Source organism: Trichomycterus rosablanca, chromosome 10, assembly GCF_030014385.1.
Source record: "Trichomycterus rosablanca isolate fTriRos1 chromosome 10, fTriRos1.hap1, whole genome shotgun sequence".
Taxonomy (NCBI): Eukaryota; Metazoa; Chordata; class Actinopteri; order Siluriformes; family Trichomycteridae; genus Trichomycterus; species Trichomycterus rosablanca.
This window is the reverse complement of record NC_085997.1, coordinates 37543499-37687677: the sequence shown is the minus strand read 5'-3', so window position 1 is coordinate 37687677 and position 144179 is coordinate 37543499. Positions and strand designations below refer to the sequence as shown.

The 144179-nt window shown below is 42.2% G+C and overlaps 4 protein-coding genes and 2 long non-coding RNA genes across 8 annotated transcripts in view; 4 read left to right on the top strand and 2 right to left on the bottom strand.

The window, feature by feature from the left end:
• The window catches only part of LOC134322033 (uncharacterized), a 46092-nt gene extending 10595 nt beyond the window's left edge, over nt 1-35497 (bottom strand). Inside the window, exon 1 of the long non-coding RNA XR_010013951.1 lies at nt 35386-35497. This is a non-coding gene — a long non-coding RNA (uncharacterized LOC134322033). The remainder of the gene's footprint in view (nt 1-35385) is intronic.
• A 10067-nt stretch (nt 35498-45564) lies between these two features.
• foxh1 (forkhead box H1) lies at nt 45565-50619 on the top strand. The gene is made up of 3 exons (XM_063003900.1): nt 45565-45999; nt 49203-49307; nt 49744-50619. The coding sequence occupies exons 1-3, from the start codon at nt 45565-45567 to the stop codon at nt 50617-50619; spliced, it is 1416 nt and encodes a 471-aa protein (XP_062859970.1).
• A 4202-nt stretch (nt 50620-54821) lies between these two features.
• On the bottom strand, nt 54822-89670 carry oplah (5-oxoprolinase, ATP-hydrolysing). Its single transcript, XM_063003303.1, has 27 exons — nt 89633-89670; nt 83086-83257; nt 82814-83005; nt 82045-82159; nt 79967-80090; nt 79143-79338; nt 78709-78874; nt 77410-77548; nt 72963-73030; nt 72154-72470; nt 71809-71921; nt 71530-71700; nt 70232-70369; nt 69998-70136; nt 68544-68656; nt 67386-67537; nt 66521-66681; nt 66300-66401; nt 66019-66193; nt 64633-64817; nt 64394-64540; nt 63110-63244; nt 61662-61811; nt 61420-61577; nt 61159-61319; nt 59950-60047; nt 54822-57405 (listed from the first exon to the last, which is right to left on the bottom strand). Exons 2-27 carry the CDS (start codon nt 83254-83256, stop codon nt 57250-57252), a joined length of 3942 nt encoding a protein of 1313 aa, XP_062859373.1. The 5' UTR covers nt 83257; nt 89633-89670; the 3' UTR covers nt 54822-57249.
• Nucleotides 89671-89905: 235 nt separating this feature from the next.
• On the top strand, nt 89906-93149 carry LOC134322031 (uncharacterized). Its single transcript, XR_010013950.1, has 3 exons — nt 89906-89972; nt 92775-92949; nt 93064-93149. It is a non-coding gene; the product is annotated as an uncharacterized LOC134322031 (long non-coding RNA).
• A 3778-nt stretch (nt 93150-96927) lies between these two features.
• stat5b (signal transducer and activator of transcription 5b) lies at nt 96928-123024 on the top strand. Its single transcript, XM_063003898.1, has 19 exons — nt 96928-97008; nt 99276-99409; nt 100976-101132; nt 102103-102192; nt 102297-102471; nt 103635-103765; nt 104872-105023; nt 105109-105264; nt 107420-107599; nt 108516-108603; nt 112602-112724; nt 113879-113971; nt 115229-115435; nt 115517-115611; nt 116207-116349; nt 118511-118666; nt 119728-119785; nt 120019-120120; nt 121687-123024. The coding sequence occupies exons 2-19, from the start codon at nt 99282-99284 to the stop codon at nt 121808-121810; spliced, it is 2358 nt and encodes a 785-aa protein (XP_062859968.1). The 5' UTR covers nt 96928-97008; nt 99276-99281; the 3' UTR covers nt 121811-123024.
• Nucleotides 123025-129596: 6572 nt separating this feature from the next.
• On the top strand, nt 129597-143146 carry si:ch211-217a12.1 (alanine aminotransferase 2-like). Of its 3 annotated transcripts, none has more exons than XM_063003301.1 (12): nt 129597-129688; nt 132666-132827; nt 135023-135112; nt 136908-137016; nt 137127-137260; nt 137891-138134; nt 138364-138443; nt 139503-139639; nt 139780-139954; nt 140471-140626; nt 142112-142224; nt 142706-143146. In XM_063003301.1, the coding sequence occupies exons 2-12, from the start codon at nt 132690-132692 to the stop codon at nt 142794-142796; spliced, it is 1467 nt and encodes a 488-aa protein (XP_062859371.1). In that variant the 5' UTR covers nt 129597-129688; nt 132666-132689; the 3' UTR covers nt 142797-143146. The 3 variants fall into 3 exon arrangements, with proteins under 3 accessions (XP_062859371.1, XP_062859370.1, XP_062859372.1); XM_063003300.1 differs by lacking the exon at nt 129597-129688 and adding an exon at nt 131817-132205; XM_063003302.1 differs by lacking the exon at nt 129597-129688 and having other exon boundaries at nt 132795-132859.
• The last annotated feature ends 1033 nt before the right edge of the window (nt 143147-144179 follow it).

Genomic DNA, 144179 nt, shown 5'->3' with positions numbered 1-144179 from the left:
TAAAGTTATATATATTTGTATATATATATATATATATAATTAGTTATAAAGGTATATATATGTTATATATATATTATATATATATTATTAAGAAATTTATATATATTTGTTTATATATATATATATATTAAGTGATTAAGAAAGTTATATATATTTGTTATATATATTATATATATATAGTTTAAGAAATGTATATATATTTATATATAATATATATAATTAGTTATTAAAGATAGTATATATATTGTATATAATTTATAATATATATATATAATTATTATATAAAGTTATATATATATTTTTTATATATATATATATAATTATTTAATAAATATATACTATATTTTTATATATATATATATAATATATTTAATAATTATATATAATTTTTATATATAATATATATAATATATAATATATAACACTAACTTAAATCAATTAATCATTATATATAATATCATATAAATATCAAATATTATATAAAGTATATATATAATTATTAAATATATATAACTATATATAATTAATAACTGTTATATATATATGTATACTATTACAAAATATATATATAATATATATATAATACTATAATACTATATCAAAATATATTTACTATATATATATAAATATATAACAGTATACTATAATAATTATATAACTATTTAATATATATATATAAATAATATATTCATCAATAATTTAAATTATAATATTATACACAATAATATAACTACTTACTAAATATTATTATACTATAATATACTATCACTCTATACTACATAATAACTACTCACTAACATATAACTACTTACATAAATTATAATCACAATCTAACACACATAACATTAAATTCTTAACTACATATTTAAGTATACAAACTTCTAACTTCTCACACACATTTAACTCACTCAACTATAATAACACACCTAATCAACACAATTATACACACACACACACACACACACACCTATCTAACCTCCCTTACACACACAATTATACACACACACACACACACACACACCTATCTAACCTCCCTTACACACACAATTATACACACACACACACACACACCTATCTAACCTCCCTTACACACACAATTATACACACACACACACACACACCTATCTAACCTCCCTTACACACACAATTATACACACACACACACACACACCTATCTAACCTCCCTTACACACACAATTACACACACACACACACCTATCTAACCTCCTTACACACACAATTATACACACACACACACACACCTATCTAACCTCCCTTACACACACAATTATACACACACACACACACACACCTATCTAACCTCCCTTACACACACAATTATACACACACACACACACACACCTATCTAACCTCCCTTACACACACAATTATACACACACACACACACACACCTATCTAACCTCCCTTACACACACAATTATACACACACACACACACACCAATCTAACCTCCCTTACACACACAATTATACACACACACAACACACACACACACAACACACCTATCTAACCTCCCTTACACACACAATTATACACACACACACACACACACCTATCTAACCTCCCTTACACACACAATTATACACACACACACACACACACACCTATCTAACCTCCCTTACACACACAATTATACACACACACACACACACACCTATCTAACCTCCCTTACACACACAATTATACACACACACACACACACACCTATCTAACCTCCCTTACACACACAATTATACACACACACACACACACCTATCTAACCTCCCTTACACACACAATTATACACACACACACACACACACACACCTATCTAACCTCCCTTACACACACAATTATACACACACACACACACACCTATCTAACCTCCCTTACACACACAATATACACACACACACACACACACCTATCTAACCTCCCTTACACACACAATTATACACACACACACACACACACCTATCTAACCTCCCTTACACACACAATTATACACACACACACACACACACCTATCTAACCTCCCTTACACACACAATTATACACACACACACACACACCTATCTAACCTCCCTTACACACACAATTATACACACACACACACACACACACACACCTATCTAACCTCCCTTACACACACAATTACACACACACACACACACACCTATCTAACCTCCCTTACACACACAATTATACACACACACACACACACACCTATCTAACCTCCCTTACACACACAATTATACACACACACACACACACCTATCTAACCTCCCTTACACACACAATTATACACACACACACACACACACCCCTATCTAACCTCCCTTACACACACAATTATACACACACACACACACACACCTATCTAACCTCCCTTACACACACAATTACACACACACACACACACACACACCACAACCTCCCTACACACACAATACACACACACACACACACCTATCTAACCTCCCTTACACACACAATTATACACACACACACACACACAACACACCTATCTAACCTCCCTTACACACACAATTATACACACACACACACACACACCTATCTAACCTCCCTTACACACACAATATACACACACACACACACACACCTATCTAACCTCCCTACACACACAATTACACACACACACACACACACCTATCTAACCTCCCTTACACACACATATACACACACACACACACACCTATCTAACCTCCCTTACACACACACACACACACAACCACTACACACACAACACACACCACACACACCCTATCTAACCTCCCTACACACACAATTATACACACACACACACACACCTATCTAACCTCCCTTACACACACAATATACACACACACACACACACACACACACACCTATCTAACCTCCCTTACACACACAATTATACACACACACACACACACCCTATCTAACCTCCCTTACACACACACACACACACACACACACACACACACCTATCTAACCTCCCTTACACACACAATTACACACACACACACACACACCTATCTAACCTCCCTTACACACACAATTACACACACACACACCACCTAACCTCCCTTAAACACACACAAACACACAACACACACACACACCTATCTAACCTCCCTAACACACACAATATACACACACACACACACCTATCTAACCTCCCTTACACACACAATTACACACACACACCAACAACCACCCTACACACACAATTACACACACACACACACACACCTACTAACCTCCCTTACACACACACACACACACACACACCTATCTAACCTCCCTAACACACACAATTATACACACACACACACACACACCTATCTAACCTCCCTTAAACACACACACACACACACACACACCTATCTAACCTCCCTTACACACACAATTACACACACACACACCACACACACACAATCAACCTCCCTAACACACACAATCAACACACACACACACACACACCTATCTAACCTCCCTTACACACACAATTACACACACACACACACACACACGCGAGACAGATCCTCCCTTACACACACAATTATACACACACACACACACCTATCTAACCTCCCTAACACACACAATTATACACACACACACACCTATCTAACCTCCCTTACACACACAATATACACACACACACACACACACACACCTATCTAACCTCCCTTACACACACAATTATACACACACACACACACCTATCTAACCTCCCTTAACACACACACACACACACACACACACCTATCTAACCTCCCTACACACACAATTATACACACACACACACACACCTATCTAACCTCCCTTAAACACACACACACACACACACACACACCTATCTAACCTCCCTTACACACACAATATACACACACACACACACCTATCTAACCTCCCTTAAACACACACACACACACACACACACACCTATCAAACCTCCCTAACACACACAATTATACACACACACACACACACCTATCTAACCTCCCTTAAACACACACACACACACACACACACACCTATCTAACCTCCCTAACACACAATTATACACACACACACACACACCTATCTAACCTCCCTTAAACACACACACACACACACACACACACCTATCTAACCTCCCTTACACACAATTACACACACACACACACACCTATCTAACCTCCCTTACACACAATTATACACACACACACACACACCTATCTAACCTCCCTTACACACACAATTATACACACACACACACACACCTATCTAACCTCCCTTACACACAATTATACACACACACACACACACCTATCTAACCTCCCTTACACACACAATTATACACACACACACACACACACCTATCTAACCTCCCTTACACACAATTATACACACACACACACACACCTATCTAACCTCCCTTACACACAATTATACACACACACACACACACACACCTATCTAACCTCCCTTACACACACAATTATACACACACACACACACACACCTATCTAACCTCCCTTACACACAATTATACACACACACACACACACACCTATCTAACCTCCCTTACACACAATTATACACACACACACACACACCTATCTAACCTCCCTTACACACAATTATACACACACACACACACACACCTATCTAACCTCCCTTACACACAATATACACACACACACACACACACCTATCTAACCTCCCTTACACACACAATTATACACACACACACACACACACCTATCTAACCTCCCTTACACACACAATTATACACACACACACACACACACACCTATCTAACCTCCCTTACACACAATTATACACACACACACACACACCTATCTAACCTCCCTTACACACACAATTATACACACACACACACACACACACCTATCTAACCTCCCTTACACACAATTATACACACACACACACACACCTATCTAACCTCCCTTACACACTCAATTATACACACACACACACACACACCTATCTAACCTCCCTTACACACACAATTATACACACACACACACACACACCTATCTAACCTCCCTTACACACACAATTATACACACACACCACACACACCTATCTAACCTCCCTTACACACACAATTATACACACACACACACACACACACACCTATCTAACCTCCCTTACACACACAATTATACACACACACACACACACACCTATCTAACCTCCCTTACACACACAATTATACACACACACACACACACACACCTATCTAACCTCCCTTACACACACAATTATACACACACACACACACACCTATCTAACCTCCCTTACACACACAATTATACACACACACACACACACACACACCTATCTAACCTCCCTTACACACACAATTATACACACACACACACACACACACCTATCTAACCTCCCTTACACACACAATTATACACACACACACACACACACCTATCTAACCTCCCTTACACACACAATTATACACACACACACACACACCTATCTAACCTCCCTTACACACGCAATTATACACACACACACACACACACACCTATCTAACCTCCCTTACACACACAATTATACACACACACACACACACACACACCTATCTAACCTCCCTACACACACAATTATACACACACACACACACACACACACACACACCTATCTAACCTCCCTAACACACACAATTATACACACACACACACACACACACACACACCTATCTAACCTCCCTCACACACACAATTATACACACACACACACACACCTATCTAACCTCCCTTACACACACAATTATACACACACACACACACACCTATCTAACCTCCCTAACACACACAATTATACACACACACACACACACACACACCTATCTAACCTCCCTAACACACACAATTATACACACACACACACACACCTATCTAACCTCCCTTACACACACAATTATACACACACACACACACACACACCTATCTAACCTCCCTTACACACACAATTATACACACACACACACACACACCTATCTAACCTCCCTACACACACAATTATACACACACAACACACACACACACACCTATCTAACCTCCCTTACACACACATATTATACACACACACACACACACACACACCTATCTAACCTCCCTAACACACACAATTATACACACACACACACACACACACACACCTATCTAACCTCCCTAACACACACAATTATACACACACACACACACACCTATCTAACCTCCCTAACACACACAATTATACACACACACACACACACACACACACCTATCTAACCTCCCTTACACACACAATTATACACACACACACACACACACACACACTATCTAACCTCCCTAACACACACAATTATACACACACACACACACACCTATCTAACCTCCCTTACACACACAATTATACACACACACACACCTATCTAACCTCCCTAACACACACAATTATACACACACACACACACCTATCTAACCTCCCTAACACACACAATTATACACACACACACACACACACCTATCTAACCTCCCTAACACACACAATTATACACACACACACACACACACCTATCTAACCTCCCTAACACACACAATTATACACACACACACACACACCTATCTAACCTCCCTTACACACACAATTATACACACACACACACACACCTATCTAACCTCCCTTACACACACAATTATACACACACACACACACACACACACACCTATCTAACCTCCCTTACACACACAATTATACACACACACACACACACACACACACACCTATCTAACCTCCCTAACACACACAATTATACACACACACACACACACACACACCTATCTAACCTCCCTTACACACACAATTATACACACACACACACACACACACCTATCTAACCTCCCTTACACACACAATTATACACACACACACACACACACACACACACCTATCTAACCTCCCTTACACACACAATTATACACACACACACACACACACACACCTATCTAACCTCCCTTACACACACAATTATACACACACACACACACACACACCTATCTAACCTCCCTTACACACACAATTATACACACACACACACACACCTATCTAACCTCCCTTACACACACAATTATACACACACACACACACACACACACACCTATCTAACCTCCCTTACACACACAATTATACACACACACACACACACACACACCTATCTAACCTCCCTTACACACACAATTATACACACACACACACACACACACACACACCTATCTAACCTCCCTAACACACACAATTATACACACACACACACACACACACACCTATCTAACCTCCCTTACACACACAATTATACACACACACACACACCTACAGTGCTGGCCAAAAGTATTGGCACCCCTGCAATTCTGTCAGATAATACTCAATTTCTTCCAGAAAATGATTGCAATTACAAATGCTTTGATATTAAAATGTTCATTTAATTTGTCTTCAATGGAAAACCACAAAAAGAATTGTCAAAAAGCCAAACTGGATATAATTCCACACCAAACATAAAAAAGGGGGTGGACAAAAGTATTGGCACCCTTTGAAAAATCATGTGATGCTTCTCTAATTTGTGTAATTAACAGCACCTGTTACTTACCTGTGGCACATAACAGGTGGTGGCAATAACTAAATCACACTTGCAGCCAGTTAAAATGGATTAAAGTTGACTCAACCTCTGTCCTGTGTCCTTGTGTGTACCACATTGAGCATGGAGAAAAGAAAGAAGACCAAAGAACTGTCTGAGGACTTGAGAAGCAAAATTGTGAGGAAGCATGGGCAATCTCAAGGCTACAAGTCCATCTCCAAAGACCTGAATGTTCCTGTGTCTACCGTGCGCAGTGTCATCAAGAAGTTTAAAGCCCATGGCACTGTGGCTAACCTCCCTAGATGTGGACGGAAAAGAAAAATTGACGAGAGATTTCAACGAAAGATTGTGCGGATGGTGGATAAAGAACCTCGACTAACATCCAAACAAGTTCAAGCTGCCCTGCAGTCCGAGGGTACAACAGTGTCAACCCGTACTATCCGTCGGCGTCTGAATGAAAAGGGACTCTATGGTAGGATACCCAGGAAGACCCCACTTCTGACCCAGAGACATAAAAAAGCCAGGCTGGAGTTTGCCAAAACTTACCTGAGAAAGCCAAAAACGTTTTGGAAGAATGTTCTCTGGTCAGATGAGACAAAAGTAGAGCTTTTTGGGAAAAGGCATCAACATAGAGTTTACAGGAAAAAAACGAGGCCTTCAAAGAAAAGAACACGGTCCCTACAGTCAAACATGGCGGAGGTTCCCTGATGTTTTGGGGTTGCTTTGCTGCCTCTGGCACTGGACTGCTTGACCGTGTGCATGGCATTATGAAGTCTGAAGACTACCAACAAATTTTGCAGCATAATGTAGGGCCCAGTGTGAGAAAGCTGGGTCTCCCTCAGAGGTCATGGGTCTTCCAGCAGGACAATGACCCAAAACACACTTCAAAAAGCACTAGAAAGTGGTTTGAGAGAAAGCACTGGAGACTTCTAAAGTGGCCAGCAATGAGTCCAGACCTGAATCCCATAGAACACCTGTGGAGAGATCTCAAAATGGCAGTTTGGAGAAGGCACCCTTCAAATCTCAGGGACCTGGAGCAGTTTGCCAAAGAAGAATGGTCTAAAATTCCAGCAGGGCATTGTAAGACACTCATTGATGGTTACCGGAAGTGGTTGTTCGCAGTTATTTTGTCTAAAGGTTGTGCTACCAAGTATTAGGCTGAGGGTGCCAATACTTTTGTCCGGCCCATTTTTGGAGTTTTGTGTAAAATGATAATTGATTTGACTTTTTTTTCATTCTCTTTTGTGTTTTTTCATTGCAAGCAAAATAAATGAAGATATTAATACCAAAGCATTTGTGATTGCAATCATTTTCTGGAAGAAATTGAGTATTATCTGACAGAATTGCAGGGGTGCCAATACTTTTGGCCAGCACTGTATCTAACCTCCCTTACACACACAATTATACACACACACACACACACACACACCTATCTAACCTCCCTTACACACACAATTATACACACACACACACACACACACACCTATCTAACCTCCCTAACACACACAATTATACACACACACACACACCTATCTAACCTCCCTTACACACACAATTATACACACACACACACACACACACACCTATCTAACCTCCCTTACACACACAATTATACACACACACACACACACACACACCTATCTAACCTCCCTTACACACACAATTATACACACACACACACACACACCTATCTAACCTCCCTTACACACACAATTATACACACACACACACACACACCTATCTAACCTCCCTTACACACACAATTATACACACACACACACCTATCTAACCTCCCTTACACACACAATTATACACACACACACACACACACCTATCTAACCTCCCTTACACACACAATTATACACACACACACACACACACCTATCTAACCTCCCTTACACACACAATTATACACACACACACACCTATCTAACCTCCCTTACACACACAATTATACACACACACACACACACACACACCTATCTAACCTCCCTTACACACACAATTACACACACACACACACACACACACCTATCTAACCTCCCTCACACACACAATTATACACACACACACACACACACACACCTATCTAACCTCCCTTACACACACAATTATACACACACACACACACACCTATCTAACCTCCCTTACACACACAATTATACACACACACACACACACACACACACACCTATCTAACCTCCCTTACACACACAATTATACACACACACACACACACACACACACACCTATCTAACCTCCCTTACACACACAATTATACACACACACACACACACCTATCTAACCTCCCTTACACACACAATTATACACACACACACACACACACACACACACCTATCTAACCTCCCTTACACACACAATTATACACACACACACACACACCTATCTAACCTCCCTTACACACACAATTATACACACACACACACACACCTATCTAACCTCCCTTACACACACAATTATACACACACACACACACACACACACACCTATCTAACCTCCCTTACACACACAATTATACACACACACACACACACACACACCTATCTAACCTCCCTTACACACACAATTATACACACACACACACACACACACACCTATCTAACCTCCCTTACACACACAATTATACACACACACACACACACACACACCTATCTAACCTCCCTTACACACACAATTATACACACACACACACACACACACACCTATCTAACCTCCCTTACACACACAATTATACACACACACACACACACCTATCTAACCTCCCTTACACACACAATTATACACACACACACACACACACACACCTATCTAACCTCCCTTACACACACAATTATACACACACACACACACACACACACCTATCTAACCTCCCTTACACACACAATTATACACACACACACACACACACACACCTATCTAACCTCCCTTACACACACAATTATACACACACACACACACACCTATCTAACCTCCCTAACACACACAATTATACACACACACACACACACACACCTATCTAACCTCCCTTACACACACAATTATACACACACACACACACACACACACCTATCTAACCTCCCTAACACACACAATTATACACACACACACACACACACCTATCTAACCTCCCTTACACACACAATTATACACACACACACACACCTATCTAACCTCCCTTACACACACAATTATACACACACACACACACACACACACACACCTATCTAACCTCCCTTACACACACAATTATACACACACACACACACCTATCTAACCTCCCTAACACACACAATTATACACACACACACACACACACACACACACCTATCTAACCTCCCTTACACACACAATTATACACACACACACACACACACCTATCTAACCTCCCTTACACACACAATTATACACACACACACACACACACACACCTATCTAACCTCCCTTACACACACAATTATACACACACACACACACACACACCTATCTAACCTCCCTTACACACACAATTATACACACACACACACACACACACACACCTATCTAACCTCCCTTACACACACAATTATACACACACACACACACACACCTATCTAACCTCCCTTACACACAATTATACACACACACACACACACACACACCTATCTAACCTCCCTTACACACACAATTATACACACACACACACACACACACACACCTATCTAACCTCCCTCACACACACAATTATACACACACACACACACACCTATCTAACCTCCCTAACACACACAATTATACACACACACACACACACACACACACCTATCTAACCTCCCTAACACACACAATTATACACACACACACACACACCTATCTAACCTCCCTTACACACACAATTATACACACACACACACACACACACCTATCTAACCTCCCTTACACACACAATTATACACACACACACACACACACCTATCTAACCTCCCTTACACACACAATTATACACACACACACACACACACCTATCTAACCTCCCTTACACACACAATTATACACACACACACACACACCTATCTAACCTCCCTAACACACACAATTATACACACACACACACACACACCTATCTAACCTCCCTTACACACACAATTATACACACACACACACACACACACACCTATCTAACCTCCCTAACACACACAATTATACACACACACACACACACCTATCTAACCTCCCTTACACACACAATTATACACACACACACACACACACACCTATCTAACCTCCCTTACACACACAATTATACACACACACACACACACACACCTATCTAACCTCCCTTACACACACAATTACACACACACACACACACACACACCTATCTAACCTCCCTTACACACACAATTATACACACACACACACACACACACACCTATCTAACCTCCCTTACACACACAATTATACACACACACACACACACACACACCTATCTAACCTCCCTTACACACACAATTATACACACACACACACACACACCTATCTAACCTCCCTAACACACACAATTATACACACACACACACACACACACACACCTATCTAACCTCCCTTACACACACAATTATACACACACACACACACACACCTATCTAACCTCCCTTACACACACAATTATACACACACACACACACACACACACACACACACACACCTATCTAACCTCCCTTACACACACAATTATACACACACACACACACACCTATCTAACCTCCCTTACACACACAATTATACACACACACACACACACACCTATCTAACCTCCCTTACACACACAATTATACACACACACACACACACCTATATAACCTCCCTTACACACACAATTATACACACACACACACACACACACACACCTATCTAACCTCCCTTACACACACAATTATACACACACACACACACACCTATCTAACCTCCCTTACACACACAATTATACACACACACACACACACCTATCTAACCTCCCTTACACACACAATTATACACACACACACACACACACCTATCTAACCTCCCTTACACACACAATTATACACACACACACACACACACACACACACACACCTATCTAACCTCCCTTACACACACAATTATACACACACACACACACACCTATCTAACCTCCCTTACACACACAATTATACACACACACACACACACACACACACCTATCTAACCTCCCTTACACACACAATTATACACACACACACACACCTATCTAACCTCCCTTACACACACAATTATACACACACACACACACACACACACACCTATCTAACCTCCCTTACACACACAATTATACACACACACACACACCTATCTAACCTCCCTTACACACACAATTATACACACACACACACACACCTATCTAACCTCCCTTACACACACAATTATACACACACACACACACACCTATCTAACCTCCCTTACACACACAATTATACACACACACACACACACACACACACCTATCTAACCTCCCTTACACACACAATTATACACACACACACACACACCTATCTAACCTCCCTTACACACACAATTATACACACACACACACACACACACACACCTATCTAATCTCCCTTACACACACAATTATACACACACACACACACACCTATCTAACCTCCCTTACACACACAATTATACACACACACACACACACACCTATCTAACCTCCCTTACACACACAATTATACACACACACACACACACCTATCTAACCTCCCTTACACACACAATTATACACACACACACACACACCTATCTAACCTCCCTTACACACACAATTATACACACACACACACACACACACACACCTATCTAACCTCCCTTACACACACAATTATACACACACACACACACACCTATCTAACCTCCCTTACACACACAATTATACACACACACACACACACACACACACCTATCTAACCTCCCTTACACACACAATTATACACACACACACACACCTATATAACCTCCCTTACACACACAATTATACACACACACACACACACCTGGCCTTCCATTAACACACACACACACACACACACACACACACACACACCTGGCCTTCCATTAACACACACACACACACCTATCTAACCTCCCTAACACAGACACACAGCCACACACACACACACACTTACCCCATCACACACACACCTATCTAACCTCCCTAACACACACACACACACACCTATCTAACCTCTCTTTAACACTCTCTCTCTCACACACACACACACACACACACAACTATCTAACCTCGCTAACACACACACCCAGCCACACACACACACACACACACACACACACACACTGAACCTTTCATTTATTCACACACACACACACTTAACCTTTCATTTATTCATACTCACACACACACACACACACACACCTAACCTTCCATTTTCTCTCACACACACACACATTCAACCACACACAAACACACCTACCTAACCCTACCACCCAGGCACATACACACACACACACACACACACACACACATATCTAACCTCCCTAACACACACACCCACATATCTAACCTCCCCAAGAGAAACACACACACATACCAGCTTCATCTCACACAACTGTATATATACACACACACACACATTTATTGCTTAAGTGGAGCCTCTAACCCCATGGCAGCGCAAAGCTTGCTCGATTGTGGACAGTGTCATCCAAGTTCCAGCAGCTTATTTATAGAAGATTTAATTTCCTTTCAGCACAAGGCGGCAACCTTGACAAAAGCCTGCTGTTCCACTTACAGTGTATCACAAAAGTGAGTACACCCCTCACATTTCTGCAAATATTTCATTATATCTTTTCATGGGACAACACTATAGACATGAAACTTGGATATAACTTAGAGTAGTCAGTGTACAGCTTGTATAGCAGTGTAGATTTACTGTCTTCTGAAAATAACTCAACACACAGCCATTAATGTCTAAATAGCTGCAACATAAGTGAGTACACCCCACAGTGAACATGTCCAAATTGTGCCCAAATGTGTCATTGTCCCTCCCTGGTGTCATGTGTCAAGGTCCCAGGTGTAAATGGGGAGCAGGGCTGTTAAATTTGGTGTTTTGGGTACAATTCTCTCATACTGGCCACTGGATATTCAACATGGCACCTCATGGCAAGGAACTCTCTGAGGATGTGAAAAATAGAATTGTTGCTCTCCACAAAGATGGCCTGGGCTATAAGAAGATTGCTAACACCCTGAAACTGAGCTACAGCATGGTGGCCAAGGTCATACAGCGGTTTTCCAGGACAGGTTCCACTCGGAACAGGCTTCGCCAGGGTCGACCAAAGAAGTTGAGTCCACGTGTTTGGCGTCATATCCAGAGGTTGGCTTTAAAAAATAGACACATGAGTGCTGCCAGCATTGCTGCAGAGGTTGAAGACGTGGGAGGTCAGCCTGTCAGTGCTCAGACCATACGCCGCACACTGCATCAACTCGGTCTGCATGGTCGTCATCCCAGAAGGAAGCTGACGCACAAGAAAGCCAGCAAACAGTTTGCTGAAGACAAGCAGTCCAAGAACATGGATTACTGGAACGCCCTGTGGTCTGACGAGACCAAGATAAACTTGTTTGGCTCAGATGGTGTCCAGCATGTGTGGCGGCGCCCTGGTGAGAAGTACCAAGACAACTGTATCTTGCCTACAGTCAAGCATGGTGGTGGTAGCATCATGGTCTTGGGCTGCATGAGTGTTGCTGGCACTGGGGAGCTGCAGTTCATTGAGGGAAACATGAATTCCAACATGTACTGTGACATTCTGAAACAGAGCATGATCCCCTCCCTTCGAAAACTCAACCTCATGGCAGTTTTCCAACAGGATAACGACCCCAAACACAACCTCCAAGATGACAACTGCCTTGCTGAGGAAGCTGAAGGTAAAGGTGATGGACTAAACCCAATTGAGCACCTGTGGCGCATCCTCAAGTGGAAGGTGGAGGAGTTCAAGGTGTCTAACATCCACCAGCTCCGTGATGTCATCATGGAGGAGTGGAAGAGGATTCCAGTAGCAACCTGTGCAGCTCTGGTGAATTCCATGCCCAGGAGGGTTAAGGCAGTGCTGGATAATAATGGTGGTCACACAAAATATTGACACTTTGGGCACAATTTGGACATGTTCACTGTGGGGTGTACTCACTTATGTTGCAGCCATTTAGACATTAATGGCTGTGTGTTGAGTTATTTTCAGAAGACAGTAAATCTACACTGCTATACAGGCTGTACACTGACTACTCTAACTTATATCCAAGTTTTATTTCTATAGTGTTGTCCCATGAAAAGATATAATAAAATATTTGCAGAAATGTGAGGGGTGTACTCACTTTTGTGATACACTGTATACGAGCACAGAAGATGTACCAGTTGTGGTCAATAAGGCCCGATTCCAATATCAACTACGATGTTGCCACCTGGTCAGGGAGAGCTGAGGCTATCACCCCGCCGCTTGTGCAAGCGCCTCGAACAGTCAGCAGAGGGCGCAGTTGTACAGCGGCTAAGAAGCCCAGACGACCGCCTGCCTCAGGCTTTGCCAACTGTGCCTGTTTGGAGGCCTGGTCAGGCGGTCTTATATTAAATAAACATGATGTCCCTAATAGCAAAGCACTGGATGGGTGGCACATGGTGTTTCGCCCAATGAATCAGACCCACAGCAACCCTGACCAGGATAAAGCTGGTAAAACAGACGACAAAGGAATGAATTTACATTGGAGATTAAGATGAAGATCTGGCAACCCAAATCTGCTCCGATTCCCCTCTTTGATCTAATAAAACAATTTTTACAGCCGTTCTGATAAGATATCAACACGTCAGACAGAAGAACCGTAAGCACTGCGACCTTTGAACTTTCACTGGGTAAAGATACGCTCACAGATACGCACACATTAAAACCACCGTCCATTTTATCAGCTCCACTTACCATATAGAAGTACTTTGTAGTTCTACAATTACTGACTGTAGTCCATCTGTTTCTCTACATGCTTTGTTAGCCCCCTTTCATGCTGTTCTTCGATGGTCAGGACCCCCACAGGACCACCACAGAGCAGGTATTATTTAGGTGGTGGATGATTCTCAGCACTGCAGTGACACTGACATGGTGGTGGTGTGTTAGTGTGTGTTGTGCTGGTATGAGTGGATCAGACACAGCAGCGCTGCTGGAGGTTTCAAACACCTCTCTGTCACTGCTGGACCGAGAATCGTCCACCAACCAAAAACATCCAGCCGACAGCACCCCGTGGGCAGCGTCCTGTGACCACTGATGAAGGTCTAGAAGATGACCGACTCAAACAGCAGCAATAGATGAGCGATCGTCTCTGACTTTACATCTACAAGGTGGACCGACTAGGTAGGAGCGTCTAATAGAGTGGACAGTGAGTGGACAACACACACTAACACACCAGCACCATGTCAGTGTCACTGCAGTGCTGAGAATCATCCACCACCTAAATAATACCTGCTCTGTGGTGGTCCTGTGGGGGTCCTGACCATTGAAGAACAGGGTGAAAGGGGGCTAACAAAGCATGTAGAGAAACAGATGGACTACAGTCAGTAATTGTAGAACTACAAAGTGCTTCTATATGGTAAGTGGAGCTGATGGTTTTAATGTTATGGCTTGAACATATACAGTGTATCACAAAAGTGAGTACACCCCTCACATTTCTGCAAATATTTCATTATATCTTTTCATGGGACAACACTATAGACATGAAACTTGGATATAACTTAGAGTAGTCAGTGTACAGCTTGTATAGCAGTGTAGATTTACTGTCTTCTGAAAATAACTCAACACACAGCCATTAATGTCTAAATAGCTGGCAACATAAGTGAGTACACCCCACAGTGAACATGTCCAAATTGTGCCCAAATGTGTCGTTGTCCCTCCCTGGTGTCATGTGTCAAGGTCCCAGGTGTAAATGGGGAGCAGGGCTGTTAAATTTGGTGTTTTGGGTACAATTCTCTCATACTGGCCACTGGATATTCAACATGGCACCTCATGGCAAAGAACTCTCTGAGGATGTGAGAAATAGAATTGTTGCTCTCCACAAAGATGGCCTGGGCTATAAGAAGATTTCTAACACCCTGAAACTGAGCTACAGCATGGTGGCCAAGGTCATACAGTGGTTTTCCAGGACAGGTTCCACTCGGAACAGGCTTCGCCAGGGTCGACCAAAGAAGTTGAGTCCACGTGTTCGGCATCATATCCAGAGGTTGGCTTTAAAAAATAGACACATGAGTGCTGCCAGCATTGCTGCAGAGGTTGAAGACGTTGGAGGTCAGCCTGTCAGTGCTCAGACCATACGCCGCACACTGCATCAACTCGGTCTGCATGGTCGTCATCCCAGAAGGAAGCTGACGCACAAGAAAGCCCGCAAACAGTTTGCTGAAGACAAGCAGTCCAAGAACATGGATTACTGGAATGCCCTGTGGTCTGACGAGACCAAGATAAACTTGTTTGGCTCAGATGGTGTCCAGCATGTGTGGCGGCGCCCTGGTGAGAAGTACCAAGACAACTGTATCTTGCCTACAGTCAAGCATGGTGGTGGTAGCATCATGGTCTTGGGCTGCATGAGTGTTGCTGGCACTGGGGAGCTGCGGTTCATTGAGGGAAACATGAATTCCAACATGTACTGTGACATTCTGAAACAGAGCATGATCCCCTCCCTTCGAAAACTGGGCCTCATGGCAGTTTTCCAACAGGATAACGACCCCAAACACAACCTCCAAGATGACAACTGACTTGCTGAGGAAGCTGAAGGTAAAGGTGATGGACTAAACCCAATTGAGCACCTGTGGCGCATCCTCAAGTGGAAGGTGGAGGAGTTCAAGGTGTCTAACATCCACCAGCTCCGTGATGTCATCATGGAGGAGTGGAAGAGGATTCCAGTAGCAACCTGTGCAGCTCTGGTGAATTCCATGCCCAGGAGGGTTAAGGTAGTGCTGGATAATAATGGTGGTCACACAAAATATTGACACATTTGGGCACAATTTGGACATGTTCACTGTGGGGTGTACTCACTTATGTTGCAGCTATTTAGACATTAATGGCTGTGTGTTGAGTTATTTTCAGAAGACAGTAAATCTACACTGTTATACAAGCTGTACACTGACTACTCTAAGTTATATCCAAGTTTTATTTCTATAGTGTTGTCCCATGAAAAGATATAATGAAATATTTGCAGAAATGTGAGGGGTGTACTCACTTTTGTGATACACTGTATATATATATAGTGAATGTGAATCTGACTCACTGCACGATCAGAAGCTGAACCTGAACGGCCGGTTCAACCCGCTAAGCTCCGATATTCCTCGCTCAGCTCCTTCGTCTCCACAGTTTTTTTAATTATACCTACTGGCATGATTCCGAAGCATCGCACGGCCGTAATTTTTGGATCTCGGTGCGTCTGGATGGCGGGTTTGGGCGTGTGTGAAGATAGCTCCCGAGTCTGAGCGCCGTGCCAGGGACTCCAGAAAACAAGGGCGTGAGGTTCGCTCGCTTCCAGCTAACGGAGGAATGTGATTGACCTTGTTTTAAGCTTCACAACTGGCAGGAATAGGAGGTCATGATCACATGATCAGCAGATACATGAAACATGACGAGCGAGGGCGTGGAAGAAGAAAGGAATTCAATCAAGGTCATGACGACTAATAAACCATCGATGTTTTGTCGATCGCTAGTCGGGTCTTCTCATCCACAGATGCTCTTTTGACTGAATGGGCACAAATTCCCACAGTATAGTGACCTGTTAGAGCGGCATACACTACCAGTCAAAAGTTTTGGTGGTTTTTCTTGATTTTTTTTTCATTTTCAACATCGTAGATTAATAACGAAGACGTCCAAACTATGAAGGAACACAGATGGAATTATGTAGTGAACACAAAAGTGTTAAACAAACCAGAATATGTTTTATATTTTATATTCTTTAAAGTAGCATCTTTTGCTCTGATGACAGCTTCGCACACTTTTTGGCATTTTCTCAATCAGCTTCATGATGTAGCCACCTGGAACGGTTTTCAATGAACGTTTGTGCCTCGTCTAGAGTTAATTTCTGGAATTTCTTGCTTTTTTAATGTGTTTGAGACCATCAGTCGTGTTGTGCAGAGGTAGAGCTGGTAAAATATAAAACATATTCCGGTTTGTTTAACATTTTTGTGTTCACTACATAATTCCGTACGTGTTCCTTCATAGTCTGGACGTCTTACTGAATGTTATGAAAATAACAATAATCAAGAAAAACCACTGAAGAGAAGGTGTGTCCAAACCTTTGACTGGTACTGTATATATAAAGGGTGTCCCAAAATTCACGCAAGAAGTAATTTTGATAGAGAACACAGGATTTTAATTAAAAATTTTTAATTGATTCATAAAGTATACAGTATAGGGTTATGTATGGAATAGCATATCGGGTAAATGGCCTAATGTTATGGCTAAATGTGACCTACAGATGAAAACCATAAAAATAATTGGTTATAACAATAAGCCATCAAGATGAAAATGAGCCTCATCGCTGAAGACGACTTCGTTCGAAAAATCGGCATCCACTTGTCGTTCCAAAATCCATTCGACGAACTCTCTTCGCTGTGGGTGGTCAGTAGGCTTCAGTTCTTGACTCAATTGAACCTTGTAAGCATGAAGATGCAAATCTTTCGTGAGAATACGCTGTAGAGAGCTTCTGGAAATGTTCAATTCTTGACCACGGTGCCGAATTGATGTTCCTGGACTCTCAGCAACACTCTCACGAACTGCTTCGATGTTTTGTGTTGAACGACTTGTTGAAGGACGGCCGGAGTGTCTAAGATCACTAATTGATCCAGTCTCCCTGACTTTTTTAATTAATCTCTTCTTAAAAAATTCAAATCTTGCGTGAATTTTGGGACACCCTGTATATACACTACTGGTCAAAAGTTTTAGAACACCCCAATTTTTCCAGTTTTTTTTATTGAAACTTCACTGGAAGACGACTTCGAGTTGCAGGTTTGACAGGTTGAGTTGCAGCAAGAAAGCCATCGCTAAGACGTCAGAATGAGAACAAGAGGCTTGCCTGGGCCATGAAACACCGCCAACGGACTATTGAAGACTGGAAGAAGGTTTGATGGGACTGATGAATCAAAATTGAAACCTTAGAGTAGAGTAGGCGAAAGGACGGTTCCTCAGTGTGTGACATCAACTGTCAAACATGGAGGAAGAAGCGTGATGGTCTGAGGCTGTTTTGCTGGATCCAGGGTCGGTGACCATGCAGTACCCTCTGGGATGCGCGTAAGTTGGTCAGGGGTTCATCCTACAGCAAGATAATGACCCAAAACATAAGTCCAAGCTATGCCAGAACTACCTTAGGAAAAAAGAACAAGATGGTAAGCTTGAAAACATGGAGTGGCCAGCACAGTCTCCAGATTTAAACCCCATCGAGCTGGTTTGGGATTAACTGGACAGAAGAGTGAAAGCAAAGCAGCCCACATGTGCCACACATTTATGGGAAGGACTTTCTAAAGAATATTTAATTTCCATTGTAGAAAGAATGCCACGAGTGTGTTCGGCTGTTTTATCTGCCAAAGGTATCTACTTTAATGAATCAAACTTTTCTAATACATTTTGGTTTATAAATTAATTCCATGATTTATTTTTTTAACTTCAGTTGTTTTTTTGTTCTATGTCTTAATTTCAGAGTACAATAAGACATTAAACTGCATAAATTCCAATAAAAACTGGGAAAATTGGGGTTCTAAAACTTTTGACCAGTACTGTATATATATATATATATATATATACACACTGTGTTCCAAATTATTATGCAAGTGAAATATTAATATGAATTCAATAAAATAAACAATTAGGTTTTAGTTTTTAAAATAAAGTGTTTGCATGTTTTATTACTCATATATTTTTACATGTCTGGTATCAGTCTTATGCCTTGGTTCACACTACACGATTTTTGCCCTGATTTTCGCTCGGCGACCGGATCGAGATTTCTAGCTTGTCGAATATCTGGTCCGAGTTGTGCGACTGGCAGTGAGTGCTGTGTCGAACAGCCAATGAGAACGCAATATACGGGGTGAGGGGAAACGCAGGAGAGGAGTGTAAACAGGTGGGACAGGGGCGTAATATAGTTTATATCGGAATACATCAGCGCAGACTTGATCGTTCTCTACAAAACACCCACGCTGCACTGCAGAAATATTAATTAACCTCCAACTCACTACAGAACGATCCCTGCTGCTCACGTTGCCAAATCCACTCAGATTCATTTATTTTTCCTCTTTGATTTTACGCTGCACATCAGCGCACGAACACTCTGATCGCTCGCTGCTTGCTGCTTGTTTTTTATTTATTTATTTATTTATTTATTTTTACCCCTTTTTCTCCCCTTTTTCGGGCATCCAATTGTTCAATTAGCATCGTGCTTCCTCTCTGTCTATGCCGAACCCTGCCCTGACGGAGGTGATTGAAGCTAACCCGTATCCCCTCCGAAACACGAGCAGCAGCCAGATGCATCTTTGCCACCCACACATCGACGAGTTTGGCGCCACCTAGCGTTGCATGCGGAGAGACACACCCTAAGGGCACCCTCTCCCATCTCTGTGTAAGCGCCTCCAATCAGCCGGCAGAGAACGCAATCGCATTCTGACAGAGAGAGACCCACATCCGGTTCTTTGTCCCACCCCCCACATGAGCGACCGGCCAATCGTTGCTCATATAGCCACTCGGCTTCGAACCGGTAAAGCAAGGCTGGATTCGATACCACGCTTCTCAGAATCCAGCCCTGGTTGCAGCGCGTTTCGTTTTACCGCTGCGCCACCTGAGCGGCTGCTCACTGCTCGTTGACGTGCATTTTTGGACGCGGTATCGTTAAACCTCTCGTCACTTCAGAGAAGCTCGCCTGCGATTCCAGTCGGTGATAGATGGTGTAGTGCGAAACCCCCGATCAGTCGTGTAGTGTGAAATACACACCGACCTGAAAGACTCCCGATTACAAGAGATCCGGTCGTGCAGTGCGAACTTGGCCTGAGGCGTGTTCGTTAATTAAAACGCCAGTTGATCTTGGTTTAAGGGAACGTTACTTAAACAGATTGTTCCACGTTATTAAGCAAGTCACAGCTCTCATGCAGTATGGTGAGGAAGAAAGACCTTTCTGAAGATACAAAGCATGAAAAAGTCTTGCAGAAGACATGAAAACAACTGATATTTCACGAAAACTGAAGAGAGATCATCACAATGTGAAAAGACGTGTGAGTGATCTGATAAAGACTTATTAAGGAAAGTTTTTGTCAGACAAATTAATCTTATTAAAAGGGCTGTATCTCCATGATGTGATAGATGTCAGCAGGCTCCTGCGAACCCTATACACACGTTCTGGCTTTGCCCTTCCCACTTTACTTACTGGACGGAGATTTTCGGCACCCTGTCAAAGATAACTGGAGAGGAGATCGAACCGAACGCCTTGTGTGCGCCGTTTGGGGTTACTCGGTCACAATCTCTCTCAACTCCCAAAAACAATGTAATCGTGATTAATCGGAAATCCAAAACTCCTCCTTCCTATACCCCTTTTCCACCAAAAAAAACCATGGTTCTTCCGGTTCTGGAACCGGTCCTGTTCAGGTTTCTCTGAACCTTGGTGTTCTGTAGAGAACCGACGCGCGTTTCCACCAGTTTTTGAGAACCAAGCAGCGTCATCAATGGTGGGCGTTACATGACGAAAGTTAAGAGCAGTAATATCATGTGAGAGCGTTTGTGCCGCTGTTACAGATGTTGGTGATGAGAAGACGTAGACGTGTTTGTCGCAGTTGTTGTTTTCTTTAGTTGATTGACGTGAGAAGCGTTTTGCGCTTCGGTTTCACCGCGACTCTCGGCGCAGATAGCCGGTTTACTCAGCGCTCGACTCGAGCGGTGAAAGTTCCACGACACGAACAAACATCTGTGTGAAATAACCATCAAATCTACTCTAAAATTAAAACGTGTATCTGTGTTTAACTGGATTTACTTCATGTGTGGTGGTTATGCAGCTCTGGGAGTTGAAAAAGCTTCACGCTTTATTTTTCACGTTAAGCGTGTTTCGTTCTGTCCGGGTCACTTCTATCACGTCATATCACACAATTCATCTTTTAAAAGGCGCTTTGAAAATATCAGCGGCAAACCGGCTCAAAATGTGATCAGGTGAAGTTTAAAAGATAAAGATGCAGCATTAAGCTCCATACGAGACCCCCAGCGGACGCCGTTGTTGCTAACGCGCTATGCTGTACAACACGACGCGCCCACCGACGGACGTCACGGTCCGGGCTGAAAGACCCAGTATTCCGTGGTGCCAGATCGGCCCGCTGGTTCGCTGTCTGGAACCTCTTTTTTTCCGGTGGAAACACACGGAACCGGTTCAAAGTCAAGTTCGGGAACCGGATCGGGCTCCGTGCCGCGTCGGTGGAAAAGGGGGATCTCTGGATCAGGGATGTTTTTCTGTTTCTCAAGCTGGAGAAAATTAGACTTACGCTTAGTGGCTTTTCAAACTAATTTGAGAGGATATGGGAACCATTTTTCCAGTTTGTGGGGGGGACAGATCTTCCACTCACTCCAGACTAATCCTACTTGTTGGTTGGTCGCTCGGTTTACTGGTTATCGCTGAATGTTTCTGTCTAGGTATTAATGTTTGTATGTGTTTTGCTTTTCTTTTAAAATCTTAATTGTATTTTTTCTTGCTATTCATTTATATGTTTTTCCCCATTTTTGTTTTATTTTTTTTATTTTTTTTATTATATATACAGTGTTTCCGCTACATGTACTTTGCGTTGGCGGCCCGCCGCTGCTTAATTATTGCCGCCGCTCCATCAGAATTTATATAATGACATGAAACCGCAATGACCCTCGTCCCAAAGCACTCACAGACGGTCAGTCTTACAACCCGCGCAGATTATGTGTGAGCATGTGTGCTGTTGTTACAGATGTTCATCCTTATGCAAAAGCATCGGATAACTATCGGTGATGAGAAGACGTAGACGTGTTTGTCCTTGTTGTTGTTTTCTTTAGTGCATCACTCAAACAGTCGATTTGCTCGGCGCTCGGCTTGAGCGATAAAACATCACAAAAGTTCCACGACACGAACAAACATCTGTGTGAAATAACCATTAAATCCAGTCCAGAAGCTCCACATGTATCTGTGTTTAACTGGATTCACTTCCTGTGTGCTGGTTCTGCAGCTCGGGAGAATCGGAAAAGCTTTACGTAAAAGAAGCGTAACTCGGATTACTAACAGTACCACACAGAAACACTACATTTCTTTCTGTTATTACTGCTTATAAGTGCTCTGTACTGGTTATAAGCGCTCTGTACTGGTTATAAGTGCTCTGTACTGGTTATAAGCGCTCTGTACTGGTTATAAGCGCTCTGTACTGGTTATAAGCGCTCTGTACTGGTTATAAGTGCTCTGTAGCTCTGTACTGGTTATAAATGCTCTGTACTGGTTATAAGCGCTCTGTACTGGTTATAAGCGCTCTGTACTGGTTATAAGCGCTCTGTACTGGTTATAAGTGTCTCTGTACTGGTTATAAGTGCTCTGTACTGGTTATAAGCGCTCTGTACTGGTTATAAGAGCTCTGTACTGGTTATAAGCGTTCTGTACTGGTTATAAGCGCTCTGTACTGGTTATAAGTGTCCCTGTACTGGTTATAAGTGTCTCTGTACTGGTTATAAGCGCTCTGTACTGGTTATAAGCGCTCTGTACTGGTTATAAGTGTCTCTGTACTGGTTATAAGAGCTCTGTACTGGTTATAAGCGCTCTGTACTGGTTATAAGCGCTCTGTACTGGTTATAAGTGCTCTGTACTGGTTATAAGCGCTCTGTACTGGTTATAAATGCTCTGTACTGGTTATAAGCGCTCTGTACTGGTTATAAGTGCTCTGTACTGGTTATAAGTGCTCTGTACTGGTTATAAGAGCTCTGTACTGGTTATAAGCGCTCTGTACTGGTTATAAGCGCTCTGTACTGTACTGGTTATAAGTGCTCTTTACTGGTTATAAGTGCTCTGTACTGGTTTAAAGTGTCTCTGTACTGGTTATAAGAGCTCTGTACTGGTTATAAGCGCTCTGTACTGGTTATAAGTGTCTCTGTACTGGTTATAAGTGTCTCTGTACTGGTTATAAGAGCTCTGTACTGGTTATAAGCGCTCTGTACTGGTTATAAGCGCTCTGTACTGTACTGGTTATAAGCGCTCTGTACTGGTTATAAGTGCTCTGTACTGGTTATAAGTGTCTCTGTACTGGTTATAAGAGCTCTGTACTGGTTATAAGTTCTCTGTACTAATTATAAGTGCTCTGTACTGGTTATAAGAGCTCTGTACTGGTTATAAGCGCTCTGTACTGGTTATAAGAGCTCTGTACTGGTTATAAGTTCTCTGTACTAATTATAAGTGCTCTGTACTGGTTATAAGTGTCTCTGTACTGGTTATAAGCGCTCTGTAATGGTTATAAGTGCTCCGTACTGGTTATAAGTGTCTCTGTACTGGTTATAAGAGCTCTGTACTGGTTATAAGCGCTCTGTACTGGTTATAAGCACTCTGTACTGGTTATAAGTGTCTCTGTACTGGTTATTAGAGCTCTGTACTGGTTATAAGCGCTCTGTACTGGTTATAAGCGCTCTGTACTGGTTATAAGTGTCCCTGTACTGGTTATAAGTGTCTCTGTACTGGTTATTAGAGCTCTGTACTGGTTATAAGCGCTCTGTACTGTACTGGTTATAAGCGCTCTGTACTGGTTATAAGTGTCTCTGTACTGGTTATTAGAGCTCTGTACTGGTTATAAGTGTCTCTGTACTGGTTATAAGCGCTCTGTACTGGTTATAAGAGCTCTGTACTGGTTATAAGCGCTCTGTACTGGTTATAAGTGCTCTGTACTGGTTATAAGCGCTCTGTACTGGTTATAAGTGCTCTGTACTGGTTATAAGCGCTCTGTACTGGTTATAAGTGTCTCTGTACTGGTTATTAGAGCTCTGTACTGGTTATAAGCGCTCTGTACTGGTTATAAGCGCTCTGTACTGCCCATTCATCGGTCATTGCTTTAGTACAAGTCACGTTAAGCTTTATTTTTCACGTTAAGCGTTGTTCGTACTGTTTAGAGCACTTTCACCGCCTCATATCACACAGTTCATCGCTTTGAAAATATCAAAATTTAATCAGATGAACTTTTAAAATATGAAAGAACAGCGCAACAGCGGTTTCACAGCCTCTACACTGTGACACGTCCATAGATGACGGATGGGGTTGTGTGTGTGTGTGTGGGGGGGGGGGTGATTCTAGAGGAAACACTGATATATATATATATTTGTTTTTTTCTTTAATGTCTTGTGTAGTGGTGGAACGAACTTCCTCTGTCTGACCGAACATCTGAGTCTCTTGCTGTCTTTAAAAAACGATTAAAAACCTTCATCACCTCTTTACTGAGAACTTAAGCTGACTCGTACTTACTTACTAACACTTTTCTTCCATTTCCAACAAAAAAAAAACTTTGGTTCTAACAGGTTTCAGCAGATTTGTGTTCTTCGACTGTTGTTTACTAGAACTTGAGAAATGAAATGTTCACTATGGAAGCTCTTCTGTAAGTCGCTCTGGATAAGAGCGTCTGCTAAATGCAGAAAATGTAAAATGTAATTGTAGTGCTCAATATGTAAGACATTTCTATGTTGTTTTTGTTTCAAAAAAATGCCACTGACGAGCAGAAAACATGTATATGAAGCTGCTGGTGTCCCCGGAGTGTCATGAACCTAGTGCTGGGCGGTACGGCGGTACATTCGGTATATCGTTTTTGATTCCTCATACCGTATGGATTTTTCATGTACCGCCACACCTTACCGTAACATAGGTAACAAAACAGCCGTGCAGATTAGATAACTCACCTGTTAACCAGATAGCATTAGCATAAATAACGATGAGAGGTTTCCTCGATATGGTGAAAGAAAATAAACAAAAACAGAAGGAGGATGAAGAGAGGGAGACCAAATATGCACCGGAAGAACTCGCCAGTTTAGAACAGACTAAAACACTTTATACTGCACGGCTTGTTACAAACGACGACATTACAAGCGCAGTAACGATCTACATACGCGAGGACACGATTCCTCTATCGACAGTCGAGAAAGAAGCTTTCAGAGCCATAATTAAAACACTCGATTCCAGGTTTGTCTTACCTCATGTTAGTCGCTACACCGGCGTTATGAGTGAACTGGAAGTGGAGAGATTTAAAGTCGTCCACTTTTCTACAACAGACCAGTGGTCAGGCTGTACAGTGGAGTTTGTAAACGTGGTTTTATTTGTTAAAGAGATAGTTAAGGGTGATTATTAGAGATGGGACGATCGATCGGCTATGAATCGGTATCGGCCGATTTTTAATCAAACTATGCTATCGGCGATCGGCCGATATTTCCTAAAAGTAGCCGATCCGATGGTGTGATATATAAAGATCACGTTAAGTTAACAGCTCAGTGGATCGATCCAGACTTTGAGCTACGAAGCACCAACCATCACATCACCATTCATCAACCATCGTACAGAAACCACAGTGAAAGCTCTTCACGACCTAAAATAACATCATTAACGTTGTGGATCATACATACCATGTCATTTTGCTGATTGTAATATTTACTTTAAAAAGATCATTCAACCCGGTCACATCTGAGTCGATTCTATCAGCACGTTATATAAACTCCTGGTTCACTTTGGTAAATCGTGAGCGGTTCTTACTTGTGATGTAGATGAGAACAGAAAACGTTACAGAGCCAATCAGAGGCAAAAGTTTATTCATTACCAAATTCATTAGTTCAGGATCATCTGCTGAACTTTTAGCTCCTTAGACGGAACGAGTCTGACGGTCGGTTACAGATCTGTGGTAATAACAGTTTAATGAAGCTTTTTAATGTAAGAGAGTCACACAGAATGTTCTGTAGTAGCTGGTGTTTATTTAAAACCACGACATTTAATTAATAACAGTAAACACGGAGAGAGAACTGAGAAGAGAAACTTACGCTTCACGAAAAATGAATCGACTCGTGAATCAATGAATCACTTATAGCGATACTGTGAACAAAGCGTCTCTTCTAAAGGCGCACACACACACACACACACACACACACACGCGCGCGCTGCTCCGGTTTATCTTCACTGTGAGGCTCTTTTTAAGTTTATTTATTTTATTTAATGCTACCCCCCCCCCTTCCCCCGATCGGAATCGGCTATCGGCCGATGTCCCTGAAAGGAGATTGGAGATCGGAATCGGTGCCAAAAACCCCGATCGGTCCATCTCTAGTAATTATATAATACTTAAGTATTAAATAAACAATACAAAATATAGATATAACTGTACTAAATCACGCGTACTGATTCCATCATATATTGTGTCATTTTGTGGGGCCGAGTAAAGCTTATAGTATCAAAACCTTCATTATATACGTGCTGAGATTATAACTGTTTATATTCTATGTACTTATGACAGCCCAGCCCTCGTCGGATGGCGCGGTTGGCGCTGCGGTGCCAGCGACACGATTCTAACGGGAGATAATCAGATATGTCTGGATTATAGGAGCGAATCGACACTCTTTTATTATTTATTAGAACCAACAGTAGATCGAGAACCAAACATTTCCAGTTTGGAGGCAGCAGTTATTATTTGAATGCTGAATGAAAGGCTGCTGCTCGGAGCGACCGACCACACCCACGGAACGTTTGCATCTCGTTTGCATTCGGGAGCTGCTGTTATCTGGAGCGCTTTGAGGACTCGGAGGTTTCACTCGCGGGGGAGTTCGCTCCTACAATCCGGACGTCTCCGATTACCTCCCGTTAGGATCGCGTCGCTAGGATCGCAGCCCCGACCGTGCCGTCCGACGAGGGCTGAGACGATCCAACATCCTTATGATTCGAGTGTAAATACTTGGGTAACAATAAACTGTATTTAAATAATCTTGTTGGGCCGTATTTACTCCGTGGTTGACGTGTGAAACTAAAAAACATTGGTAGATGGTTTTAACTAAACAGTTTATCTAACCTGTGTGTTTAGGCTCATTACAGAACACTGTGTGCACTAGTAAACATATTCACTGTCCGCTTATCCAATTAGAATCGCAGGGGGGTGTTGGAGCCTATGCCAGCTTTTCAATGGGTGCAAGGCACACAGTAACACCCTGAACGGGGCGCCGGTCCATCGCAGGGCAGACACACACACACACACATATTCACCTATAAGGTAATTCAGTGTCTCCAATTAACCTGACTGCATGTTTTTGGACTGTGGGAGGAAACCCACAGACCCGCAGACTCGGGGAGAACATGCAAACTCCACACAGAAATGTAAATGAAGTGCGGCCGCTCAGGTGGCGCAGCGGTAAAAACACTGGAACGCTGGAACCAGAGCTGGGATCTCGAATACATCGTATCGAACCTCGGCCCTGCCTGCCGGCTGAGGCTGAGCGGCCACGTGAACAACGATCGGCCTGTTGTTCAGATGCGGGCGGGACTAAGCCGGACGATTGACGGCGATCGATGATGAGTGCTCTCAGGGTGTGTCTCTCCGTACACGACGCTGATGCTGCACTGCACTCGTCCAAGTGTAGGTGATGAGATGCATAGCAGAATCAGGGATCGGCATTGGTGGAGAGGAAGCGTGACGCAATCGGGGAATTGGACGCGCTAAAAAGGGAGAAAATGCATAAAGAAAATATAAAGTGAGACCATTAAAGGGTTAAGAACATGACTCAGGGGTGGTCCTAATGTTCTGGCTCATCGTTTGACATGTCTTAGTCATTGTTTTGTAACTATATTTTAGGAAGGCTAGCCTGTGCACCAGTTTCTGTTCGAGGGAAGAAACAGCCACGTCCACGTTCCACTCGTTAGCATAGCTTCTTTATCTGTGTTTAACATTCCTGAGTGTTTTCCTCTCCTTCCATCTCAAGATGATTTTTTTTCCTCCTTTTTCACTTCCTTACAGTAACTCCCTTCAATTACGTTTAGGATTCTCACATAGTTTTGGAACAGATAAGAGTTTCTTACTAACAGTCTTCAGATTAATCACAGTTCACTGTTCAGTGTCATTCTCATCCCCAGGACATTATATGTATAAATGTTTATGAAAATTAACTTTAAAATGCATTTTTAATTGAGCGACGTGTCCTGCACATTCATCTAACTGCGAATTTAGGATCTATCATCATCTATCAACTCTCTAACACGACACTTTATAATGAAATATGAGAGTAAAATCGGTCAGAAATCCGTCAATTGCGTCACGCTTCCTCTCCACCGATGCCGATCCCTGATTCTGCTCTGATTGAGGAGAACGAAGCTGACCCACGCCCCCCTCCGACATGCGAGAAGCAGCCGTATGCATCTCGTCACCTACACTCTGACGAGTGCAGTGCAGCTCAGCGTTGTGTACGGAGAGACACACCCTGACAGCACTCTTTTCCCGCAGAGGTCGTAATTGCACCAGCCATGGGAGAGAGACCCCGTCCGGCTCAGTCCCGCCCATATCTGAACAACAGGCCGATCGTCGTTCATGTGGCCGCTCGGCCTCAGCCGGCAAGGCAGACCTGAGATTCGATACGATGTATTCGAGATCCAGCTCCGGTTCCAGCGTGTGTTTTTAATCTTTATTTTCTATAAGAAATGTAGAATAATGTGGTTAAAATCCGTGTTTTAGTCACTCAGTCCTGTTACCCTCACATATTCATCCTTCTGAAAGCGTCGGATGCGGTGGTGTAAAGCACGCCGCCACTGGACTCTAGAGCAGTGGAGACGTTTTCTCTGGAGTGACGAATCACGCTTCTCCGTCTGGCGATCCGATGGACGAGTCTGGGTTTGGTGGTTGCCAGGACAACGGTACCTGTCTGACTGTATTGTGCCGAGTGTAAAGTGTGGTGGAGGGGGGATGATGGTGTGGGGGTGTTTTTCAGGAGTTGTGCTCGGCCCCTTAGTTCCAGTGAAAGGAACTCTTAATGCTTCAGCATACCAAGAGATTCTGGACAATTTCATGCTCCCGACTTTGTGGGAACAGTTTGGGGATGGCCCCTTCCTGTTTCAACATGACTGCGCACCAGTGCACAAAGCACAAGGTCCATAAAGACGTGGATGAGCCAGTTTGGTGTGGAAGAACTCGACTGGCCTGAACAGAGTCCTGACCTCGACCCGATAGATAGAACACCTTTGGGATGAATTAGAGCGGAAACTGCGAGCCAGGCCGGTGTTTAAAAACTCCAGCAGCGCTGCTGTGTCTGATCCACTCATACCAGCACAACCAGGACAGAAAAGTCTCTTATACTAGCAATCCTACGGCAATTCAGTTAGCAATCGGTTTGTCAGAACAGAGCTACAAACTAGAGATGCATGAGTACCGATACTGGTACCCGAACTCGTACTCGTACTCGCAAACGAGGCTCCGATACTAAACGTCCGATACCGTGTGCCTAGTGCACGTCGCTGCGTTATGCCTGGTTCACACTACACGACTTTTGCCCTGATCTTCGGCTGGTCGGCGCTAGATTTGCCGGCTCGGGAGCAACTCGGCGTTCGCTCGGCGATCAAAACTCGGCTCTCAGTCGCTAAGTGTGAACTATCCGACAACTCGATCCGACCGGCTCGCCGAGCGCTCGGCGACCGGATCGAGTTTTGTAGCACGTCAGATATCTGATCTCAGACGGGCAACTGGGAATGAGTGACATGTCGAACAGCCAATGAGAACGCAGGATACAGCGTGAGGGGAAATGCAGGAGAGGACAGGGGACAGGGGCTTAATTAATATAGTTTATATCAGGATACACCGACACACACACGTTTTACAGTATTTCTGATTTGATCGTCCTCTACAAAACATAATACCCACGCTGCATTGCAAAACTTACTACAGAACAAGCCATATACTGTTCGTGTTGCCAAATCCACTCAGATTCATTTATTTTTCCTCTTTGATTTTACGCTGCACATCAGCGCATTAGTGCAGTTTTGGACGTGGTATCGTTAAACTTCTCGTCACTTCTCACGTGTGTTTTTGTAAAAAAAAAAAAAGAAAGAAAGAAAGAAAAAAAGGGAGACCAGAGAAGCTCGTCTGCGATTCCAGTTGGTGATGGATCGACTGAAAGACTCCCGAGTGAGTGCAGGAGATTCAGTCGTGCAGTGTGAACTGTACAGCGACCCGACGACTTGGACAGTCGTGTAGTGTGAACTTGGCATAAGCGTGAACCATCCGACAACTCGATCCGACCGGCTCGGCGAGCGCTCGAGTTTTCTAGCGCGTCGGATATCTGATCTCAGATGTGCGACTGGGAACGAGTGACACGTCGAACAGCCAATGAGAACGCAGGATACGGTGCGAGGGGAAACGCAGGAGAGGAGTGTAAACAGGTGGGACAGGGGGATAATATAGTTTATATCAGAATACATCAGCACACACACACACACGTTTTACAGTATTTCTGACCTGATCGTTCTCTACAAAACATAACAACAAAACACCAACATTGCAAAAATATTTATTAACCTCCAACTCACTACAGAACGATCCATGCTGCTCGTGTTGCCAGATCCACTCATATTCATTTATTTTTCCTTCTTGATTTCATCACGTCAGCGCACAAACACTTTCATCACTCGCTGCTTGTTGACGTGCATTTTTGGACGTGGTATCATTAAACTTCTCGTCACTTCTCACGTGTTTTTTTTTTTTTTTTTTAACGGTATTTGTGAGACCGGAGAAGCTCGCCTGCGATTCCAGTTGGTGATAGATCGTGTAGCGTGAAATAATTCAAATAATTCTAATTCATTGACTGCTCCATGTTGGTTTTATGTTGGTTTCTGTTCAGTGCGTGTACTCAAAGGAACAAATCCACTGTTCCATCGCACTAAAAACGACACTATTCCATAACGCTCCAGATTGCATCATTCTAAATAGGTATCGGTATCGGTATCGGCGAGTACAAAAATACATATACTTGTACTCGGTTGGGAAAAAAATGGTATCGATGCATCCCTACTACAAACACGACTCCTGTAACCGAGTTTGGAAAACTAACAACCAGTTCTGTGGACGCAGTGCGAGGGGGGGTAGGAACGCGGACGAGAATTTTCATATCCGAGACGGAACGTGAAGCCTCGCGCCGTCGCTGGATGTTCTAGGTTTACATTCAACTATTAAGGTTCTATCATTATCGTTAATGACCTTAGTCGGATCCTGGTCATAAGGTGCCGTGAAACCACGTCACGCTATGATACAACCGGACCCTCGGCTCCTGGTCGGTCCAAAAGCTCAAGATCACTCGGTTTTATCTGTAGGTTGAAACCTATCGGGACGGTGGGCGGCCGTGCACGTCGCCGGTGCTTCGACTGAGACGGCGGATTGTGAAATCAGTGCTGCGTCGGTTTAATCACGTGACCTTCTCCATCTCCTCTGTAATAGACGTGAAGATAAACCACATTAACCTCAGTCGGCGTGTTTTATCTTACTGTGAGCTGATGTAAGATTACCAGGAATCCAGGTGAACGTGTGTGGGGGGGGGGAGGGGGGGTTATTAATATATAAATGATTTACAAGCCACAAGCACAAAACTTTAGGGATCTGAGAGTATAAAAACATCAAATATATAAAACATTTATATATAAAACAAACAGACTGATCTGAATTTTAAGGCCTGATCCATATTACGTTTGATTCTGCTCATTGTGTCTTGTCTATTTTATCTTCTGATCAGGTCCATGTATAATTTTCATGGTTTCTGCAGCCGTTCAGACAGAAAGAATCTACAAAACATAGATTGTGTCCTTATTTTAGACATTTATGACATGAATTAAGATGTTCTATGTTCTGCGGTTGCACAGCGGCCTCGAGTATCTTGAAATGAGTGACTTGTTGACTTCTCTGTGCCCATATGAATATTACAGGGTGGAGGAAAATCATTACAGACGATTAAAAGAGCCACAGAAGGGGAATTAGTTCCACAATATTAATAACATATTAATACTGACTTTAAAACTATTCTCTTTCATTTTCCTTTAATCTGTCACAGCAAAGTTGTCATCATAATAAAACGCTATATTTTCATATTTAAAAGCATAAACAGAATTTAAATGACCGAATATCAGCAGCAACTTTTCTGCACTTGTTTTACAATTTTATTTTTTGTAATTATTATTATTATTATTATTATTTTATGTTATTTAACTTGACCTGAATGCTGCGTTCAGCACTACGCCTTCGATTTTGTTTCCCAACCGTTTTCGGAAAACACGGCTTTCTAATGCGATTGGCTGGCAGGTGCGCCCAAAAAAACAGTCCACCAATGACAAACGGGGCTCTCATCAACGCTGGCCAATCCGACCACAAAGAAGGCGGGATCTGGCCCAAAACGGTTGGGAAGAGAAAACTCGGGTCTGACAGGATGTTTAAAAATGAATGAAAACTTTAATTCGCAGGTAAGTATGTAAACCGCGTGTCAGCACACTATTCGCACTATGGCTGAATTATTAATGCTGTAAAAGTGACCAAAGTCGCGGTTCTGTGCACATTTTGTCCGATAACTTTCCAAACCAGACGAGCTAACTAGCTTAGCCTGTAGGTAAGAGACCTGTCGCGGTAACGGTAACCCGAGCGTTTAAGCGCAGTTCAGCAGAACAAACTGTGCAAACAGCGCAAGAAAGGTCAGAAAGAGTTTTAATCGAACCTGTTGCGCTGAAGCTGCAGACTAGGTAACAGGTAGGCGCATATCCGGCGCTGTGGTCCCGGCGGTGTGTGAGAGTTATAGCGGCTCCATGTCTGCACTCAGCGGGGTGAAAGCTTCTCCATAACAACCGCCCAGCTGAAGCCTTCAGACTGCACTACACTCACCCGGCCGCTAGAGGGAGACATTACTGCGCTTCAGGGTTTCCAACGCACAGTGCGGTTACACCCTGGTCAGGATCCATCATTTAGCTGATCTGTAACTAGTCTCACCTAACTAGTCACTCACTCACTCACTGGGAGGGGTGCTGGAGCCTAGCCCAGCTTTTCAATGGGCGCAAGGCACACAGTAACACCCTGGACGGGGTGCCAGTCCATCGCAGGGCAGACACACACACACACACCCATGGGAGGAAACCGGTGCAGACACGGGGAGAACATGCAAACTTCGCACAGAAAGGACCCGGACCGCCCCACCTGGGGATCGAACCCACGACCTTCTTGCTGTGAGGCGACAGCGCTACCCACCGAGCCACCGTGCCGCCCACCTAACTAGTCTTCGCTGATTAATATGTTCATGTAAATAAATCCATAATTTAGCTGATCTGTAACTAGTCTCACCTAACTAGTCACTCACTTACTCACTCACTGTCTTAACCGCTTATCCAATCAGGGTTGCGGGAGGGGTGCTGGAGCCTATCCCGGCTTTTCAATGGACGCAAGGCACACAGTAACACCCTAGACGGGGCGCCAGTCCATCGCAGGGCAGACACACACACACACACACACCCATACACATTCTTCTATAGGGCAATTCAGTGTCTCCAGTTAACCTGACTGCATGTTTTTGGACTGTGGAAGGAAACCCACGCAGACACGGGAAGAACCCACCGGACCGCCCCACCTGGGGATCGAACCCAGGACCTCCTTGCTGTGAGGCTACAGTGCTACCCACCGAGCCACCCACCGAGCCACCCACCTAACTAGTCTTTGCTGATTACTATGTTCATGTCAAGGTGGAATCAGTTTAAAGCAGCCAGTCAAGCTTTTGCATGAGGCACAGCAAGAACATACCAAATTTCTTACAGACATTGACCAGAGGTGAGATGTAAACCCATGGGCCCACAGCTTTGAGGTGGTGGCATCTCCAGAAAATGATGCCACCACCACCATATTTTACAGTACAAATGGTGTCTGGATCTGGCAGACATGCCTTAGTAGACAAGTCCTGAATTCCACTAGAATCTTATCAGACTAGGATACAACACTGGGCACAAGACAAGGCTCTTTGGATTTGTTCCACCTCCCAAAAACATGCAGTAGGTGGATTGGCTGCTCTAATGTAACCACTGGTGTAAGTAACTGGGTGTATTCCTGCCTTGTGCCCAGTGTTTTCTGGCAGACATGCTTTGGGAGGCAAGTCCTAAATTCCAGTTGGATCTTATCAGACTAGGACACTACTGTCACTTCAGTGGGGGGTAACCCAGGTGATATTTCACATAAAGACCCTGTTGCTGTACCATTCTGGACGTGATTGATCATGAGAATCAGCTTCAGTCACAGCCGCTGACATTCACATCTCATTCAGAGTGACAGTTGGTGTGAAAGTATTTACTCTAAACACTTCTTCTTGTTTAAAGTAGCAGCCTGACCTAGATAGTGTGGTTTCATATTCACTCTGCTATATTTGGAGACGTACTGTAACAAACACCTTTTATTTATGAGCCCCGCTGAAAGGGTTCCAGGGACGAGGGCGGCTAATCTGGACACGGACGCTGCTGACGCTGTGCAGGGAACCTTGGGAGATGAATGCAGAATCCGGTCTGGTCTGAATTAGAGGTCGTTCAGCTCCCTATCAGCCCTTGATGACCTTTAACACCTAGAGATTAGGGTTTAAAAAGAGAGCATCAACGAGGAACAGGTCGACATCAAACAGACGTGTCTGAGATACGCTACTGAAGCGCTCCACCAGAAGATCAGAGGAACATCGTCATGAGATTGATGTGAACAATTACGTTTTTTGTATTTAGCGGACGCTTTTATCCAAAGAGACTTACAGTACTGTGACAGCATATTGTCTAAGCAATTGAGGGTTAAGGGCCTTGCTCAAGGGTCCAACAGTGACAACCTGGCAGTGGTGGGGTTTGAACCAGCGACCTTTCAGTTACTAGTCCAGTATCTCACCCACTAGGCTACAACTGCCCTAAAAAAAACCTCAAAAATAATAAACAAGGCGGAACAAGACCATTAATCAATCCTAACGTCTGGTTACTGTCTGTCTGGGGTTTTGCATGTTCTTCCCACGTCTATATAGGCTTCCTTACACCTTACAACTCCAGGGTCCTGAAGTCCTGGGTTCAAACCTTACTTCTGGTCAGCGTCTGTTAGTTGTTTGACATGTGTTCTCTGTGTTATGTGGAGGGTGGGGTCTGATTGGAGCAGGGGCATTACGGTTTCCTTATACCACCCTAAAACATACCAGTAGGTGGATTGCCTGTTGAAATTACTCTAGAGGTGGGAGTGAGTAAACCTGAAAGCCTCCACGCCAGGGTGTCTCACACACACACACACACACATTAACCTACTGAAATGTGGAAGCAGTTTAGAGCAGCCAGTCTGAGGCACAGCAAGAACATGCCAAACTCCCTACACACATTAAAACAGAGGTGAGACGTAAACCCATGAGCTCTGCAGCACCCACTCTACCCACTTTCTGATTTTTATACGCTTTGCATCTAAACTGATGTGGGCTTGGCGCTCAGTCTTGGTTAGAGTTGTGGCGTGTCCAGAGCCAACCTGGACAAAAGAATGTTATTTGGTTCTCCCACCTTCCAAAAACATGCAGTAGGTAGATTGGCTGCTCTAATGTAACCTCGGGTGTACCTGGAATAAACTGATGCACTGTTCAGGGTGTTTTTCTGCCTTGTGCCTGATTAGTATGAATGAATAAATAAATGAACAAATGAATGAATAAATAAATGAATGAATGAATGAATGAATAAATAAATGAATAAATAAATGAATAAATAAATGAATAAATAAATAAATGAATGAATGAATGAATAAATGAATGAATTAATAAATAAATAAATGAATAAATAAATGAATGAATGAATGAATGAATAAATGAATGAATGAATAAATAAATGAATAAATAAATGAATGAATAAATGAATGAATGAATTAATAAATAAATGAATAAATAAATGAATAAATAAATAAATAAATAAATGAATGAATAAATAAATAAATGAATAAATAAATAAATGAATAAATAAGTAAATGAATAAATAAATGAATAAATAAATAAATGAATGAATAAATGAATGAATGAATTAATTAATTAATAAATGAATAAATAAATGAATGAATGAATGAATAAATGAATGAATAAATGAATGAATGAATTAATAAATAAATGAATTAATAAATGAATAAATAAATAAATAAATGAATGAATAAATAAATAAATAAATAAATAAATAAATGAATAAATAAGAAAATGAATAAATAAATGAATAAATAAATAAATGAATGAATAAATGAATGAATGAATGAATTAATTAATTAATTAATTAATAAATAAATGAATGAATAAATAAATAAATGAATAAATAAATAAATGAATAAATAAGTAAATGAATAAATAAATGAATAAATAAATAAATGAATGAATTAATTAATTAATTAATAAATAAATGAATAAATAAATGAATGAATGAATGAATAAATGAATGAATAAATTGTGAATATTAAACTTTATGTAAAGTCCTTTGACCCTGAGCTTTGTGTATTTGATACCGAGTGTCTTTAGCGTCTCAGTTTAAGCTCATTGTTACAGAAGTAAAAGTTGGCGTCTCCTGTAAATTGGCGGGAGTCTGTTTGGGGTAAAAAGCAGCTCAGACCTGATTTAGGACAAAGCCGAAGTCTGTAGGAACTCTGGAACTGTCTCAGCAGGACGGTCGACCTTTCAGCCTCAGCGTCTCAGGGACTGCAGGGGGGCTCGTACAGCTCAGTCAGGATGAGTGTGTGTGTGTGTGTGTGTGTGTGTGTGTGTGTGTGTGTGTGTGTGTGTGTGTGTTGGGGGGCAGCTCCAGAGCCCAGTGGTTGAAGGTTCAGGCACCTTCATGAATTTCATCTTAAAAGATCATGTTCACACCCCTTCGATCCCATGTAGATCAGATCAGAATAAGTAGCTCATCTCTTTCTGAGGTCTGTCAGTATGGTGGTGACCGTTCACATAATCAATCAAGTTCAGCAGCGTTTGTTTAAAACAAGTTCGAGATAAAACAGATTTGGTGAGGAATATAAGGCAACCTTAAAGACACAACCCTTAAGATACAAAGCTACATCCACAATGCCTAGGTCAGGCTGAGGACACTTATTAAGGCGATTGTGATTCCTACTGTCAGATGAGGTGAGATTTACTGTATATTCATATATTCAAACATGAAGGTCCAAGAATCTGGGTTCGATCCTCAATCCTCATCCCTGTATATGTGGAATTGCACATTATTGCTGTGTCTGAGTGACATGCAGAAGGTGGATTGGTTGTTCCAAACGTATTCCTACCATGTGCTAACAGTTTCCTACTGTATACAATTATTATATATATATATATAGATACATTTAGGGTGGAAGGGTGGGTAGCACTGTCGCCTCACAGCAAGAAGGGTCTGAGTTTGATCCCCAGGTGGAGTGGTCTGGGTCCTTTCTTTGTGGAATTGGCATGTTCTCCCCGTGTCTGTGTGGGTTTCCTTCCACAGTTCAAAGACATGCAGTCAGGTTAATTGGAGATACTAGAAATCGCACTTAAGTGTGTGTGTGTGTGTGTGTGTGTGTGTGTGTGTGTGCCCTGTGATGGACAGGCCCACTGCAACCCTGACCAGGATAAAGTGGTGCTCCACCACTCCACCGGCTCTGAGGTTCAACAGAAGAAATTAAACAATGAATAAAATATAACATAAGTAAGTAACCCACCAGAATCACTGGGTGCAAGGGAGCAGAAGAATCTGAACCTACGGGCAATTTTATGTACCCAGTCCACCTACTGGCATGTTTTGGCAGGTAGGAAGAAACTGGAGTACTAGGAGAACGTTCTAAACTCCTCACAGTAACCAAAAATAAGGTCATATCTCCCAGGTTATATAAAGTGCCCTCCTCCTCCAATGTTTATACTATTTACAAAAACGCCAGTTCAAGGTGAATCTAATTACTGAATCGACTCAGAAGCATCGGAGTCGACTCTCCTTTCTTGTTTAATAAAAAAGAACTGACTCTTTTCGGATTCGACTCTCAACCCGAGAATTCGGTACTCATGCGAAACAAAGGACACGTGTCGTCACAGTCTGTGGGGAATTTGGCATGTTCTCCTCGTGTGTTTCCTACTGGAACTCAGGATTCATCCTACCTTCTGAACAACATGCAGTATGTGGATTGAATGGCAGTTGTAGCCTAGTGGTTAAGATACTGGTCCAGTAATTAGAAGGTTGCCGGTTCAAGCCTCACCACTGCCAGGTTGCCACTGTTGGGCCCTTGAGCGAGGCCCTTAACCCTCAATTGCTCAGACTGTATACTGTCACAGTAATGTAAGTCGCTTTGGATAAAAGCGTCCGCTAAATGCTGGAAATGTAAAAATGTAAATGAGTCTGTGCTAGCATGTTTTTGCATGTAGGAAGAAACTGGGGTGCCGGGTGAACATACTAAACTCCTCACAATAACCAGAAGTAAGATCACAACTCCCCCTGCGTTCATACTATTTACAATTAAGACGAATCAAATTACTGAATCGACTCAGAAGCATCGGAGTTAACTCTTTCTTCTTGATAGCTTGTTTCATAAAAAAAGAACTGACTCTTTTCGGTTCGACTCTCAACCCGAGAATTCGGTACTTATGCGAAATGAAGGATACGTGTCGTCCAACGTCTGTGGAAAATTTGGCATGTTCTCCTCGTGTGTCCTTGAACTGGGGACTGACTCCCCTTTTTTTCGACCTCTTTTCTTGCCCTGCCTTGCTCACAGTTTCTGACTGATGCACCGCAACCCTGGTCAGTATTAAGCACTCACTTTAAATGAATAAGGCACAGTACACGCAAGAGAACAGCAGCGCCCCCCTGTGTACATGCCTGGTGTGTACAGGGAGTGTTTATTTCAGGTGAGGGCTGGTTTGGACCAATCGGATTTGGAGTTTAATTAAAGCTGCAGGTGGAGGAACAGAAGGATCATCAAGTCCCAGTTCCAAACTTCCTGCACCAACGTTTGTTCCTCTGCGGCTCAGATTTTTTTTGGGAAGGACTATTTGTGGTTTAGATCCCCCCGGTTCTGTGCTGGACAGAAGGAGTTTCATTTAAACTGGTGAGTGAGTCTTCTGTTTGGATCCTGAAGGAAGCTGTTCGTCCTGCACACTGGTTCTGTGTTCAGATGTGGTGGCAAACGTGCTCTTCACATTTGGGCAAAATTGTGCGGTTTGTTTTCCTCCTTACAAAATCTATTACAAAAAAAAAGTGGACCAGTGACGTCACTGTATCTAGTTTGGGTAGGATTATTTTTTGGATAGGAACTAAGAGCCCCTGGACTGCGTGTTTATTGATCAGCTACACACCTTCCTGTTTATGCTGCTACTCTGATTCCTGTGAGTTGAACTCATCACCTCGTGATACTGAATATAACTGAACTGAACAACCCAGTTTTGCGTAATAAAACTATTTCTTACCTTTTATTTTTTACTGTTTTTATTCACACAATTCTTCTATTTCTCTTTAAAATATTTTCTTCTTGTTATTTTGTCTTTTATATCCATTAAAAAGCTGCTAAAATGTTTTATTTACAAACACAGAATTGAATCTTACCTGGAAACACTTTGTACATGGTGTTGATCCATCAGGACATTTCACACTTCCATCTACTTACTCACTCACGCCTAAGGACAGCTTAATGTGGGCAGTCCACCTGCTGGAATGCTTGTATTATTATTATTATTTTATTATTACATTTTTGGCATTTGGCAGACGCTTTTATCCAAAGCGACTTACAGTACTGTGGCAGTACACAGTCTGAGCAATTGATTGATTGGGGCCTTAAGGGCCCAACAGTGGCAACCTGGCAGTGGTGGGGCTTGAACCAGTGACGTTTCGAATAATAGTCTGGTACCTTAACCACTAGGATATATATATATATATATGCTGTTTGAGTTGGTCATCTTCTAGACCTTCATCAGTGGTCACACGATGCTGTCCATGGGGCGCTGTCGGCTGGATATCTTTGGTTGGTGGACTATTCTCTGTCCAGCAGTGACAGTGAGGTGTTTAAAAACTCCAGCAGCGCTGCTGTGTCTGATCCACTCATACCAGCACAACACCACCATGTCAGTGTCACTGCAGTGCTGAGAATCATCCACCACCTAAATAATATCTGCTCTGTGGGGGTCCTGACCATTAAAGAACAGGGTGAAAGCAGCAGGTTAAAAAAGCATGCAGAGAAACAGATGGACTACAGTCAGTAATTGTAGAACTACAAAGTGCTTCTATATGGTTCAAGCCCCACCACTGCCAGGTTGCCACTGTTGGGCCCTTGAGCAAAGCCCTCAACCTCCACTTGCTTAGACAGTATACTGTCGCAGTGCTGTAAGTCGTTTTGGATAAAATTGTCTGCTAAATGCCGTAAATGATGTGCCAGGACATCATAGTACACTGAACTACTATCAGGACTCATGAAGCATGACCCACCTATTTCATAATAGTTTATTATATTACATATTACATTTATTTATTCTATTTATTCACCTACAAAGTCTTGTACAGTAATACTCACCATAAATACTTTTGTTTTACTTTAACATACCTGCTGTAATAACTGACTTTCTCTTTGGGATTAATAAAGTGATCTAGCTATCTAGCTTTTTTTCTCCCAAAGTTTCTTAGAGCTTCTTTCTCTACTTTTGTGATTATATTCTTCCTTTATTTGTGTTTTACAACACTAACTTAAAACATCCAAAATCTTTCTCTTGCTCACTCTTCTGTCCACCCACCCAAGTGTCTCAGCCATCCTGGTTTGTTCTCAGGTGATGTTTTGTGTGTCTCTTCGTTCCTGATTGAAACTGCTCCACTTCTCCTCCTCACTGTGATATTTAGCTCTGTTCTAAAGCCCTAAATCCCTGGGTGGGTGGGTGTGTGTGTGGTGGGGGGTAATAAGTGTAACTTTTAGCCTCACAGTGTGAGTCCCAGTGTGTGTTTTCACTGGCTTGCTGAGAGAGGAGACACTCGGACGTTAGCACCACATTACAGAGCACGCTGGGGCTGACGGCTGTGTCCCGAATTAATGTCCTTGTGTGCATGCATGTTAGTAAAAAATTTAGGGCCCAAGTTTATGTTAAGGTTTGTGCCGCATTAAAGAAAATAAATGATTTATCACCACTTTTGTGTCTTCGGTTCACTGCACAGACGGGCACACGGTTGTTGAGTGTTGGCACAACTTTATGGATTTATGGATTTGTTATGAGCTAACGGTTCATAATGACGATTCTTGACCTAATGAGTTCTAACGAGTCAATTAGGGCCTAACAAGTTCTGTGACTTTACTGGGTGTCCAAATTATACACGTGCCACAAATACTGTTGTTTATGTACATATATTAAGGTACTTTGCTCACAATTTGCAGGAAAAAACATGACACTTTTTTTAAATACGCCTTTTTAAACCTTAAAAACATACATTGGCAAAGCATTTCAATATTTTTACCTAAATGTTTTACATGAATGCCTTTTTATTCATAAAACATTATTTATATACACATTTAAAGCTGTGCAAACATCTTGCACATGATCTACAGTTTATTATCTGTTATTAAAGCTGCTTTAATCTCCTAATGTTTATTACCCGTGTATATTCCATTTCTTTGTTTATTGAGCGAAACCACAATCCTGCATCTATTTTTTTCCCTCCCGTCCCTAAAACCAGCAGTTTCTGTCATGCATGGTTTGAGATCAGACCCCCTTTCCTCCCCCGGTGATTCCGATGGCTTCATTTCAATACTTATCAGCGCTCACTGTAAGCAAACTGTCAGCATGTAAAACAGGGGGGTGGGAGTGTGAACGGTTCGGGGTGTTTTGCCCCGGCAGGTACGAATGCGTTGGCACTTTGTTGAAGAGGAAAATATGAATCAGTGAGATGTTTATTATACTCAGGTGTTGATGTTCTTCCTGAACATGGAGATGTTTCATTAGGATTTTAATTTGTCTTGTTATGGTGCATGATCATGCTGTTAATGATTGGTCTCATTACTGCTCTTAATTAATTTGTTTATATTGAGAACTCTCAGCTGAGTTATCATGCTTGCATTGATGTTTTGATTATTTGATAGACCAATTTTGGCCTGATGGAGATTTTCTGGTGCTTTACTGTCCCTCTTTTCTCAAATAGAGAAGTAAGAATCACTAGGATCTCAGACCTTGATGTTTTTAAGCATGTGAAGGTTCTCCAGGTTTATAATTGTGGAACTGATCGGTTGAATTGAATGCAGAATTAAATGAGATGTTTATTATGCTCAGGTGTTGAGGTTCTTCTTAAACATGGAGATGTTTTATTAGGGTTTCAGTCTGTCTTACTGTGGTGCATGATCGTGCTGTTAATAATTGGTCTTATTACTGAAATAAATACCTGATTAAATACTTTTGTGACTTACTGGGACGTTTCCAGGTCCATTTACTGGTCCACATTGACACTTTTTGAGAAGGAAGATAAAAACTAATTATATATAATCTAAACTAATATAGATTTTGGCCTGATGGAGATTTTCTGGTGCTTTACTGTCCCTCTTTTCTCAAATAGAGAAGTAAGAATCACTAGGATCTCAGACCTTGTTGTTCTTAAGCATGTGAAGGTTCTCCAGGTTTATAATCGTGGAACAGATCTGCTGAATTAAATGAGATGTTTATTATTCCACATGTTGATGTTTTCATACAATACTTCAAAAGATTCCAGCCTCATGGATTTTAATGTTAATGCACTTTTTGGGTTTCAGTGCCGGGTCCCAGTCCATCCCCCATCCATCCCACCCCCCTTCTATAAGGAGCTGATAGTTGCCCCCTGCATTTACACAGCGGGATTGACGCGAAACTGTTAATTGTTTGCTCCCTCAGACATCGGGGACGTGGAGCCTCGACCTCCTCTCGGTCATCATTATCAGCATGACAAAGCTCCGGGGAGGAGTGGGGTGGCGCGGTGCGCTCAGCCCGCACACGGAACCGGCAGCCCGGCTACAGAGCTCGATCTCGCCGCGGTGCACCGGGACCGCCGAGGGAAGTTTGCGCCATCGCTCCGCGGTCATGGATGGAGTTCTGACGCAAAGCGGCGGCGCAATCGGGAGCGTCTTATCCCAGTTAACCGGTCCTGATGAGAAACCAGTGCCCGGACTGGTGGTTGATGATCGGGCTGGACTGAATCACGGGGCTCCGAACGCTGCGCCCCGCCGGATCTCCGCGGATCAGCAGGACGGAGACTGGGCGCCCAACGCCGGCAAGAAGAAGAACTACCAGCGCTACCCGAAACCGCCCTACTCCTACCTGGCCATGATCGCCATGGTCATCCAGAACTCACCCCAGAAAAAACTCACCCTGTCTCAGGTAAGATTTGGGATTAAGTGAGCTAGAACACAACACATACAATTAGTGTTTAATTGCATATTCAGTTTTATTTAAAGGGCAGTGATAGCTCAGTGGTTAAGGTACTGGACTAGTAATCAGAAGGTTGCCGGTTCAAACCCCACCACCGCCAAGTTGCCACTGTTGGGTCCCTGAGAAAGGCCCTTAACCCTCAATTGCTCAAAATTGTGTTCAGTCATAACTAAGTCGCTTTGGATAAAATGCCTGTCTGCTAAATGCCGAAAATGTAATCAGCAAGAAGGTCCTGGGTTCGATTCCCAGGCGGAGCGGTCCGGGTGCTTTCTGTGGGGAGTTTGCAAAACATGCAAGTGAGATGAATTAGAGATTCTAAATTGTCCATGACTGTTTGATTATAAGTTTGTGAGCTGATGAATCTTGTGTAACAAGTAACTACCGTTCCTGTCATGATTGTAACCAAAGTGTAAAACATGACGTTAAAATCCTAATAAGTAAATACATACATAACTAAATAATGTATCAGAGTAAAATTAGGCTAAAGAAATGAAATTAAAGAAATGTTGCATTCCCAAGTCTAGCGGTTCATATTTTAATTATGCATTAAATATTCTGGCATGGTTTGACTTTCTGAACTTGTCTTTAGTTTATATTAATAACTTTAGATGAAACAACCAGTAAATGGCTCACAAAAATGATTGAGCATCTTTTGTACCTTCAGTTTATTGGTTCATGATGTGATCTTGAACTTTTACATTAATGCTACAAAAGTTATACGTTTAAATACTTCCATTTCTGAGTGTGTGTTCCATCACACAGAAGATCCTCAAGCATCCATGCACAAAGGAGTTCAGCTTCTTTGCAAGTATGGATATACAGTTTATACATATTTTAGATCGTAGTAAAACTGGTTCAGCTTGTCAGCTGGTGGAACTTCAGTGTTAAAAGTTCATGTTTTCCCCTCAAAACCATTTGAGAAAGGAAACAATCCAGAGAAAACTGGACCACTAGCATCACTGTACCTGGATCTTCCAGAGGAAAAATCCTGGAAAAGGAATCCTGGAAAATATTCCTCAGTATAGACATGATGATGCCACCGGTTTGGATTCCCTCTTCCTCTCCTCGAAGAGTTTTAATCGTTGCAGTAAGAATCAGTTACTTTGTGCTCTTTAGTATTTTTGGTATTTGAATATGTGACTGTTCACATTTTGAGTATTTCAACGTAATCAGTGTGATCGTTTCAGCTGACATTCAGCTGACAGGTGGAAAATTAATTTTTAAACCAGTTTATTATTAACCAATTATTTATTACGACACGGTGGCTAAGTGTCGCCTCACAACAAGAAGGTCCTGGGTTCGAGCCCCAGACGGGGCGGTCCGGGTCCTTTCTGTGTGGAGTTTGCATGTTCTTCCCTTGTCCGTGTGGGTTCCGGTTTCCTCCCACAGTCCAAAGACAGGCGTCTTGTCCAGGGTGTTACTGTGATTTGAGATACATTAACCACAATGCGCCCACTGAAAAGCTAGAATAGGCTCTGAACCCCCTCGCCTAGTGGTTAAGCTACTGGACTAGTAATCACAAGGTCGCGAATTCGAACCCCACTGCTGCCAGGTTGCCACTGTTAAGCCCTTAACCCTCAATTGCTTAGACTGTAAACTGTCACTACTGTAAGTCGCTTTGGATTAAAGCGTCCGCTAAATGCCGAAAATGTAAATGAATTTACTTTGTTTGGCAATAATTGGGGTCCAAACGCGCATTGACCAATTCCTCCAAACTATCAAAGTCACCAATGGACTCCATATTTAATTAGAGTTTAAAGAGTCCACTGGACAGCAGGTGACCACGTCAAATGCTTATAACAGTCTGAATGGTTTATAGTGACTGTTTTTGTAATTTATTATGTTCTAAACATACCTTGCTTACCACGAGACGTGTGGTAGCTTAAAAACCTAACTAATTAGCATCAGGTTGCCATGTTGATATATCTCAACCATTTTTAAAGATGATTGAGGTCCTTTGAACATTGTGGTTAATGTATCTCAAATCCGTTCAAATGTATAGCGCTTTTTACTATAGTTATTGTCTCAAAGCAGCTTTACAGAATCCAGGACCGACAGACCAAAAACCACCGTTGAGCAACCCAAGGGCGCCAGTGGCAAGAAAAACTCCCGACAGGCCAAAAAGTCTATTAAATTAGCAAAAGTATGTGTTGCATGTTTAGATGTGGAGTGGGTGACTGCATGCCACACCTACACACTTGCACACTCCATGTTTGGTGTTGGGGAGTAAAACTGGAGTTGTGGAGTGATAAGGATGAAGGATGAAGGTGGAGGAGTGAAAGTAAGGACCGACATTATGACCCCTGCACACCACAGAAACTCATTTATTTATTTTAAATGAGCATTCTGATCAGGGTCACTGTGTGTGTGCGTGTGCCACCTTAAAACACTTGCAGGGAGGGAATACACCGGGATTTATTGCAGACCAACACAATTTCATTTGTTTATGCCTGAGGGGCAATTTAGAGAAGCCAATCCACCTTCTGCATGCTTAGGGAAAAATACATGTCCAACTTTGTACAGACAGTGAGTTCCAGGGATCAAACCCATTTTAATAGGGCTGACACTGTGTTCTAGTGTATGGTGACAGTTTGGGTTTCTCCTGACCTTTGAGGACACTAAATCCCCTCTGTGTTCTGTACAGAGCTTCCTAGACTTCCTTCCTTTGTGATACTTCTGGCTGAATCTGATAGAGCAGTTAAACTAGTCCCATTTATATGGGCACAGAGAAGTAGCCACTGTATGTGTAGTCATTATTTCTAATGAGGAATTAGAAGAACATTATAAAATGACATACAGCACAAAATGAATAAAGTTGCTGTATGTAAACTATTGACATTGAAATCCTTTTATGCAACATTAGTGCCTGGTCCCTCAAATGCTCTCTTAACTGGATGGGCACAGACTACCATAGACACTCCAAAACCTTGTGGATTATATATATATATAAACAAACAAACATCAAGTCAATTTTAAGTATATGACTTAAACTAAAAAACTAAAAGTTCTGAAGTGAGGAAAATCCCACATTATTCAAATGATTCAATTACTAATGCGCTGTTGATTTTAACAACTTTTGCTGGTTTGTAATGCACCATAAATCTTCTATAAGGCTTTTGAGACCAATTTCTTGCTCACGTTTGGTTTTTCAGATCCTGAAGGAGATCAGCACGCTCTTTCCGTTCTTCAAAGGGAACTACAAGGGGTGGAGAGATTCGGTACGGCACAACCTGTCCTCCTACGACTGCTTCATCAAGGTGAGCACGATCTGGGGTACTCGATGTAACGCATATTTGAAAATATTCAGTGATCCTGCCATGAATGTAACCAGTATGTTGACATGGTGTTAAACCAATAAACAAACAATAAATAGATAAAGCAATTAAGGGCCTTGTTCAGGGGTCTAAAAGTGGCAACCTGACAATAGTGGGGCTTGAACCAGCAACCTTTCTTCTCACCTAAATCTTCCTTATTTGTTTTAGTTCAGAAAACGAGGATGACCATGTTACCGATTCTTATTAGACCATTTTGGATCATGTGTCACTGGAAGAATCAAGTTCAGTTTTAGCTTTTTAGAACTTGCAGCTAGATTTTAATTTTAAAAGCTCCTGGACTTGATATTAATCTGAATTATAGTTCGGGCTCAAAGTTTTTGGCTGACTTCTCAAGCCCCCGTGTTACATCTCTCCGTAGGTGCTGAAGGATCCGGGGAAGCCTCAGGGAAAAGGGAACTTCTGGGCGGTGGAGGTGAGCCGGGTTCCTCTAGAGCTTCTGAAGAGGCAGAACACGGCCGTATCCAGACAAGACGAGACCGTTTTCGCCCAGGATCTCGCTCCTTACATACTACAGGGACACGCCCCAATCTCTCGGGAGAATGAGACGGAGCCCACCAAACCCACCGAGCCGCCGACACGACGTTCCTCCCCCGCGCCGGACGATCTTTATCGTCCTAAACTGGACTCGTCGTTCGCGATAGATTCTCTCCTGCACAGCTTACGGCCGACTGAGAATCTCAGAGGGCGGAGTGATGGATGGGGGGCGGAGCCTAACTCGCATTCACCGTGTCCTCGGTATTCGTGGTCCAACCGGAGCGCGTCTGCGAGTTCGGCCAGTCCCGCGTCGTCTTCATCGTCGGACGAAGATTGGCGAGGGATGACGCGCATCGACGTGAGGAAACGTGGGACGGACAGAGGGCATCACAGAGCAGACGATTATTTCCCGCCGAACAAGATCGCGAAGCGAGGTTCGGCTCCGCCCCCGTGGGAACTGCCCACTTCGTACGCCAAGTACACGCCCCCTAACGCCGTAGCCCCGCCCAGCATGCGCTTCAACCCGAGTCCTTTCGTCCCGCTCGGGTCGGTTCCGTTCTACGGTCATCACATCGCACCCAATCACTTCGGCGGACATTCTTACTGGCCGCTTTTACCCAGTGGACACGTCTCGTTACAGGCTCCGCCCCTGCTGATGGACTTGGACAGCATGTTGCAGTCGGTTCCGCCCAACAAGAGTGTGTTTGACGTGCACCAGCCGCTGAATCAGTACGGGACGCCGTTTACCAAGTACTCCTAGCAAAGGCGTCAAACGGCGTCACGTTTTTAACACTACCTGGTTTTCTTACTTTAATTAATCGGTGCTTCTCATAGTTTTTAACTCTAATTCTACTAAATCACAAAAAATAGAATTCTTTGTTAAAGATTTGGTGCAATATAGAGATGGTGCCTTTACCTCAGTGTCTTAAATGTGAACAAGCGTTTAATTCACGAATGTTTACGTTAAAGCTGCAGTACTTGATGTTTGCTGTTAAAGAAGTTGAATTATTAGTCAGAAAAAAGGCCACAAAAATGCAGACGTCGCTGTTCAGTTATAGTATAACATTAAAACCACCTCCTTGTTTCTACACTCACTGTACATTTTATCAGCTCCACTTACATATAGAAGCACTTTGTAGTTCTACAATTACTGACTGTAGTCCATCTGTTTCTCTACATACTTTTTAGTCCCCTTTCATGCTGTTCTTCAATGGTCAGGACCCCCACAGAGCAGGTATTATTTAGGTGGTGGATGATTCTCAGCACTGCAGTGACACTGACATGGTGGTGGTGTGTTAGTGTGTGTTGTGCTGGTATGAGTGGATCAGACACAGCAGCGCTGCTGGAGTTTTTAAATACCGTGTCCACTCACTGTCCACTGTATTAGACACTCCTACCTAGTTGGTCCACCTTGTAGATGTAAAGTCAGAGACGATCGCTCGTCTATTGCTGCTGTTTGAGTCGGTCATCTTCTAGACCTTCATCAGTGGTCACAGGACGCTGCCCACGGGGCGCTGTTGGCTGGATATTTTTGGATGGTGGACTATTCTCAGTCCAGCAGTGACAGTGAGGTTTTTAAAAACTCCAGCAGTACAACACACACTAACACACCACCACCATGTCAGTGTCACTGCAGTGCTGAGAACGATCCATCACCTAAATAATACCTGCTCTGTGGTGGTCCTGACCACTGAAGAACAGCATGAAAGGGGGTAACAAAGCATGCAGAGAAACAGATGGTCTACAGTCAGTAATTGTAGAACTACAAAGTGCTTCTATTTGGTAAGTGGAGCTGATAAAATGGACAGTGTGTGTAGAAACAAGGAGGTGGTTTTAATGTTATGGCTGATCGGTGTATCTCAGATGTTTGACTTGCAAATTTTGCGGATTTGCAAGTTGCTTGCAATACAAAGTTGTACCAGAGAGGTCCCCAAATCCCCAAACGTTACATACTGCAGCTTTAATTGTTTGTATTTACTGATAAACCTTGAATAGCTTTACAGAGCGATGACAATCGAAGCCTTTGCACTGAGAGTTTGCACTCAATTAAAAAAAAAATGTTTTTAAGTGTTTTGAATGTCGACCTCTGACCTTTGAGTGTCATTGTAGGTGTTAAACAGGGTATTTAAGTCACGTTTACATGCTTTTAATGTTTTGGGCTCTGACGCTACCTACCTCAATAGTTTCTAGGTTGACTAGATCTCATTTGCAGAAGTTTTAGATGCTAAACACTTTAAAGAACTGGTTCTAACTCACATACTCATTCATGTTTATCAGCCTGAAGAGTCTGAGTTACGTGCCGAGTCTGTGAGGCGCTTTACATTCTACAGCGGCAGTAAAATGTAAACGCTCGGTGCCAAAATGCTACACGCTAACCTGTTTGCTAAATACCACACGTGGCCGCAAGGCTACTGTAAACAGCACTGCTATTGATCCGCTATTAGAGCTCATTATGCTGACCTGATGGATGGTGCGGGTCATACGGGTTCCAGGGGAGCGCACTCGCACCCCCATCCCCCCCTCTCTGCGCCCCCCCCTTCCTGGTTTGGTTTGGGAGAACGTTGGTGCCGCTGCATCTGCATGTTGATGGCTGGTCGTTAGTCGACAATCTCCTGAACTATTCAGGGAAACTTTATCTCTGCATGGGATGGACTATTCATGCAGATAGATCCTGATCCTGAGTGTGTGTGTGTCCTTCAGTTCATTAGTGGGGAGGTCTGGGTGGGTTTAATCGGATCCTCATAGTAGAAATACTTCTAATTTGTTTAGGTGAATCTGGAAATAAGTTTGGAGCCATTAAAGCACGTGATTTTTCCACATTGTGGCAGTTTACTCTTAAACACGCTAAATAAATCTTCTGTAACATTTACAGCTATGCAACAAATCTGAAGTGTCGCGTTTATAGAAAATGTATTTGTGGATTTATTTGGCAAACTAAAGCGTGTAGCATTTTCAGCCCCGTTTATAGCTGCGATCCAGAGATTTTCAAAGTATATAAACAATAAACACCTCAGACAGGCTGTTTAAGCAAATAGTTTAGTCTGTTTTTGCCTTCGATTAACTAAAAACTAAAAATCTGGAGAATTTCGGGCCGCTGTGTAGCATTTTGGTCGGCTTCACTAGGCTGCACCAGCGGACACGCTCATTAATAGATGATAATAGGTAATAAAAAGCCTGGTGTGTGTTTTTACATACATTTAAATCTGCGCTAGTGACATTTTGTATGTTTTGCAGGGACAATCGGAAGCGTGTAGCACTTTTAGCAAACCATGTCCAGTCCTGTAACTATATAGTGCTGAATCTCTATAAGTGAATTAGTCATAGGATGGACTTTTGTACATGGTTTGGTCTATTTTTTGCTTCATTTCTATAAACAGGTTAAAACGGAATTATATGATACCGTGCAGTATTGCTTTAGATATAAATAATCATCATGACTTCTTGTTTTAATTTTCTTAGTGATTTTTAATCCCCATGGCTGCTCAGGAACTGTTTACTCTTGCAGTTCTTGATGTTTTGAACGTTTACATTAATAGAAATGAATAAAACAGGACAGACGAACATTTCTCCCATCAGGATGTCACATTGAATAACCAACTTTGTGCAGAAGTGTTTTTTTCCTTCGTACTTCTGTTATTATTGAGGTAAATCAGGGACTTGTGTGTGTTCAGCATTGTTTTCTACGTTTGCTTGGTATAAGATGCATATGATGATCGTTTTATGCCGACGTGACTGTTGCTAAATGTGTAAATATAAAAGTTTGACCTTTTTAAAATTGTGAGTGTTTTTTTTTTTTTGGGGGGGGTTGATTTATTTGGGGCAGCAGGTACAGTTACCTTCTGTTAGATGAGCATTGATGTGGTGATCGGTACACTAACTAGGCATTACATTATGACCACTGAGAGGTGAAGTAAATAACACTGATAGTCTCTTCATCACGGCACCTGTTAGTGGGGGGGATATATTAGGCAGCGAGTGAACATTTTATCCTTAAATGCATGAGGATCTGAGTGACAGATTGTGATTGTAGACGACTGGCTCAGATCATCTCCAAAACTGCAGCTCTTGTGGGGTGTGTCCCGGTCTGCAGTGGTCAGTATCTATCAAAAGTGGTCCAAGTAAGAAACAGTCGTAAACCGGCGACAGGGTCATGGGCCCAACAGACGAGCTCCTGTAGCTCAAACTGCTGAAGAAGTTCATGCTGGTTCTGATTGCAGGGCTGTTTTGGCAGCAAAATGGGGACCAACACAATATTAGGAAGGTGGTCATAATGTTATGCCTAGTTGGGGTGCAGTAAAACTGACCCTATTTATACACCAAAGACTGACACAAAGCATTACAATTGGAAAGTCTAGGAAATCATCAAAGCGGATATCATCAGGGGAATGTCAAAGTTCAATCGGATGTGCTTGTTTTGTACCCACGACCACAAAAATGGACTTCCCTAAACTGTTGCCACAACTAATTGTATAAGATTTTTACATTTATTAGCATTATTAGCACAGGACAGTGGTAGCCTAGTGGGTAGAGCTTTGAGCCATCAATCAAAAGGTTGAGAGTTTGAATCCAGGCTTTGCCATGCAGCCACTGTTGGGCCCTCGAGCAAGGCCCTTAATCCTGTGCTCCAGAGGCGCCGTACATTGGCTGACCCCGCACTGACCCCAGAATTTCATCGTACTGTACGCCTGTATATGTATAATGACAAATAAGGGTGCCTTCGATTAAGGGTGTCCACAATTTTCGGTAAATGTGCTAGAACGGTCGTCACATCTCTGCATGCAAGTATGAAACGGTGACGCGAGTACTGATGACCTTTATCTGTTTAAATACACACCAGGACTGAGAAGAGGAGGCACGGAGGGGTGTAAATCTGAGGTACAGGGGGGTAAATGACAGCGGGGGTGCAGTGATGCAGAGCAGAAGGAACCCAGGTCACAGATCAAAGCGTTTGATAAAGCATCACACGTTTAGAGGCATGTTTAATGTTACAGGTCATGCAGTGCTGCTGTAACACACGTGTCCCGTATTCCATATTATTCTGGGATTCAAAATACTTCTGCTGTGTCTGAATTGCTGGAAGACAAACGTCCTTCATGTGCTGGTTGTGCAGGAGGCTGCTTCTTTCAACCCATCAACTGTGGACAGTGCTGTGTGTGTTCCAACTCCCTTGTTTTAGTTTTTTTTAGAAGGTTATTGGACCGGGATCTGCCGTCCGGATCAATCTCCTCTCAGAATGAGGTGATACTTTGGGTTTTCCGGTCTGTTCCAGGTTTCTTTTTAATGTCGAACTAACCTTATTTACATGAGCTGCAGTCAATCATAATTAGTAATGTGGAATTAGGAGGCCGTTTTTTTTCCTCTTTGATGTTTGGACAACGAGCGGCACGGTGGCTAAGTGGGTAGCACTGTCGCCTCACAGGAAGAAGGTCCTGGGTTCGATCCCCAGGCGGGGCGGTCCGGGTCCTTTCTGTGTGGAGTTTGCATGTTCTCCCCGTATCAGTGTGGGTTTCCTCCCACAGTACAAACACGCAGCCAGGTTAATTGGAGACACTGAATTGCCCTATAGGTGAATGGGTGTGTGTGTGTGTGTCTGCCCTGCGATTACTGTGTGCCTTGTGCCCATTGAAAAGCTGGGATAGGCTCCAGCCCCCCCCTCCTGAAAAGCACTGAAGGTTCGGTGCTGGATATCAGGATGATCCAGGAATAAATTAAACTGAACAGTGTCGTTTGGGCAGTAAATAAGGTCGGATGCGATGAACCCTCATGGATTCCTGAGTGTGATGAGAACAAGACGATTCACCTCGGCAGGAGGCTCCTGATAAGCGCAGGCCCCCCCCCCCCGAAACGGGTCCAAATGTACAGTAGATGCTGAACAGTAAGAAGAAACCCCGGCATGCACAGTTGCGTCCCAAAATTTAATGGTTTTGTTAGAAAGACATTCGTTTCTGTTTCAGATAGTTAAATGAGGCAGTTGTAGCCTGGTGGTTAAGGTACAGGACTAGTAATCAGAAGGTCGCTGGTTCAAGTCCCACTACTGCCAGGTTGCTGCTGCTGGGCCCTTGAGCAAGGCCCTCAAGGCGTCTGCTAAATTCTGAAAATATAAACGAGATCTACTGCAGATCTCCAGGTGCTTTAGTTACCTCCTACCTCCCAAAGATGCAGGTGGATTGGCTGCTTTAACTGACCCACTCCTGGACTCCTGACCCACCGTGACCCTGACAAGGATGACGTGATTATTAATGATTATAACTCCACCTACAAGTAGTTTGGGGGAAGTTGGGTAGAAACGTAGGAACCTAGAGGAAATCAGCAGGAGGCATGGTGAGAACATGCCAAATTCCTAACTAAAAATTCCTTATATATATATATAAATATACATATACACATAGGATTCGAACCCAGGTTTCCAGGTCCCTGGTGCTGTGCAGCATCCACTCATAAACTGTTTATTATTAAATAGATTAAATGCAGTTTTTTTATTTGATCCCTTTTCCCAACATAATCAAAGTTTATAGCACCCTTAGAAAACATGCCAGTAGGTGCATTGGCTTTTTTAGGACTACTTGACCCACTGTGACCCTGACCAGTGTCAGACTGGAAACGTAGATGCACGTAAAGTAATAACGTTTGGTGCATTAAGGCTAATAGAGTGCTGCACATCGACATGAGTCCTGAGGATCTGGGTTCCATCCCCGTCTCCCATCAATGCCTGCAAGGACTTTGACATGTTCTCCCCATGCCAGGATGCTTTTTCTTCCCTGAATACTCTGATTAACTTCCATCCTGCAATAGACCGGCACCCTGCCCCGCGTTCCTCGCTTCATCCTGGTCAAGATCGCAGTGGGTCAGGCACCACACAGTTATTACACCTGGGCAAGTCATGCGTTAGGTCATCCTGGCCTGCAAGGACTTTGGCATGTTCTCCATACGCCATAGACCGGAACCCTAGCCAGGGTGTACGTCCGGCTCTGCGTTCCTCACTTCGTCCCGGTCAGGATTGCAGTGGGAACAGTATCTTTACACCTAGGCTAGCCAATCCACCTCCTGCATGATTTAGGTCATCCTGGCTGTAAAAAACTTCTCATAAGCCCCTGCCAAGGGTGTATTCCCGCCTTGCACCCAGTGTCTTGGGGTGGCACTGGACCAACCAAGACCCTGACCAGGATAAAAGGTGAATGAGTTTGATATTATACTATATACTGATATAATTAAGAAGTTTCCTAAGCATCCAAGTGTTAAGTCTAACCCCAAGTCAGCTGTGATCAGGAGTCCCAGAGAGTAAAGCTGATCTTTGAGGTACCTGGAGGTTTTCCTAATTCATAGCACCCAGCGTTTGTATGTGTATGTAGCTGTGGAGGGAAGGAGGGGGGGGGGTCAGTTCAGTCTGTGATCATACACTCTCCTGAGCTCGGCGGTACTCGTACACACTCCCCCTCTCGGTGAAGACCTGACCGGTGCACTGACGTTTGGTGGACGGCGGATGCTTCTCCTCCTCATCCTCGTTTCCGTATCCTCCTCCTCCGGGAGAGTGGAGAACAAACCGGTCCTGTAACGGAAAGGGACCATGTGTGTACATCATAGGTCAGTCTGAAAACCTCGCTCTCTCTCTACACAGACACATTTTACATCGTCCTACTCTCCCGAGAAGAGGGCGTGTCTAAATTCCTAGATCTCTTAAAATGCTCCTACTGAGGCGCCTTAATCCTGAGTGATGATCTGACTGAATAACGTTCCTCAGCGCGGACAAACACGGCGGGCGAATCGGAGTTCTTTTACATGTAAATAAATTCTCATTGATGTTTAATGTGTATAAAGGTGCACAAGTGTCGTTTATTTGTAAATTCAGGCTCGTCAGGGACAGTTTAACCATGTTCGGTACACGGAGGGAGGCGTCAGCTGGCGTGCCAGCAGAGGTGGAAAAAGTACTAAAATATTGTACTCAAGTAAAAGTACTATTACTTTAAGGAATTTTTACTTAAGTATGAGTAAAATTACTAGTCTAAAAATCTACTCAAGTAAAAAGTAACATTTAAAATGTACTCAGAGTAAACTTTACTTAGTTACTTGTTTAACAGCAGGGGGGGGGGTCTCTCCTGTGTAATGCAAACATGACGAGTGGATATAAATCTCACAATAGTTGTTTTTAATTCAAATATAATAGAAGAAACATGTTGATACAACATTTAAAAGATTTAGGGATGTGTAATGTGTCGTTTTAGTCCCATAAAACTTTTTCAAACTGTATAAGCACTGAAGTCGGCATTAATTGTGGATTCTATAGAGCAGCCTTCTTTTCATCACTAACAAATACCAAACAGCATCATACTGCAAATCTCATAACTAGGGCTGTCCCGATCACGTATTTTTGTTCCCGATTATTAATTTTGATCCCGATCCGATACCGAGTCTCAAACCGATACTTGTATTTTCTAGATATTGTCTAGATAAGAACTGGATAATACTGTTCACACAGTGCACACTTCAGGTACATTACAGTTATTCAGATTAATCCAGTGTACATGTTTAACACCTGAATAGCTCTGCAGTGCTGAAGGGGAAAATGCTGCATCCAAGCTATTGCTTAATGTTTTGTATTTTTACAAAATCAATCAAAATGAGTGAGATAATTACAGTTTTACTTTAAACTTTACATTCAAAGAAAAAAAATCTGTTTAATCCAGTGATGCACTAAAAATGAACAGAAATCTGTGTAGCAGCTTCACTTGAATATAAGAATAAAAGTTACTTAACAGCATTACAGTAAAACCTGAATACCAAAATAAAATGGACAGGCTCTTTTGTTATGAAGGAAAGCCAGTTTTTAAAGTGCTTGTATTGTGACGATGGTTTGATGGACGTTTCTATGCGAAGTGAGTGTGTTTTGACCCTTTGGGGCTTCCATAGTGCATGGAATCGCATGCTTGGCTCTAGCTGTCCGCTATTCGGTACCGTAACAGAAGAAGTTAATAAAGTGTTCTGCTCCCGACAATATGTGAATATAGCGTGTATTTATTTCTTTATTAAACGAGTGCATCACTACGTTGTTTTGTAAACCGGAGTGATCCTGGACTCACACACCATATAAACAGTAAAATTCTACAGTAATTCTACACCGCCTCGTGAAACGCTCGCATCGCAGACGTCACACTTCACTGCTGGACGTGATTCACTTTCCAATTCAAACTATTTCCACACAGCGGACACGCTGACGTAAAACAAAAGATCGGGTTATGATCGGCATTAGTAAAGCCGATTCCGATCAGTTAAAAAATGCCTCGATCGGCCCCGATCCCCATCTTTGAGATCGGATCGGGACATCCCTACTCATAACTCAAAACAAGTCGAGGTTACAGGTGTTGTGACTTTCACTAAATGACCCAAAGAAAACCTTCAAGATGTTTAAGACAAAACTTTGCCGTTCTTTCACATCAGACAATGTTGTCAAATAACGAATCATCAAACTCCAAACATGTTAAACTTTTAAAATCGCCCCCCCCTCCTCTATACCTAGATTACAGCTCCTTTATTTTAGCACCAGTTTATTTTCCATCCCAGAATTCACTGCAGCTGCAGTTTCCCAGACGCGATCTTTTTAGCGTTTTGTTTTATTTAAAATGTAGCGCATTACGATTCTTAATACAAAACATACTTAAGTAAAAGTAAAATTACTGGTTGTAAAATCTACTTTAAAAAGTACAAATACACAAAAAACTACTCAATTACAGTAACGTGAGTAAATGTAATTCGTTACTCTCCACCTCTGTGCGTTTGCTTAGTAAGCTAAAACTGCACTGACGTAATTGCCCTAATTAGTAAGTAGAGCGTCTAAATAATCTGCCTCATGAGTTCCATGTCTTGTTAGAACCCTCTCTACTGGGGCAGCTGATCAGACCCCATATGCCCTGGATGCATAAATGCTCTTTTGACCGAATGGGCACAAATCCCCACAGACACACTGCAACAGTCTGTGCAAAGCCTATCCAGAATCGTGAAGCCTGTTGGGTGGATTCGGAATGGAACGTCTAGCAACCTCATGCTCCGGTGTCCACATACTTTTGACGAATGCTCACACACACACACACACACATACCCCAGGTTCAAGGCTCACTGAGGTCTTGGCTCCAAGGTTTAAAAGTCGTCCATCAGCGCGGTGGAGAAGATTCAGTCCAGCTGATCCACTCTGTCCTCCTGATACACACACACATTGTTCAATACATTAAAGCACTATATGGACAAAAGTATTGGGACACGCCTTATAATTCCTGAATGCATGTATTTCAGCCACGTATATGCTTCCAACTTGCAGCAACAGTTTAGGGAACACCCTTTCCAGCATGTTCCAGCATGACTGGGCCCCCTGTGCCCAAAGCAAGACATGAAGAGAGCCACATGGAACATTCAATGAGGCTTTCTTGACCAACATCAGTGCCCAGCCATACAAATCAGCTCTGTATGTACTACTGAATGGGCACAAATCCCTGCAGACACACTTTAAAGTCTTGTGGAAAGCCTCCTCAGAGGTCGCCCTAGTTTTTGCAAGGGGACGTCCAGCAAGCTCACGGTCAGGCGTCCAGATACTTTTGGGACGCTGTATATGCACACAGTGTGCTAACGCACAGACTGATCTTGTCTAAGCCGAGTTCCAGCCACACCTTTAAAAACATCTTACATCTATGTTTCATCGTCACTGGCTTTATCCTGGTCAGGGTCGCAGTGACCCTTAATGTGACCCTGCACATTAAGAGCAGATACAGCGTCCCAAAAGCATTCGGACACCTGACCATGAGCGCGTTAGACGTCCCATGTCAAAAACAAACGGTTTTAAAACAGAGTGACCTGTATGATCTTTTCAGGTAGAACAACAGCCGAGTTTGAAGTATGTCTGTGGGAATTTGTGCCCATTCAGGTCACAAAGCATTTGTATACACTGGACGCAAAGGCAGGAATACTTTGGGACATTTAGCAGACGCTCCTATTCAAATTGTGATCCATTTCAAGCAATTGAGGGTTACGGGACTTGCTCAGGGGTCCAACAGTGGCAACCTGGTACCGATGGAGCTTGAACCAGCAGCAGCTTAACCGCTGAGCTAGCAGGTCAGTGCTGTTCTGACAGGATTAAGTGGGTGGTCCTAATGTTTTGGCTCATCGTACAGTCATTTATTCATCGTAATTAGGAAGGAACAAACGTGCCGGCCAATCACACGTCAGGAATTTGATAAAGGTGAGTTATGAGACCTCCAAATTCAAATAATGAGAATTTTAAAGCACATAGATGGTAGAACTGGTTGGTCGGTATTACCGTGTAAACCGTACGGTCGTGTTGCGCGTCTCTCCGTCAGCACCGACAGGATCACTTTATCTCGGAAGAGAAGTTTCCGGATCACCCCGTCACCCCCCTGGTAACGTCCCCCACCTCCAGAACCAGGACGCAGAGAGAACTGCTCCAGCACCACCGGATACCTGACCAGTCCCGGACACAGTAGACCACAATAAAAAAAAAAGAATCCATAAAGCAGGTGTAAAATCACACAGTGGATGTGTATGCGTGTGGAACAGTGACCTCTTTTCCAGGATCTCGGGGTCGGTGATGCGCGTGTTGGTCATGTGACTGTGGACTCCGCTCCGCCCGTTCCATCCCGGCCCGGCCCCGGCTCCACCGCCCACGGTCTCGTAGTAACCGCACCGGTCACTGCCGAACGTGACGTTGTTCATACAGCCCTGGGAAGAACAAGCAACCTCCCATAAGGGTTTTGGAATGCGCCTGTCGGGATCCGTCGCATTTATCAGCGTAGGTTCGCTGACCTGCGAGGCGGCGCACACTTCGAACGCTCGGAAGATGACGTCCACCACACGCTGGGAGGTCAGGACGTTTCCCCCGACCACCGCGGCGTCCTGGGACGGCTGCAGAATCGACCCGGGAGGAATTATGACCTTAATGGGGGTCAGACAGCCCTGGAGAAAAAAAAACAGAAGATAAGCAACATACACTGTGTGGCCAAAAGTATGTGGACACCCGATCATGTGCTTGTTGGACATCATATTTCAAAACTACAAGCATTAATATGGAGCTGCTCTCAGTTAGCCAAGACTATGATGTCCAAGGTTATGATGCTCTGCATGAAATTGGAGTGTGACTGTGAGGATCGCTGCCCATTCAGTAAAAAAAAAAAAAGCATTCGTGAGGTCAGGCTCATGTTGGACGCACAGGCCAGGCCTGAAATCGTCATCCCAGTTCCTGCACGTGTCTGTAGGGACTGAAACAGGATGCCTCGTCACTGGTGTGAGTGCGGCCTCCGCTGACCGGTCGAGGTGCCCGCATGAGGGCGGCAAATCACGGATAGCAGTCTCTCCACATGCGATACCGGGCTGAGATCCAACCCTCCTCAGGGCAGCAATGAGAGAGACATAAGGTCCAATAAGCCATGACTAAATCGATGTCCAGCAAGGTCATTACATTAGGAGCGGATACAGCGTCCGAAAAGTATGCGGACGCCTGACTATGAGCTGGTTAGACGTCCCATTGTAAAAACAAACGATATTAAGACAGAGTGACCTCTATGATCTTTTCAGGTAGAACAACAGCCACTGCTCTGAGAAGGTTTCTTACAAGACTTTGTGACTGAATGGGCACAAATTCCCACAGACTTACTTCGAAGTCAGCTCTCAAAAAAGGATGGAAAAATGGGTGTCCGCTTACTTTTGGCCACATGGTGTGTAGCAACATAGACGTTTGTGGGAGGACGTCATCGCTGCAGGATTGGGCTCACACAGATGCTTTAACGTCATGTCTACTGTCCAAAAGTAAGCGGACGCCTGACTATGAGCTTGTTAAGACGTCCGTTTTAAAAAAAACAAACGATATTAAGACAGAGTGACCTCTATGATCTATTCAGGTAGAACAACAGTCGCTCCTCTGAGAAGGCTTCTCACAAGACTTAAGTATGTCTGTAGGAATTTGTGCCCATTCAGTCACAGAGTCAGCTCTCAAAAAAGGATGGAAAAATGGGTGTCCGCTTACTTTTGGCCACATGGCGTATAGCAACATAGTCGTTTGTGGGAGGACGTCGTCGCTGCAGGACTGTGCACACGCAGATGCTTTAACGTCATGTGTACTGTTCAGGTGTGCATGTCCAGCAAGGTCGGGCGTCCACATACTTACACTTACACACGTCCAGGGGAAATGACCTACCGGCATGCTGTCCGTCTCCTGCATTGTGTCTGAGTGTGTGTGTGTGTGTGTGTGTGTGTACCTGGTTGAGTGGGATGCTCTGTCCCACCATGCAGCGTAAGCAGTAGATGAGGGCGGAGAGGGTGATGGAGCGAGGGGCGTTACAGTTCCCCCAAACTTCGGGACCTGTTCCTGAGAAATCAAACACTGCGCTGCCCTTGAATTAAAGCGAGAGAGAGAGAGATGAAAGATGAAAGATGAAAGGACTGATGGGTAACAGTGGGAGAACAACTGCTTACGCCTAGTTCACACTACACGACAGATTTTTGCTTGGCGACCGAAACTCGGCTCTCAGTCGCTATGTGTGAACTACTCAACAACTCGATTTCTAGCATGTCAGATATCTGGATCAGAGTTGCCCGAATGGCAACGAGCGCTGTGTCGAACAGCCAATGAGAACGCAGGATACGGTGCGAGGGGACAGGGGCGTAATATAGTTTATACATATACAGAATACATCAGCACACACACAAGTTTTACAGTATTTCTGACCTTACCGTTCTCTACAGAACACCCACGCTGCATTGCAAATAATATTTATTACCCTCCAACTCACTATAGAACAATCCGTACTGCTCACGTTGCCAAATCCACTCGGATTCATTTATTTTTCCTCTTTGATTTTTACGCTGCACATCAGCGCACAAACTTGTGTTGACGTGCATTTTTGGACGTGGTATCGTCAAACCTCTCGTCACTTCTCGCGTGTGTTTTCGTGACCGAACGTAGTTTGGGAGACCAGAGAAGCTCGCCTGAGATTCCAGTTGGTGATAGATGGTGTCGTGTGTGAAATACACACCCACTTGAAAGACTCCCGATTACAAGAGATCCAGTACAGCGACCCGGCAAATCAGAAAGTCGTGTAGCGTGAACTTGGCATAACTTAGAACAGCAGGTATGGACGCCTGTTCCATTAGTCAGCAGGAGGGGGCGCTGGTTACCTTTCAGGGTAACATTTTTCCACCATGTAGTCATTGCCATTTCCCCATTACCGTTCATCTGCCTTTCACCGATGCCACGGCAGATTCTTAGCCTAAGTGTATTGTCAGAGTTCAGACCAGACAGCAGGGGTCGCTGTTGCAGCGATAATGAGAAACCCTGGGTCAGTTCAAAAGCCTAGTGACCCGTCCTACTCCCTACTGCCTACCTGATCGGCTGCCTCAGTAGAGAGGTTCCTAATCAGACATGAAGCTCATAATACAGATTATTAAGGCGCTATATAAAGCTTACTAAACTAACACAGTTCGCCTCGTTGTTCTGTCACATAATCACTCAGAATTATGTGTGAAATGTGTGCGTGACGTACTTCCTGTTCGTCTATCTTCACTTTTAGCTTGATGGGCGTCCCATCGTCCATCTGATCTTCAGCCGTGGCCTCCAGCAGGCCGCTCTGCTCGCGTCTGCGCTTCGCAAACTCCTTCAGCATGTCTCGTACAGCTAGCTCTGCATTACTCTACACACACACAGAGTTATGATAAACCTGGGCGGTTATCTCCACCTATTATTATTATTATTATTATTATTATTACACGCACACACACACACCTGAATATAACCCATGTACGCCTGGACCACCTCCAATCCGTAAACATCAATCAGCTCTCCCACCAGCTGACTCCCTCTCTGATTGGCTGCCACCTGAGCTCTCAGATCGGACAGGTTGTCGTGAAGATTCCGCGTCCCAGAGCATCCTGGGTAACGACCAGGAGCCAGGAGGGCCTCTGTGACCGCTGAAAAAAAAATAATTAGATAAATAGACAGACAGACAGACAAATAGATAGATAAATACTTTATTAATCCTGAAGGAAATTAAAGAAAAACAATTACCATAAAATTTTTTATTAAAAAATAATAATAACATAAAAAAAAAAAAAAAAAAAATTGAAATGGAAATGAAAACAAAAAGATTTAAAATTACCATAAAAAATAAATAAAATACAAAAATAAATAAAAATTGAATAAAAAAATATATATAATTATTAGGGATGTAACGCTACACACTACGATACTGGGTTCATTATAAGATTTTTTTCCTGACTTTTTAAACAAAATGAAATTAAAGACAAATTATGACAAAGTTTCCTTTTATTATTTCTCTTTAAAAAAAGAGAAATTTATCTAAATAATGAATGCCCTTTTATTTCTGAGGTAGCTACAAACTATGCAAAACAATGCTGCACATTTCCCTTATTGTGTAAAAAAAACTGAAATGAAATAAATCCTACATTAAATAAATAAATAATACAAATAAATAAAGTACCCTCACATATATAAATCTGGCTGGAAAATTCCGAACCTGGCAACCCTGTAGTGACATCAACCAGGCAAGGTGAATAGCGACAGCGCCCTCTGCTGTTTAAAGTGAATATCGATTCATTATACATGTAAACCGATTTGAATTATTACACATGTGAATCGGTTTTTAACTGTCTTGTCATGCGTCGTTACATCCCTAATCATTACTGATCACCAAAAATAAAAAAATATATATTGATTTTATTTTGAACAATAACAATCGGAAGATCTCTGTACACGTGACGTTTCCTCCCTCAGTCGTCATGTACAAACTAAATTAAACTAAATCGTATCGTAATTGCTCAATCATTGACCTTTGTTTACTAATTAACAAGCTATTGTTACACATAAAAAAATTAATAAGACAACTTTGTGCTCGGCTCCATTCGTTTTCCTATCAGTCCTGAACAGACTGCAAGTCCGTGTTCCTAAAAAGCATTCATATGATGCTACCACCACTATATTTTACAGTGTCGGTGATAACACCCAGCTGATGCCTTCTTAGCTAATATTTCAACCAATATTTATTTGTAATTTTCTTAAACTTATATTTATTTATTTGTGTGTGCATGATCAGTCTGAAATGGACACAACCCTTGTGATCAACATGGGTATCTAGTAGTGAAGTTCTCTTACCCTTCTCTTGGAAGACTCCCCCTGTGACGAGTTTGAAGGAGGTAAAGACTGCCCCCTCCTGCTGCAAAGAGGTAGAATGCGGGGGCATCGAGCCCGGAGTGATGCCGCCTATATCGGCATGATGACCCCTGCTGGCCACAAAAAACACTGGCGCGCTCACGCCACGCCGAAACACCTTTATGATGATAGAAAAAGAGAGAGAGAAAAAACTGGTAAAGCACACGAACCTTGTGGCTTCTGCAACACAACTAATTCATTTTAAAGTCCTTTAATGTTTTTACCGGTGTAATGACAGTGAGGTCTGGAAGGTGGCTTCCACCGGCACATGGGTGATTACTCAAAATCACATCTCCCTCCATCAGGCTGCTTCCTAAAGCCTTTAACTGATGAGAGAGAGAGAAAGAGTCTTTAGTTTTTACTCTCCATTAACTATAACTGTAAAAACTGTGATTTTACACCCTCATTCTTCTTCACTTTTGGACGCGCGCTCCTGCCTCTGTACCTGGTACTGTACGGTCTCCTGCATGGCACCAAGGTGAACGGGAATGTGAGGCGCGTTAGACACCAGACCACCGTCGGGTCCGAATACGGCACACGAGAAGTCCAGTCGCTCCTTAATGTTCGTGGAGATGGACGTTCTTTGTAGGACACGCCCCATCTGCTCTGTGTGTTAGACAGATGAACGAGAAGATCTTTTTAATCTAGTCCTATCCAATTACCCGACCGCGTTACGCTTCCTCTCTACTGATGCTGATCTCCACCCCGATTGAGGAGAGCGAGACTTGCACACGCCCGCATCGACACACGTACAGTAGCCAACTGCATCTTTTCACCTGCACGAGGTGAGTTCATAGGCCGATCAGCTTTGTGCACAGAGAGACACACCCTGATCAGGATTATTCCTCTACTCTGTGCAGACGCCATCAAATCAGCAAGCAGAGTTATGAGCTTGTCCTACCCTATGAACAACAGAGATTCAATACGATGTATTAGAAATCCCAGCTCGTGTGCTATGTGTTTCACCGGTGCACCACCCGAGCGGCTATGATTGTTTTATCGGAACGTAACCCCATCATAAATTGTGGAGCATTTGTACTGTGATGGACAGATCGAAAGCCCCAGGCACCTACAATAAAGACACTAGTTGCTTATCCGGTTTAATGTAGAGATTCCCTATATTAAATATCACCTCGATCCCTTCCTCACTTTCATCAAAGTGTGTCGTGTATTTTTGTTCCCTGCACAGAAAACAAAGTGTTCACCTTATTTCTCAAGGAAATACCTGAATGGAAATTTGAAATGTCCTAATTTTGTAGAAATGTGCTCGTATGTAATCTCTCCTGCCAGTCCGGCACCCGTCCTCGTACCTGCGATGCTCATGAAGCGATGGGAGAAGATGGACAGCTGTACCGCGTTCAGTTCGGTCCCCAGCGCACACCTGCTGTCTGTTCCCACGTCCAGACACACGTCTCCACTCTCGGTCAGTCGGGCCGAACAAGCCGGTTCAACCAGGATGGTGCTGGAATAGAATTCATCAGGTATTATGGAGAAGATCATGCAGTCATGGACTGGATGGAATCTTGTTAGAGATGATCTGAGAACATGAAGCTCTGAGTCACTGACAGCAGAACAGCCACAGGGCATATAACCACCATCATGCTTGGTATTGGCATCATCAAGGCTTTTATTTGTCCTGTTTCAGTCAAGCATTACTGTACTGATTTAAAATCAGTGGCTTCTTATTTCACTCTGGCATTTTATTTTATTTCATTTCATTTTTATTTTATATTCTCATTTTAGCTTTTTAAGCGTAACTACTTTTATTTAAGCACTTTTCTCCCCTTTTTCTCCCTTTTTAGCGTCCAACTGCCCGATCGCGTCATGCTTCCTCTCCACCAATGCCGATCCCCGCTCTGATTGTGGAGAACAAAGCTAACCCACGCCCCCTGAATGCAGCAGCCGTATGCATTTTGTCACCTACACTTTGACGAGTGCAGTGCGGATCGGCACTGTGTACGGAGAGACACACCCTGATCCGCACTCTCGTAATTGCATTAGTTATGAGAGAGTCCCTATCCGGTTTTAATATCCCACCCCTATATGACTATATGAACAACAGGCCAATCGTTGTGCACGTGGTCGCTCAGCCCAGCCGGCAGGCAGAGCCGAGACTCGATACGATGTATTCGAGATCCCAGCTCTGGTGTTCCAGCGTGCGTTTTTACCGCTGCGCCACCCGAGCGGTCCAAACGTTATTACTTTATTTGTATTGTATTTTCACCGCGGTGTGTGAAAGGTGCTAAATAAATAAACTTGTCTTGCCTCGCATGCCGGCCTCTAATCCGACGCAAAGCTTACCTGACAGCGGAGGACAGTGACCACTGTGTTTCAGCAAGACCTGTTTATGGTGGTCCTTGGATAATTGTAACTATAAAATCATATTTTATTCTCGAAAACAAACCACTCCTCTATGTTATTGTACCAGTTGAGCTTCTGTTACGCCGTGCAGTAAAAGTTTTACACACCTGTTTTTGTCTATGATGATTGCTGGACCGTCAACGCTGTGGTCACATGACAGATCTTCCCACATGTACACGCTCGTGTCCAGATATTTATCCTCAAAGAAACACTTGGTCATCTTCATCAGAGGAAAAAAAGCAAAAAGAACAGACGTACTAATCTGAATGCGTTCTCCGCGATAAAGCTTAGTAAACTGAATGAACACTCAAGAATGAACAGTTAGTTGTTGAGGTCGATGTGTTGGAAGCACAAGGATCTGAGCAACTGTGTCGAGGGCCTGACTGTATATCGCGAACGCCTCGTTTTTGAGATACCCTGACCCAGTTGTCTCCCCATAACAGTGTTCAGCTCCATACCAAAAGTGGTCCGTGGAAGGACTACCGGTGAACCGGCGACCGGGTCATGGCCACCCGGATGCCTCAGAAAAGCTACTTCAGCAGAAATGATACCCTCCATTACCGATGCTAATACCCTGGTTCATGCTTTCATTTTTTTTATGCATCGATTACTGTAATTCGTAGGTCTTCCAACTAAACTGCAGTACATTCAAAACTCAGCAGCGAGAGTCCTCACCCCGGGTCTGGCCCCGGCTTATCTTCAGGAGCTCCTACACCCCCTACACTCCCTCTCGCTCCTTAAGGTCCTCTGACTAAACTGCCCTCAATGGGTGGCAGATCTTTCACTGCGGTAGCTCCTAAGCTCTGGAACTCTCTGCCTCAATCCCTGCGCTAAATCTCTACTGAACACTTTTCTTTTCAATCAGTATTTTGGTTCTTCCTCTCCTGTTAAGTGACCTCGAGACTGTGAAAGGCGCTATATAGATAAAACGTATTATTATCATTATTAAATTGCTGGAGATGTGCCCATGCTGCCCCCTGCTCATCACCAAAAGCTCCTTCAACGGGTACATGAGCAACGGAATTGGACCCTAGTGCGATGAACATAAGTGGATTAGTCTGATGAACCATGTTTCCTCTGACATCATGTGGACAGCTGGATGCCTATGCACCTAAGGATGAGATGGTACCAGGATGCATTATGGGATGAAAACGAGCAGGCAGAGGTAGTGTGATAGTGTGACATTCGTTCGTTCATTCATTGTCTGTTTTATTACTGCTGTATCCTGGTCAGGGTCGCGGTGGGTCGGATTTATTGGGTGTAAGGCAGGAAACACCCCAGACATGTTGCTAGTAGCTTCATCAGCCTGACTGCATGTCTTCGGACTATGGGACACTGGGAGAACATGCAAACTCCTGGTCACACAGCCAGGGGAATCTAATATTAGGCAGGTGGGCTTAATGTTAAACGCATGTGAAAAGACAAGGCGTCCGAATACTTTCTGAATCCACCGTATGTAAAACAGACAGTCTGAACAAACAACCTATTTGGAATGTCTATATAATATTAGAAATTGATTATTATTAGCTACTTAAAATCTGAACGCTTTTACATGCCATACCTGCGCAGGTGTGGGCGCCCGATTCACCGTTTTGGCAGCGGATTTCGACCCGATCCCCGACTTTCCGGATCCGCGAACACGTATGTCGTCCACCGTCATGGGCCTGTCGTCGATGGTGAAGCCAAACTCCTTCATGTACCTGTTATTAGAAACGTAGGGGGTTGGACAGTGCTTCCTCCGGTCTGAGGTGTGGTGGTGGTGGCGGCGTGGATGGAACGCCGACGAGGGTGTTACCGTTCGGTGAAGGAGGTGCGGAAGTCCCCGGCGCCGCAGGACTGCGAGTGAGCGGGGGATTCGGCGGAGCCGATCATGAGCGCGCAGTCGGTTCCCTCGTAACGCATGTTTAGGAAAACCTCCAGACTGATCTGAGAACTGCGGAGGGAGAATCACACAGACGTTTCGCATCAGTACAAAATAATAAATCCAGTGCTGGGCCCTTGACCCTGTCTGCTCCAGGGCCGCCGTACAATAGCTGACCCCTGCGCTCTGACCCCAGCTTCCAAACAAGCTGTGATATGCAGAAAAAGAATTTTACTGCCAGTGCCTGCTACTGTATATACTATTAATATAATTTTCTATATCACACTATACTATATTATTAGTACAACAACACAACAATATCCTATTCTATACTACACTATACTATATTATAGGTACAATGGTGTACTATAATACTGTATATACATAAATATGACAAATAAAGGCATTCTTCTAAAAACATGCTTGTACAATTTGTGCCTAAATAAACCACAAGTAAAAATGCTATTATTATCATTTTATTCATTATTAAAACATCATTTTTGTATTATTTTTGCCTCAAACCTACAATAATGATTGATGACCAGTTGCAGACAGTTATTTACTGCCACTAGTGGTCAGATGTTGTCATTTCCTAACCTGGCACTAGAGGGAGCCATTCAGTTTAACCTGCTGACACCCTGGTACATGCCTCTGTGACTTCCAAACTAGACTACTGCAATTCTCTCCTCATTGGGCTTCCCTCAAAATCCCTCTGACCCCTGCAGATCGTTCAGAATGCTGCTGCTCGAGTTCTGACCCAGTCGGTATCACCCCAATATCACCCCGGTATTAGAACGACTCCATTGGCTCCCAGTCAATAAGCATCTTCAATATAATATTTTAGTGCTCACTTTTAATGCACTTCACGGTCTGGCCCCCTTGTATCTGGCTGATCTTTTACACCGCCGTGTCCCTTCTCGTAGGTTAAGGTCGTCGGATGCTGGTCTCCTGGTAGCTCCAAGGTTTAGGTTGACCACCATGGGTGGTAGATAATTTAGTGTTGCTGCCCCTACACTGTGGAACTCTCTTCCTCTCCATCTTCGTCTCTCTCAGAGTTTAAACCTCTTCTAAAAACGTTCTTGTTTACTCAGCTCAGCTCTTGTTTGTTTGTGATTATGATTCCTATGTAAAGCGTCCCTGCGTACTGTGAAAGTTGAATTTATTATTATTATTATTATTACTACGTGTAACGTTCCACTGTAAGGTGGTGCGTGTGTGTAAGTGTGTGTGACCTGGTGTATCCACGCCTGTGCAGTGTATCGTGGCAGCGCTGCGAGAGCTGCTGGATTCTGAGGTCCAGCTCGGAGTAGGAGTGTGTGTTGTACTGCAGGGCGCACGGCTCCTGAACCTCCTCCACCACGTCCGCTAGAGCCAAACCGTACGCTGATAACACGCCGCTGTACCTACACGGAGGGAGAGACGGTGTTCCAGTGAAGTACACCGTGACCTTCCTCAACAAATACACACACACACACACCGCTAACACACACACACTCACACTAAGCACTTACTTGTGTATGAAGACGGATTTCATGCCCAGTGTTCGTGCAATGGCACACGCGTGTTGCCCTCCTGCTCCTCCAAAACACGCCAGCATGTGCTGAGATGTATCGTGACCCTTCGCCTAAACACAAATCAGGTGATTAATACAACAGTATATTATACTACAGTATATGCTATTAGTACAACAGTGTACTACACTATACTACACTACACAATTAGCAGAAAAGTGTACTATACTATAGGCACAATAGTATATTATATACTGTTAATACTATTAGTACAACAGTGGATTAGTGTGCGTTGCTAATTTTCCCACATAAAGGAAATAAGATCAGACTTTACTAATGTTTTACCTGCGTCAGCGCTCTGATTGGTCGGCACATGGCCTCATTCGCAACTCGGATGAACCCCATAGCCACGTCCTCCACGGTCATCTCTGAATCGTCTTTTCTGGGAATGCTACTGTTTGATTGGCTCACTCCATTATCATCACACTGTGACTGGCTGCTAGAAAGGAAGTGATTGATCTCAGTGGTGAGCCGTCTGAAAGGTCTCACGGTCTCCTCCGTGGACAGCGGCTCGTTCTCTTCAGGGCCGAAGATGTGAGGGAAGAAGGAAGGCAGCAGACGTCCGAGCGCTAAATTAGCATCAGTGACCGTGAGGGGGCCTCCTACAGAAGACGGAAGGAAGTTCGTTTATATGATTTTATATGAAACTTACATTAGGGGCTCCAGTCCTGGGTCAGATTCTTAGAACAGTCTGGTTTTATCTGGGTTATCTGGGCATTCAGGCTCTACTCTAGGTCGTGTCTCGTCTCGGCTTGTCCTGATTCTAGCAGAAACCTGTTCTTGGTGTTGGTTTTGACAGACCTGGTCTTATTTTTCAGGGATACATATTGGTATTGATCTTATTAAAATTGGTCATGGTCTTGGACTGGATCTTAAGGGTCTGGTTTTAAGGGTGTATACTTGGGAACTGCGACAGATGCATATAATGGATATTGGAGGACTTGGTTGGGCATCTGAGACAGAGGTCTGGCATGTCATTGGTAAGATGGGATCGTACGTCTTGAGGGACCGGGTCTTAAACACTAAACTTAGACACCGTCATAGACCTCGTCATGAATCTATTAAATGTTGAGGGGTCAATCTGGTTCTCTGACCTTTCCTGTAGCAGGCAGGTCCAGGATGAGCACCAGCAGATTCAGGACCCACAACGAACATCCCCGACCTACAGAGAGAGAAAAAGAGTGAGAATAAGAGAGGTAAGGCAAGGCAAGTCTATTTGTATAGCACATTTCATACACAGTGGCAATTCAAAGTGCTTTACATAAAGAAAAAAAATTAATTAAAAGCATTAAAACATTCCTGAGATCTAGAACCTCAGAAAGACTTCTTGCAAACATTTAGTTACAATTAAGAGATCATGAAATTCAAACAAGAGAGATAAAAAATTAAGAACATAAAAAATTAAATGAGGTAAACTGAGAATATATAGGGCAATCCGTAGCCTAGTGGTTAAGGCACAGGACTAGTAATCCAAAGTTTGTTGGTTCAAGCCCCTCCACTGCCAGGTTGCTGCTGTTGGGCACTTGAGCAAGGCCCTTAACCCTCAATTGCTCAGACTGTATACTGTAACTGTAATGTAAGTCGCTTTGGATAAAGGCGTCTGCTAAATGCTGAAAATGTAAATGTAAATATTAGGGCTGTCAAACGATTACAAATTTTAATCGCGATTAATCTCAGAATTTCATATAGTTAATCGCGATTAATCGCATTAAAAAAAATCTGTGTAAATGTTATAGAAAACAAGGATTTTTATGTGAAATGTTACAATTAAAATGGTGAACACATTTTATGCTAAATGTACTGATGTTAAAAACTGCTGGGACAAGAGAAAACTGTAAGGGAGTTTTATTCACTCACATACTAGGCAGCAAATGTCAGATTGTAGGTTAGAATTTCTCCATCAGCAAACATTGTAGATCAGCGGTGCTTTAGGTGGGATAAGGCGTAGTTATTGTAACAGACTTTTCTGTGGTTGTATTGTGACAATGGTTTGATGGCCGTTTCTACACGAAGTGAGTGTGTTTTGACCCTTTGGGGCTTCCATAGTGCATGGACTAACGTGCTTGACTCAGCTTTCTGGTATTTGGTACCTTAACAGAATAAGTTAATAAAAGTGTTCTGCTCCCGACAAATATATAGCGTGTATTTATTTCTTTATTATGCAAGTGCATCACTACAACGCTCGGTTACATTATGTTAACAAACCGCAAATGAAAAACGGTGGCAAGTCCGACATTAAAACGTTTGTTCTACCAGTCAAGTCTCAGCATGAACTAGAATCTGCGTTAACGGCACTATTTTTTTTAATCGCGTTAAATTGAGATCGCGTTAATGCATTATTATCGCGTTAACTTCGACAGCCCTAGTAAATATATCATGCACCTGAAAAAATACAAATTACGCATATGTCCCTCATACATGCAGATGAGGAAAGTTTACGTCTTTTCACCTCACAGAGATCTGTATCGTGTTCAACCTCCCTTTATTCTGGCTTGGGCGATTGTGCCCGTTTGATGCCCAGTCAGGTTGACAAGTGTTTTTGAACACTCGCCTTCTAAGAAATCTGGTGGAAGCCAGTGATAGCTTCCAGTGTTCTTTTAATCCAAAACTTGCAACTACATCTCTAGGAACATTCAGTGCCATTGCTATCTTTTTATATCCTTATCTACCTCCATTATTCACATTCGATCAAACATCATAGCAAACAAACCCTGCACCAGTCCAGATATTTGATGTTTTATCTCAAACACACCGGATGCAACTAATGAAGCCCTTGATTAGATGTGTGCTGGAGGAACCTGATTGGAACGTGTGCTTTAATAAGGGATTCTGTTCAGGTGGGGTGAATAAGTCGTTGATTTTGGAAGAACTGCTTGTTATATTAGTCGTACTGACCTGTTTGCAATAGGGGTTGAATAATTTTGACTGCGCCTGTAATAACAGCACATCAAAGGAACGGAAGACTGTGCGCTTTGTTCCAGGGTCCCTCGGGTTCAGTACCGACAGTCCCGTGCTCCGCAAAGTTTCAGTCGTTCCCAGGTTCCAAAACACTCGTCCCAGCTCATGGGGAGCTCAGTCAGTCAGGTTCAGAGAAAGGTCAGAGCTCTGCCGAGCACTGGGTGTCCAGGAATGCGGGTGAGAAATCGTGTATTAATCTGTAACAGCTTCACCGGTGTTGGATTACTGTTAGAGGACAAATGCTGGGCTTTGGACACAGACGGTTACAGATTAAACTGGATGCACTGGAACCGATTCTTAAAGCAGAGAAATGACAAAAGTATGTGGACACCCGACAGTGAGCTTGTCTGACATCTCATTCCAAAACCACGAGTATTAATGACCACGTTCCGATGTGGCTTAACCAGATTCACTGTTTTGAAGTACGTCTGTGGGATTTATTTCTTTTATCACAGTAAGGATGAAGACTTGGCCTGCGATCAGTGTTCCAATTCATCTCAAAGGCGTTTGTACAGACCACAAGTTCGTCAAGCTGATCCTCCACCAAGCTTGTCAAACCAAGTCTTTACGGAGCTTGATTTGTGCACAGGCCACAGTCATGCTGAAACTGGACAGTGGATAAACACCTGACCTCAATGGATAGGCATGGCGTCTATATACTTATGGCCATGCAAAGCAAATTAAGAACTAATATATTTTGTCCACATTTACATTTTCTGCATTTAGCAGACGCTTTAATCCAAAGCGACTTACAGTTGTGACAGTATACAGTAGGGCTGCACGATATATCAGTTCAGTGTGCATGCGCAATAGTCACATGGCAGGACGTGCGGTCACTTAATGCAAATTAAATCAAATAAGTCATGCTACAACTTTTTTGCTGCTTGACACAAAATGAAAATTCACACCGTTCTCATTTTCCATGACGTATCTACACCAGTATGTTTGAAATCCCAGTGAGCTGCCTTGCTGTCTTACTACCTACACAGGCAGCTGCCTCAGTAGAGAGGATTCTAATAAGTCATTGACTTTTATAAGGCAGGTTATTCAAACGCGCTACTTAGCGATTCCATCGGGTTTCAGCGTTTAGCATTTAGCATCTTGCCATTAAAACCAATAGAATGAGGTGGGACGGCGCTAACATGTCAATATAACATCTGGATTCGCGTACAGAAAACGGTTACGTTTGCTAACGAGCCCAAACTTGCAAATAAAAACACTCGTTAAAAATCAATAATTATTTATTTACGTTTGAAAATGTTTATTTTTCTGTGAGGGAAAATATGCCGCAATGAATTCTGGGATTGCCTTCATCACTACGGACGCTTCCGATTCTCACTCGTTCTTGAGTCAAAATAACACTGAAATATTAAGATGCCTCAGTAGTGAGCTTAGTAAGGCATCTGGGATTTGGAACGGGTGTACAGCTGCTCTTTTGTTGACCCATTTTGTCAATCCTGTTAATTCCCTCGTGTGATATTGAAGCTTTCTTAGTTTAATGCTCAGTTTCAACCGAGTACAAAGATGTAGCTGGTCATAATCTTTTGTATCCCTTGTAGGCACCACGTTTTTTCACAGATGAGTCCCTTATTTAGAGTAAGATACATGCATTATTAATATTATTAATAATGTGGTGAAAATTCCTGCATTTTTTTAATATCGCAATATATATCGCAGGAAAAAAGAAATACAGTATAAGCAATTGAGGGTTAAGGGCCTTGCTCAAGGGCCCAACACTTGCAACCTAGCAGCGGTGAGGCTTGAACCGGCAACCTTCTGATTACTAGTCTACTAACTTAACTACTAGGCTACAGCTTCCCTCCACAAACATTGCGTTGTTGGATTTCTGATTTTTAACATTCTTATGAAGGCAGGGCTTAGAGTAATGACAGGACTTGAAGCGGGCTGCGTCCCAAATCGCACTGTACTGTACTCAACAGTGTGCCTAGTTAGTTCACTACTATTAGCACTAGGGTACTATTAAAATAGGGTCATCCAATCAACTCAGTGCATTTTTTCACTATTGCCCCTATATTTGGGGTTATAATAAATGGGTGGTGTTGAACAGCTCCAGGAACCCAGGTTTGATCCTCAATTTTGGTCCATTTTGTGTGGAGACTGGTAGGTTCTCCTTGCCTGGATGCATTTCCTCTAAGGAGTCAGTTTCCTCCCAGCAGGTCTAGCTTGCCACTAGGTTTGAGATCCACTCCACCCATCGCTCACATGAAGTGATTGTTTTTTATTTTTTTATTTTATTTATGCATTTTCTCCTCTTTTTCTCACTTTAACCGCGTCCAATTGCCAGATTGCGCCAATTCCTCTCCACCAATGCCGATCCCCGCTCTGATTGAGGAGAACGAAGCTAACCCACCTTCTCCGACACGTGAGCAGCAGCCGCATGCATCTCGTCACCTACACTTTGACGAGTGCAGTGCAGCTCAGCACTGTGTACGGAGAGACACACCCTGAGAGCACTCTTTTCTCGTCTCTGTGCAGGCGCCATCGATCAGCCAGCAGAGGAACAGGCCAATCTTTGTATATGTGGCTGCTCAGGGGGGGGGGGGTTTGCTGGGGGCCTGGTACCTAAAGAAAAGACAGGATCCGCCTCCCGCTGCCACAGTGTTGATGTCCAGCTGAGGAGCTTGCAGCGTGACCCCGGCCGTCGTGGACTCGAACACGTGTTCGTACTGACCGGCGTAGCGACTCACATCTGTGGACGTACCTGCACGTAGACAAAACAAACACTGCATTTCAACATCCGTTTAACACATCTGTATTTTTCATTTTGTCTTCCACACCCCAGCAAATTCTCTACATCCCTCTCAACATTACTTCCAAAGATGTATGGTAATCAAATAAAATACTATATATCTGCAGACCAGTGGCGGCTGCTGGTCTTTCAGAGAGGGGAAGCTCGCAAAATCCGCGATGGGACTGAAGCTCCCAGTGATAAAGTGAATGATGAAGTGTATTGCTTTGGCAATACGAATGTCCCTATTTGTCATGCCAATAAAGCTTCTTTTGAGTTTGAGTTTGAGAAGTGACGGTGTAGCGCTCAAACGAGCTGTCAATCAAAACGGGATTCAGCCTTTCCACTGATCCTCCAATCATCTTGCAGAAGCTCAGCGTCCAGACCCGCCCACAGCCCCATTCACCCCCAGAGACGCTCAGCGTCCGGGGGCGGGACAAAATCGAGGCGTTTATCCAATGACCGGCGAGTTTCGGAGCATAAAAAAAAAAAAAAACCTCGACGCAGTCCCATAGAGGTGAAGAGACGCTCGGCTTCTGCGGCCAAATGCATTGACGCTACGGGAATGTACGAGTTAAGTTAAGAAAATCGAGTCGATTTGTGATAAGTAGCTGATTCTGAACGAACTCGTCTTCGAGGTGAACGTGTTCTAACGCATTTGTAGTCAATGAAATGTTAACACAACTGTACATATTTCACCATTTAATTTTGGACATTTTAGGGGAAGCTGAGCTTCCCTTGCAGTCTTAGAGAAATCGCCACTGCTGCAGACACACTCGTTATTTCATAAATTAATAAACAATGTGTTTTTTGCAACCCAGTTTAGGATGTACTAAACTTCTCTACCAGTTTATCACAATGCTTCCTCACGCTGTCTGGCTGAGGTGCTGGAGGACCACTTCTGGCACAGAATGACTCTCTATAAGCATCCCTCACTGACTGGTGTACAGAGGCACAATGTGTCTGAGGGGACGGGTGCTAGTCTGTGTCCATCCTCGGCCAGCACGGGAGCATTGCAACAAGTCGCCTGGATTTATAAAACAATAATGAGAGTGTCCACATACTTTTGACCATCTAGTGCATGATCTCCTCCCTTCATTATCACTTTCTATTCCTGTCTGCGCGTTCCTCACCTCCCATGTCGAAGCCGATGATGGGCGTGCGCTGCGCGTCCGTGTAGGAGGTGACGGCGTAGCCCACGACGCCCCCGGCAGGGCCGGACAGAACCGCGCGAGAGCCGCAGAACCGATCCATGGGAGTCAAACCGCCGTCCGACTGCATGAACAGCACGTCCACGTCCTCACACACACACACAAATAAATACACACAGTGCAGCATTCAGTTAAGTTTCACACTTATATTCGGCTGTGTGAACACGATACCGAGCACCATGGCCATAAGTATGTGGACAACTGAACACAAGACTGGCTGTTCTTAAACGATGGGCAACAATAACAGCCTCCACTCTTCTAGAGAGGCTTTCCACAAGTGTGTCTGTGGAAATCTGTGCCTATTAAGCCCTGGCACTCAACCCTCCCAAATCCCCCAAATCCACAAACACACTTACTTCGAGTCCTCCGTTGAAGCCGGAGGTGAAGGCGTTGAGGTACTGGTGTATTTTTGGTGTGAGATAGGCATCCACACAGACTGTATAGCCACGCGGCACGGCTCTGATCATGGGCATCGCCTCGCTGGATAGAGAGACCTGGGTGAAGCCGAGCCGCCGAGCCAGCGCGCCAACCGCACGCTCATGATCCGGGTAACTAACGCACACACACACACACACACACACACACACACACACATTGCTTATTTAATACCATTTGTGCCCATTCGGACAAAAATACATCCCAAACTATGCAGCCATGCTGAAACAGGAAATTGACCTAATTATTAGTTATACACCTGTTAACAACACGTGTTGCTGAAAAACCTGAGGATGAACGTCCACATACTTTTGATCAAACAGTGTCCATGACTGTAAGAGCCAAGGTTCACAATATATACACCTTGGGGCAATGAGACACAGCCAATCCATCTAGTGGCATGTTTTGGAAGGTGGGAGTGAACTAAAGCACCTGGAGAGAATGTTCATGTCTGGAGTCAAGGCTCAAACGTGCCCGTTAGGCTGTGCGACACCTACTTTATCATCCTAAGACTATTAAACCATGATAAAGGATTTTACTTTTACCTTTACCACACTAAATTAAGTCTCTAGGACTACAACGAACCACAACAAGAGCCACTATCTCCAAATTGAGGACACTTGGAACTGCGATGATCTGAAATACACAGATCTACTACAACTGCAATAGAGCTGCTGTGGACAGATCTGAACAATCAGAGTGTTTTACAGGACCAGGTTGATTATTATTATCGTTTTGGACTCACATGTAGGAGTGAAGCAGCAGCACGGCGACGCTGGTGATTCCCCGAGACAGAACGGCTTTCAGATCTCGTTCCACACTCTGCAGGTCCAGCTCGCGCCACACTTCCAAACGCTCCCCTGTAGTTCCTGTACAGAGATCACGAATGTTTATAAGCACTTACCAGGCCAAGAAATCGGGAGAGTTTCGGTGTCCGTTCTGCCTTTAGTACTTGATTAACATCGCTACATAAAAAGTGTCCTCGATTAGCTCTGACGTACCAGGCCACCACCGTGTACTGCTCGGGCTTTGCGACCTCCGTTTTACTGTCTGGTCAATGCACACGCATGAGTGGGGGACGATTCACAAAGGGCTTAAAATAAGGGATGTAGCGATACACTCTACCCACGATGCGATTCACGATACGATTTTTTCCCGATTTTTTTAAACAAAATTTAACTGAAAAGTTTCCTTTTATTATTTCTTTTTTAAAAATAAAATAAAATAAGACTGTATGTGTGCTTACCTTTTATTTCTGAGGTAGGTACAAACTACGCAGAACAATGCTGCACATTTCCCTTATTGTGTAAAAACCACATTAAATAAATAAATGAATAATACAAGTAAAGAAAGTATCCTCACTAGAGATGTAATGATTCATCACGAGACAGTTAATAAACCGATTTGACATGTAAAATGAATCAATATTGACTTTAAACAGCAGAGGGCGCTGGCGCTATACACCTCGCCTGGTTGACGTCACTGGCGCTATACGCCTGGTTGCCAAATTCGGGGTTTTTCAGCCAAATTGGGCTTAATTCAAAATTGTTCTGCGTAGTTTGTACCTACCTCAGAAATAAAAGGGCATTCATTATTTAGATTAAAAAAAAGATAAGCACAAACAGTATTTTATTTTATTTTTAAGAGAAATAATAAAAGAAAACTTTGTCATAATTTGTCTTCAATTTCAGTTTAAAAAAATCTGGAAAAAAATCGTAGTATCGTGAATCGCACCGCATCGTGGGTAGAGTGTATCGTTACATCCCTAATCCTCACGTGAATACATTTGGCTGGAAAATTCCGAACCCGGCAACCCTGTGGTGACGTCAACCGGGCGAGGTGAATAGCGCCAACGCCCTGTAAATGTAAATAAATTCTCATCGATGTTTAATTTGCATTCAAGTGGTCCGCACAGGCATAGAGCGCTGAAGTCGTGCGTCATTCTGCAGTCCTCGTTATGCCCGTATTTGGAGACCCGGGTCCTGTGCTAAATAAACATGTTCAGAACCCTGTACGTTTGGTCCCGTGTACATTCCTCTCCTGTACATCACCGGATCCTCTGAATTACGAGGTTCTTAAAGGGCCGTGACACTAATGACGCTACACGAAAGCTACTGCGCGTTCATTAGACGTCACTGAACCACACCGATCGAATCGACGGAACGAGCGGCCCGCGTTTGGGGAGTACGACCGAAGGCGTAACACCCGACCGTCCTCGCTTTCTACTTTAATGTAGCTAGCTACCAAAAATATCAAGTAAAACTTGTGAATATCACTGCACCGTTACGCCGGTGAGTCGCGCTGCTTCGTGCGCTTATTTAAGAGGCTTATAAAAGAAAAAAAAAGAAAAACGTAAGAGGCTTCCAGTCTACTGACGTCAATTCCGTGCGCAGTAGCGTTAGCTTACATGTAGCGATATTCATATTTTGACTCTTTAACGACTTCGTAATTCGGAGGATCCAGCGATAATAGACAGAAGAATCTCCATAAAACAAAACCTAACAGCTCTGGAACATTTTTTATGACTACAGGATGCGAGAGAGGCGATTTTCGAAAGACTCTTAGACCCGGGTTACCAAATATGGGCATAACAACACGGCGTGGACTACAGAATGACGACACGACTTCAGTGGTCTACTGAGATGAACTGGAATGCGGATTGTGAGATGGGCCTTCTTGTTTAACATCGGTGCTGATCTTATACACACTTATTTGACTGAAATCCCAACACACATACTCTAAAATCTTGTAGAAAGCAGCTTAGTCTTTTAGTGTGTGTGTGTGTGTGTGTGTGTGTGTGAGGGAGATAAGAGTGTGTGTAACCCGTTATGATGCGTTCGTGATCCTTGCTGGGCAGTCGGCAGGCTTCTTGTTGGAGGACGACTCTCTCGTCCACTTCAATCACCTCCTCGTACAACACGTCAGGTACACGCACTTCCTGTTATGCACGGACACACACAGCGCCGCGTCACTCACGCTTATAACCAGTTGTTCAATATATCAATGTCGTGTTTTATACACTGTGGTTACATTCAGGGCGGCACGGTGGCGAGCACTGTCGCCTCATAGCAAGGAGGTCGGGTTCCTTTCTGCGTGGAGTTCGCATGTTCTCCCCGTGTCTGCGTGGGTTTCCTCCCACAGTCCAAAAACATGCCGTCAGGTTAACTGGGGACACTGGCGCCCCGTCCAGGGTGTCACCGTGTGCCTTGCGCCCATTGAGAAGTCGGGATAGGCCCTCAAGAAGGTGAGTGAGTGGTTACATTCATGTGGTTACACAAGATCCACCAGTTCAAGATTAATATCAAACACACTCACTTGCACGTCTTCGGACTGTGGGAGGAAACCGGAACATGCAAACTCAACACAGAAAGGAACCAGACAGCTCCACCTGGGAATCGAACCCAGGACCTTCTTGCTGTGAGATAAGATCTTCACATATATGCAAATCACCCTGGTCAAGGGCACTGATGCACCCTCACGCCATCACAGACGCTTGTTTTTAATGTTTGTGGCCAGATAAAATAGGTGGCGTGAAATAAATAGCCACTGTGCTCATGGTTTGTACAACTGGTGTGTGTGTGTGCGACCGCACCAGGTCGAACAGGTCGGGTCGGGCCTGTGTGCCGATGTGCAGTAGGTCCCTGAAGCCCCGCGTCACGGCGAGCGCCATCCTCTCCCCCCGGCGCTCCAGCAGCGCATTGGTCGCCACCGTGGTGCCCATCCGGATCCATCCGATCAGAGACGAGTCCACCGGCCGATCACGTGGGAAACTCCCTCCCGTCGCCTGTCGGAAATCAGAGACACGGATTAAATCGATTCCGCCCCGTCCCTCCGTGCGTCCACGTCTCCATCCTGCTGCCTCACCTGTTCCAGTATTCGCCGGATCCCTTCGGTCGGGGCGTCTTCGTAGTTCTGTGGGTCCCGCGAGAGGAGCTTCATCGCCCGTTCCTCACCGTCCGGCAGGCGAGCGAACACGTCGGTGAAGGTTCCGCCACGGTCGATGGCGAAGCAGAACTTGCCCTCGGTGTCGGCCATGCTGTTGAAAGAGAGAACGATGAGAAAGGGACGAAACACCCTCACGACGCTTTAACAGCCTCATTAGACTACAAGGCTAAACGTATTCGACTGACAGTGTGTCTGTGGGAATTTGTGCCCAATTAGTAAAATTAATGACTTAAATATGTTAATTTAAAAACACCTTAACTTAATAATCAAGAGCGTCCATTTACTTTGGGTTATAAAGAGTGGGTGAAAAAAACAATTGTTTGGTTACTTTATTATTTACTGCTGATTACCACCACCCCCCCCCCCCCCTAACCCTAACCCTAACCCTAACCCTTTTTTAAAAGCTACGATTTAAATGGATGTTTCTGTGACATGTACTGAAGCCTCTCTCCATATTGTGCCGCTCTCTGCCGTCGTCCCGCGAATGAAACTTTTCCTCCCAATCATTGTTAAAATATTAAGTTCTCTTTTGCTTTTCTTGTGTGTTTTTTCATTATTATTTTTTGGGGTAAAACCCGCATCTCGCTCCCCATAGTAGCTGCGCGCGCTCGCTCGCTCGTCTCAGCGTTCTGCGCCCGATATAAAACTCCGCACCCAGACCAGATCAAAGCTCATATAAACATCAAACAGTTTTGTTCTTTAAATGTTATATTCAGTATTGTCATTTTCAAATCTACATCAGTGCAAGTGTTATTGATTCAAAGAGATCAACAACGAAAATATCATTTTTAGACGGAGCTCTATAGTTACCAGAGCTGTTTAGAACATGCCCTGCGGGGGACTCACGTGGTGGGGAGGGGTGAGTTGTGTTCAGTGAGGGAGGGGGGCGGGGCAGTGAGGGAGAGGGGCGGGGCAGTGAGGGAGAGAGGCGGGGCAGTGAGGGAGAGGGGCGGGGCAGTGAGGGAGAGAGGCGGGGCAGTGAGGGAGAGGGGCGGGGCAGCTGAACATGTGCAGAGACAAACTGGGAGAAGAGAAAGACGAACTATCGGATCTAACTGGAACGCAACATCTACAGTGTATCACAAAAGTGAGTACACCCCTCACATTTCTGCAAATATTTCATTATATCTTTTCATGGGACAACACTATAGACATGAAACTTGGATATAACTTAGAGTAGTCAGTGTACAGCTTGTATAGCAGTGTAGATTTACTGTCTTCTGAAAATAACTCAACACACAGCCATTAATGTCTAAATAGCTGGCAACATAAGTGAGTACACCCCACAGTGAACATGTCCAAATTGTGCCCAAATGTGTCGTTGTCCCTCCCTGGTGTCATGTGTCAAGGTCCCAGGTGTAAATGGGGAGCAGGGCTGTTAAATTTGGTGTTTTGGGTACAATTCTCTCATACTGGCCACTGGATATTCAACATGGCACCTCATGGCAAAGAACTCTCTGAGGATGTGAGAAATAGAATTGTTGCTCTCCACAAAGATGGCCTGGGCTATAAGAAGATTGCTAACACCCTGAAACTGAGCTACAGCATGGTGGCCAAGGTCATACAGCGGTTTTCCAGGACAGGTTCCACTCGGAACAGGCTTCGCCAGGGTCGACCAAAGAAGTTGAGTCCACGTGTTCGGCGTCATATCCAGAGGTTGGCTTTAAAAAATAGACACATGAGTGCTGCCAGCATTGCTGCAGAGGTTGAAGACGTGGGAGGTCAGCCTGTCAGTGCTCAGACCATACGCCGCACACTGCATCAACTCGGTCTGCATGGTCGTCATCCCAGAAGGAAGCTGACGCACAAGAAAGCCCGCAAACAGTTTGCTGAAAACAAGCAGTCCAAGAACATGGATTACTGGAATGCCCTGTGGTCTGACGAGACCAAGATAAACTTGTTTGGCTCAGATGGTGTCCAGCATGTGTGACGGCGCCCTGGTGAGAAGTACCAAGACAACTGTATCTTGCCTACAGTCAAGCATGGTCGTGGTAGCATCATGGTCTTGGGCTGCATGAGTGTTGCTGGCACTGGGGAGCTGCAGTTCATTGAGGGAAACATGAATTCCAACATGTACTGTGACATTCTGAAACAGAGCATGATCCCCTCCCTTCGAAAACTGGGCCTCATGGCAGTTTTCCAACAGGATAACGACCCCAAACACAACCTCCAAGATGACAACTGCCTTGCTGAGGAAGCTGAAGGTAAAGGTGATGGACTAAACCCAATTGAGCACCTGTGGCGCATCCTCAAGTGGAAGGTGGAGGAGTTCAAGGTGTCTAACATCCACCAGCTCCGTGATGTCATCATGGAGGAGTGGAAGAGGATTCCAGTAGCAACCTGTGCAGCTCTGGTGAATTCCATGCCCAGGAGGGTTAAGGCAGTGCTGGATAATAATGGTGGTCTCACAAAATATTGACACTTTGGGCACAATTTGGACATGTTCACTGTGGGGTGTACTCACTTATGTTGCAGCTATTTAGACATTAATGGCTGTGTGTTGAGTTATTTTCAGAAGACAGTAAATCTACACTGCTATACAAGTTGTACACTGACTACTCTAAGTTATATCCAAGTTTTATTTCTATAGTGTTGTCCCATGAAAAGATACAATAAAATATTTGCAGAAATGTGAGGGGTGTACTCACTTTTGTGATACACTGTATATCGATATACGAGATATTGTCTTATCTTATATCGCGTATGAAAATATATCGATATATTTTTAAAACTCAATATATCGCCCAGCCCTAGTGTATAGTATAATAGTGTACAGTATAAGTGTGCAGTATAATAGTGTATAGTATAATAGTGTACAGTATAATAGTGTACAGTATAATAGTGTACAGTATGATAGTGTATAGTATAATAGTGTACAGTATAATAGTGTATAGTATAATAGTGTACAGTATAATAGTGTACAGTATAATAGTGTACAGTATAATAGTGTACAGTATGATAGTGTACAGTATAATAGTGTACAGTATAATAGTGTACAGTATAATAGTGTACAGTATGATAGTGTACAGTATGATAGTGTACAGTATGATAGTGTACAGTATAATAGTGTACAGTATAATAGTGTATAGTATAATAGTGAACAGTATAATAGTGTATAGTATAATAGTGTACAGTATAATAGTGTACAGTATGATAGTGTATAGTATAATAGTGTACAGTATAATAGTGTACAGTATGATAGTGTACAGTATAATAGTGTACAGTATAATAGTGTACAGTATAATAGTGTACAGTATAATAGTGTACAGTATAATAGTGTACAGTATAATAGTGTACAGTATGATAGTGTATAGTATAATAGTGTACAGTATAATAGTGTACAGTATAATAGTGTACAGTATAATAGTGTATAGTATAATAGTGTACAGTATAATAGTGTACAGTATAATAGTGTACAGTATAATAGTGTACAGTATAATAGTGTACAATAGTGTACAGTATGATAGTGTACAGTATGATAGTGTACAGTATGATAGTGTACAGTATAATAGTGTACAGTATAATAGTGTATAGTATAATAGTGTATAGTATAATAGTGTATAGTATAATAGTGTACAGTATGATAGTGTATAGTATAATAGTGTACAGTATAATAGTGTACAGTATGATAGTGTACAGTATAATAGTGTACAGTATAATAGTGTACAGTATAATAGTGTACAGTATAATAGTGTACAGTATAATAGTGTACAGTATAATAGTGTACAGTATGATAGTGTATAGTATAATAGTGTACAGTATAATAGTGTACAGTATAATAGTGTACAGTATAATAGTGTATAGTATAATAGTGTACAGTATAATAGTGTACAGTATAATAGTGTACAGTATAATAGTGTACAGTATAATAGTGTACAATAGTGTACAGTATAATAGTGTACAGTATAATAGTGTACAGTATAATAGTGTACAGTATGATAGTGTACAGTATGATAGTGTATAGTATAATAGTGTACAGTATGATAGTGTACAGTATAATAGTGTACAGTATAATAGTGTACAGTATAATAGTGTACAGTATAATAGTGTAGTATAATAGTGTACAGTATAATAGTGTACAGTATAATAGTGTACAGTATAATAGTGTACAGTATAATAGTGTAGTATAATAGTGTACAGTATAATAGTGTACAGTATAATAGTGTACAGTATAATAGTGTACAGTATAATAGTGTATAGTATAATAGTGTACAGTATAATAGTGTACAGTATAATAGTGTACAGTATAATAGTGTACAGTATAATAGTGTATAGTATAATAGTGAACAGTATAATAGTGTACAGTATAATAGTGTACAGTATAATAGTGTACAGTATAATAGTGTATAGTATAATAGTGTACAGTATAATAGTGTATAGTATAATAGTGTACAGCATAATAGTGTACAGTATAATAGTGTACAGTATAATAGTGTACAGTATAATAGTGTACAGTATAATAGTGTACAGTATGATAGTGTACAGTATGATAGTGTACAGTATGATAGTGTACAGTATAATAGTGTATAGTATAATAGTGTATAGTATAATAGTGTATAGTATAATAGTGTACAGCATAATAGTGTACAGTATAATAGTGTACAGTATAATAGTGTATAGTATAATAGTGTATAGTATAATAGTGTACAGTATAATAGTGTACAGTATAATAGTGTACAGTATAATAGTGTACAGTATAATAGTGTACAGTATAATAGTGTACAGTATAATAGTGTATAGTATAATAGTGTACAGTATAATAGTGTACAGTATAATAGTGTACAGTATAATAGTGTACAGTATAATAGTGTACAGTATAATAGTGTATAGTATAATAGTGTACAGTATAATAGTGTATAGTATGATAGTGTATAGTATGATAGTGTACAGTATAATAGTGTATAGTATAATAGTGTACAGTATAATAGTGTACAGTATGATAGTGTACAGTATGATAGTGTGTAGTATGATAGTGTACAGTATAATAGTGTATAGTATAATAGTGTACAGTATAATAGTGTATAGTATAATAGTGTATAGTATAATAGTGTACAGCATAATAGTGTACAGTATAGTACAGTACAGTACACGGACTAGTGAACACTGACTAGCAGTAAATTAAAAATAGGCACAAATGTAGACCACAACAATAACCAGTACAAACAAACACAAACGGAAACCACCACAGTGAGTGTGCCATGTTGGCTATAGATTTTAGGTATAAAATGAACTTGGGCCAGTCTAAAATCAACTTTTTCTTACAGAGAGGGACCAGTTCTGTATAATGGATTTGTTATTTGTCTGGCCCGACTTGAATTATGCCACCAGTATGCTTCTGAATAAAAATAGGTTTTCCTTACAGTGGAAACGCAGCCTGAAAGAATGAATTGAAAAAATATTTTACAAAGTAAATATTTTGATTATATTTGAATCACATTTTTACATTGACAATATCACGATGAGAATCAGCCAAAAAAATTATGTTCACGTCTTCATTTAGTTGATTTATGTCGGTAAAATATAAAGTGTGCAGCAAATATCCATGGCGAACGCTCCCTTTATGAATAAGGAACCAACTTCAGCCTCGTTCATTTTGAGCAGGTGTCACGCTTTTGCAGGTAACTAGGTTTTGCAGTTTGTACTAATTGTTTTGAGAAATGCACTTACTGTTGTGCAAATGTTAATAGTGATGTGAGAAATGCACCAAAGCTACTGAGTAAAATACATGATAAAACCAGAACGAGTTCGTGATTCATTCCTGCTTGTGAGTCGATTCAACAAAACAAACATGAATCCTGAGAACCGGGGTCCGAGCCTCGTCTCAGCCTACTGTCTGTAAAGAGTTTGGTATGTTCTCCTCGTGTCTGGGCGGATTTCCTCCAGGTACTTTTACCTTCATAAACAGGTAAAATTAATTTTACCAGTGTAATTTTCCCCTTTGGGTAAGTGAGTCAGTAAATGTGTCAGTGTAATGTCCTGCGATGGATCTGCATTCTTCACAGGGGTGTATTCCTGAATCCGCGACCCCGACCAGGATAAAGCGGTCAGTGAAAATACACGATAAAACCAGAGCGATTCCATGAATCATTCCTGCTTGTGAGTCGATTCATTAGAAGTCGATTCATTGACCAGTAAAAATCGTGCACGCGCGTAACGGCTCGAGCTAACTTCATTCAGCTTGCGACAAGTTCCAGTCACCAAAGTCTCATATTTAAGCACGTTTAAGCTGTTAAGGTGGTAAAATACTTGCCAAATCCCTAAATATATTTAATATGTGCGTATGTATATATATTTAACGTTACGTTTCGATGTTTAATACAGTTTACTCCTTCTAAACGCACCGTTTACCGAATGATTCAGTGGATGCTGAACCGTGAACACATCAACCATGAATGACCTTAGAATCCTAAACAGGCTAACAAACATCTTGAATATGTAAATAATGTAATTATTAGTCAGTACTTACAGGTTTATAATGTTTTACACAGCCTCCCTAGTTTAAACGAAGAAACCGCGTCTCACTTCAGAACGCTGTGTGTTTAAGCTGCTTTATATACTGTACAGCTCTCGGTAGGGCGTGGCCAGTCACAGCCACGCCCCCACACTGTCAGTTCCTGTGGGCTATGCAAACAGAGCGCCCAGGTCCACACTGCATACTCGCGTACTAGATAGTATAGATCAGGTAACCATGCGGCGTGCTAACAGTACATACTAGTTAGTATGGTAGTACGCGCTTTCGGATTTGACCTCGCTGGTAAACAGATCGAATACTCTTTCAATAAACTCAGTGTAAACTGTTTTTACCAGTTAAGTACATTTTTTTTTCAAATATTATTTGACTTTTAACTAATTATTTATACAAATCCTCTCGGATTTCTTTTTTCTTCCTTTTTTTGTATTTTAGGCGTTTTTCTCCCATTTATATTTAGATAAATAGATAGATAACTTTATTAATCCCATAGGGAAAGTCAGTTATTACAGCAGCTCCAGGTACATTAACATTTACATTTTTGGCATTTAGCAGACGCTCTTATCCAGAGCGACTTACAGAAGTGCTTCCATAGTAAATATTTTATTACTCTAGTCTACGTAAACAACAGTCCAAGAACACAGATCTGCTAAAACCTGTTAGAACCAAAGTGGTTTGTTTGTTTGTTTGTTTGTTTTTTAATGAAAAAGAAATGAATAAGAGCATTAGTAGGTAGGTAAGTACAAGTCAGCTTAGTGCTCAGTAAAGAGGTGATGAAGGTTTTTAATCGTTTTTTAAAGACAGCAAGAGACTCAGATGTTCGGACAGACAGAGGAAGCTCGTTCCACCACTTGGGTGCTAGAACAGAGAAGAGCCTTGATGCTTGTCTTCCTCGAGTCCTGAGTGGAGAATTAAGTCGAGCCAGACTAATGACCCGGAGGTTGCATGGTACAGAGTGGGGTTTTTAGACCTTGTTGGTCCATTTTTGGCTTTGTAGGCGAGCATCAGTGTTTTAAACTGAATGCGTGCAGCTACAGGAAGCCAGTGACGAGAACGCAGCAGTGGGGTGATGATGTGGCAGCAGTAGGGTGATGATGTGGCAGCAGTAGGGTGATGATGTGGCAGCAGTGGGGTGATGTGGCAGCAGTGGGGTAATGAGGCAGCAGTGGGGTGATGATGTGGCAGCAGTGGGGTGATGTGGCAGTGTTTAGGTTGGTTAAAAACCAGACAGACAGGCTGCATTTTGAATGAGCTGCAAGGGTTTAATAGTGGACATGGGAGCTCCTGCCAGGAGGGAGCTGCAGTCGTCCAACCGTGAGATTACAAGTGATTGGACCAGAATCTGAGTAGCTTCCATGGAGAGAAATGGTCGAATCTTCCTGATGTTGTACAGGAGGAACCAGCACGATCTTGTCATGTTGGCTACATGAGGAGAGAAGGTCAGCTGGTTATCCAGGATCTCCAGGAATAAGTAACAGCTCTGTCTTGCTGAGATTGAGTTTTAGATGATAAGCCAACATCCATTGTGAGATATCTCGCAGATACGCTGAGATGAGAGCTGAGACTTGTGTGTCTGAAGGAGGAAATGACAGAATGAGCTGAGTATCATCTGCATAGGAGTGGTAGGAGAAGCCATGGGAGGCTATGACCTTACCCAGAGAGCGGGTGTAGATAGAGAAAGGAAGTGGGCCAAGTACAGAGCCCTGAGGAACACCGGTTGAGAGAGTGCATGGAGGGGATATGGATCCCCTCCATGACACTTGGTAGGAGCGCCCTTCCAGATAGGAGGCCATCCATTGCCATGCCGAACCAGTTACTCCAAGGTTGGAGAGAGTGGACAGGAGAATGCTGTGATTCACTGTGTCGAAGGCTGCAGAGAGGTCAAGAAGAATGAGGACCGATGACAGTTTGGCTGCTTGAACCTTCTCAGTAACCGCTACAAGATAGATAGATAGATAGATAGATAGATAGATAGATAGATAGATAGATAGATAGATAGATAGATAGATAGATAGATAGATAGATAGATAGATAGATAGATAGATAGATAGATAGATAGATAGATAGATAGATAGATAGATAGATAGATAGATTCAACTATCAATAGATTACAAGAGCTGTTTCTGTAGAATGCGCTGCCTTGAAGCCAGACTGGTACAGATCGTGGAGGTCATTAAAGCAAAAAGTATTGAAGTACAAAGAATTAAAGTACACAAGTAATGTTGTACACACTATGTAATTGAATAAATAGAATAAAAAATTTAGTGTCATAAAAAACTTAAGAACTATCCTAGCAGTAAATATTTTAGATGAGGTATGTAATATGTGATATACTAAGCTGTTGTAGTGTTAAATAATAACAGATATGTAGTATAGTCTTTATCCAACATGTTCCATGAGTCTGTCCTGATAGTAGTTTAGTGTTCAGTGATGTCCCGAGCTAGTGAAGTGTTATAAACGATCTCCTTGTTACAGCGGAGTTGGATGAGTCTGTAACGAGGAACGATACAGGAGATCGTTTATACCAGCAGCGATCATGCTGTATGACACTGCTGGGGATTCCTCGATTTTTTGCAGTTGAGGAGGATATATTGCTGCCCACGCCTCCTCCGACAGCAGCCCCCAGGCACCTCTATCCGCCAATCAGGGTCCTTACACAGCGTTTGAAGACCCCGCCCACATATTCTGGTCATCCCTCCCAGCAGGCACTGCCAATTATGCCTGCTAGATGGCGCCCAGCCGACCGGTGGCAACGCTGAGTTTTGAACCGAGGAGTTCAGAATCTGGTGGTGTGCTAGCAGAATATCCCGCTGCGCTACCTGGGCGCCCTTTTCTTTTTTTCTTTTTCATTTGTTTATTCTTCCTTTCTGTTTTTCTTTCTGTTTTTCTTTCTGTCTGTCTATCTATCTATACACTATTTAAGTGTCTACTTGCTTTTGAATTTTCTATGAATGCCCTGCTGCATAATCCAATCATGTCTTAGCTTCATCTCACAAACAGATGACCTTACCTTCTCAAAAATGTTTAGCCTATCCATGTTTTACTGTGATATAATTTTCAAATCCTGTATTTCCTTATACAAAATTTAATGTAATTTCATGTTTTCTCTATTTTCCAACATGAACTACTCTCCATACAGCGTATCCATTAATTTTACCTCAAAACCACAAAGACGCTTTTTTCCATCCATCCATCCATCCAGCCAGCCAGCCAGCCAGCCAGCCAGCCAGCCAGCCCTGCTGCATCATCTAATCATGTCTTAGCTTCAGCTCACAAACAGATGACCTTACCTTCTCAAAATGTTCAGCCTATCTGTAATTCACTTTGGTATAATGTTCAAATAACAAAATCATGTATTTCTTTCCACATAATTTAATAAGACTCTTTCTCTTTTCTCTGTTTTACAACATGAACTACTCTCCATACAGCATTTCTATTAATTTTACTTCAGAACTTTGACCGAAGCCACTACAAAGACGCTTTCTTCTTCTCTGTTCAAATAATAAAATCCTGTATTTCTGTCCACTGAATATAATAAGACTATTTCTGTTTTCTCTGCTCAGAACATGAGCCTAAAGGTTATAGGATCACTCAGATGTTTTTTCAAAATCTAGATGATGAGCATGATGTTTCTCCTAGTCGGAACCTTGCCATGAATCCTATTTTTTCTGGTCTGTTTCATATTGAGGAGTCATGTACAGCCTGTCAGAGACTAAACACATCTGCAGGTCTTCAGATGTTTTTTTCTTTTTGTTTGTAGATTTTTCAGATCAAACACAGTTGTCCAACGTTTAGTCTCAATGAGCTGTAGTAGACAACTAAAGTCACTACAAATCAGAGCCAAATTTTATATGGGTAGCATTTACCAGCTTTTTGCTATAAATGTACAAGAATCATGCACGTGTCAATTGTTGTGTAAGAATTATTAGTAGAAATTAAATTAAATGCAGTAACATAAAATATTCATTTGAATAGCAACGACTGCCTGTAAGTTACTGACGAATTGCATGACAACTTTTGCTTACTCGGTTTAAAAATTACAGCTAAATTACAGACCTTGAGTAAAAGTACTAATATAATGCTGCAATTTCTCTGCGTTCATATGCTTTAATCACTTAACCAGCCAAACCTCTGTGCAACAGTTATGAGTAATTCATTGTTTAACTAGCACAATACTAGCACACTAGCACTTAATATGGCTTTTTTATGTTTTGTTTTCTGCCTATATTTTGTGCATTAAAATGTGTGGAAGGTTGTTCTCTGTAGAGAAGTTATTTTGTGCAAAAATTGATGGAGATGGAATTTGACCAGGGCTGTCCACAACTTTGCATAAGACTGTACAATACCACCTTATTCTGGCCACCTGTACACCTACTCATTCATGTTAATATCTAATCTGCCAGTCATGTGTTAACAGTATAATGCATCAAATCATACAGACAGGACAAGGCAAGAGCTTCAGTTAATGTTCACAGACATCAGCTTACATCTCTGTTTGAATGACTTGGAACCGTGGCATGAGTGTTGGTGCCAGATAGGCTGGTTTAAGTTTGTCAGATACTTCTGATCTCCAGGGAAAATTACTCTAAATCATCAAGTTAGTGGCAGGTATGTGGGCATAAGTGTCTTGCTGATGAGAGGAAGGAAAAGAATGACATTTATTGAATGGCAAAACTGGTTGAAGCTATCAGTTAGATATTATGACTACCGTAAGCATTTTTAATAACCATGGTCTGGAATCAGTCTGCTACAGAGCAAAAAGGTCAACAACATATACATTTACATTTTCAGCATTTAGCAGATGCTCTTATCCAGAGCGACTTACAGAAGAGCTTCCATAGTGAACATAACCTTACTCTACTTTAAGTAGACAACAGTCAAACAATACAAATCTGCTAAAACCCTGTTAGAACCAAAGGTGGGTTTTTTGCAAGAAATAAATAAGAGCGTTAGTAAGTGCATGTCAGCTTGAGTGCTTAGTAAAAGGGTGATGAAGGTTTTTAATCGTTTTTTAAAGACAGCAAGAGACTCAGATGTTCGGACAGACAAGGGAAGATTGTTCCATCACTTGAATGCAAGTACAGAGAAGAGCCTTGATGCTTGTCTTCCTCGAGTTCTGGGTGGAGAATCAAGTCGAGCGAGACTAGTGACCCGGAGGTTGCGTGATACAGAGCAGGGTTTTTAGACCTTGTTGGTCCATTTTTGGCTTTGTAGGCGAGCATCAGTGTTTTAAACTGAATGCGTGCAGCTACAGGAAGCCAGTGAGAATGCAGTAGTGGAGTGATGTGGTTATAAACCAGCTGAGCAGCTGCATTTTGGATGAGTTGTAGAGTTTAATAGTGGACATAGGAGCATCTGCCAGGAGGGAGCTGCAGTAGTCGAACCAAGAATCTGAGTGGCTTCCATGGAGAGAAATGGTCGAATCTTATTGATGTTGTAGAGGTGGAACCGGCATGCTCTCGTCATGTTGGCTACATGAGGAGAGAAGGTCAGCTGGTTATCCAGGACAACACCAAGATTTCTCACATTATCGGATGGTCTGATCTGGGAGTCATCAAGAGAGATGATCTCCAAGAATAACAGCTCTGTCTTGCTGGGATTGAGTTTTAGATGATGAGCTGACATCCATTGTGAGATATCTCGCAGACATGCTGAGATGCGAGCTGAGACTTGTGTGTCTGAAGGAGGAAATGACAGAATGAGCTGAGTATCATCTACATAAGAGTGGTAGGAGAAGCCATGGGAGGCTATGACCTTACAGAGAGAGCGGGTGTAGATAGAGACACCATTTGCCAATGTGACTATTCCACAACTGTGTTTTTCATTGCAGCCAGGGCGGCACGGTGGCTAAGTGGGTAGCACTGTCACCTCACAGCAAGAAGGTGACAAGCCGTAGCCTAGTGATTAAGGTACTGGACTAGTAATCAGAAGGTCGCTGGTTCAAGCCCCACCACTGCCAGGTTGCTGCTGTTGGGCCCTTGAGCAAGGCCCTTAACCCTCAATTGCTCAGACTGTATACTGTAATGTAAGTTGCTTGGGATAAAGGCGTCTGCTAAATGCCAAAAATGTAAATGTAAAGAAGGTCCTGGGTTCGATCCCCAGGTGGGGCGGTCCGGGTCCTTTCTGTGTGGAGTTTGCATGTTCTCCATGTGTCTGCGTGGGTTTACTCCAGGTGCTCCGGTTTCCTCCCACAGTCCAAAGTTTGTTTGTTTATTAGGATTTTAACGTCATGTTTTACACTTTGGTTACATTCATGACAGAAACGGTAGTTATTCATTACACAAGATTCACCAGTTCACCAGGTTATATCAAACAAGGCAGTCATGGACAATTTAGTGTCTCCAATTCACCTCACTTGCACGTCTTTGGACTGTGGGAGGAAACCGGAGCACCCGGAGTAAACCCATGCAGACACGGGGAGAACATCCACACAGAAAGGACCCGGACCGCGCCGCCTGGGGATCGAACCCAGGACCTTCTTGCTGTGAGGCTACAGTGCTACCCACTTAGCCACCGTGCCACCTACAGTCCAAAGACGTGCAAGTGAGATGAACTGGAGACACTAAATTGTCCATGACTGTGTTGGATATAACCTTGTGAACTGATGAATCTTGTGTAATGAGTAACTACCGTTCCTGTCATGAATGTAACCAAAAGTGTAAAACATGATAATCCTAATAATCCTAATCCTAATAAACTAATCCTAATCCTAATAATTCTAATCCTAATAAACTAATCCTAATCCTAATAATTCTAATCCTAATAAACTAATCCTAATCCTAATAATCCTAATCCTAATAAACTAATCCTAATCCTAATAATCCTAATCCTAATAAACTAATCCTAATCCTAATAATTCTAATCCTAATAAACTAATCCTAATCCTAATAATCCTAATCAACAAAAAAAACAAACAAACATTGCAGCCACATTATTGACCAATTCAGGTGAAGTACTTGTTCCTCATGTAGGGTTTCTTCTCCATGTTATTAACAAAACACTTGAAGCAAGGGCTTCTGTCTTGTACTGGAACCCATGTTGGGGTAAAGCTTGCTTGACTGTGAAAAGTGACACTTGTGTTAAGCAGCTTCTTTATCCCTGGTGTACATCACAATTACATATTTACAATCAGCATTGTGTGGGTTTGTTGTGTTGGTCTTTGTCTGCAGGTGAGAGGAACAATATACAGTTAAGTTTTAACATGCACACACCCACACACACCCACAAGAATGTATGTACAAATGTACACACACGCATACACAGTTATTCCGGAAACCTGTAAACACAGCTGAGTTGATGGCAGAGTTTATTCATATTCTCAGTGTGATTGATGGAGTAAAAGCTGGATCAGAATAATCAGACTCATCTGATCGGTAAGAGCATCTGATTACAGTCAAAAATCTATATCATGCCTCACTGGATCTGAATAAATGTATGTTCGGCGCTGATGTTTCCCTTTAGCTTAGCATAGTCACATTAACTCAGCCTGTTAGCATTACATAGCATAGCATAGTCACAAAACGCCCTTCGGACTGACCGACTTTTACAAAAATACTGCTGTTTATTTAATGAAAATGAAAGTGTAATAACAATAGATTGTCATTAACTCGAATTTAATTCTATTCCGCAAATATGAACGTTATTTGGCTATAAAACGGTAGAGGTATGCTATGCTACACTATGCTAAGCTAACTTGCTGTCATAGCCATTTCGATTTGTTTGTGTATAACTGCATGAGCTAATCTATATTCACACAATGTATTTGCTACAGCAAATTGACCCATATTGCCTTTAACTCTATTATAACGTCATAACTTCTCCTTAATTTAACTATTCTGTCGGATTATGACATGTATTAGCATTGTTAGCTTAGTAAGCTAACCTATAATACTTAGATATACTGTTGGAGTACATGTTTTGAATGACATGTCCTGCCACCGGACATCTAGTTCACTACATAAGATGTATATTACACTAAATTGGGCTAAATAGGATGCATATTGCATTAGACAGGGTGTATAGTGCACTAGATGGAGTGTGTTGTGCACTAAACAGGGTGTAAAGTGCACGTAATTGGGCCAAATAGGACATGCAGTGCATTCGATTCGGTGTGTTGTGCACCAGAGAGAGTGTATAATGTTTTAGAAAGGGTGTATTGTACATTAGATAGGGTGTGTAGTGCACTAATTTAAGCTAAAAATGATACATAGTGCATTGGACAGGGTGAATAGTTCACTGGATAGGGTGTACTGTACATTAGATAGGGTGTGTAGTGTACTAACTTCAGCTAAAATGATACATAGTGCATTAGACAGAGTGTATTGTACATTTTATAGGGTGTATTAGGCACTGGACTGGGTGAATAGTGCACTAGACAATGTATAGTGCAATAAAATGGGGTTTATTGTGCACCGGACAAGGTGTATAGTGTACTAGACTGGAGAGTAAAGGTACTGGATAGGGTGTATTGTACTATATATAGGGTGTGTAGTGCTCTTATTTATTCATCAGGCACTAGACTGGGTGAATAGTGCACTGTTCAGGGTGTACTGGGCAATAGACCGGGTGAATAGTGCACTGGATAGGGTGTGTTGTGCACTAGACAGGGTGTGTAGTGCACTAATTTAAGCTAAAAATGATAAACAGTGCATTGGACAGGGTGAATAGTTCACAGGATAGGGTGTATTAGGCACTAGACTGGGTGAATAGTGCACTAGACAATGTATAGCGCAATAAAATGGGGTTTATTGTGCACCCGACAAGGTGTATAGTGTACTAGACTGGAGAGTATAGGTTACTGGATAGGGTGTACTGTACTTTATATAGGGTGTGTAGTTCACTAATTGAATTATCAGGCACTAGCCTGGGTGAATAGTGCACTGGATAGAGTGTGTAGTGCACTAGATAGGGTGTGTTAGGCATTATATAGAGTGCATAGTGCACTAAAAAGGCTTTATTGTGTACCAGACAAGGTGTATACTGCACTAGACCGGAGAGTTTAGAGCTTTAGTTAGGGTGTTGTGCACTAATTAAAGCTAAATATGATACATAGTGCATTAGAGAGGGTAAATTCACAGGATAGGGTGTATAGTGCACTAGACCGGAGAGAATGCTGCACTACATTGGGTGTGTAGTGCACTGCATTGTATTGTGCACCACAGAAGGTGTATAGGGCACCAAACCAGAGAGTGTAATGCACTAGATAGGGTGTATAGTGCACTGCACTGTGTCATACACCAGAGAGGGTGTATAGTGCTCTAAACCGGACAGTATAGTGCACTGGATAGGGTGTGTAGTGCACTGCACTGTATTCTGCACCAGAAGAGGTGTATAGTGCACTAGACCGAAGGGAATAGTGCACCAGATAGGGTGTGTAGTGCACTGCACTGTATTGTACACCAGAAAAAATTTATAGTACACTAAACCGGACAGTATAGTGCACTAGATAGAGTGTGTAGTGCACCAGAGAAGGTTAATAGTGCACTAGACCAGAGAGTATAGTGCACTAGGTAGGGTGTATAGTTCACTAGATAGTGTATTAGGCACAGTCTATAAATGGAGTACAGATCTGAATTAAAAATGCCTCTCTCTCTCTCTCTCTCTCTCTCTCTCTCTCTCTCTCTCTCTCTCTCTCTCTCAGGTCGAGATGGCACTGTGGATCAAGGCTCAGCAGTTACAGGGCGATGCTTTGCTCCAGATGCAGGCTCTCTATGGCCAGCACTTCCCCATCGAAGTGCGCCATTACCTTTCTCAGTGGATTGAGTCACAGCCCTGGTGAGTGACGGTCACATGGGTCACTTTGATATTTGATATTTGCCACCGGTCACTGCAAGGACTTTTAAATGTCCGTGAAGGGTTTATCTAGAAGGGCTCTAGCTAGGTGTGACTGGTAAAAAAAAAAAGTGCTTGTGTGAGTGTGTGTTGCCCTGTGATAGACATTGTCAAGTGTGTATACTTGCCATGCGCCCAGTGTTCCAACTGTAACCTTAACCTACTTGGTAAAATGAAGCTTGCTTGACTGTGGGCATTTGCACAATTGGCAGCCTGAAGCAACTTACAATTCAAGTTATCAAGTGTAAATATGGTCTGTGTGTGTAATGTGCACTATATGGCCAAAGGTATGTGGACGTCTGAACCAGAGATGTGCACAAGTCCGAGTCGAGTCACGAGTGTTTAGGCTAGAGTCAGAGTCAAGTCATGAGTCTTTAGGCTAGAGTCCGAGTCGAGTCACGAGTCTTTAGGCTAGAGTCCGAGTCAAGTCATGAGTCTTTAGGCTAGAGTCCGAGTCGAGTCACGAGTCACGAGTCTTTAGGCTAGAGTCCGAGTCAAGTCATGAGTCTTTAGGCTAGAGTCCGAGTCGAGTCACGAGTCTTTAGGCTAAAGTCTGAGTCGAGTCACGAGTCTTTAGGCTAGAGTCCGAGTCGAGTCACGAGTCTTTAGGCTAGAGTCCGAGTTGAGTCACGAGTCTTTAGGCTAGAGTCCGAGTTGAGTCACGAGTCTTTAGGCTAGAGTCCGAGTCGAGTCACGAGTCGAGTCACGAGTCTTTAGGCTAGAGTCCGACTCGAGTCACGAGTCTTTAGGCTAGAGTCCGACTCGAGTCACGAGTCTTTAGGCTAGAGTCCGAGTCGAGTCACGAGTCTTTAGGCTAGAGTCCGAGTCGAGTCACGAGTCTTTAGGCTAGAGTCCGAGTCGAGTCACGAGTCTTTAGGCTAGAGTCCGACTCGAGTCCGAGTCGAGTCACGAGTCTTTAGGCTAGAGTCCGAGTCGAGTCACGAGTCTTTAGGCTAGAGTTCCGAGTCGAGTCACGAGTCTTTAGGCTAGAGTCCGAGTCGAGTCACGAGTCTTTAGGCTAGAATCCGAGTCGAGTCACTAGTCGAGTCACGAGTCTTTAGGCTAGAGTCCGAGTCGAGTCACTAGTCGAGTCACGAGTCTTTAGGCTAGAGTCCGAGTCGAGTCACGAGTCTTTAGGCTAGAGTCCGAGTCGAGTCACGAGTCTTTAGGCTAGAGTCCGACTCGAGTCACGAGTCTTTAGGCTAGAGTCCGACATTGGCGACATTATAATAGAAAAATAGAATAACCATTCTTCCTCAATTTGCGGCTACATCAATGTCTTTTCACAAGCTTTTGAAGTGTGTGTGTGTGGGAATCTCTGGCTGGTTGGTCAAAAGAGCGTTTGTGAGCATGTCATTGTTCCAGTTCATCCCAAAGGGAACAATCAGAAACCGGTACCACAAAGTTGGAAGCATATCATTGATAAATGTATACACCTCTTAGCAGTGGGTGCCACAGCCGAGCACTATCGTTAGAAGGAGTGTCCAAATACTTCTGGTGTGTACACAGGGATGCTATAGATGTGGAGAAGCAGCAGGAGGAGTTGAAGGCCAAGCGTTTACTGGAAAATCTGATTCAGGAGCTGCAGAGGAAAGCCGAGCATCAGGTGGGAGAGGACGGCTTCCTGCTCAAGATCAAACTGGGCCATTATTCTTCCCAGCTAAAGGTATGAACACGTGACAAGCCATGATATTAAAAAAAAAATAGACCTGCCGAGACATCTGAAGGAGTCCTGTGGTATCTGGTACCAAGACTTTACTTACTTGTAGTTCCTTCGACTCCTGTACATCAGAATCAGAATCTTTAATATTCGCTAAGTACCAGGTCTACAAGGAATTTCTCTTGGTGCAGGAGTCAACGTTTAGATGTAGTAAAATAATATAAACATAGACATTTATCTAAACAAAAATTAACACTACATTACAAACTAAGTAATTCAAGTAGAAAAATGTGCATTGGAGAAATTGAAGTGAATATTATTTATTATATTGTAATAATAGTAATATTATTATTACTTTGCTATGTAGTAGGGTGCATATGTGTGCAGGGGAATTGTGTGGCCTTACTGGAAGTGTATTAAAGTAGTTTAACACAGGGATGTAGGAATCAGGGAGGCAGGAAGCTGTGGAGGTTGCGGTTGGTCTGAGTCCTTATAGCCCTTACTCTGGTCTCGGCTTAGATGAAAACCGCTGGAAAAGGAAGTGAGTGACATTGCTAGGTGAATCTTTTTTGGGGATAAACATCGCACAGGCAGCCAGCCGGTCACATGATCTTGGATAAAACGGGCTCTGTCGGACCGAAGTCCGGGTACGATGCCTGTGTGCCCATTGTAGGTGCTTTTTAAGGTGGACAGGAGTTAGCCTGGACACTTTGACTGGATCTAAGTTGTACTTTTGTTTGACTTAAACATTAAAGCATCCAATTTCAAGCGACTGCTGGCTTCTCTTTCACTTTTTTTAATCATTAGTTGTGCATGAGAATGTTGTGCAGTCACGAAAGTTGCGTCTGTCTGGGGATGATTTGTGGTTCTTTTAACTTTCCATGTGCGGCCGTCTTTTATATCTTTTTTTAGTTTAGATTTTAGTTCTGGAAGTGTTTGGATACCTCCTTTGCTCACTGTATGTTTGTACACATAGAACACATATGAGGCGTGTCCCATGGAGCTGGTGCGATGCATCAAACACATCCTCTACACAGAGCAGCGACTCGTACAGGAGGCCTCAAACGTAAGTAACATCCAACCCCTTCAGCTCCGGGTTAAATCCTGACCGCAGGTTTAAACACGTCCTGTTCATCCTCTTTGCTATGTGTGTTCTTTTTTGACTGGCAGGTGAACTCGGCAGGAGGCGGAGCTGCAGACGGCACGCCTCAGAAATACCAGCAGATCAACCAGACGTTCGAGGAGCTGCGGGTCATGACTCAGGAGACGGAGAACGACCTGCGCAAACTGCAGCACAACCAGGAGTACTTCATCATCCAGTATCAGGAGAGCCTGAGGATACAGGGTACACACACACACACACACACACACACACACACACAATGCATGCACTCAGACTAATCACAAGGACAGTAAGAAAAAAGCCAGTTGCAGGATGACCTGAAAGCAGCACGAACAACAGTTACATGGAGAAGATTAAGCAATAAACCAGCCATAACATTAAAACCACCTCCTTGTTTCTACACTCACTGTCCATTTTATCAGCTCCACTTACCATATAGAAGCACTTTGTAGTTCTACAATTACTGACTGTAGTCCATCTGTTTCTCTGTATACTTTGTTAACCCCCTTTCATGCTGTTCTTCAGTGGTCAGGACCACCACAGAGCAGGTATTATTTAGGTGGTGGATCATTCTCAGCACTGCAGTGACACTGACATGGTGGTGGTGTGTTAGTGTGTGTTGTGCTGGTATGAGTGGTGAGTGGATCAGACACAGCAGCGCTGCTGGAGTTTTTAAACACCTCACAGTCACTGCTGGACTGAGAATCGTCCACCAACCAAAAACATACAGCCAACAGCGCCCCGTGGGCAGCGTCCTGTGACCACTGCTGAATGTCTCGAAGATGACCGACTCAAACAGCAGCAATAGATGAGCGATCGTCTCTGACTTTACATCTACAAGGTGGACCGACTAGGTAGGAGTGTCTAATAGAGTGGACAGTGAGTGGACACGGTGTTTTAAAACTCCAGCAGCGCTGCTGTGTCTGATCCACTCATACCAGCACAACACACACTAACACACCACCACCATGTCGGTGTCACTGCAGTGCTGAGAATGATCCATCACCTAAATAATACCTGCTCTGTGGGGGTCCTGACCATTGAAGAACAGCATGAAAGGGGGGTAACAAAGCATGCAGAGAAACAGATGGACTACAGTCAGTAATTGTAGAACTACAAAGTGCTTCTATATGGTAAACAGTGAGTGTAGAGACAATGTTATGGCTGATCAGTGTATGTATATGACAAATAAAGGTGTTTTATTCTATAATGATAGAAATAAAACAATAATAAAACATACATAGTGCTCTAAATATCTAGAAAGCCCGAGGTTTTCAGTCCCAGGTTCAGAACCTCAGGTTCGATCTAAATCCTAGCCATACCTGTTTATTTGCTACTCTTGTAATCCCTCTCACCTTTACCTGTTCCTTGCGCTCCGTCTTCAGCCCAGTTGAGTAATCTGGCCAGTTTGCCGCGGGCCGAACGAGTTCAGAGAGAGACGAGTTTGCAGAGCCAGAAGAACACGCTGGAGACCTGGCTAACACGGGAGGCTAATACGCTGCAAAAGTACAGACAGGTAGATACACACACACCATCTGGGTCACGTCTTCATAGCAGGCTCATACTGTCTAATACTCCTTAATGGATAATGAATGATTCCTTTAGGCTGCTTCCATTAGGGGTTGCTACTGTTTGTACACATAACACCATGTGCCTTCTGTATTTGTCAGCACAGTCTGGGATTCGACCCCTGGTGCTAAGGCAGAGCGGCAGTGTGAAACATGGTGCTGATTTAGGCCATTTTAATGTGTATTTTGACCATCACCGCCTTGAGATTGCTCTGACCACCTCTGCCTCATGCACAAGTCCATGCTGGTGGTCAAGGAGGACCACAGATGCCTCTCAGGTGGCGCAGCGGTAAAGTCTGCTAGCGCACCAGAGTTGGGTTTCTAGATGCATCGTATCGAAACTCAGCCCTGCCTTTCCGACTGGGTTGGGCGGCAGTATGAACAACGTTTGGCTGTTGTTCAGGGTTAGGGGTAGAGTCGGAGCGTAGGTCCTCATAACTGGTGCGATTGCGGCCCCTGCTGGTTGACTGACGGCGCCTGCACAGGGCTGAGGAATAACACTGAGGGGGGTGTGACCCTCCGTGCGCGGTTTCTCTCGGTGTATGAACTCAGCTCGTGCAGGTGTAAAATGCAGGCTGTACTGACTGCGTGCCGGAGGGGGCGCAAGTCAGTTGAGTGGCAAGGTGTCGAATCAGTATAGAGGAGCAATCAGGGTAATTGGACACGACTAGAATGGGGATAAAAGTTGGGGGAAAAATAGATAATTAAAAAAAGAAGGACCACAGACTAGCACCCCCCCCCCCTCATCAGGCTCTTCTTTTTACCTGTCAGGAATGATCCTACATCCTGTGTAGAGTCGTAGCGCACACGGAAAAACACGCTGTGCTAAAGTATTCCTTCTTGGACTCGTGCAGGGACCTTGACCAGACAGCAGGTTTCACTGTTGCAGCAGAAATCAAATTAATAATTAAAGCGATACTACTGGCCGATTGCTGAAAGTGTTTGGGCCAGAAATCATTCAGTCCTCTCAGTTTTAGACTTGTCGAGTTGACAGGGGTTTTAATGTGTGTGTGTGTGTGTGTGTGTGTGTGTGTGTGTGTGTGTGTGTGTGTAGGACCTATCCGAGAAGAATCAGACGACTCTGGCGCTGTTGAGGAAGCAGCAGACGGTGATTATAGACGACGAACTGATCCAGTGGAAGAGACGACAACAGCTGGCTGGAAACGGAGGACCTTCAGAAGGAAGTCTAGACATCCTGCAGTCATGGTGAAAATACACACACACACACACACACACACAGGATTTAGCCCATCACATGAGCTGTTTCCTGATTGGTTGACTCGGTGTTCAGGTGTGAGAAGCTGGCCGACATCGTGTGGCAGAACAGGCAGCAGCTCCGGCGTGTTGATCACCTCACCCAGCAGCTCCCCATCCCCGGCGCTACAGAGGAGCTGCTCAAGGAACTCAACGCCACCATCACGGACATCATCTCAGCGCTCGTCACCAGGTGGGTCACTAACTTACTTACACTATGGGGAAGCTTTGAAAAACACAGGAAAATGATTATTAAACAAATATTAAGTGACCTCAAATGTGACCACCATAAAATAACAATAAAAACGAAACAAAAAAATTAAATAATACCTAAATATAAAAACAGTAATAATAAATAAAAATAGTGACAAAATTAAAGAGAAATAACTAAATACTTATAATTAAAACAAACATATTTAAATAACCTTTAAATACAAAGTTGTTTATTTAAAACAGAAAAACTATAAATAACAAATAATAATATACAGTAAATAATTACAAATTACTAAACAAATATTAAGTGGCCTTATTTATGACCAAATAATAAATAAATAAATAAGTAATGCCTAATTACTGTAAAAAATTGTAATAATGATAAAAATATCTATTAATATATTAATACCTGTAATTAAAAATAAATAAATATAAAAAAACTTAAACATTAATCCAAAGGAAGATTTGAAAAACACAGAAAAAAAAAAACTAAATAAATATTCAGTGACTTTAAATGTGACCACCATAAGAAAAATAAATAAAGAAAAATCAAATAAATAAATAATACCTTAATATAAATATAATATTAGTAATAATAATAATATTAAAGATAAATAAAATAATACCCATAATTAAAAATAAATACATAAATATAAATAAACTTTTAATCTAAAAGAAGATTTAAAAACACAGAAAAACAATAAAAATGAATATTAAACAAATATTAAGTGACTTTATATGTGACCATCATAACAATAACAATAGAAATAAAACTAGGGATGTAATGATACACTCTACCCACGATACGATTCACGATACTGGGTTCACGATACACGATTCACGATTTTTTTTAAACAAAATTAAATTAAAGACAAGTTATGACAGTTTCCTTTTATTACTTCTATTTAAAATAAAATACTGGATTTGTGCTTATATTTAATTTATCTACATAATGATGTCATTTTATTTCCGAGATAGGTACAAACTGCATAATAATTCTTCACATTTCCCTTTTTGTGTAAAAAAAATATAGCGCCAGCGCCCTCTGCTGTTTAAAGTGAATATCGATTCATCTTAAATGATTAACCGATTCATATCTTAGCACACGCGCACCGATATTTAACTGTCTTCCGGTGCATCGTTACATCCCTAAATAAAACTAAATAAATAATACCTACATGTAAAAAAATTATAGTAATAAATAATAATAATAATATTAGTAAAGTTAAAGGTAAATAAATAAATAATAATAATTAAAAATAAATTAAATAAAAATAAATAAAGATAAATAAATAAAAATAAACTTTAACTCCAAAAGGAGATTTGAATAACACAGAAAAACAATAAAAATAATTACTAAACAAATATTAAGTGACCTTAAATGTGACCACCATAAGAATAACAATAAAAAAACTAAATAAATAATACCTACATGTAAAAAATAATAGTCATAAATAATAAAAATAATAATATTAATAATATTGAAGATAAATAAATAAATAAAAATAATTACAAATTTTTTAAAGTTACAAATAATTACAAATATTAAGTGATCTTAAATGTGACCACTATAAGAATAACAATAAAAAAACTCAAAATAAATAAGCTTTTTTTAATTGAAAAACACACAAAAAGTTAAAAATAATGAAACAAATAAATAATACCTAAATATAAAAATAATAGTAATAAATAATAATAGTAATAAATAATACTAATAATATTAAAGATCATTTAAAAATAAATAAAGTTATAAAGGGCTGCCAAATCTCGTAAAATCTATCGGCAGAGCTTCTTGAGCCGAACTTGATCTTCTTTAACCACAGCAAGTGTGAAAGTGGGGCCGCTGACTGTGGAAGCCACATCTGATTGCATATTAAAGTCCATAAAGATGGTTTGACAAGTTCAGTGTGGAGGAACTCCATTGGCTTTAACTCTCAAACATTAATGAAACATCTTTGGGACGAATTGGGATGCCGATTGATTGAGCTAGACCTTCTTGTTTACCCCAGTACATGACCTTACGAACGTTCTATTGAATGGCACAAACACTAAGCTTATGAGGTGTCCACATAGTGTATTAGTTCAGTCTGTAATAATGTGTTAGGATGCGTAACGTGCGATCGTTTTCTCCGCAGCACGTTCATCATAGAGAAACAGCCGCCGCAGGTCTTAAAGACGCAGACCAAGTTCGCCACGACGGTCCGGCTGCTGGTGGGAGGAAAACTCAACGTCCACATGAACCCACCACAGGTTAAAGCTACGATCATCAACGAACAGCAGGCCAAAGCACTGCTGAAGAACGAGAGCACCAGGAAGTGAGTCTCACACACACACACACACACACACACACACACACAGTTTTACAGACACGGTCGTTTGGGTGTGGTCCGAGCAGCCAGAGATTACAGAGAGCGTAGTGTGTTCCTCGGTAAGTGTTAAAGCTCTCTGTAGATATAGGGGGCGCCCTGGTGGCCCACCACTGGTGACATCTTGAGCTCTCAAGCTCCCTGGCCAGGTTGAGCATGCCAGAGGGAGGGAGGGATTCACAGAGGGCATAGTGGGACACTCCGTATGCTGTACGGCTCCCTGTGAGTGTCCGTTGCTGGTAGGTGAAAAGAAGCGGCCGGCCACAACACACCTGTCGGAGCATGGCGGTGGTGCAAGCGTCAAGGATCGGCTGCTGTCTAATGAAGGGCAAGTTGTAGCCTAGTGGTTAAGGTACCGGACCAATAAGCAGAAGGTTGCTGGTTCAATACCCACCACTGCCAGGTTCCCACTGTTGGGCCCTTGAGCAAGGCCCTTAACCATCAAACGCTTGAACTGTATACAGTAAGTTGCTTCGGAAAACAGGCGTCTGCTCAAAGGAGGCGTGTCCTGGCCTACAGCTCTTAAAAGTTCTAGGTTCTTTGTTCTAGTTTGGATATACCCAATTTCCCTGTACACTCTGGCGACCCCCTGTGCTGGCTGAGGACATTCACAGGTTAGCCTCAGCTCTCCTATCTTTCCGTACCCCTCTGCCAATTGTGCAAGCGCCTTAACCAGACAGTAGGGGTCGCTGTTACTGCAGCAAAGAGCTGATCCCTGATCCCTCAGACGAGGCCAATTGTGTCCAAGTGTACAGCCGTACTGCTGCGCCACCTACAAAATATATGTCATCAATTTCAAACCCGCCTGGAGGTGAAAGGTCAGGTGTGTGAAAGCTGTGTGTGTGTGTGTGTGTGTGTGTTTCAGTGACAGCAGTGGAGAAATCCTCAACAACAACTGTGTCATGGAGTATCACCAAACTACAGGGACTCTGAGCGCACACTTCAGGAACATGGTGAGGAAAAGCACACGCTTTCTGTCTACCCATCATCCCTTTACCCCGGTGTGTGTGCGCCGTTTCACACCGGGTCCAAAACCAAGTACAGAGGAACCTCGATTTAACGGACTAAATCTGGAGAACCGAATGTCCGGTGCGATTGTTTAAAACTCTTGCGAGAAGCGTATCAAGACCTGTAGTTCAGTAATCGTCCACTAGCCGGCGCACGTCTCTCTGTGAACATGAGTGATAGGCTTTATTTTGTCGGGTGTCTCGCTTCGTTTACGCCTTTTTCTCTGTATTTTATGCTTCCTTTTTTCCCTGTATATGCTCCCACTTGGAAACATTGTGTTGGAAACACAATTTATCGTTCCACTTATATGCGGATGACACTCAGATTTATCTGCCTCTGAAACCCAATGACATGTCTTTGTTAAGCTGCTTTAGCAACTGTCTTAATGATATAACCGTGTAGATGGCCAGCAACTTTTTACAATTAAATGAGCAGAAATCAGAGATTCTTTTGCTTGGACCACCTAAATTGACAAACGATCTCGTTGGAAAGCTTGGAGTCTTATCCAGCTACGTGAAAACCACAGTTAAAAATCTCGCCGTGATCTTTGACTCAGAACTTAGATTCGATCACCAAGTCAATTCTGTCGTTAGGAGCAGCTTTTATCAGCTCAGAGAAATCTCAAAAATCAAGGCATTTTTACCAGCTAAAGCCCTGGAACAGGTCATCCATGCTTTTATATCTTCTAGAATTGATTATTGTAATTCATTGTATCTGGGTATATGCAAGAAATCATTGTCACGTCTGCAGCTTGTACAGAATGCTGCTTTCATTACCCAGGTTCTGGCTTCACTTCACTGGCTTCCTGTTTCCTGCAGGATCCAATTTAAAATTATTTTGTTTGTTTTTAAGGCATTACATGGGCAAGCGCCATCATATATTTCAGAGTTACTTAGCTCTTTCTCTGGATCTAGGCCTCTGAGATCTTCAGACCAGTTACTGCTGGCTGTTCCTCGGTCACGACTGAAGCTGAAGGGTGATCGTGCCTTCTCAGTTGCTGCTCCAAAGCTATGAAATAGCCTTCCACTGAATATTAGGTCTGCTCCCTCTCTTACAGTCTTTAAATCAAGACTGAAAACACACCTTTTTAAATTGTCATTTAATCCTTAAGTGTTGTGCAATCTTGTTAAGTATTTATTTATGTTTTAGTTTCTTAAATTGCTCTGTATTTTATGTTTGTATTGTACAGCACTTTGGTTGACTGTCATTTTAAATGTGCTTTATAAATAAATTTTACTTACTGATTTGATTAGGTTTTAAATGAGATATTTACGTTGTTCATTTTACTGTTGATCATATGTGCATGTTTAGCACTTTCGTGGACCTTAGTGCTGTGTTTCCCCCTGGGAAAACCTCACTGTTTCAGCCGATCGCATTTTACAGACCAGTGCTCCCTCCTTTTAGTCCTTTAAATCGAGGTTCTTTTTTCGTTGTCTGAAAGTGTCTGATGCGTATTCATACCACTATTCTGAGGAGGGAGGCACAACCCTATCAGAATCAGTGCTAGGCCATGACCAGCAGCCCTGATTAGGGGTGATAAGTGCGTCGTTGTTTCCTTCCATAACAGAAAGTGGTGCAGCATCAGGAGATCAAGAGATCGAACCCTAGCCGCTCAGGTGACGCAGCAGTAAAACACGCTGGAACCAGAGCTGGGATCTTGAATACATCGTATCGAATCTCAGCTCTGCCTGACGGCTGGGCTGAGCGGCCACATGAACAACGATTGGCCTGTTGTTCAAATAGGGGTGGGATATTAAAAAGCCGGATGGGGTCTCTCTCATAACTAATGCAGTTACGACCTCTGCTGGCTGATTGATGGCGCCTGCACAGAGACAGGAAAAGAGTGCTGTCAGGGTGTGTCTCTCCGTACACAGTGCTGATCCGCATTGCACTCGTTAAAGTGTAGGTGACAAGATGCATACGGCTGCTGCCCACGTGTCGGAGGGGACGTGGGTTAGCTTCGTTCTCTTCAATCAGAGCAGGGATCAGCGTTGGATATATATATGTATATATAAATATATACACAGTATATATGTATATAAAAAGAGATTGAAGGTGGTATCAGTTTAGTAGGCTGAACTCTGGTCTGGACGAGTGTCCGAGGTGCTCATTCAGCCTTCCCTGGGTCGAAGATTTTGGTGTGGAGGAACTATTCCAGTGGCCCACACAAAGACCTGACCTCACAGATGCTCTTTAAAAATACAGTGTATCACAAAAGTGAGTACACCCCTCACATTTCTGCAAATATTTCATTATATCTTTTCATGGGACAACACTATAGACATGAAACTTGGATATAACTTAGAGTAGTCAGTGTACAGCTTGTATAGCAGTGTAGATTTACTGTCTTCTGAAAATAACTCAACACACAGCCATTAATGTCTAAATAGCTGCAACATAAGTGAGTACACCCCACAGTGAACATGTCCAAATTGTGCCCAAATGCGTCGTTGTCCCTCCCTGGTGTCATGTGTCAAGGTCCCAGGTGTAAATGGGGAGCAGGGCTGTTAAATTTGGTGTTTTGGGTACAATTCTCTCATACTGGCCACTGGATATTCAACATGGCACCTCATGGCAAAGAACTCTCTGAGGATGTGAGAAATAGAATTGTTGCTCTCCACAAAGATGGTCTGGGCTATAAGAAGATTGCTAACACCCTGAAACTGAGCTACAGCATGGTGGCCAAGGTCATACAGCGGTTTTCCAGGACAGGTTCCACTCGGAACAGGCTTCGCCAGGGTCGACCAAAGAAGTCGAGTCCACGTGTTCGGCGTCATATCCAGAGGTTGGCTTTAAAAAATAGACACGAGTGCTGCCAGCATTGCTGCAGAGGTTGAAGACGTGGGAGGTCAGCCTGTCAGTGCTCAGACCATACGCCGCTCACTGCATCAACTCGGTCTGCATGGTCGTCATCCCAGAAGGAAGCTGACGCACAAGAAAGCCCGCAAACAGTTTGCTGAAGACAAGCAGTCCAAGAACATGGATTACTGGAATGCCCTGTGGTCTGACGAGACCAAGATAAACTTGTTTGGCTCAGATGGTGTCCAGCATGTGTGGCGGCGCCCTGGTGAGAAGTACCAAGACAACTGTATCTTGCCTACAGTCAAGCATGGTGGTGGTAGCATCATGGTCTTGGGCTGCATGAGTGTTGCTGGCACTGGGGAGCTGCAGTTCATTGAGGGAAACATGAATTCCAACATGTACTGTGACATTCTGAAACAGAGCATGATCCCCTCCCTTCGAAAACTGGGCCTCATGGCAGTTTTCCAACAGGATAACGACTCCAAACACAACCTCCAAGATGACAACTGCCTTGCTGAGGAAGCTGAAGGTAAAGGTGATGGACTAAACCCAATTGAGCACCTGTGGCGCATCCTCAAGTGGAAGGTGGAGGAGTTCAAGGTGTCTAACATCCACCAGCTCCGTGATGTCATCATGGAGGAGTGGAAGAGGATTCCAGTAGCAACCTGTGCAGCTCTGGTGAATTCCATGCCCAGGAGGGTTAAGGCAGTGCTGGATAATAATGGTGGTCACACAAAATATTGACACTTTGGGCACAATTTGGACATGTTCACTGTGGGGTGTACTCACTTATGTTGCAGCTATTTAGACATTAATGGCTGTGTGTTGAGTTATTTTCAGAAGACAGTAAATCTACACTGCTATACAAGTTGTACACTGACTACTCTAAGTTATATCCAAGTTTTATTTCTATAGTGTTGTCCCATGAAAAGATATAATAAAATATTTGCAGAAATGTGAGGGGTGTACTCACTTTTGTGATACACTGTACATGGCACAAATTCCCACAGACGTTCTCGCATAATGAAGATTTTTGGTCTTTTGGAGTCCACAGAAATGTAGCCGATGAGTTTTTGCTGTTTTTTTGAAGTTTGTTTTTGAACAGTCTGTATAAATTGGTTCTCTGCTTGTCTCTGTTCAGTCTCTGAAGCGGATCAAGCGCTCGGACAGGCGGGGCGCCGAGTCAGTGACGGAGGAGAAGTTCACCGTCCTGTTCGAGTCCCAGTTCAGCGTGGGAGGCAACGAGCTCATGTTCCACGTCAAGGTCACATCTACATGCTGATTATTATAATTATGGGTGCCTCCAATCAATTGATTTATAGACTATAGTCTACACTATAGGTGGAACCGGTGATTAACCAGGTTCCACTGGGAACACTGGGCACAAGACCTCGTCCCCACCCCCAAACATAGCCAATTTATGTCAGAGTAGGCGCCTGGCTTGCTGATAGCAGTGGGTGCCTTACAGCAGGCATATCAGTGTTTGAATTGACCTATAATAATAATAAATAACATTAATATAGTAAAATAAATACTAAATATAGTAATAATGAGTAAATACTCCAGCAAATGCATTTAAACTTGGATGAATACAACAGGGCGGTACAGGGGCACATTGGTTAACGCTGTCGTACCACTGCAAGATGGACCTTGGTTCAATTCCCCAGTCGGACGGCCAGTCCTGTCTGTGTGAGTGTGTGTTTGAAAGTGTGTGTCTGCCCTGTGAATGGGACCCACCCTGTTCCTGACCAGGACAAAGCAGACCATAAATGAATGAATGAAATGATGCAACAATATAGTGAGTAGACATGTTGATACTTGGGATGGACGAGATGATCTGGAGTTGAGGGCTTTCAAGTCGGAGGTTGCTGCAACAGTGACTCCTGCTTTCCGGTTGAGGAATACTTGAGTGTAGTGTGCTCCTACCAAGAATCCGCCACTGGCCAGTGAAAAGGATAGACAATTGTAGGGACGTAACGATACATTCTACCCACGATGCGATACGATTCATGATACTGGGTGAATCAAATTTTACATTAAATAATGAAATGAATAATACAAATAAAGGAAGTATCCTCACATAAATACATTTGGCTGGAAAATTCCGAACCCGGCAACCCTGTAGTGACGTCAACCAGGCGAGGTGAATAGCGCCAGTGCCCTCTACTGTTGTAAAATCGATTAATCTTAAATAAATAACCGATTTGAATCGTAGCACATGTGCACCGATTTTTAACTGTCTTGTGGTGCATCGTTACATCCCTAGATAATTGGCTTGACGTGTGTGGTAGGGGCGTCTGCTAGAATGTTGTACTCAGGCGGAGGGTTGTTGGGGCAACGATGGGAAAAAATTTTGAAACATGATGGATAATGAACACAGTGCTAACATTTATTAATTGTGTTTTTTAATCACCGCAGACCCTGTCTCTGCCTGTCGTGGTCATCGTGCATGGTAGTCAGGACAATAACGCAACAGCGACCGTTCTGTGGGACAACGCCTTCTCTGAGCCGGTAACGAATCGATTTTCTGTAGCCATGACATGTTTATTTCTCATTTTCACTCATGTGGACTTAGCTGTGTTCCAAACCACGTTTGGGATGCTACATAGTGTGTAACTAAACCATTGGAACTGCACCTTATACACACTATTTAGTAGAGTAGCGTGCGTTAAAACCACCTCTTTGTTTCCATTTTATCAGCTCCACTTACCATATAGAAGCACTTTGTAGTTCTACAATTACTGACTGTAGTCTATCTGTTTCTCTGCATGCTTTGTTAGCCCCCTTTCATGCTGTTCTTCAATGGTCAGGACCCCCACAGGACCACCACAGAGCAGGTATTATTTAGGTGGTGGATGATTCTCAGCACTGCAGTAACACTGACATGGTGGTGGTGTGTCAGTGTGTGTTGTGCTGGTATGAGTGGATCAGACACAGCAGCGCTGCTGGAGTTTTTAAACACCGTGTCCACTCACTGTCCACTCTATTAGACACTCCTACCTAGTCGGTCCACCTTGTAGATAAAGTAAAGTCAGAGACGATCGCTCATCTATTGCTGCTGTTTGAGTCGGTCATCTTCTAGACCTTCATCGGTGGTCACAGGACGCTGCCCACGGGGCGCTGTTGGCTGGAACAGTGAGGTGTTTAAAAGCTCCAGCAGCGCTGCTGTGTCTCTTCCACTCATACCAGCACAACACACACTAACACACCACCACCATGTCAGTGTCACTGCAGTGCTGAGAATCATCCACCACATAAATAATACCTGCTCTGTGGTGGTCCTGACCATTGGAAAAACAGCATGAAAAGGGGGCGAACAAAGCACACAGAGAAACAGATAAACTACAGTCAGTAATTGTAGAACTACAAAGTGCTTCTATATGGTAAGTGGAGCTGATAGAATAGACAGTGAGTGTAGAAACAATTATAACTTATCGGTATATATATATTAGCCTGAATTTACAAATAAACGACACTTGTGCACCTTTATACAGATTAAACATCAATAAGAATTTATTTACATTTGAGAAGAACTCTGTTGGTTGCTCCGCATTCGTCCGCCATGTTTGTATTTTCTGTGAAAACAGTCGTGTCGCATTGAATGCTGGTATTCAGTCAGATTATCACTCTGAATTAAGGCGCCTCAGTAGGAGCATTTTAAGGAATCTAAGAATGTAGACACGCCCTCTTCTCGGGAGTGTAGGATGATGTAAAATGTGTTTATGTAGAAAGATCAGCTTATTCAGATTTTAAAATGTCCTTCCGCAGGGTCGTGTCCCCTTCGTCGTCCCTGATAAGGTCTCCTGGCCGCAGCTGTGCGAGGCTCTGAACATGAAGTACAAGTCGGAGGTGCAGAGCGAGAGAGGTTTATCGGAGGAGAACCTGGTGTTTCTGGCTCAGAAAGCCTTCAGCAGCTCCAGCAACAACGCCGAGGATTACCGCAGCATGACCATGACCTGGTCCCAGTTCAACCGGGTAAGAGACCAACCAGTTCAATCCTAACAGGCTACACGCGTGTCGGAAATCTAACCCTAGGTCCATGTGTTTGTTTTCCAGGAGAGTTTACCTGGGAGGAACTTTACCTTCTGGCAGTGGTTTGATGGTGTCATTGAGCTGATGAAGAAACACCTCAAGTCTCACTGGAACGACGGGTACCACTTCCCAAATCTTGTCTTATCAAATACTTATCATACTGAGATCACGTCAGATTAAATTAGCTGATGAGCTACAGCTTGAGTCAGTTGAAGTGCAGGTCCGTGGCCCTGAATCATGGCCCTAGACCCGTGCCTATGAAGTTGGGTACCAGTCAGGGGTTGCCAGATCAGTACATACAAAGTAAATTGAAAAACAGTGTATGAAGGCTGGGCTAAATGGGCAGCACTGTCGCCTCACGGCAAGAAGGTCCTGGGTTCGATCCCCAGGCGAGGCGGTCTTTGCATGTTCTCCCCGTGTCTGCGTGGGTTTCCTGTGGGTGCTCCGGTTTTCCCCCTACAGTCCAAAAACACGCAGTCAGGTTAATTGGAGATACTGAATTGCCTGTGTGTGTGTGTGTGTGTGTGTGTCTGCATACGATGGACTGGCACCCCGTCCAGGGTGTTACTGTGTACCTTGCGCCCATTGAAAAGCTGGGATAGGCTCCAGCAGCCCCCCTCCCCCCCCCCCAGTGACCCTAATTGGATAAACGGTTAAGAAAGTGAGTGAGTGATTGTATGAAGGATGCTAGATTTTACTATGTGGGTGTTGCAGTGCCATCCTGGGCTTCCTGAATAAGCAGCAGGCTCAGGACATGCTGCTGTCCAAACCTAACGGGACGTTCCTGCTGCGCTTCAGCGACTCTGAGATCGGAGGGATCACCATCGCCTGGGTGGCAGAGAACCCCAATAAAGCAGGTACAGACATACAGTCAGTCCAGCCGTCAATCATCATGCGAACACCCCTTCACATCTGCAAGTAACTGGTGTCTAAACCTGATTATATGCTCCCAACTTTGTGGCAAGGTTTATTTTGACTCTATTAACCCTGTTAAACATCACTGGGATGAATTGGAACGTCGGTTGTGAGCCAGGCGCAGACACGCCCCAAAATCTTGTGGACAGCCTTCCCATTTTTGTTTGCTGTTTGATAATGTGCCCACAGAGGACCTGCAGAGAGCTTCTCATCGAGAACCTTTGGCATGAATTGGAATGTTGGTTTGCTGTTAAACACGCTTGCATCAGAATGCCAGGCCTATAGGTGGCGATGATGCAAACATCTCATCATCTTTGTTGTAAAATGCTTTAAAAAGAACATATAGTGTGGCAGAGGGTGCGGATAACAGTATCATGTCCACCTTTCATGCCACTAATGGTCAGTAGGAAGTCATGGAGGCGCAGATGCCTGACAGTGCAGGTTACTTTCATAAGCAGGCTCTGTGCCTCATTAAGCGTTAATTTGCTCCTTTTAAATCCTGGCCTCTGTCTTACCTGCACTACATTCTCTTCCTGAGCCCGTTACGTCAGGCGTGTCAGGCCAGTGTTGTGTCGCTTTTTGGTTCCTATGGTTTTGCCATTTTGGCCAAGTGGCATCCCTTCAAGCGAACCTCACACAGGAATTCACGCTGGATGCAAGCACCGGTTTCTCTTTTCTTCCCTATTAGTGTTCCCTCTGTTATTTTTTTTTTTTGGGGTTGTCATGCACTGGTGGATCAATTTCAGGCAGCAAATCTTGGTTTGGTTTTCATTTTATATTTGTATATTTTTTACCATATTGGATTTAGGTGTCAGTTGTTCCCTTTCCCCTCGCATCAGCATTCTGCATTTTAACATGTGCAAGTCCACAAGGACTTGGTACATTGAGCATTCATTCTGCACACTTTGTGAACCAGTTGGTGGATTGAGTAGCTGTACTAAGCGTTGGCGTTATAAATAAGCCCCTACCTAATTCACTGCTGAGTTGTTTCCTGTGTAATCTGCAATTTGATGTGAAATTCAAAGTTTAATGTTTGTGTTTAGCTGTTCAACATTTTTCATTCTCGTAGCGTTTAAGTGCCTCACGTTTACTGGTTAATCTGCACCATGTAGCAATCCTACAGCAATTCAGTTAGCAATCGCTTAGTCAAAATGTCCAAGATGTCAAAGTGTAAAGTGGCTAAAAACACGACTCGGGTGACTGAAGTTTGGAAAACTAACAACCAATTCTGTGGACGCAAAGGGGGGCGGGTCAAAACACGGATGAGAATTTCCATATTTGGCTGGATGTTCTAGGTTTACATTCAACTATTAAGGCAGCTGTGCTGTGTATTGTAGCTTCCATTTATTCTATCATTTAATTTATGAGTGTGATTTAATGACCACCATGAAATGTGGCTTGTTTCTTTAACCCTTTAATGCACAAGCTAAGCAAACCCCTTCTAATGCACAACATGGGTCAAAAATGACCCATATTCATCCATTCAAGAATATTTTCATATGCACATTATTCAGTTATTCATGTATTTGCTGTCTTAGCTAATAAAAGCTATCTATACTAGAATATGTAAACAGCTAGCAAGCAAATAGTATTGGACATATTCAAGATACAAGAGCCTAATCTTTGGTTGTCTTTCAAAAGATCAGTAAATATGTTTTTGACTACAAACACTTACAAATGTCAGTAGTTTCTGTCAAATTCCATAGTAAATACATAAGGGTCATTTTTGACCCATGTTGTGCATTAGAAGGGTAGTGATACAAAAATGATTTAAAAAATATAAAACTGAAATAAGGATTTGTGATGATCAAAAACAAGTTAATTGAGGAATTCATGGAAGCTTGAATGACAAAATTAATTTATTGTTAATTTAAATAAAAACTCAGTTGGGTCACTTTTGACCCAGGTTGTGCATCAAAGGGTTCAAAATTTGTGATTTTTGAAAAACGAGGTCCGTGAAATTAAGCAAATTTTACTGTGAATTTAGGAGGGCCCTAATTATCTACCTCTATTTAGAACATTATACATGTACATTATTACCCTGTTATCAATGCAAATGGTTTTCATGGCTGCATCACAGATTGTTTGTACTTGTTTCTGAAGGTGAGAGGATGGTGTGGAACCTGATGCCCTTCACCACTAAAGATTTCTCCATCCGCTCCCTGGCCGACCGCATCAGCGACCTGAACCACCTTCTGTTCCTTTATCCCAGTCAGCCTAAAGACGAGGTCTTCTCTCGCTACTGCACGCCGCCCAACTGTACGTCATCCCAACACCAGTCTTACTTTAGCACTCTTTTTTACAAAAGTATTCAGACCCTTAGAATTGAATGCAGTTATATTCAGAACACCTACAGAGCCATGGTTCACCTTTAAACACGACAGTGACCTGAATCATACAGCCAAAACAACAATAGAGTGATTTTAGATCAGGACTGTAGATGTGCCTGAGTGGTCCAGCCAGAGCCCAGACTTAACCACATAAAAATTTCGTCGACAGACCTAAAGATTGCAATTTGCTGCCATGAAAGAATGGGATAAACTGCCTAAATCCAGCTGTACAAATCATATAGAGTCATATTCAGGAAGTCAGACAGGTCTCAACAAATTAGAGTATTAATTAATAATTACATCCAGAACACAAAGTGTGCAAAAGTCATGGGGTCTGAATACTTTGATTTTACTGTATATATATGCTGAATGTCTTAATTTTGTACCTGTCAATACAAGCAAACATTAATGCATTTATTAGCACAAAGTGGAATATTTTTCATTATTAAAACTCTGGCTTTGCTTATGATTATGGACGAGAAGGGGATCCCTAAACTGATTAAACTCTTAAAGAAAATTCCACAGAGCTGTCGGTACAGTACAGCACCACACAAGATTTCGCAACAGGCTGTCAGACTTTTTAGAGCCAGAAGTCAATCGGAAATAGTCGCAGGACGACCTGAAAGCAGCAAGAGCAACAGCTAAGCAAAACAGAGTAGATCAAAGGTCAGATATAATGAAAGTAAAAGCAAAGTCAATCAGCTTGTCATGTTTGAAGGAAAATGAAGAGCATACGTACAGTGAAGTATGATGGTGGGAGCATCATGATGTACTGAAACGTATTACAGGGGAGTTTTAGCTCAGTGGTCATGAACTGACTGTACTTGTTGATATTTATAGGTACAAAGTTAAAAAGCATGACTTGTGTAAATGTGAAGTAAATAAAGGCACTGAAAGTAGATTAAATAACAAAAACTTAAGGGGTTGAATACTTGTCTCCACTCATTTTGATTACTCAGTCAGTTCATGAGGTGATTTGGTGTTTTGCAGCTAAAGCAGTGGGAGATGGATACGTCAAACCAGAGATCAAACAGGTGGTGAAAGTAGAGTGAGTATTTTTTCTCTTTTTTTTTTTTTTTACTTTTTCTGAGATTCCACCCTCTGCAATTCCACGTTTTGTTCCGCCCCCGCAAATGGTCCCATTACTAAAGGAATGTAAGGGTCGCTCCACCAACTGGTGCCATTTGTGTTAGTAACTGGATGAAATTCTAGTAACACACACATTTAACTACTCAGCATGTGTTGATGAAAATGTTTGATGATTTCTCTTCACCCCTCAAGGTTCTCCTCACACAATCCTGATCAATCCTCAGGAAACTCGGCCTTCATGGACACGTCACCCACCGTCACTCAGGCAAACAGCTTCACCATCTACCCTCCCATGTAAATATTTATTCATATATATATTTTATACAAACCCAGTTCCCAACAAAGGTTGGGACAGTAGGTAAAATGCAGCACAAAGAAGAGGTATTTATTATTTTACATTATTTATTGTATTGAATTTTGACCCAAAAGTTGGGTCAGTCAGTTTCATGCAATCATTTACAGTCCATAATATTATTAAAATATTTAGACAGTCTAGAGAACTGTCTCTTTTTTTCCATTTTTTCATTTCCATCATCAACTGCTTTACCCTGGTTAGGGTCTATTACTATAGCCCACCACTCCTTAGATCTGTGTGTCTACACAGACAGGCCATATTCCTGCCTTATGACTAGTGATTCCAGGTGATCTAGTACTAAATATAATAATAATAATAATAATAAATGCTAAAAAATTACAATTAAAAATTACAATTTTTTATTACAATTAATATTATTCAGGACCTAATTGTTGGTGGTTTATTTATTTATTATAATAATAATAATTATTATTATTATTATTATTATTATTGTGATATCCAGGACCTGTTTGTTGGTTGTTTATTGTTATTATTATTACTGTTATTATTATTATTATTTATTTTATTATTATTTTTTATTATTGTTATCAGGACCTGATTGTTGGTTGTTTATTAATTATTATTATTATTATTATTATTATTGTTATTATTATTGTTATTATATTATTATTATTATTATTATTATTATTATTATCAGGACCTGATTGTTGATTGTTTATTTATTATTATTATTATTATTATTGTTATTATATTATTATTATTATTATCAGGACCTGATTGTTGATTGTTTATTTATTATTATTATTATTATTATTGTTATGACATTCAATATTCAGGACCTGTTTGTCGGTTGTTTATTGTTATTATTATTACTGTTATTATTATTACTGTTATTATTATTACTGTTATTATTGTTATTATTATTATTTATTGTATTATTATTTATTATTTATTATTATCAGGACCTGATTGTTGGTGATTTATTTATTATTATTATTTATTTTTATTATTGTTGTTCTTATTATTGTTATTATTATTATTGTTGTTATTACTATTATTATTATTATTATTATTATTATCAGGACCTGATAGTTGGTCGTTTATTTATTATTATTATTATTATTATTTATTTTATTATTATTTATTATTATTATTGTTATGACATTCAATATTCAGGACCTGTTTGTCAGTTGTTTATTATTATTATTACCGTTATTATTATTATTATTATTAATTTTATTATTAATTTTATTATTGATTATTATTATTATTATTATTTTTATTATTATTATTGTTTATTATTATCAGGACCTGATTTGGTTGTTTATTATTATTATTATAGTTATTATTATTTTTGTTATTGTTGTTATTGTTATTATTATTATTATTATTATTATCAGGACCTGATTGTTGGTTGTTTATTATTATTATAGTTATTATTATTTTTGTTATTGTTGTTATTGTTATTATTATTATTATTATTATTCATATTATTATCAGGACCTGTTTGTTGGTTGTTTATTTATTTTTATTGCGTTTCGTAGCTCCGACACCATGCTGGACGAGGGCGGAGATTTCGATCTGGATGAAACCATGGAGATGGCCCGGCAGGTGGAGGAATTCCTGCGCCAGCCGCCCGAACCCCAGTGGAGCGGTCAGCCGTCGTGACCTTTCACCTTTCCATCCCGAACTAAGGAGAGGGGAACCACAGGGGTGTGTGTTAGTTTCAGTTTGTGTGTTTTTGTTTGTTTGTTTGTTTGTTTGTTTGTTTTAACAAATGTGAACATGTTGGATAGTTCGCTGATTATCGTGACGACTTTGTGACGTTATCGTAACTGCTGCCGCTGCTTCAGCGATGCGTAACGTTTATTCTAGCGCTCGCCAAATAACCAGGATCGAAAGGGGCGGAGTTACAGTTACATATGGAATCTGGAAATACGAAACAGGCCTTTAAGCTACAGCAAAGCTAGTTCGTGTTTTATATCGTCACTGTTATCAGGTTTAAATATAAATTACGTTTATGTGGGGAAAATATGAACGATGTTGGATAACTGATGGAGCAGGTACAAACTCAGTCTAGTGAATAATACATAAACCTTTATTACAATGCGTATCAGTCCGAATACGAGCGGAATATAAACACCCCACCCTGTTCTTTCTTTCTTTTTCTCTCTTTTATCCCTCTGTTTTCAATCTGTTTTACTTTCAAAGGACAAATAAATAAATATTTATCTAGAATTTTAGTCGTTAAAATCCAGATAGAGATAAAGGTCGATATTTATACTATAAACTATAATAATAAATATTCATCAGGGGGCCAAACACCAATCACAAGCCAGCCTAACTGTTTCCAGAGTGCCTCCTATTTACAGCAGATTTAAAAGTTTACACACGCCTGTCAGAACAGGTGACTTCTCTGTGCCCATATAACTAGGGCTAGTTTGACTGCACCCGTTACACTGAGCCTCGATTACTGTGTCACAAAAGCCTAGGAAGCTTCACACAGGAGTCCTGACCGCGCCTGAGCAAACATGAAGCACGTGGAACAGCGGTCTCTATGTCAAGGGCATTCGGTCAGATTAATAAAACGTTCATGTTTACAGTCAAGCGAGCTTTACAATAACTTAAATATCACACACGTTAAGCTAGCTAAACACGGTTTCGTACTCATTCTGAACGTCTAGAATTATCGTAATAGAAAAGTTGTCGATCTTCGATCATTTACCAAAGCTAAATGTAGCCAGGCTGGCTAAACCTGCTAATCAGTTCTGACTGCGCAATATATGCTAGCTAAAATCAGTTCGGGTAAGCTAATATTGATGTGTTGGGTCCAGTTATGAGCTTAGCTAACCTCCATCCTATTTATCCTATCTCAATCCAAGCTAGCTGTCTGTCGCTCGACTCTGACCCTGATTTGCTTTTCCAGGCTAAGGTTTGCTACACTCAGTCCAGACCAGCTAAACTTGACTTAGGTTCACCCAAATCAATCCAGGCTGACTAGTTAGTTAACTAAACTTGACTTAGGTTCACCCAAATCGATCCAGGCTGACTAGTTAGTTAACTAAACTTGAATGAGGTCGCCCACATTAATCCAGGCTGACTAGTTAGTTAACAAAACTTAACTTAGGTTCACCCAAATCAATCCAGGCTGACTAGTTAGTTAACTAAACTTGAATGAGGTCGCCCACATTAATCCAGGCTGACTAGTTAGTTAACAAAACTTAACTTAGGTTCACCCAAATCAATCCAGGCTGACTAGTTAGTTAACTAAACTTGACTTAGGTTTACCCAAATCAATCTAGGCTGACTAGTCAGTTAACTAAACTTGACTTAGGTTCACCCAAATCGATCCAGGCTGACTAGTTAGTTAACTAAACTTGAATGAGGTCGCCCACATTAATCCAGGCTGACTAGTTAGTTAACTAAACTTGACTTAGGTTCACCCAAATCAATCCAGGCTGACTAGTTAGTTAACTAAACTTGACTTAGGTTCACCCAAATCGATCCAGGCTGACTAGTTAGTTAACTAAACATGAATCAGGTTGCCCACTTAAATCCAGGCTAACTAGCTAGGTAACTAAACTTAAATTATGTTGCCCACATTAATCCAGGCTGACTAGTTAGTTAACAAAACTTGACTTAAATTTGCCCAAATCAATTCAGGCTAACCAGCTAGTTAACTAAACTTGAATTAGGTTCGCCCAAATCGACCCAGGCTGACTAGTTAGTTAACTAAACTTGAATTAGGTCACCCACATTAATCCAGGCTAACTAGTTAGTTAACTAAACTTGAATTAGGTTTGCCCCAGTTCAATCCAGGCTGACTAGTTAGTTAACTAAACTTGAATTATGTTCACCCAAATCAACCCAGGCTGACTAGCTAGTTAACTAAACTTGAATGAGGTCGCCCACATTAATCCAGGCTGACTAGTTAGTTAACAAAACTTGACTTAGGTTCACCCAAATCAATCCAGGCTGACTAGTTAGTTAACTAAACTTGACTTAGGTTCACCCAAATCAATCCAGGCTGACTAGTCAGTTAACTAAACTTGAATTATATTTGCCCAAATCAACCCAGGCTATCCAGCTAGGTAACAAAACTTGAATTAGGTTCACCCAAATCGATCCAGGCTAACTAGTTAGTTAACTAAACTTGAATTAATCCATGCTAACTAGCTAGTTAACTAAACTTGAATTAGGTTAGCTAAGGTAAAATATGCTCAGTCCCGTCCAGGCTAGCTAGGACTAACTCAGGCTAACTAAACCTCTGCACTTTCACACTTGTTTTTGTTTCTCTATGCTAGTGTTTCATCGCCACTCAATCAGGCGCGTGGTTAGCGTAGCTCTCATCGCCTCCGTGCCTTATCACGGCTCGCGTTCATCCGTCTCATAACCAGAGGGGTTGGGGGGGGGGGGGGTTCGAGCAGAACCGCTCTGAAACTCTGGCGGAGATGAAACACGACTGCCTACCTCTGATCACACATCTGTACCAGTAACGGACCTGAACATCTGTTTCTGTTTGTTTCATTTCATCACATCCTGCACGGCTTCATGTTCAGAACCACTTTTACTCTCTCGTTTTGTTGTGTCGTATCGTAAGGCTGCATGATTGATCGTTTTCTCTATATTTTAGTTGTTCCTGATGCCACACTGATATCATACATTACATCTATTTTCACTAGGGAGCTCGATTGGTGCTATCCACCTGGCCGGGCATCCTGCAGCTACTGTTGGGGGTTGGGGTTTGATTAGTAACGGCTGCTGTACAGTAGCGCCCTCTGCTGATTGGTCGAGGCTGCTGTACAGTAGCGCCCTCTGCTGATTGGTTCAAGGTGGCTGTTCAGTAGCGCCCTCTGCTGATTGGTCAAGGTGGCTGTACAGTAGCGCCCTCTGCTGATTGGTCAAGGTGGCTGTACAGTAGCGCCCTCTGCTGATTGGTCAAGGCGGCTGAACAGTAGCGCCCTCTGCTGATTGGTTCAAGGTGGCTGTTCAGTAGCGCCCTCTGCTGATTGGTCGAGGCTGCTGTACAGTAGCGCCCTCTGCTGATTGGTTCAAGGTGGCTGTTCAGTAGCGCCCTCTGCTGATTGGTCAAGGTGGCTGTACAGTAGCGCCCTCTGCTGATTGGTTGAGGCTGCTGTACAGTAGCGCCCTCTGCTGTGTGGTCGAGGCTGCTACCAGTAAGATCTGAGGGTTTGAATCTCAGCTGTGCTATCAGCCGTGTGGGCTTCTACACAGACATGACTGGCTGTGTGTAGTGGGAGTTGTTTGAACAGCCTCGCCATCGGAAGGTGAATCTGCGAGGATTTGCCAAGCTCAGATAAAATAAGAAGGATTGAGTCAGGAACCGCCAAGTTGCCACTGTTGGGCCCCTGAGCGAGGCCCTTAACCTTCATTTGTTCGAATTATATTTGGTCATAGCGCCCAGGTGGCGCAGCGGGATATTCCTCTAGCACAACAGCGCTGAGATTCTGAACTCCTCTGAACTCCTCATCCAGCGGGCATAATTGCCAGTGCCTGCAGCAGACACGTTTCTGCTAGGGCGGGATGGCCGGACTATGTGTAACGCTGTGTAAGGACCCTGATTAGCAGATAGAGGCGCCTGTGCAGAATGCATGGGTGGAAAAGGGTTCCGTTAAGCGCAGCACACAGGTCAGAGGAGGCGTGAGCAGCAATATACCCTCCTCGACTGCAATCGGGGATCCACCAGCAGCGGAAGACAGATTGACTACACGAAATCAGGAGAAGATGCAGAAATAAATAGAAAAGTTGCTTTTGATAAATGTACATGGAGAGACAGTGATAGCTCAGTGGTTAAGGTACTGGACTAGTAATCTAAAGGTTGCCGGTTCAAGCCCCAAGTTGCCACTGTTGGGCCCCTGAGCAAGGCCCTCAACCCTCAACCCTCAACTGCTCAAAATAGTTTTCAGTCATAACTAAGTCGCTTTGGATAAAAGCGTGTGCTAAATGCTGAAAATGTAAATGTAAATGAGAGACACAGTGTGCACTCAAAAAATCATCCACCACCAGTGCAGGTGCCTGGACCAGCCAGCAGAGGTCGCTTTAGTGCAGCAGCAATGAAACTTTTTTCCTCAGAAACGGTCCAGCCTGTTGGATGGCCAGCCAGGTCGATAGCACGCGAGCTCCTGAGCGCCTTCTCTTGTTGCTTTTGTGATAGAAAAGCATCTAATCGTGAATCCCCTCCAGCTCGGTCATTAAAAAAGATTGAAGAGTTTGATTCAAAGCTCTGAAAACCCTAAAAGCTTCAGTTTATCTACGATTTTAGCTGCCTTTTTTTTGCTTTAGTAACTAAATTGACTTAAAGCTCAGGAAATATCGGCAGCGTTTATAGAGAGAAGTTTCACACAGAATTAAATATCCTATAAAACACGGCGGCCACATTTTAAACACGCTGTGATTTCACTGTAACGATCGAAACCGAGCCGTTCAGACCGGCCAGCGTTTTAAACATACACTCAACAAGCACTTTAATAGGAACACCTGCCTGCTCTGCTACCTGTTTGTTCATTGTTTTATAAGCAGCACCGCCCATACAGATGTGCATTGTGGGCATACAATTACTGACAGCCCGTCTGTTTCCCCTCCCCAGCCTTTTGGACCCCCACTATCCAGATGATGTTTGAACGGTGGATCATTCTCAACACTGCACTGATACTAACATGGTAACGATACCATAGTATAGTGTGTGTGTGCTTGTACTGGTATGAGTGTAGCAGGTGCAGCAGTGTTGTTGTGATTTTTAAACACCTCAGTGGCAATTCTGATGTTTACTGCAAAGAGGGTATGTGTTCCTAATAAAGCGGCCAGTAGAATGAACCAGGATTTAAAATCCCCAACAACACTGCTGCACCTGCTGCACTCAGACCATTTGGCATCAGCGCAGTGCTGAGAATGCTCCACGTTCCATTCCATTGATAAATGTTCTACAGAGAGGTCAGGTGTACAGAGGAGCAGATAATCCCAAATCTACCACTGATTTGTTTTCATTACCCGCCCGGTCAGGGTTGCGGTGGGTCCGGTGCGAACGCTTGGTAGGCGTGAAGGCATGAAGACACACTGGACAGGTCAGCAACATTCACGTGCTCACTTGCTTACCCACACCTGGGAAAAAGAAACACCTGGAGACAAGGAGAACATGCTCAACTCAGACCTGGGTCGCCCACCTTGTTTTCATCACGCCTGGAAAAAGCCGTAAAACACGATGGCTCTCTCCTCAATCGGGCGTGGCAGCAACATTAATAAAAGGGGTTAAAATAAAGCTTGTAATTCTGCGCTTGCTAAATATCGCGATGTATCGTCGGAGGGAATCGTCGTCACATGCCTGCTGTCAGTGTTAAGCTGAATGTAAATGTGATTAGATGTGATTTTGCAGTCATGGTTGAGGTTTTGGGGTTGGGGGCGGGGTGGGGGGTATTCTGCTGTGCCTTGTTATTCGGTCAGTGATCGTCCAGCTTTAATTAATGTGTGCTCGTGCTGCCGGCGCTCGTGTGCTTTACTCAGAAATTACTCGCCGCCTTCGTCCGTCTGTGTGATGTCAGGAGCAAATTTAATGTAATAAATGGTAATAAAGTTTTATAAATATTTAACCCTGTACGTGTCTGAGAATTACTCACCACATCACTACACCCGAAGTATGTGGACACCACTTCGGTTTAGGACGTTCTGCTGTGTCATCTAAAAACAGGGTGTAACAATCAATTAGAATTGATTTCATTCTAATTAATGAAATGCTTTAAAACGTGTGCCAACACTTTGGGGAAGGCCCTTACCTGTGCCGAGTTTAGGTTAGAGGAACCCCAGTGGTTTGTACAGATCCCTGACATCAACCCCACTGAACACCTTTGGAATGAATTGGAATGTCGATAGTGAGCTGGGCCTACTCGTCCACCATCAGGACCTGCTCTTTTTTATTACTGAATGCGCACAAGTTCCCACAGACGCACTCGAAATCTTGTGGAAAGCCTTTACACACACTGTACCACGGAAAGGTACATAATCCATGGAATGGTACAAAATAAATGTAATAAAATAATAACCACAATAAAAATGATCATATTTAAATCAATCATAAATAAAGTAATAGTAATAGTTTTTAATATTAATAAAACAGATGGTAACAATAGCAATTATAAATACAATAAAATTACAATAGTTAAAGTGAAATTATAATAACAATAATAATAACATTTAATACAATAAAAAGTAAAATTATTATTATTCATTTATTCATTCATTCATTGTTTTACTCGCACTTTATCTTGGTCAGGGTCACGATGGGCCAGATTTACTGGGTGAGAGTGAATGACAACCCTGGACAGGTCACTATTCCGTCACAGATTATTATTATTATTATTATTGTTGTTTTTTTATTATTATTATCATTATTATTGTTATTATTATTATTATTATCATTATTATTAATATTGTTATTATTATTATTATCATTATTATTAATATTGTTATTATTGTTATTATTATTATTATCATTATTATTGTTATTATTATCATTATTATTATTATTGTTATTATTATTATTATTGTTATTATCATTATTATTGTTATTGTTATTATTATTGTTATTATTATTATTATTTTTATTATTATTGTTATTATTATTATTATCATTATTATTGTTATTATTATTATCATTATTATTATTATTGTTATTATTATTGTTATTATCATTATTATTGTTATTGTTATTATTACTATTATTATTATTATTATTGTTATTATTATTATTTTTATTATCATTATTATTATTGTTATTATTATTACTATTATTATTATTATCATTATTATTATTATTGTTATTATTATTATTATTTTTATTATCATTATTATTATTGTTATTATTATTACTATTATTATTATTATCATTATTATTATTATTGTTATTATTATTATTATCATTATTATTGTTATTATTATTATTATTATTATTATTGTTATTATTATTATTATTATCATTATTATTATTATTGTTATTATTATTATTATTATTGTTATTATTATTATTATCATTATTGTAATTATTACTATTGTATAATAATATATTAATAATAATAATAATACAATAAAAACAAAAGTAATGTTGTTATAATGACGATTATTTAATTATTAAAATAAAATAATTCAAAATTCATATTTATATTATTATTTTAATTGATAATAAATATAATAATTTAACTAACTCATACATTTAAAATGAAACGTATTAATACAAATTATAAAAATATAATTGAGTTGTGAAGCACCTGAGGTTACAAAATCACAGTGACATAATAAATGATCTCATTCATCTCAGATCCACGTGAGCTAAGATCAAGTGTCACACACACTCACACACACACACACACACACACACACTCGTAGCTGCTCCTCTCTCCAGTTCCTTGTGCTTCATCTGACCTCGACACCAAACAGAGGGCGTCCACTGAGGTCACAGAGGTCAAAGTTTGGTCCTGTTTAACCTCTGAGTGAAAGTGGCGGACTGGAGACGGACTGTGAGACTTCATCTAAGATCAGGTGAGTACGCAATAATCAGTCGTTTCTGTTTATTTATTTGTCGAGAGTTTCTGTACTCTTGTAGGAGACAGGAATGGAAGTCTTAAGATTTCAGTTTAAACTGACAACTTGAGTTTAATTGGTGTAAAAGGTTCAATCTTTTAATTTGATTCATCATTTTTATTATGTGCCTGTATAAATAGGACTAGTTTGAGTGCATTCACACGTACATAGAAGTACATGGAACAGTGGTCTCCTGCAAGGTCAGAAAGAAATTCTAAGCAATCATCTCCACATGATCAGCCCTGAGAAGCAAAAAAAAAAACAGGTCTGAAACTGCTTGACCCTGCGCACAGCCGAGTGAGCTTTAAATGGTGACTCTGCTCTAAAATCAGCACCATAAAACCATAAAACAAAAGTTTATTTGTTCAGTCATTCAGTCAGAGAAAAGAAAATAATCTGCAGCTGCAGAAATAAAAAACATATTAAAACGCGGGCGGGGAAGCTGTAGGGCAAAGTTTATTTTTACAGCACCTTATTATACAACCATTGTTGACCAGAAGAGCAAATAGTTGCATTGTGCAACAAAAACACCAAAGAACATCAGTAAACTATATATACACACAGACCAGACATAACATTATGAGCACTGACAGGTGAAGTGAATAACACTGATCATCTCTTCATCACGGCACCTGTTAGTGGGGGGGTATATTACACAGCAAGTGAACATTTTATCCTCAAAGTCGATGTTAGAAGCAGGAAAAATGGGCGAGCGTGAGGATCTGAGCGACAAATCGTGATGGCTAGACGACTGGGTCAGTGCATCTCCAAAACTGCAGCTCTTGTGGGGTGTGTCCCGGTCTGCAGTGGTCAGTGTCTATCAAAAGTGGTCCAAGGAAGGAACAGTGGTAAACCGGCGACAGGATCGTGGGCGGCCAAGGCTCATTGATGCACGTGGTGAGCGAAGACTGACCCGTGTGGTCCGATCCAACAGACGAGCTGCTGTAGTTCAAACTGCTGAAGAAGTTCATGCTGGTTCTGATAGAAAGGTGTCAGAATACACAGTGCAGCAAAAGGGGGACCAACACAATATTAGGAAGGTGGTCATAATGTTATGCCTATATACATAGTAATATATGCATAATAATAATACGAGGGATCTTCAAAAAGTTTCCTCACTTTTATATTGTGGTTATAAGCGGTGAGGGTGGGAGGAGGAGTAATCGGTCGTGTCTGAGAGACGCTTATAGTCTGGATTTAGCTCCATCTGATTTTTGGACGCTCAATGAAGCTTTAAGGGGAAGAAGATTTTCATGTGATGATGTGAAAGCAGCGCTGCATTTTTTGCTGATGGCATTTGAAAAACATAAGCATTAGAAGGGGCATAGCTATAAATAATAATAATAATATGATATATATATACTGTATATACATATGTAAAATAAATAACTGTACACAGGGTCTTAATGTGTATATAACTGTGCAGTTTATGTAAACCGAAGGAAACCCACACAGACACAGGGAGAACATGCAAACTCCACACAGAAAGGACCCGGACCGCACCATCAGGAAATCAAACCCAGGACCTTCTTCCTTTGAGGTGACAGTGCTACACACCGAGCCACATTATCAAGGACCCAAATAAATCCAGTCTTCTATTCTATTCTAAAAAGATGATGTCCTCAGCATTGTATTAAAAACACCAAGCGGTTGTGCAGTCCTAATCTGGACAGCCAAGTTGTTCCATAAAATCAGAGCAGCTCCCGTAAAAGCTGGACCACCTCTGCTCTTGAGCTTAGACCTCTGTGTTCCCAAAAGCATCAGGTTACCAGACCTGGGGGCTTTTGGAGGAATCCGATCTGTACACGTGTGTGTACGCCACACATGCTGATCGCTGCTCTTTATTTGGGATTTTAGTGGGACGTCGGGGGTCTTTCCTTGAGGCTTCAGCTGGTCTGAACTTGTGTTCACGCTCGTAACATGCGTGATTCCTCGGTGCACTTGGAGAAACTCTACACTCCGGCCACATGGGTACGACATGTGCCGGGCGCTCAAAAATAGCCGGCCGAGCAGCATGTGCTTCCAGATCCTCATAAATGTCATGCATGCTAACACACCGTTTCTGAGCTTTTGGATCTAAAGGCATGACTTTCCGTTCTGATGATCTTCCGATGACGCCAGACTCCTTCCGTCATAGCTCATTGGAACAGTTCCAGTGGTCAGCACATCCTGGTGTCAATCTGCCAATCTTCTCGATTCCTCAGACTCGTCTGGAATGCAAACCTCTCGCAGCTCATCCCAACCAACGGTGTAGGACTTACACAATCAGAACGTTGCTTCATCTCTTTAATGTCTCCTCCTTTAGCATCATACACTGCTCCTCCTAACCTTTAGCATTCTGGATCTGGTCCATCCCCTTCGTTCGGGTCACTAGGAAGGTCTTGACAGATTATAGACGTTCCTCTGGCTGAAGGGAAGGAACCTCTCACAACAAAAGCCATCTTTAACTCTGGTGGAAGGTTGATGCGCTTGAAGGTAGGAAATGTATTATTTATTTCTAGTCAAAATCTAGAACCTCGATTTCTAAGGAACCACTTGGAGGTGAAGAACTGATCAGACACCGTTTGGTAAGGATCCGAACCATGACGTCCGAGGAACTGTCTAAGGATCTTTGAGATCAAAGTGTGGCAAGGATGTAAAGCAATATCTCTGGCTATGGGGTCAATGGGGTAGAGGTTGAGGTCAAGCCATGTTTAGGTGGACATCTGATTCAAATGTCTGCGTAGGTTCTTGGTAATCCAGGTCGTGGTAGTTATGGGCGCTTGAGTCTAAGGCAACCGGACTTCTTTTAGGTTTCACGTCTTCAAGAACCTAAAAGAAGTCTGGTTGCCTTCAACTCAAGCGCTCAAGACTACCAAGTCGTGGTGTCCAAATACTTCTGGCCGTGTTTGTTTCCTTCTATGACTGGACCTGATCTTATTCCGTGTCCTTCCAGAGTGCCTTCAGCGTTCTCCAGAAGATGATGGATGGATTCACAGCTACAGCAAAGAAGGTCCTGACGCTGGACACCATGAACCCAAACGTGAAGAAGGTGGAATACGCGGTGCGCGGGCCGATCGTCCAGAGAGCCGCGCAGATCGAGAAGGAGCTCGCGCAGGTGGGGACACGCCTCCTAAATGTTAATTTCAGGTGATCATTCCAGGTCCATTAGAACACGTTTACAGTTTTGCCATTTAGCAGACACCTTTTATCCAAAGCGACTTACATTACAGTTACGGTATACAGTCTGAGCAATTGAGGGTTAAGAGCCTTGCTCAAGGGCCCAACCTGGCAGTGGTGGGGCTTGAACCAGCAACCTTCTGGTTACTAGTCCAGTACCTTAACCACTAGGCTACGGCTTGCCCGGTTTGACCTGTTTGGTAAAGGAGGAACCCTGAGCACATTTGGGATGAATTGGAATGTCTACTGTGAGTCAGGCCTCCTTGACCTTCAGGATCCTGTTTAGGTACAGTCCAAAATTTTTTTGGAGGATGTGCAAAGTGGAAGAGGTACGACTCGGTGGGTCCGGTTCTAACGGGAAACACCAGGCTGAAAGAAATTAGTTCTGTGAATACGTCCCAAGATTTTTGATAAAGGGAGCTTTGATTTGGTGGAATCCCTTAATGCAGTTTGTTCTCACTGCAACTCTTCCATTTGTATGTTCTCCTGTCCGATCCCCGACCTTTCTGAACCGTATCAGGTGTTGCACTCCGAGTTACAGATGTAATCAAAGTCATCAGATCCATCCAAGTATATGAAGGTCGTGTCACTGCCATGTCATGAGTTTTTGAGTGTTTCTGTGGGAATTTGTGCCCATTTGGTCAAAAGAGCATTTCTATTCATCCCATTCTTTAATTTATCGTCAGCAGTGGTAACTCCTTGGTTCAGGTACTGGACTAGTAATCACAGCGTTGCTGGTTCACGCCCCACTGTCCTGGTCGCCACTGTTGGACCCTGTTGGTCCCCTAATTTTCACTTGTTTCAATTGCTCTCAATTGTTTGATCTTTATACCATCACAATTGTACGTTATTTTGTACCTCTAGACCCTGACCAGGATAAAATGTTGGTATAACACGATGAATGAATGAATAAATAAATAAATAAATAATTGCTATTTAATTTACACTTAATCACCTAAACAATTACAGCTGCAGCTTCCTGGATTGGTCTCTACAAGTTGTGCACATCTGGATTTAGGCAGTTTATCCCATTTGTCAATGTAAATGTCAAAATCATTCAGTGGGGTTAGGTTAGCGTTCCCCCATTCCAAACTCACCAAACCTTGTTTCGATAGACCTCAGGGGTGTTCTCCAAACAACCCTTAGCAATGGGTGTAGCTGTGGGTGGGTCCACATACTTTTGGCTGTATAGTATATGGGCTTGTGAACCCCAGGACCCCCTATAGTGCAAGTGTGCCATCCAGGACATGATGCAGTGTCCCACTACTAGATTTAATTCAGACAGAAATCACTTATTTTAGATCAAAGACCAGATCAAAGACTAGACATTTTCCTTTGATGTTTTATTTAGTTAAATCAGGGTAATTTTGGTGTTAAGTAATTCTCAGATAACTAACCTCAAATAAGTAATAAAACACGATGTTCCTGATACATCTGATGTCATCGTCCGACCCCTGAGCACATGAGGCACTTAAACAATGTCCACATTGTATTGAGTTTTTTCTGTATTCTGAGCTTAAATACAACAGCACTGTGATGACCAGTTCACCCAACAACAGCTCTCTATCACACTCCAGTACATACTGGGGTATGTGTGTGTGTGTGGTGGTGGGGGGATTGGGGGTTGTACCACACCATGCAAATCTGATTGTTCCAGTCTTAACAAATCAGAATCAACACCCTTTGACCAAGTTCTATATAATTGCCATTTTGGGTAGTGCTGCCGCCTTATATCAGGAAGGTCCTGGGTTCAGTTCCCAGGTAGAGCAGTCCAGGAGTTTGCATGTTCTCCCTGTGTTCATGTGGGTTTCTTCCAGGTGCTCCGGTTTCCTCCCACAAGTCCAAAGCTGTCCAGTCAGGTTAACTGGAGCCACTAAAACTGTATGTGTATGTGTGTGTGTTTGTCATGTAATGGACTGGTGCCATTTCTGGGGTGTTTCCTGTGTCCTGTGAATCTGATTCACTGCGACCCTGACCAGGTTAAATTGGTGGTAAAACAGACGATGAATGAATGAATTGTCATTTTTAACAAGAGTAAAGAAATTATAAAAGAAGGAAACATGACGTCCAAAAGGAGACGTTCTGATGTCTATAAATTCAAGTCTGATTTAATTCTCTGCTCCTCTTGTTTAGGGAGTGAAAAAACCCTTTACCGAGGTGATCAGGGCAAATATCGGAGACTGTCACGCCATGGGCCAGAAACCCATCACCTTCTTCAGACAGGTGAGTTTCACCCATCGCACCTAAACCATCAGCTATAGCATCAATATCTTATCTATATACAGTGCCTTGCAAAAGTATTCAGCCCCCTTGAACTTTTCAACCTTTTGCCACATTTCAGGCTTCAAACATAACGATATGAAATTGTAATTTTTTGTGAAGAATCAACAACAAGTGGGACACAATCGTGAAGTAGAACGAAATTTATTGGATATTTTAAACTTTTTTTAGAAATAAAAAACTAAAAAGTGGGGCGTGCAATATTATTCAGCCCCTTTACTTTCAGTGCAGCAAACTCACTCCAGAAGTTCAGTGAGGATCTCTGAATGATCCAATGTTGACCTAAATGACTGATGGTGATAAATAGAATCCACCTGTGTGTAATCAAGTCTCCGTATAAATGCACCTGCTCTGTGATAGTCTCAGAGTTCTGTTTAAAGCGCAGAGAGCATCATGAAGACCAAGGAACACACCAGGCAGGTCCGAGATACTGTTGTGGAGAAGTTTAAAGCCGGATTTGGATACAAAAAGATTTCCCAAGCTTTAAACATCTCAAGGAGCACTGTGCAAGCGATCATATTGAAATGGAAGGAGTATCAGACCACTGCAAATCTACCAAGACCCGGCCGTCCCTCTAAACTTTCAGCTCAAACAAGGAGAAGACTGATCAGAGATGCAGCCAAGAGGCCCATGATCACTCTGAATGAACTGCAGAGATCTACAGCTGAGGTGGGAGACTCTGTCCATAGGACACAATCAGTCGTACACTGCACAAATCTGGCCTTTATGGAAGAGTGGCAAGAAGAAAGCCATATCTCAAAGATATCTATAAAAAGTCACCTGGGAGACACACCAAACATGTGGAAGAAGGTGATCTGGTCAGATGAAACCAAAATCGAACTTTTTGGCCACAATGCAAAACGTTATGTTTGGCGTAAAAGCAACACAGCTCATCACCCTGAACACACCATCCCCACTGTCAAACATGGTGGTGGCAGCATCATGGTTTGGGCCTGCTTTTCTTCAGCAGGGACAGGGAAGATGGTTAAAATTGATGGGAAGATGGATGGAGCCAAATACAGGACCATTCTGGAAGAAAACCTGTTGCAGTCTGCAAAAGACCTGAGACTGGGACGGAGATTTATCTTCCAACAAGACAATGATCCAAAACATAAAGCAAAATCTACAATGGAATGGTTCACAAATAAACGTATCCAGGTGTTAGAATGGCCAAGTCAAAGTCCAGACCTGAATCCCATCGAGAATCTGTGGAAAGAGCTGAAAACTGCTGTTCACAAACGCTCTCCATCCAACCTCACTGAGCTCGAGCTGTTTTGCAAGGAAGAATGGGCAAAAATTTCTGTCTCTCGATGTGCAAAACTAATAGAGACATACCCCAAGCGACTTGCAGCTGTAATCGCAGCAAAAGGTGGCGCTACAAAGTATTAACGCAAGGGGGCTGAATAATATTGCACGCCCCACTTTTCAGTTTTTTATTTCTAAAAAAAGTTTAAAATATCCAATAAATTTCGTTCCACTTCACGATTGTGTCCCACTTGTTGTTGATTCTTCACAAAAAATTACAATTTCATATCGTTATGTTTGAAGCCTGAAATGTGGCAAAAGGTTGAAAAGTTCAAGGGGGCTGAATACTTTTGCAAGGCACTGTAGAACTATTGTTTAATGAGGCACAGATACCGCCCATGAAGTGCTTAAACTAGCTCTATTAACATGGGCACAGTTACCAGCTTTAGTCAATGATCTTTACTTGAGATTAAACTGTGACTGCATGTTTCAGGTCCTGGCGCTTTGTTTATATCCAGATCTGTTAGAAGACAACAAATTTCCTGAAGATGTGAAAAGCAGAGCACAGCGTATTCTTCAAGCCTGTAGTGGAGGAAGCTTAGGTACGTTCTTTACTCTTTATAAAATAAGGTCTGTGGTTTGGAACCCGACCAGTGTACTAATAATGTATTTAATGTAAAATAATTCCTCCTGTATGTTTCTGCTCCCTCAGGGTCATACAGTACCAGTCAGGGCATTGAGCTCGTTCGTCAGGATGTGGCGAGATATATCGAGAGAAGAGACGGAGGAATCCCGAGCAATCCAGACAACATCTACCTGACTGCAGGAGCCAGCGACGGCATCGTGGTAACATTACACACTTCACTCATCTGAATTCAGTCACGGTCGCAGATTATGTAACAGAGGCGTCTTTTTCACACAACAACCTCTAAGCTAATGGTGATGTAAAGCTTGCTTGACTGTGTACAGTGACACCCTCAAACGTGTGAATGTTTGTTGTGTGTTCCAATCATTTTGTCACACATTATTATTATTATTATAATTGTTATTGTTATTGTTGTTGTTGTTGTTATTATTATTGTTATTATTGTTATTATTATTATCATTATTATTGTTATTGTTGTTGTTGTTGTTATTATTATTGTTATTATTGTTATTATCATTATTATTATTGTTATTATCATTATTATTATTATTATTATTATTACTATTATTATTATTATTATTACCATTATTATTATTATTATTGTTATTATTATTATTATCATTATTATTATTACGACTATTATTATTATTAATATTATTGTTGTTGTTATAATTATTATCATTATTATTAGTATTGTTATTATTATTATTACTGTTATTATTATTTTGAATGTTATTATTGTTATTATTATTATTATTGTTATTATTATTATTATTATTATTATTATTATTATTAGGTAAATACAGCACCTTTCACTCTCTGAATCTCAGACCATGTTGAAGCTCATGGTCTCAGGTGAAGGTCCCTCTCGGACCGGGGTGATGATCTCCATCCCTCAGTACCCACTCTACTCCGCCGCTTTAGCTGACCTCGCCGCCGTCCAGGTGAATTATTACCTGGATGAGGAGAAGTGCTGGAGTTTGGACATATCAGAGCTACAGCGCTCCCTGAAGGAGGCACGCAAACACTGCAGCCCACGGGTTCTGTGCATCATCAACCCGGGAAACCCAACCGGTAATAAAAAACCCTTAATCAACATGTGTTAACAGTACTGGGCTTATGTACACATGTATGTGTATACTACATGACAAATAAGGGCGTTCTATTCTATTCAAAAGAAATTATGTGATCCAGTCATAGAAATGATTTCAATACGATGTATGTGATATAATAAAATCATCTACAGGTGTGTGTAAACTTTAACTGATAAATGTGCTAATGTAGAATTATGTTTTATTACTAGGTCAGGTGCAGAGTCGTCAGTGTATTGAGGACGTGATCCGATTCGCGGCTGAAGAAAATCTCTTTCTGATGGCAGACGAGGTTTATTTACTGTTTTACTTCTTCCATCATTTACTTTTCATTTAATTTTGTTAATTGGCAGTTTATTTAATGTTAATTGGCAGTTTATTGAATGTTAATTGGCAGTTTATTGAATGTTACAGCATAGTTAATTGGATGATAATTGGTAGTTAATTTGATAATAATTGGTAGTTAATTGGATGTTAATTGCCTGTTAATTGAATTGTAATTGGTAGTTAATTGAATGTAATTGGCAGTTTGTTGAATGTTAAGTGACAGTTAATTGGATGTTAATTGGTAGTTTAATGAATGGTAATTATGAGTTAATTAGATGATAATTGGTAGTTACTTGAATGTTAATTTGCAGTTAATTTGATGTTGATTGCCAGTTAATTGAATGTTAATTGGCAGTTTATTAAATGATAATTGCCAGTTAATTGGATGACAATTGGTAGTAAATTTGATGTTAATTGTCAGTTAATTGGACAATAATTGGTAGTTTATTGAATGTTAATTGGTAGTTTATTGAATGTTAATTAGTAGTTTATTGAATGTTAATTGCCAGTTAATTGAATTTTAATTGGTAGTTAATTGAACGTTAATTGGCAGTTTGTTGAATGTTAAGTGACAGTTAATTGGAGTGGTAGTGGTTAATTGTGGCAGTTAATTAAGTGGTAGTTTTTTGGATGTTAATTGGTTGTTTATTTGATGTTTATTTGATGTTTATTTGATGTTTATTGAATGTTAATTGCTTGTTTATTTGATGTTTATTAAATGTTAATTGCTTGTTTATTTGATGTTTATTGAATGTTAATTGCTTGTTTATTTGATGTTTATTTGATGTTTATTTGATGTTTATTTGATGTTTATTTGATGTTTATTTGATGTTTATTTGATGTTTATTTGATGTTTATTTGATGTTTATTGAATGTTAATTGCTTGTTTATTTGATGTTTATTGAATTGCTTGTTTATTTGATGTTTATTTGATGTTTATTGAATGTTAATTGCTTGTTTATTTGATGTTTATTGGATGTTAATTGCTTGTTTATTTGATGTTTATTGGACGTGGCGTCTGCAGGTGTATCAGGATAACGTGTACGCAGGCGGCTGTGAGTTTCACTCCTTTAAAAAGGTTTTGTTCGAGATGGGACCAGAATACTCAGATCGAGTTGAGCTGGCCTCGTTTCATTCCACCTCCAAGTGCTACATGGGAGAGTAAGTGTCTAAAAATAAACATTAAAATGACCTTAATCCTGTTTATCAGCCATATTGTATCTGAGCGTGATGCTTGATGATACGCTGGTTTGATGTTTTGAATTTTGGATGATGTTCTGTTTTATTGGATGCTCCTGAAGGTGTGGGTTTCGTGGTGGGTACATGGAGGTGGTGAACTTGGACCCGGACGTTAAGCTTCAGCTCACAAAGCTGGTGTCAGTACGTCTGTGTCCTCCAGTGACTGGACAGGCCCTCCTGGACCTGGTGGTGAATCCGCCCCAGCCGGACGAACCCTCCTACCACACCTTTATTCAGGTGATTATTTTTATAACAACATTTCTGAACATACAGCTTACATACACTTGTAAAGGACGAGTGTTCCATGGCAGTCCAGGGATTTCAATGCTTTCTGCAGCTCTGGCACACATATAAATAGATCTACATTAAAAATGTTCCTTGAAGGCATTTATACACAAATTTAGGTCTCAGGATCATCTGTACCTACAACTGTTCATAAGTACGGAGTACATGGAGCAGTGATCGTCTGCCAGAGTCAGGGGGAAAAAACCCTAAAGTTTCATGTTATGCAGAAATTAAACTGGCTTGGATGGTCAGATGGCGCAGCGGTAAAGCATGAGTTCAAATCTCAGCTCTGCTACTGTCAGACTGGGTGCCAATATGACAGTAATTGTCTCGTTTGTTAAGTAGGATTGTCCGAAGGATTCCTCATAACTGCTGCAATTACGACCTCTACTGGCTGCGTTATTCAGTGTTAGCATTTCTTTGTTTTTAGAAGTGTGTGTGTGTATATATATATATGTGTGTGTGTAGGAGAGAACACACACTCTGGCAGCGTTAGCTGAAAAAGCTATGATGACGCAGCAGATCCTGAATCAGGTTTCGGGGATAAAGTGTAACCCGGTGCAGGGAGCCATGTACTCTTTCCCCCGGATCCAGATCCCTCCGAAAGCAGTTACTGCAGCTCAGGTACGTCCTCCTACACTCCATCTCATCAGCACGTCCCTCTGTCCTACAGGTCCTAACGTCCTTTATGGTCCTAACATCCCTTCTGCACACCCTACACTCCCTTTGTGCATGTTATGTAGTGTAGGCGTCCATTCCTTCTGTCCTGTGTGTCCTCTCTCATCGGTCCTCATATCTTTTCTGGACTTCTTTTTTTTCCTTCATGCCATTCATCCATCCGTCCTTCTGTCCTTTATTTTGCACAGGTGTCCTTTCCTTCTGTCCTGCATGTCCCCTCTCTTTGGTTTTCTGGACGTCTTTTTATTTCTTGCACGCCCTCCGTCCACCCTTATACTTCAACTCCCCTTTTTCTGCACATCCTCTTGTCTTGCATCCCCTTTTGTACTTAAACAATGTCTGTTGTCCTCCACATCTTTTCTCTGACATCCTTCTATCCTGTATGTCGTCTTTTTCCTGGTTCTTTAGTCCTGTATGTCTTTCTCTTCTTCACACCTTTCTGTCTTCATGTCCTGTATGTCAGCGCTCCCCAACCTTTTTTGCACCACAGACCGGTTTCATATAAGATATAATTTCACGGACCGGCGTGATAAAAAAAATTATACGACGAGCATAATAAAATACACAAAGTGCATAACAATACTACTCACCAATGATGGAAAATCAGTGGGAACCTTAAGCTTTTTTTCACTGCAACGAGGCGCTCCCTCCTAGAGGTGATAAGAGACAATAACACCCGAAGTGTGTTCCTTATGTCCAGTCTACTCTGTAACTTTGTTTTGGTTGCCGTCACTGCAGAAAATCCAGCTTCACAAAGAATGTTGGAAATGGAAGTAGTGTTTTCATTCCTTTTTCTTTCTTGCTCTCTCTAATTATTTCTTCTTTCTGTGCCGCCTGGCAATAAATGACCCACGGATTGGTATCAGTCGGAAACCACTGCTGAAGATTTTCAAGATTCAAAGAAGCTTTATTGGCATGACTGTAGGAAACAATGTTGCCAAAGCATTACAACGAGAATAATAGAATTACAAAAGAAGCAAAGATGACAATAAAACAATAAACAATAAAAGGAACATTTACAGGAAGATATACAGACAATATATAACAATGTATTTTATATACATATGTAAATATACACAGAACTGTTACCCACTGTCTCTCAGGCGGTGTAGCACTGACACATACTGTGCGGCGAGGGGGGCGAGAGTATGCTCTTCTGCCAGAATTTTTTGTAAGTTTTCTAATTCTGTGAGTGTTTGGTAATTTGGGATTTGTTGTTTAAATCTGTCTGTGAAATTTTCTCGTGTTGTTTTGAATTTTTGGCAGTGAAGAAGGAAGTGCATCTCTGTCTCCACCTCTCCACTCTCACAGTGTGTTCAATTTCTATTCTACTGATCCTCCACCTTTTTTTCCACCTTTAAGATCCTGGTCTGTCTCTTATTTTCTAGCATTATGCCAGGTGAACATCTCATATTTTCTTGCTTCCTCTAGGAGAACGGCCAGACTCCAGATATGTTCTACTGCATGAAACTTCTGGAGGAAAAGGGGATCTGTCTCGTCCCAGGAAGCGGGTTTGGTCAGAGAGATGGAACGTACCATTTCAGGTTAGTACATATAAAAAGGAATGTGGTGGTGGAGTGGTGGGTAGTGCTGTTGGCTTACTCAAGAAGGGCCTGGGTTCGATTCCTGGACTGGGTGTCTAGAGTTCTTTCTGTGTGGAGTTTGCATGTTCCTCCTGTGTCTGTGTGTACAGTTACTCATTACACAAGATTCATCAGTTCAAGTTTAATATTAAACACAGTCATTCACCTCACTTGCACGTCTTTGGACTGTGGGAGGAAACCGGAGCTCCCGGAGGAAACCCACACAGACACAGGGAGAACATAGAACTCCACACAGAAAGGACCCGGACCGCCCCACCTGGGGATCAAACCCAGGACCTTCTTGCTGTAAGGTGACTGTGCTACCCAACGAGCCATCGCACCGCCCCCATGAATGAATAAAGTATAAAAGAATAAAGCAAAACATGCATTTAGTTGTATGCTTTATATCTTAATTTCATACTTCTTCTCTGTGTGTGTTCAGGATGACCATCTTACCACCGACAGAGAAACTGAAGATCGTGCTGGTGAAGATCAAAGAGTTTCATCAGAGTTTTACTCAGCAGTTCTCATAATTCAGAGCTCACAGAGACTCAACATGTAAACAAGGACAAATTTGATGTTCCACTTTTGTCTAGTTTAGTGTTTCTGATTTGTTTAGATTTTTAGACTAAATGAAAAGTCAGCAAGCAGGTCCTGGGTTTGATTTCCAGGTGGAGCGGTCCAGGTCCTTTCTGTGTGGAGTTTGCATGTTCTCCCCGTGTCTCCGGTTTCTCCCCACAGTACAAAGACGTTCAAATGAGGTGAACTGGAGATACAAAATTGTCCATGACTGTGTTTGAAGTAACTACCTGTTCCTGTCATGAATGTAACCACAAGTGTGTAAAACATGACGTTAAAATCCTAATAAATAAATAAATTGAAAGTAATTTTTTAATAGTCATAAACAAAAGCACCACACAAGGTTTACCTAAAATAGAAATATGTCAGTGTGCGTGTGTGTGTGTGTGTGTGTGTCTGATAAACATTACCATATATAAATGAATGTTAAAACAACATTGTTCTTTAGCCAAACATACTATAACACATTGTTTATACACATCATTATTATTATTATTATCATCATTATTAATACTATTATTACTTATTATTATCATTATTATTATTAATATTATTATTATTATCATTATTATTATTATTATCATTATTAATAATAATATTATTATCATTATTATTATTATCACTATTATTATTATCATTATTACTATTATTATTACTAGGGATGCATCAATACCATTTTTTCCCAACCGAGTACGAGTACAAGTACATGTATTTTTGTACTCGCCGATACCGATACCGATACCTATTTAGAATGATGCAATCTGGAGCATTATGGAATAGTGTAGTTTTTAGTGTAAAATAGTGCAGTGGAACAGTTGCTTCAGTTGCCATCACTTGTTAAAAAAAAAAAAACACCGCACAGACATCATTGAGAAAGCTTCTGACAAGCTAACGTTAACGTTCATTAATAAACGCACGTAATTAACGTTGTGCACATCATACATGCGATGCGATTCTGCTGATTGAAATATTTACTTTAAAAAGATAATACAGTCCGATCCCATCTGAGCCGATTCTATCAGCACGTACATTCGTGGTTCACCTCGGTAAATCGTAAACGACTCTGAGTCGGCTCCCGCTCTGTGGTAATAACCAGTATAATTAAGCCTGAGCTTTATAATGTAAGCGAGTCACACAAAATGTTCTGTAGTAGTTGGTGTTTATTTACAACCGCAACATTCATTATAACAGTAAACACGGAGAGATGACTGAGAAAAGAAACTTACGCTGCGCTTAAAACGAGTCGACTCATGAATCACTTGTATCGACACTGTAAACAGAGTATTGAACACACACACGTCCTGTAACAGCGATCGCTGCTTTTCTAACCGGTTATC

What these genes read in the sequence shown, in the direction of transcription:
- si:ch211-217a12.1 (XM_063003300.1), top strand. An exon ending in CCATCACCTTCTTCAGACAG is followed by an intron (nt 135,113 to 136,907) that starts GTGAGTTTCACC and finishes TGCATGTTTCAG; the next exon opens with GTCCTGGCGCTTTGTTTATA. An exon ending in CAACCCGGGAAACCCAACCG is followed by an intron (nt 138,135 to 138,363) that starts GTAATAAAAAAC and finishes TTTTATTACTAG; the next exon opens with GTCAGGTGCAGAGTCGTCAG.
- foxh1 (XM_063003900.1), top strand. Translation starts at nt 45,565, where the DNA reads ATGACAAAGCTCCGGGGAGGAGTGGGGTGGCGCGGTGCGCTCAGCCCG. An exon ending in AAAAACTCACCCTGTCTCAG is followed by an intron (nt 46,000 to 49,202) that starts GTAAGATTTGGG and finishes TTGGTTTTTCAG; the next exon opens with ATCCTGAAGGAGATCAGCAC. An exon ending in CCTACGACTGCTTCATCAAG is followed by an intron (nt 49,308 to 49,743) that starts GTGAGCACGATC and finishes ATCTCTCCGTAG; the next exon opens with GTGCTGAAGGATCCGGGGAA.
- stat5b (XM_063003898.1), top strand. Translation starts at nt 99,282, where the DNA reads ATGGCACTGTGGATCAAGGCTCAGCAGTTACAGGGCGATGCTTTGCTC. An exon ending in TCGTACAGGAGGCCTCAAAC is followed by an intron (nt 102,193 to 102,296) that starts GTAAGTAACATC and finishes TTTGACTGGCAG; the next exon opens with GTGAACTCGGCAGGAGGCGG. An exon ending in TTCACCATCTACCCTCCCAT is followed by an intron (nt 120,121 to 121,686) that starts GTAAATATTTAT and finishes TGCGTTTCGTAG; the next exon opens with CTCCGACACCATGCTGGACG.
- oplah (XM_063003303.1), bottom strand. Translation starts at nt 83,256, where the DNA reads ATGGCCGACACCGAGGGCAAGTTCTGCTTCGCCATCGACCGTGGCGGA. An exon ending in GCTTCAACGGAGGACTCGAA is followed by an intron (nt 78,875 to 79,142) that starts GTAAGTGTGTTT and finishes TGTGTGTGTGAG; the next exon opens with GACGTGGACGTGCTGTTCAT. An exon ending in ACGACCGTACGGTTTACACG is followed by an intron (nt 60,048 to 61,158) that starts GTAATACCGACC and finishes TGTGTGTATCAG; the next exon opens with GAGGACAGAGTGGATCAGCT.